The following is a 135,917-nucleotide window of genomic DNA, read 5'->3' as shown; positions in this document are numbered from 1 at the left end:
AAGAATTGATTATTTTCTTTTTAATGCTTCTCATAGTACGACAAGATTTCTTGGAATTTCTGATCCAAAGGAAGTTGAGAAATATGTAGAGTGGAATGGCATGTCTACACTGCTTCACTTGTTTAAGTGACTAGTTGCAGCTTGTAAATGCACACAAAGAAAGCTTTCCTGCTGGGTACAAGGGATTGTTGGTGAGAAACATTCAGGAAAATTGCTGCAATAGGCAGAAATGTCTGTTAGGATACTAAATTATTTAACTTATTTCTTTGCTTTGTCCCCCAGTAGCCATGGAAACATGTTTAATCTGAGTTTTTGACTATTCCCCTGTCAATTATATGGTGAATCCCATATGGTTATCAGTCCACTCTCTCACTTCCCCTTAAAACATAGAAATTGAAAGTATTTTAGGAGAAATATGTATCTTTTACATTTGCCTATTCATTTGGTTGTACTGATATTGCCAAAGCCTTTATCGAAACTTGAATGTGCTAAAAAGATAATTGTATGTGTACTCATCTCATTTTCCTGTGTTCACTTTTCCTGGGGAAGAAGTTAAAGTAGTGAGTTCATTCATGTTCCTTTGGAACCAGCCTAGTTCCTCTCTGACTTTACCTATCCATAGTGTTGACTATTACTTTTTAGTGTGATTTTAAATTTAAATGTCATATTTGATTGTTAATTGGTTGACACAAAATGCTAGCAGCTTGAAGTTTGTCATCTCTTTGATGGGAACATAGAAGTCAGAACTGCTTCTTAGCATAAAATAAACTTCACATAACTCTCAAATCTGAGGCTTTGTAGGATGATGAAGTTATTGGCATATAGGATGCTTCATTTTAAGAAAGAACAGTGACTCTGTTAACCAAATATAACCCTATTCTTGTTCTATTTCATGTTGCTAGCAGCATAGCACTGATGTGACTATTTAATTTTGGCTTCCAAGTTTAACTGACAAATCTTCTTTTTCTGTACTTATTTTCATTTATTTTTTACCTTTTCAAATTCATTTTCTGATTCAAGTAATGTGATTCTGCATTGCTATAATGCTAAATGCTATGTCATTTTGATTTCCTTTTCGTGTAGGGTTGTTATATAATAGTTAAAGTAGAAGTTAAAGGTTCGAAATAGTCCTGTTCTTTGAGACTTTCTAAACAACAATTTAAGGCAAAACAGTATAAGTTTGATTTTTCAATTAGTTGCAGATATCCAAACGACTAAAGCATCATGTATATATGTTATGCGTCTAACTTGTAAGTTGTAATTTCATTGAATTTTCCTGATGTTTGTAACCGTGACTACTGATGCTTTTGTATCAGGTTCATGATCATGCAGAATAATCTAATTAATGACTTATCATTTGGTTATACTGAGGCTTGTTGCATTAGAGAAAATATATTCTAATTTAGTGTCCTTAATGGGAAGAAACATAAGTACTATGCAATATGTTCTCAAGTCTAAATATTGGAACATTCTCATGAAGTAGTTGATTACATCTGGAATTGGCTGTTCTATCATGTATGCTACTCTGATTGGAAAATATGCTCATTCGTATGTTGGCAAAATTTGAACTACCTAGTTGCAAGAATCTATTATACAGCCATAAATGGCCACTATTTTCTGCGTTAGGTGGTTGGTATCTCTGACAAGCATATGGTTTCTGTAATAGGTTCTGCTTGGATGGCACTTTCTCGCCCTTTTATTGACTATTGCATTTGGGGATGGGACAACCTACCTCGAACAGTCCTCATGTACTATGCAAACTTTTTATCTTCTCCGGAAGGTTACTTTCACACTGTCATTTGTAATGCTCAAGAGTTCCGTAACACTACAGTAAACAGTGATCTCCATTTTATATCATGGGATAACCCTCCTAAGCAGCATCCTCATCACCTCAAGCTTGCTGACATGCAACGGATGATCGACAGCAATGCCCCTTTTGCGAGAAAGTTCCCTCAGGATGACCCAGTTCTTGACAAAATCGACTCTGAACTCTTGTCTCGGGGCAAAGAAATGTTTACTCCAGGTGGTTGGTGTGTAGGAAGTGGGAAAAATGGGACTGATCCTTGTTCTGTTGTTGGTAATACAACAGTCCTCAGGCCTGGCCCCGGAGTGAAAAGGTTGGAAACTTTGGTCAGCTCTCTTCTTTCCAACGACAATTTTAGACCGCGGCAATGCAAATAATACCAAAGGAAAGTTGCTGAGAGAGACACTAATGCCCATTGAGGTTGGATTATACTTATATCAGAAGACGGAGATGATGCAATCCAGTGTTTCAGTGTTCCTTCTGGTAAGGGTTGGAAAGAATTATAAAAGTATACATGTGATCTCTCTGATTTTATATATTACCACAATTAAGATGGATTCACTGATGGCTATAAAGTATGGAGCTGTGATGAAAGATGGGTTTACAATTGTGGAAATGGGTGGTTGATGCCCCACACTGAAATCTTAAATCTTTTTTGTAGTGTTATGTAACTATCACATATCCAAGAAAAGTGTTAATTTTTCTTTCATTTTTTTTTCATTTTTTCGATATTAATTCAAGAAGTTTCTTAATTAAATTAATTAATAAAAAAGATGGTCTATATTTGCAATGAATTCATTTTTTTTTCTTAAAAAATGAATAAATCATGTTAGTCATCAATTAAAGTAAATACATATTTGTAAGTGACTAAGTATTGCTAGAGTAATTAATCTAAGATAAGATTTTAGGTACTAATTTATTTCTGGCAATCCAAGCGATGGTGTGGTATGGTTGGAGTATTTTTTGGTTACCGTCGTGCCGGGCACCCGTTGAGGTGTCAAAGCCGCCACATGATGGGAGTATTCCCACCATCGGCAGCCCCACTTGGCCATTGAAGGGTTCCTCCAACTGAGGTGTTTTTTAATTCAATTTTATCCTTAAAACAGTCGAATGTCCTCCGAAATCTGAACATTTGATTATTATATCACTAGTTTTTGAACTACACATTTTATGATTGTCATAATTTTGGAAAACCTTTTAATCTTTTTTTTGCAGATGACAAAGTTTCCTCAAACAAAAAAAAAAAAATATCCGCAAATTTGTCACACAAAATTGTTTTCAAAATTTGACCTTAAAGAAGATTTTGACAGTTAGATATCCATTCTTTGAAAACATACAAAACATTTTTTTATATTCTACAATATTATTTTCAGTGGACTATAATATCTTTTAGATTGAAAATAGCTCCGTCATTGTTTTAGAAAGCAATGAAAAAGATTTTTGTCTAAATTTCCGGCATGTATAATTAAAGTGTTAAATGTGTCAGTTGAATAATTGTCTCAACAGACGTACACTTATTAACAAGCGTAAAGTATTATCATCTTGACAAACGAAAAAGTTATCAGGACGATTGAAATAAGAAATAAAATAAAAGAGTCATTAGGTGAACAGCGAACTCAACAATTGTTGATCAAGATTGATACAAAATATCTTCTTGTATAATGAGACAGACCATACTCGTTCAATTATGAATCTAGTTCTGCTATAAGCCTACAATCCATGCCACTCGTTAACCTTTTTCCTTCAATGGACTGAATTTTCATCTCTTACATTTTTGTCAACCAATACCTGGATCTCTGTTGTTTCTTCTTGGCCAGATAATTCCTTGTCTTCTGCTTCTTTCTCAGCTTTCAGCCTGGCCTCTTCTTTAGCTGATTCTAGAGCCTGAATCAGGCTTTCCAGGCAGGTTTCAGGATCCCCTGATGCAGTTTTTGGCATCAAATGTTCTGCAACTTCAGCTGGAGTCATTCTAGCTTCTGCTAACAATTCCTGGATCCTGGAATACAAATTGTGAGACTCAAGCTTTTGATAGTTCTTGGCCAACACCTTGAATGCTTCAAATCCACAATATGACAATTCTATATGCTTATCCATCCGCCCTTTTCGAATTAGAGCTGGGTCAAGTTTTTCAACAAAATTTGTTGTAAAAACAATTAATCTTTCACCCCCACAAGCTGACCATAGCCCATCAATGAAATTCAACAAGCCTGAAAGAGTAACCTGGCTGATTTTGTGATCTTCTTTTGTTAGCTTCTGCCTTGGATCCTTCATATCTTCTTGTTCCTCTTTCTCATTTTTCTTCTTTCTTTGACCAGTAAGATCAAGTGAACAATCAATGTCTTCAATAACAATTATAGATTTGCTTGATGTCTCAATCAAGAGCTTCCTCAGTTCTGTATTGTCCTTCACTGCTGTTAATTCAAGATCATAGATGTCATAGCCTAAAAGATTGGCCATGGCAGCAATCATTGTGGACTTACCAGTCCCTGGAGGACCATAAAGAAGATAACCTCTCTTCCAAGCCCTCCCGATTCTAGAATAAAACTCTTCTGCCTTGCTGAAAGTAGTCAAGTCCTCCATAATTTCCTTCTTCTTATCTGGTTCAATAGCTAATGTCTGAAATGTTGCAGGGTGCTCAAATACAACATGGCTCCACATCGATCCATTATTCGTATAAAGCTTCCTTTGCCTGTTCCTTACCTTAATTGCTCTACCTTCTTTCAGGACATGTTTCAGGTAAGGTCCGACGATGATATCCCTGTGTCTTTTGTGGAAAGTAAGCTTGTAGAACCTTTTCTCATCTGTGACAGGATAGAGAGAAAATGATTGTGTCTTGGCAATATGTTTACCAGAAGCCCACCAAAGTTTTACACCTCTAAATTCATCAGCAACCTCTTCATGATCATCCATACTGAGAACGAGAGACTGATTGTTCTTCACTATGTCAGCTTTGAGCCTCTTTGCTTGCAAAGAAGAAGTGGAACTCAGGTAGTTTTCAATGGCAGAATAAGCTTCACTCCTCATCAGACGCTCACCTGTGAATTCATTGAATGTAATCTGAATATAAGGATAAACAAAACTTACCAATCTTTGGGAGTACTTTTCGATATAGCTACGAAATTGGTATGGAAAATACTGCTGAAAAACTGCCCAAATAAACATTAAACTAGCAGCTATAGATCCTAGATGAGCAATCATGTCTCTGGGGAACATGTTCGATGTTTTAGATTCACTTCCTTCTTTTCTTGTTTCTTCTCCTTACTATGCAGAGAAGTTGGGTGGTTTGGGTTTATAGAAATGGGTTGTTCCATGTGAAATCTGTGAACAATCCGGTGTGAATTGTCTTGTAGCTTGTGTCTTGTCTGGTAGTCCAAAAAGTCGGCAAAAGCTGTATATTGACCAAACTTCTGAGCTAAGAAAGCCATGTAATTACAAGTAGTTATGTCATGATCATCCTTTGAGGTACAAACTATGCATTTTGATTTCTTTGTGGCTATTTACTCTTCCGTGATGTGGGGTTTTTTCTTCTTACGTTTCCTTTGCTGTCATTGAATTGTCACTGAAAAATCTATGAGAGCTAATTAAAGTCGCTTGTCAAACTAATTTACCATATGGATCAGGCAGTCAGCCCAAAGCATTGCCCCTTTCAGCCCCAGTGTGGATATTGATTTTTTTTCAGTCCCAGCCCCCAGGCCAGTCTGGCTCATTTTAAAAACCCTGGGGAAATTATTTTACTGAAACTGTGTTACTCACACCCCTTACGATGTTTCAACTCTTATTGTTTTGTCATCTCATAAAGGTACAGTAGCTTAACTTCTTTTTCTTCTTCATGAGAAAACTAGTATCTGTTGGTGCCTTCTGACTAGACATGATAATAAACTGATTCAACACTTAGGTTTCATTGACATCAGTTACCAAAAAACTTACATTTTCTTAGCATAAAGGAAACGAAAAAGGAAATTATAAAAAAATTGCAGGGCCTAAAATAATATAGCAATGCTTTTGCATGGAGCATGAAGGTGATGGGGATGTTAAGTACGTCGTTTAACGCACCAAAAGCAGGCAAATATATATGAAACTTGATGGTTTTATAGACTAAAATTTGATGTGACAAAAACAATGATCTAAGAGGTATTGTCATCATGTTTGGCTTGTTGTATTGCCTTCTGAATACTTTAATTAAAGCAAGATTCCAGAAATTTTGTTTTCTTGCACAAGTATGATTAAGAATTGATTTTGCATTTTGATGAGGCCCTTAGAAAGAAAGAAGAGTCATTACAATTATCTAAAGTGAATAGTAAGCTTTTGGGGCATTCTTACAAACAACATTGATGAAATCTAGTTGGTTTTTTTAGGAATGGCACCACTTCCCTATATAACACATTGGCAATATATCTATACATATTGCCTTAAAGTTGCAAAAGCTCTAGACTAGCAAGAACTAGAAATTGAATCTGAAAGGTATTAAAAGCATCTAACTCAAAATTAATCAATTGTAAATGAAAAGACTCAATTTAAATATAAGATTATAAAAAATAATAAATATATACTATCAATTGATTGAGTGAAGAGATTTAACTTAAATATAAGATTATAAAAAATTATAAATTAATATATATTTATTAAAAATAAGATAAAATTATTTTAACAAATTTTTATCACGTATAGATAAAGAAAAAAAAATTTATCACATGACAAATTTAAAAAAGGTAACAAAATAAATTTGAAAAGGGTAACAAAAGGTATTAAGACAAATTTAAAAATGACAACATGTGTTAAAATAGATTTGAAAAGAGCAACAAAATGTATTAAAATATATTTAAAAAAAGTAATAGAACGTGTTAAGTATTTAACCTAAAACTAATAATAAATAGAAGAATCCAATTTAAATATAAAATTATAAGAAATTAGATATTTATTAAATATAAAATAACATTATTTTAACAAGCCTAAATAAAAAATAACATTATTTTAACAAACCCTTATCACATATAAAGGAAATGAAAAAAAGCTTATTACAAGATAAATTTAAAAAGGACAATAAAAAACTTGTTATGTGACAAATTTAAAATATCATTTTATTAGACATGTAGCGTGAGATAAAAAGAAACATCATTTTAACAGATCATCATTACATGTAAAAAGAGATAAAAATAAATCTATTATGGGACAAATTTAAAAAGGATAATAAAAAAATTATTATGTAATAAATTTAAAAATGATAACAGAAAAAATTTATGATTTTAATATCATATTAAATATTTAATTTAAAATCAATTAAATAAAAATATAAAAATTTAACTTAAATATAAAATTATAAAAAAATTATATATTTATTAGATACTAAGTAAATCTATTTTAACATAATAATCCTGAAGCCGACGAGGGAAGTACTATCGAAACATGACATACATGAAGATTATGGCCGCCATGGTTGAGCCTAGAGTAGACCACATTTCTCTCTTCATCATCATTTTTGCTTCACTCTCTTTTTCTTTTCTAAAAATTATTGACAATTTCTGACGTAGAAGTACGTCAAATAGTATTTCGAACAACAACCATATCTACATCAAAAAATATAACGAGATTTTATGTAAAAGCATCGTTAATTTTTTACGACATTTCTTGTAAAATGTCACTAAATTTAATAATATTTTCAAACAAAAACGTCATTAATTTTGATCATTTAGTGACTGTTTTTTAAAAAACATTGTTAAATTTAATAATATTTTCAAACAAAGACACCAATAATTTTGGTCATTTAGTGACACTAATGACAAAAACATCGCTAAATTAAATATTTTATTTTATTTTTTTAATATTTATTATTATAATTAAATTAAAAAAATTTTAAATTATTAAAAATAAATTAAAATTCATAAATTAAATATTATAAATATTTAAATACATAATTTATTATAGTATCCACGTAACTTCAAAAATTTAATGCCATAACAACCGATTGTTCCAGTGCAATAATTCCATGGAAGTAAATTATATATCAGCATTCATATCAATGATGTCTCAGCTGAAAGATGTACTCTTGTGTCCCCGTGCTAAATTATTCTATACCGCAAAACTGTACAGCAAATAACAAACTAATAGTCATGATTAGAAAACCAAAAACTAAATTAACATTTGTTATTTGACAAAGTCAATTAATGATAATTTATGAAAAATATAGATTATACAAAGGCACCTGGATTAGGAAAAAGTTATTATTTTACTTACACCATAAATTATATTCCAGTATTTTGAAAGAAAATTGTTGAAATGAAACTTTTTGATAAAAAATATTATGAATTTGGAAAAATGAGTAAATTAAAGCCAATCATGTGGAAAAGATAAAAATAAATTGATACTATCCTCAAAATTAAACATCTGGCCCAATGAGCTTGCATACATTAAGTAAGAAATCACATTTCAAAACTGGTAACACCCAAAAGAGAGAAAAGTACTAGAACTCAGCAGCGCATTAAGGATAAATTGTATGTCTGTACTCATGCTCTTAACCTGTTACTTAGAATGTTATAACAATTTATTTATTTTTTTATTCATTATATTAGTGAAAAAAATAAATAAATTTATGGCATTTGATATGAGGTCATTGGTTGACAAAGTCTAAAGTGTATAAACTACAGCATCAGTTTTTGGTAAGAACATGTGTACACAAGCACTAAGAAACGTAAATGCATGAGGTATGCATCAACCATTTTCACCAGCAAAGTGATAAATCCAAAAACCCAAAAATAACACAGGTTATGGCATTTATAGACTAGGAAGGGATATAATTTAGCAGCAATTCTAGATAATGGCACCAAGCTATTACAAATAAAACAAATACAAACCATACAGAAAAAATATTTATTAAATAAATAAAAGGATTTATAGGGTATGTAACAATATTATTAAATAAATTATTATATAAATAAAAGAATTATTAAACCATACAAACAAAAAAATTACCTGAAATAATACTCAATTCCAACAAGGATACCAATCTCAATTCAAAGAAACAGAGTTATACTACTTGTAATGGTCCAAAGAATAAAATCTTATCTACATGCCATAAGAAAAATGCCTCTTCATAATCCACATGAAATCGTTAAAATGCAAAAAAAAAAAAAAAAAAAAAAAATCAATTACAACCAAAGATCTGCTTAAACATATCAATTACCTTATAGGATACCAATTTCTTTTTATTCTGGTAGATTTGATACGAGTTGCAAACAGTAAATTATATGATCCAACATCCACTGAAGCATAAAATAATGCATAATCTAGTTTTAAAAATGTTCCAACACAGGCTTGTCTTTTACTTACCAGACTTATAACAGCAGAGATTACTAGAGCAGCCAGAGCATACCGCAATCGTGATGAAGTGCAGATACCTATAGTTAGCATTCATATAATTTATAATTAACACAAAATTTAAAATCTAATTAAATGTTTTTTAATCTAAATTACCAAATTAACAAAACTTAAGAATTATTAATACTATAAAAACATAAAATACATTAAAAGCAAAAATAAACGCATGAGAACAATCCTGATATATATAATGTAGTGATGAGATAATTAAAAATTGTTAAATATCAAGGGAATGATGAAGTGGAGATGGAGGGATGGGTATGTCAATCGTCCCTTCCAGCATCAATATCACATTCTCCATTGAAGGACGTAGAGTTGGGTCGTATTGAATACACCAGCTTATTCAGCTCGCCAGAGTGAAAAAAATTATATGCCCAACTTTAAAGAAGTATCTCATCTACTGTACAAACCTTTACTTTTATGCTACTCCTACAACAGATTATCTCCAGCAGTATGATCCCAAAACTGTAAACATCAACTTTTACAGGTATTGGGGCATTCCTTTGCCATTATGGTGCCAAATGCCCTCCTGTGCCTTTACACCTTGTAATGCTTGTTTGATTTGCCATCAATAGCTTGGCTAAACAGAAATCACCCAATGGCTGTCATCTTCTTTTGAAACTCTCTTTCTCCTTCCTCCACATTCTCTAGTTTCTTAATTGCAACAATTTTAGTACCTCCTGCAACTGGTAGAGTTCCTTTATAAACTGCTCTAAAGGACCCTTTACCCAACTCTTGCTTGAAACAGTCCGTTGCTTCCTGGAGCTCAATAAAAGAAAATGATCTTATTGTAAACTGCTTAGTTATTCTTGGAGTAATTTTATTTTCTGAATGCTTTCTGTAACTGTGAATTCTATGCTAGTATATGAGGAAACCAGAGATTGCAAGGGCAAAACACAGGCACATAATGGAACCTAAACTTATGGTAACAAATAAAAGCAAATGTGGGTTTTCTTCGTTGATGACTGTTGGACTACTTGGAACAAAGGGAATATTGTAGTTTGCGGAGCCTCCATGAATCAACTTAATGAAGGCTAAAGTTGATATGATTTTGCTTCTTCTACCATATCTGAGAGGTGGCTTATACTTGTTATATGTGAAAAAAAAAAAAGGTTTTTGAGAAAGCTAGAGAAGAGAGAACACTCACATTTTTGGTCTTGAATATTGGAAGGGTTTTGTCCATCTAATTCACCCAAATCATAAGCTCCAGTTCTGCTTACCCAAAACAAAAAATAGAAACAAATTTTCAAAAAAATTTACATTTACATGAAGGAAAAAAGAAAAGTTTTGGGTTGTAAGAGTTATTTACATGAAGTTTCCTAGGATGGAAGATGATGATGATGACACCACCAGCTCCTCTGCCTATGAAATTAAAGAATTCCCTAATGAGCATACAAAAACCACACTACACAATAGAACCTCAAAGCTGGTTCAAATTACTCTATCCCCTCAAAATCCACAAACCTAGACAGGGATCTGCCAAATGGGCAAAATGGGCGAAATGGGTTTCAATATGGAAATGAAAAAGAAACGAAATTGAAAAGGAAATAAAATGACAAGGAAATCTGGGCCTCGACTGAATGGGGGAAAAATAGGGGAAATGAAAGAGAGGAAAATCTGCCAGAAGGGATCGATGATTTTGCGGAAACTTTAAAACAAATGCCACTAAATGCTCTAAATAGCGGCATTTATCATAATAAACGCCACTAAGTTTATCATATCCGTACATTTTATTTTTTAATCCAATATAATTAATTTTTAAAATATCTTTTTGCCACATTTGTAAACAAAAAGATCGTTAATTTTTTTTTGTACTGATTAGTGATGTTTTGTGTAATAAACAACTGTAAATATATATTTAGTGACGTTTATGATATAAACGTCACTAAATTTGTAAAAACATGAAATCTAACTGCGTTTATCAACAAACGTCGCTAAAAAACTATCATTAAATACTTATTTTCTTGCAGTGAACTGTCTAATATATACAGAAGAGATGATTGCTTGTGACTTGGTGATTAAGTTAATGTACTTTTCCCACCATGGCTATTGAAACTTCTGACTAGTTTCCAACGTCAAAGAAGAAACAACAATGAAGGATGACCTAAGGGTGTCAAGGTCTCTGTCAATATTCATTTTTCTTTAATTTTGTAAGCCAGGGAAGTTCTTCTACTGGATTATGTCACCAGCTTGGACTTCTATATTATGTCCCCTGCACAAGTCTACCAGTATTAATGCCACCTACTAGTATTTGGAGTTTTCTGTCTGATTCTTGGAAATCAGTTTTGACAAGTATAATTTTCGTATCATAATATATTACAGTAACAAATATGTTCGGATTAAACAGTTAAAGATTCAGTTAGAATTTTTTTCAAATTATCGCATGAATTATTGATAAAATATTAAAATTTTAAATTGTATATTTAATATTTAATATTTAAATTTTGATAGCTTTAAATCTTTAATTATAAAGAAAATTTCCCAAATACATGAGTCGTAAGAACTCTAACTGGTAGGGAATTGTTCTACATGATGTAATAGGAGTGATGCCACAATGTGTGAACGTGGAAAAAGCCTGTGGCTTTCCTTCTTTCTTTTCTTTCACATGTACCGAAAGATAAATTTTTGCAGGGGAACCATTCTTTGTTAATCAGCAGTTCGCATAGTCCTTGGGGGCAAAAAAGGAGCTGGCTTCAATTGTGTTGACTATAGAGCTAGAAGCAAAAGAGTTTAAACTAAATTTCAAAATCTTGTCTCATTTTTTTCATAATATGGCTACTGCTGGGAACCCTCAAACAGCCATGGCTTAAGCCTACTTGCTCTCAGTAAATGTTTCTTGCAAAGCTGAAGATTTTACAAGCTCAAACCTTAGATTCTCTATTTGTCATGACACCCTATGGCTGCACTATATATTGTAGACCAAAAGCTACCACAGTTTAAAGCATGTTTTTTTTTTCTTTTTGTATAGACAAGAGAATCAGATTCTAGATTTGTCTGGATTCATGAAGTTCAACGCCTTTACATTTTGATCGTGTTCTCTGAGCAAGACCTTAAGCTGCGTTTTGTACTTTTACTGGATCCAATTAGCGAAGAGATTTACTTGGTTCAATAGAGCTGTGATTTGAATCATTTGTTGTAAATGTCCACCTTCACGGGCTAAGATAGTGGCATTGTCAGCTGTGGGACATTCTACATTGACCTGTCAGGAAAAGGAAGATGAGTTATTTTCAGGTTCCTGTAAGCATGACTAGACAGCCAGATCTGATGATGAGTGATAGATTTGATTTTGGTTTTTATTCAGAAAATTTCATGATTCAAAACTTACTCAAATCCAAGAATTTTATATTTAAATTCCAAACGGATGAGAGGCTATTGAGTTATTGAATTAGTTTTAATGAAATATGGTGACATTAGTGTAAATCTGAAAAATGGGAAGGATCAATTGTAGTTGGACTAGGCAAGAAAAGCGGAATCAATATTCAACATTGGAAAAGGTATGCTATGGAAAATTACATTGATGTAGACCAATTGTTAAGGCTCAAATTCAAGATTTAAGTCTCCTTTTCCCTTTTAGTTTTGTCCAAATAATTAAAAGAAAAACGAATTCAACGAAGCAATGTGATTGTTCACACATTATACTTAGGCCAGAGTTAGGTTAGTATTGGGCTTACTCTATTACTATAACCAGGTCACAACTCCCAAGTTAAGTCAAACTTGGGCCAACAGAAGATCTTAAGTAATGTTTAATCTTTCTTTAAGCCAAGTTCTTTGCACATGACCAGGTTCATTATTATTATTATTATTTTGGTGTGTTCATTAACAAGAAGAAGAAATGGACTTGCAAGATTTTGGCAATTAAATCCAGCATGATTTTCATGTGAATCCAAGTCAGAAAGATATATAATTAAGAGGCAATTAGCATCTTGCTGCCCTCCTGGTTTTAATTGATGACAAAAAAAGTCCTTTTTTCATTTCATGTATTAGACTGAGGGCAACGAGTTTGTTGTTCTGTCAAAAACATATTACACATTTTGGAGAAAATTGGATGAAAACAAGAAAATAACTGAACTTATATTTCAATAACTACCAGCAAGAAGTGATCCCAACTTACTGAATTAGATCCTAGTACAAATCTAGCTAACAGTGATTATTTCAGAATGAAAATTCAGGATATTTAAACAGCAAAAAAAATTGCAATTTTTACATGCTTGCACTAGTAGTAGCTGCCATGGTGTTATTTAATGGATTGCATCATCCTCTCTCACTTCTTTGCCTGTTGTTCCATCTATCTTCACTTCTTCAGCAGATTGTTGCTTCTCTTTCTCCGCTTTCAGACGAGCTTCTTCTTCTTCTTCTTCCTTCTTTCTGATTGCTTCCTCCTTTGCAGCCCCCAGAGCTTCAATGAGTCTCTTCAAACAAGTCTCTTCCTTCTCCTCATCTGACTTTGGCATCAAATTCTCTGCAACATCAGCTGGAGTCATCTTGGTTTCCCCAAGCAATGTTTCTATTTCCCCAAAGAGTTTATGAGAATCAATCTGTAAGTAATTCTCTGCTAACACCTTGAATGCTTCAAAGCAACAATAGGACATTTCTATGTGTTTGTCCATTCTTCCTCTCCTTATTAGAGCCGGATCAAGCTTCTCCACATAATTAGTGGTAAAAATAATGATTCTTTCACCCCCACTAGCTGACCAAAGTCCATCAATGAAGTTCAAAAGCCCTGATAAAGTAACCTTGCTATCTTTTGACTCCTCTTCTTTTGCTTTCTTACTGATTGGATCCTTCTCTTCATCATCTTTGTCCTTCTTCTTCTTCTCTCTTTGGCCTGTAAGATCAAGAGAGCAGTCAATGTCTTCGATCACTATGATTGATTTATTTGATGTCTCGATCAAAAGCCTCCGCAACTCTGTGTTATCCTTGACTGCAGTAAGTTCAAGATCATAAACATCATAATCCAAAAGATTAGCCATTGCAGCAATCATGGTAGATTTTCCAGTGCCAGGAGGACCATAAAGGAGATAACCACGCTTCCATGCCTTTCCAACCCTTGCATAGTAATCTTTCCCCTTTTTGAACTTATTGAGATCGTTCATGATTTCCTCTTTCTTCTTTGCCTCCATTGCCAAAGTGTCAAATGATGCAGGATGCTCAAAAACTACATGGCTCCACTTGGTCCTTTTGTATCCATACCAGTTATCACTAGGATTGTTGCAGTAGAGCTTTCGCTGCCGGTTCTTTGTTGCAGTTGCTTTCCCTTCCTTTAACACATGACTAAGATAAAACTTAGTGATGAGTTCTCTGTGGCTGTTATGGACTGTGAGCTTGTAATGCCTCTTCTCATCCGCAGTAGGATAAAACGAAAATTGCTGTGTTTGGGGAATACTTCTGCTTGCAGCCCACCAAACCTTGACCCCTTCAAACTCATCAATGACTTCCTCATTATAATCCATGCTAAGGACTACAGACTGGCTATCCTTGACAACATCAGCCTTGAGCCGCTTAGCAGATGCAGATGACTTGCTGCTGAGATAGAATTGAATTGCTGAGAATGCTTCACTACGCTTCATGCGTTCCCCAGTAAATTCATCAAAGGTAATTTGAGTATAAGGGTAGGCAAAAGTCACCAGCTTTCTGCCATACATCTCGATACGATCCCTGAGCTGGGGAGGGAAGTATTGTTGAAACATAGCATATACGAACATCAAAGCTGCCATGGTTGATCCTACGTTAGACCACATGTCTCCCATCATCATCATTTTCTGTTACTCGATCCCTCTCAGAACTTTTTGTTAATTAATATCTATTTGAAGTTATGAGCTGGTGAACTGAGCTGAAGTGTTATATAGAGAGAAGATGAGTGTTTTTGATTAGCTGCAAAAGTTTGAATTTTCGCATTATGAAGTAGCAACAGGTTTCTCTCTAATTTCTAATGTCATTTTATGGTGAATTGCTGATCCAAAATAATTGAGGTCTTACCTGACTGAGTCTTGGTCTTCCTGGAGTACTTATTTACTTTTACTGCAAGGACTCCAACTGATTGTTTTTAGTCAGCATGAATCTATTATATAAGGGAAAAAAAAGAAAAAAAAAAGACTTTCATTAATGTGAAATTGGTAAAATTTTTTATTAAAAATAAGAAAATTAAAATTAAAAATTAAAATATTTTATCACATAACTTAAACGTATAAAATTTAATAAATTTTTAATAAATTTTGATATATTTATTAAATAAATATTTTTAATAAAAATATTAAAAAAATTTTACTGTAAAATAAATATTAAATAAATTTGAATTATAAATAATATTTTTTATACATATTATTAATTTTCATAAAAAATTCAATCAATCTATTGATTTAAATTTTTTATTTACTTAATTCTTATAAAAAAACTTCATAAATTTTATATATGAAACATTTTGTAAGTTTTGTCCATTATACAATGTGTGAATATGAAGTTTGTCAGGTTTTCCAAAATTTCAAAGAGGGTCTATGTAATAATTAAACTATAACAAAATATTTAATATAATATTTAAATTATAAATTTATTAATTAATATATTATTATATTATATATAATGTGTTATTATTTAAAATTAATTATTTTAAAAATAAATATTATATTAATTAATAAATTTATAATTAAAATTTTTTAAAATTTAAATACTATATTAAATATTTTATTATAATTTAAAAATTATTCATAATATTAATATTTTCGAAGAAATTATTTTCTCTTAATGCGAAAATTTGGTTAACTTTGAAATTCAAACTTCCATTTAAGATGAGAAGGAAGTGTAAGGCTTGTATTCTTTAACGTGTTTATGAAAGGTGGAGGTTAGGGCATTAGGGCGGCGAGAAAATTGAATTAACGGAGATTCTGAACGAGGACTGCACTTTCAGTCATATTCATTTGGAAATAGTTGAACTTGGAAAAGTAACTATTATTCTGTGTCATGAATAAATTAAATAAAATATTTAATTTTATATTTAAATATTAAAAATTTTTAATATAATATTTAAATTATAAATTTATCAATTAATATAATAAAAAATTACTTATTTTCACATATTATATATTATTTTCATTTGTTTTATTAACAATGACAAACACAATTCATTGTGGCAACAATGATACTGTTTATAAGAAACTAATCCACGTCAGCATAATCAGTTAAATCAATAATCCCATCCGACTATACGTGAAATTTGAGAATAAAGTAAGATAGGATGAAATCGATATGAATTTTTATTCGTTTTAAATTTAATTTAATTTTATATGTTAAATATTTAAATTTAATTTAATATTAAAATATATATTTTATATTTAATTTATATATATGTATGAATTTATATTGATTTATTTTTATTTAAAATTAATAAAATATTATTTTTAATATAAAATACATTTTTAAAGGCTTGTATTCTTTCACGTATTTATGAAAGGTGGAGGTTAGGGCATTAGGGCGGCGAGAAAATTGAATTAACGGAGATTCTGAACGAGGACTGCACTTTCAGTCATATTCATTTGGAAATAGTTGAACTTGGAAAAGTAACCATTATTCTGTGTCATAGTACGCAATTGCATTTTCCAAAGTTAATGTCATGAATAAATTAAATTAAATATTTATTTTTATATTTAAATATTAAAATTTTTTAATATAATATTTAAATTATAAATTTATCAATTAATATAATAAAATATTACTTATTTTCACATATTATGTATTATTTTCATTTGTTTTATTAACGATGACAAACACAATTCATTGTGGCAACAATGATACTGTTTACAAGAAACTAATTCACGTCAGCATGATCAGTTAAATCAACAATCCCATCCGACTACACGTGAGATCTGAGAATAAAGTGAGATCGGATAAAATCGAGACGAATTTATTCGTTTCAAATTTAATTTAATTTTATATATTAAATATTTAAATTTAATTTAATATTAAAATATATATTTTTATATTTAATTTATATATATGTATGAATTTATATTAATTTGTTTTTATTTAAAATTAATAAAATATTATTTTTAATATAAAATATATTTTTTAAAAATACAAATAATAATAAAATTAAATAATAATAAAAAATATGATATATATATATATTTAATCAAGTTAAAACAGATTTGACTAAAATAAGATCTGTCTCCAATTTAAAAAGAACATATCCAATCCAACTTGAAAGTCGATTTAAAAATACAAAATCAACTCTATAAAAACTCAATAGAATTGGATCGGAACCCACATATTCAGGTTGAATTGCTAATCCTAATTCTTAAGCACAAATCTGGGATTATAGTTTTGTTTTCTAGTTGCTTTGGAAAAATTTAATTTGAATGCTTTCCAACACCAAAAGCCAGTTCATCGTTAGTTCCAAAAGCCATTAACACTGTACAATATCTTGAGTTAACCATCTTACGGTATGGGGATTTGGATTACATCAATTATATGAATATAGATGTGATATGGTCTTTGCATCAAGCAAAATATTCTATTTTTTTCACAAAAATTAACTTTTAACCATTATTAACAGATTTTACACTTTACATCCAATTTTTTGTACATTAAATCATTAAATTAAGTGTATTACAACTTCGAAACCAAGAATCAATATTTTACAAATACACAAAAAAATAATAAAAATGTTTAAAAAATTATTGGAAACAAATCCTTCTACTCACAAACAAGAATTTTCTTCTCAGATTTTTTTAAAAATCTCTGAAGTCTGACGTGCGACTTTTATTCATAATTCATCACAGCAGAAACTTAAAAAAACAATTAAAAAAATTATACAAAGAGCAAAAAAAAAAAATGTAAAAATTTGATGAAAATTTTGATATCACAGTTTGGTAAAACATTGTCGGTCAAGGTTAAATCAGAAACACGGACCAAATAAGATCTCATCATATCTCTCAAAAAAAAGGGACGAATTTTTAAGAAATTTCAAGATTAAAATAAAAAAGAAAAATTATCAGAAACTTAAATACAAGTAATCAAGGATCAAATCCAATCATGTTGTTGCAGTTTTCTTTTTTCTCATCAATTGATCGATGAAAAGTACAAAATTTTCAAAAAAAAAAATCAAATTCCGGAAAAGGAGGAACCCCAACCTTAGATTTTAAAGCGAAATTTGGATCGCCAGAAACCCTAAACATAGAGAGAAAAGCGATGGTGGGGAACAGTTTGGGTTTTGGCTGATATTTTATAGATATAAATGGGGATGCTTCGATAAACCCTAGATGGAAACGATGTCGTTTTATAATGGGCCTCATGAGACTCTGGTAGGCCGAGCAGTTTTGTTGGGCTTGTTTTTGGGTTTTGATTTTCTTTTTTTTTTTTTTAACATTTCCTTTGTCTACCTTTAATTTTAGATTTGATTAAAATGAGAAATATATAAAATATAACACATTAAAAATCCACATAAATTAAAAAAAATTAATTTGTGAATTTTTTAAAATGAGAAATATATAAAATATAACGAATTAAAAATCCACATAAATAAAACCTGCATTTAGATATATAAGAGATATACTGGCTTTTATATATCAAATGCATTTTTTATTTTTAATTTCAAAAATTAAAAGAATAAAAACAATAAATAAATGGTACCCAAATACACCCCAAATCCAGATCATATAAAAAGGAGATGATAATTCTTATTAGAAAAAGAACAAACAGTGAATTAAGGTTTACATATCAAATGGTAAAAACTAGTCATTATTTTTTTTAAAAAAAAAGGCATAAAAACTCTATTTGGAAGCCTGATCAGCTCCCCAAGCTGAAGGACAGAAAGTTATTACATACTCTTTTGATGCACAATTTACCAATGGTGGAGGCATGTCAAAGGCATAGCTATAATAAGAAGGGCAAGCGTCCTTAAACATCTTTGAATACATGGTTGGTTTGCATTTTTCAGGTGTCCCATAATCATTTCTGCAACAAAATGAATCAATATTGAAAGCCAAGCAAGCACTTTTGCAAGCAATAACTTCCCCATCCTTGTTAAGGACTTCAAGTTCTTGAGGGCACAAGTTGTTGAGGTTTTTCGAGCAGCTTCCGATGGAGCATTTAGACGAAAAAGGTCGTGTAGCAACCGAAACAGGAAGGTTGTAGCCATCAACCAGGCTAACATCATAGAAATTTGGCTTGCCTGTATCACCTTGAAGTGTAACTTCGACTAATGTGGCTGGAGGTGTGCCTATTAGTCCATTGCATTGAAGCCTTCCGTCACAGTCACCAGTTTCACAAGCTGGTTGCCTATTGGAGGTGAAGTTGCATCCTGTCCGCGCCCAAATCCGCCCGTTCCATGTCTTCGGGGCCTCAAAACGCTGTGTCTGGCCTGGTGGGAGATAGAATCCGCCACCTGCTATCACTGGATGGCCGGTGTTGGGGGCAGTTGCCGGCCATATAGAAATGGGGCATTTATTGTGTACAGAAAATGTAATTGCACGTGCTAGTGAATGCCCTGCAAAGTTTGCCATTGAATTAAAACTGGTTTTAAAATATGCAACAAAAATTAGATAATAAATGTTTATGACATTACCAAAAAACAGGAGCAGGAGAAGAGCAGCAGCAACCTGCAATGACTTCATTTGAATTCAGTCGGGATGAGAGACAGAAGGGTTTTGAAATCACATCATATATAAACTTGGAAACAGAATTATTAATGTTAGCTTCAGGTTTGATTATATTTTAAGGTTTGATGTGTTTAATCTTTGCAGACAAGGTAATCTTGTCTTTAAAGAAAACCAATCACCTATAAACAAATTGACATTTGCAGTAAAAAATTTGAAACTATGTGGAATTGAGCCATATGTGAGGAGTCAAATGGTCTATGATTGTCATTTGAATAAGCATGGCAGTTGAAATTGAGTCTTTTGGCATCGTTTTCATAACATACAGAAGCTTATTTCGTAAACAGATCAATGATTATGGCACCCTGTCTGATGTGAATGATCCCCGGTCATTCTTCTTCTATTTTTGGTAGATAAGAGTTCGGAGCCTCCAAATAAAGGAAGAAATCGTAAATGTTGATATTTAAACTCTCGACCTATTGGATATTATTTGTTAACGATGGCGCTATAAATAAACTGAGCTAAACTCCTTTTACTTTTCTTTGAAATTCTTTTTCCAAGCCAAGCTTGTTTATTAGCTGAGAAATATTGGCTCATCGATTTAACAAGGTCCAAGGCTTATAGATTGAAATTATTGTAGTAATGAAGTAATAAATTGTTACTTCTGCTGATCTGAACAAAATACAAATTTAAAAACCCTGTTTCAGCAAATTTATGGCTGAAGTTGCCTTCCCCAAATTATTGTATTGGGAAATGGATACCAATTTGTGTAACTCTATTCTCACTCCATTTCTTACTTTCAATCATAAAATAAATGCCTGCATATAAACGGGACTTTACAGATGATCTGATTCTTGATTGAAAGGCAAAAAGATTATAATTTTTTAGTTAATTTACTGTTATATTCAATATGAAAATATTTACTACAAACTAACAAAGCATTTACCAAAAAGAAAAAACTAAATATCATTGAAAATTATCGTGAAGACGCATACCTAACATATAAGGCATTATTTATTTTGACTTAAAATTTTATAATTGTATCTTACAAAAAATGCTTTATAAATTTGAATTTAAATCCTTATATATTATAACAGATTCTTATACAAAACCAAATAACATCAAATATATTGAAATTCTAGATGTAGCTCCCAAAGCACATATTGAAGTAGAATCACTCTAACAGATAGAATAAAATATACACCAAATATTGAGATTCTGAAGTGACCTCTATTGTGTAGTATTTAGCTCCAACTGAATTTTAAAAGTGACTTTCAAAGCACGTATAAACGTAGCTTTAGTAAGATTTTAGGAACGGCTCCTAAAGCACAGATAGAATTTGAATCATAATAGATATTGAGATTCTAAAAATGATTTTCATCATGTAATATGTAGCTCTAGAAGGATTTTAGAAGTAGCTTCTATGAATATAGCACTTGACTTCCATTCGATTGGTAATCTAACTTTGATACAATTTATGGAGATCTATACCCAATATGTAAAATGTTATCTTTTTTAATTTAAAAATCTTATAATTTTATCTTACAAAAATATCATACAAATTTAAATTTAAATTTTTACTTATATATAATAACAAATTCTAAAAATCTTCCCACATGAGATTAGATATCACAATTATCCACTCTGCCAACTTGGAAGAGTAAAAAATAATATCTATATTTAATAAAATTAAATTCAAAATTAAATTAAATTAATTTATATAATTATAATTATTTTAATTTTATCTTATCTAACTTCCTAAAAAATTCAATGAAATGAATACCTTGCATTTTACTACTTCCCATTTCCATTGTTTTGCACCTACCCAGACAGCAAAGAGTCAAGACAGGACGTACCCAAAATTATCAAACCTGCCCCGTAAGCAAATACCTACCATTAATCCAATTCTTCAAAATTGAAACCCCACCCTCCACAATCACCCAAAAAAAAACAAAAAAACAAAAAGCCACCCACCACCCGGCAGGCACCAAGTCATAAGTTCACCAACCTGTCTTAGATTAACCCCAAATGCATCTTTTTCCCCTGAAAAAACCAAAAGTCCCCAGTGTAACGGTATTGCCTATTGGTGTCTCAAATGCCTTTTCTTTGTTTTAGAAAATCTGAATAGGCTTCTGTCCTCCTCGTGAATTGGGTCCCCCCCCCCCCCTCCCAACCCTCACTCTCCTTCTCTCTTTGCTTTTGTCTGTAAGCTATAACATGTTCTGGGGCACTGTAAGAAAAAGACTCAAAACCAAACTCAACCTTGGGTTTATCAAAAATTTTTAAAAAAAAACTTTCAAGCTTATCTTATTCCTAGTTTCTTACCCTCACTATTTCAATTTTGAAAGCCGTTTAATCCCTCCTTCGTTTCATTTACAATGCCATGTTAAGTTAAGCCCGCGTCTTACTCTCTTTTCTTTGACTACCTCGGTCATACCCAACATTTCCCTTGACCAACAACCTCAATTCTTTTTACCCTGTTTTCTTTCAGACATTTCATCCAACAGTTTTCTCATTTCTTTTCTCTCAGACATGGATGAACAGCCCCAAAAAAATGTAGAGCTTGAAACTTTTCCCATCACCAACACTCTCAAAGACCTTTGCTTGAATAATAACATTGCTAGCATTTCTGGGTCTGATTCTAGTGTTAGTTCTAGCAATAATGGAAGCAGTAGTAGTAGTAGTTTTCAAGATGTCAACTTCAATAAGAATAGTGTTAGTATCAGTTTGTGTAGTAGTATTTCGGGGTCAACAAATAAAATTAGTGTTAGTAGGGATGCTGATTCTGTTCCTACTGACTGTGAAGAGAGTGAAAAGAGTAGTCTTGATGCAAATGAATGTAGTAGTTTTAGGAGTTTTTGTCCATCAAAACCTCATAAAGGAAATGATATTAGATGGGATGCAATGCAGTATGTCAAGGGTAAAGATGGGAACTTGGGGTTACCTCATTTTAGGTTGTTGAAAAAGTTGGGGTGTGGAGATATAGGGAGTGTTTATTTAGCTGAGTTAAGAGGGATGGGATGTTTGTTTGCAATGAAGGTTATGGATAAAGGGATGTTAGCTGGGAGGAAGAAATTGATGAGAGCACAAACCGAGAGAGAAATTTTGAGTTTGTTAGATCATCCATTTTTACCAACCCTTTATTCACATTTTGAGACTGAGAAGTTTTCTTGCTTGTTGATGGAGTTTTGCAGTGGTGGGGATCTTCATATACTCCGGCAACGCCAGCCGGGCAAGCATTTCCCAGAACCGGCAGCACGGTTGGTTTCTAACCTTTGAAGGTTTAATATGTTTAATTTTAGGTTGCTAGCTTGGCCACCTTTTGTCCTCAGCTTGGCTGCTTCTTGTCCTTGATGAAAAAAAAAAAGTAATAGCACTAGTCAGGGAAATATTATTAAGGTATTGCCTTGAAAAGAGGAGAAGTGAAACAGAATTTCTTCTTGATTATGTCTTGGTGTTCAGGACTTCTGATATAAAGGTGTTTGGATAATTTGTGCTGAACCAGAGTTTGGGAGGATTATCCATGGATAGAAAATAGTTAGCTTCAATTTTTAATTCAGCTTTTGTTCTTCATGGTAATTGTTCTGTGGATGCAAGATCAAAGTACCTCCTTCCACCCTCACTGCAGAGTGTATCCTTTTCTCTGGAGAAGATGCATCAAAAGTATGGAGCTAATTTACTTTTCAAACCATCTTCCTGCTTCTAGTACCGACAGTGTCCTTGGAGTATTCAAGACAGCTGCTAATTCTGTTCACATGATTTCTAAGGGATTCAGTTATCAATTCAAATTTCTAAATGTCCACCATTCTTGGTTAATGTCAAATCTCTCAATATGCTTAGAGAATTATCTCCATAGAAAGTACTCGAGGTTTGGTAAGTTTTCTTATAAAATTTCTATGTTTTTGCAGGTTTTATGCTTCAGAAGTCCTTCTAGCCCTTGAGTACCTACACATGATGGGTGTGGTGTATAGGGATTTAAAGCCTGAAAATGTATTGGTCAGAGAGGATGGCCACATCATGCTATCTGATTTTGATTTGTCATTGCAAAGTTCTGTCAATCCTACTCTTGTGCAGTCCAGTTCCGATCCATCATATAGAATCGCTTCATATTGTATTCAGCCAGCCTGCATTGATCCAGCCTGCAAACTACCGGTATGTGTAGAGCCTGCTTGTTTGCAGCCATCTTGCTTTAAGCCTCGGTTTCTTAGTTCCAAAACAGCGAAGGTGAAAAGTGTAAGAACAAATTTGGTGAATTCAGATACATTTCCCGTACTTATTGCAGAGCCAACTAATGCCCGCTCCATGTCATTTGTTGGGACCCATGAATATTTAGCTCCTGAGATAATAAGAGGCGATGGTCATGGGAGTGCTGTTGATTGGTGGACATTTGGTATTTTCTTGTATGAATTACTGCTGGGAAGGACTCCATTTAAAGGCAATGGCAATCGGGAGACATTATTCAATGTGGTTGGTCAGTCCATAAAATTTTCAGAGGGATCTTCTATCAGTTTTGCCGCAAAGGATTTAATCCGCGGTCTGCTTGTGAAGGACCCCCGACAGAGACTAGGGTTCAAAAGAGGTGCCACAGAGATCAAGCAGCATCCTTTCTTTGAAAGTGTTAATTGGGCTCTTATCCGCGGTACACATCCTCCAGAAGTCCCTAAACCTATTGATATCTCATTTCTAAGTCAAGCATTTAAGTCATCCTTGCCTCCAAATGATAAGGGAGCCACAGACTTAGACAGGTCATCTGGTCCATACTTAGATTTTGAATTTTTCTGAATTTTGGCGGGAACCTATAGAGGTTTTTCTTGAGTTGGTTAGTTAGATTGTTGATGTGTATTCATGTTCTCAATGAAATCTTATCTCCTTTGCCAGATTACTTGCCTTGTCCATCTAAAGTAAATGTCTTACTGCTGTGATTCCTACAGTTGCTATCCAGCAACAATTGGCGTATAATGAATGGGGGGGACAATAAGCCACCCGAACCATGAATTCCTTTTTAATTACTTAAAGAGAGGACAAAAATGTAAGCAACTTTAGCTGTAACTTGTCTTTCATTCCCCTCTTTTATGTCTTTAGCATTGAAGAGTCTCATATGGTGGACCTCCAATGGTGGGGCTTAAGCCCTTTTCATGTCATCCCTTTTCCATATTCACTCCTGGTCGAAAACCTGGAATCACCCAGTTATTCTCTAAAGCTTTATCTGCAAATGAACTTTTGCTAAAGAAACTGAAACTAGACAAGTCATAGTAAGGGCTTGGTTGCGTAAAACTGTCGATGCATCTAGCAATGAGGAAATGTTGTGTCACTTTCCTATTGATTTTTGTCTCCTAAATTTGCTTTTAACTTTATGTGTCTCTCCTTGCTTGAATTGCTTCCAGGATTGCTTTATTTACCCAGGAAAAGAACTTTATTCTTTTGCAGTCACCAGGCTTTTGTATTTTTAATTCTTCTTGTAGATGATCCTCTACAACTTTCATCTTTGTGTTTTTTTTTTTCTTTTCTCAACCGACTGTTACTGAATAGAGAGGCTTGATCCTGACAGAATTTAAACATAGAGAAACTACAAAGCTTTTGAATTGTTCTCAAGATTTGATGCCCTGAATCATGGGGTACATACATTAAAGAACTGCTCTTAGAGCACTTAAATGTTGTTTAATGTCAATTTTATAATTTGGTTTTAACAAGCGATGGTTCATTCAAAGCATCTCACTCTGTATGACTTCTTGGGTATAGAAACACACACCAAAAGTATTTGGTGGTTCATCAAATTAATTTGTTTAAGTTGACATTGATTATCTTGAAAGTAAATTTGATAATTTTATGAGTTCATACATATTTAAAATATTAAAATTATTATGTCAAATTCATATGAACACATTAAATATAAAATAAATTTTTTATTTTTGTTAAATTTATATATAATTTTTTAATTGAAATTTTAAATTATGTCATTTTTCTTTGTATTATTTTCATATTATATATTCATTTTGTGTTTAAAAATATCAGTTCTATTTCAAAATTTAAATTGATTGCGATAATTTTTGAAGTTGACATTAAATTAATTAGTTTAAATTTATTTTTCTATATATTTTTTTAATTTTGGCGTTGAGATTATTGTGATCAAAACATTGTTTTTATTAAACGTCAATTAAAAAAGCATGTATTCCAAGTTATTCACCATTGAGCACAACGCCCAATTTGATGGATCAGCATTTTACTTTCTCTATTTCTCCATCTAAGTCCCTCTGTTTTTTTCCCTAGAAAGTGATGGAAAATAGCCATGTGGCTACCACATGGTACTGAATAATTCTCTTGTTTTTTTTTTCTTTTTTCTCTCAATACAAAGTCTAAAAAAGTGATGTAACCAATTACGTGTTATTGAATAGATTCATCAATTTAAAATACAACATGCTAACACGATATTAAAACGATACGAAAAAAATACAAAAGTTATATAATTTAAAATTTTAACAAAAGTCATATATGAGTTTAACAAAATAAAAAAATGAATCTTGTATTTGTGTAATATAAATTATGGTATGTAATTTATACGTAAAATACAATATGAATACATAAATTATTAATATTTTATATGATACAAATAGACAAATTACCAAATTTATTATTAAGTAATATTGCATGATACATACCAACCCCCCCCCCCCCCTTTTTTTTATCCTACTAACAAAGGGAAGGCTTAAAAATTGGAATGAAGAAAAAGGGAAGATGTAGAAAAAGTAAGAAAAGGGAAAGCAAATATTTGGATTATAATTAAATTTTACAATGAAAAAATATGGATTGAATTACTATCTTAAGATTGAATATCAACTAGAATTATCCTCCCTGAAAAAAAAATTAATAAAGAGAAATATAGAAAAATTCCTAACAGATATAGATTGGTTTGATCAATGGTCTAATAAATTAAAGAAACCTATATTATATTTCTTACCAAGAAGTTAGCATTTCAAAAACATTTAGAAAGTGTATTAAAATACTTTTAACCCAAAGCCTAACATCTGAATAAAAAAAATAAAACTACTAAAATATATAAGAAGTTTATGAATGATATAAGTTCGATGCGTTAACAATCGGGTGATTTATTAGTAAAATGTTAAATTTTTAATTTTAGTGATTATAGATATAATCTCTTATAACTTCAAGCACAAAAAATATATTGTTGTAGTGGCTTAAATAAATATTTAACATAAATGAAGAATAATCATTCTATATATATATATATATATATATATATATATATATATATGAATGTGAAGTGTATAAATTTAACTAAGTTCTTATCTTATTTTGCCAAAAGTGAGAAATAAATTTAAAAAGTAGCATTAATGAATTGAGATAATATGTACTGTAGTCAAATAAACACAAATTAACTTACTTGTAGAGTTTTGCTAGAAAAAAAAAAAGAAACTCTCCTTTATATATTTACATTTTAAAAAAATTAATGCAATAGTAATGTACAAAATGAAGAATATTTATTTGACAAACTAGCCATTTGAAAAAAGTAAGGCCAAGATTTGTTGAATCGATAAAAAATTGAATATTTTACTTATAAAGTATAGGTTTGATTCTCATTGTTAACAATTTCTTTAATAAATAATTTGTAAATTTAATATAAAATTTTTTTAGAAACCTACGGTCATGGTAGCTTTAAGGAAATAGTCTATTCTCACCTAATTTTTTTTTATAGAAGAAAAAATAGAGTTGATTGAACTTTGCTCCAATTTTGTCTTCTTGATAACGTACAAATATATTTTTTCAGCAATCATTGTTGCCTCTTTTTTAACTACAAGACTTGAAAAAGAAAAAACTGAAAAAAAAATCTAATCGTTCTTTCCAAAGAATTTTGTTCGGAAATCTCGACGCCACCAACCATTTTGTTCTTCACTTTATAACTTTTCTATACATACATACATATATATATAAAACTCAAAGCAAACCTCAAAACCAAGTGAACTTCAAAAAAATAAAAAGAAAAAAAAATTGTTCTAAAAGCCTAACAATGGCAGAAGCTAAACAAAACCCTACTTCATTTTTTCCGAACATTGCTCAATGTGCATCAACTGGGCGTGAAAAACACACGGTGGTCACCGACATGGATGGAACCCTACTAAGAGGACGAAGCTCTTTCCCTTACTTTGCATTAGTTGCCTTTGAAGCTGGTGGCATATTTAGGCTTCTCTTCTTGCTATTAGCTTCCCCTATTGCTGGAATCCTTTACTACTTTATCTCCGAATCAGCCGGTATTCGGGTTCTGATTTTCACAACCTTTGTAGGAATGAAAGTGTCCGATATTGAATCCGTGGCTCGAGCTGTTTTGCCTAAGTTTTACTCGAGTGATTTGCATCCGGAGACATTGAGGGTGTTCTCTTCATGTGGGAAAAGATGTGTTCTTACGGCCAACCCTAGGGTTATGGTGGAGCCATTTATTAAGGATTTTTTGGGAGCTGATATGGTTATTGGAACTGAAATTCATGTGCTTGGAGGTAGAGCAACTGGTTTGGTGGAGAGTCCAGGGATTCTTGTAGGAATCAATAAGGCTGATGCACTTGAGAAAGCATTTAAGAATGAGCCTATGCCAGATATTGCTTTAGGCGATCGAAAGACTGATTTTCCTTTCATGAAATTGTGCCAGGTTTGCCATCTAACACTTTTCATGCTAGAATTAAATATCCTATAATACATGCTTTATAATTTGAATTCTAATTACAAAAATTAATTATAATTTTATAAAATATTGATTCAAAATGAATTATAAATTTAATTATATCTTTTAAGATTGATACATAAATTGCTTGTTTATTATGATTAAACCTATTTATAGGTTGGATCAAGCTCAATCGATTATTCAAAAATCTTGTACAAGACCCAACTTGATGTTAGCCATTAATTATATTAAAAATATATGAAAAATATAAAAATATTATCATTTAAAATATATTTCAGAATTAAAGCAAAAAAATTAATTTTCTTAATAAAATTAAATTTTATGTTGGATCAAGCCGAGTTTAAGTTCCAAAACTCATGTTTAAGACTAACTGATGGAAAAATATAAATTTATGATATACTAATTAGTTTGTACAAGTATAGAATCAACTCTAATTAATTTAATGATTTAAACTTTAAACTCTAAATCATTTAATCTTATCGTGTATGGGATATACATATTCTTTTCCAAATCTTGATTAAACCTTATAAAAAAAATGGGTATTTAATGATAGTTTTTTAATAGTTTTTTTAACAAACGCCGTTAAATTTTGTATTTTTAAAAAATTAATGGTATTTTTATCGAAAATGTCACTAAATATACATATAATGTCATTTGTAATATAAAACGTCACTAATAAGTAGCATTTAACTATAATTTCTATTGAAAATGAAAATTATAATATTCATATATTTCTTTATTTAAAATAACTTGGGAGATTACTATAATGAATGATTTGCTAGTGATGAAAATTTTAATTTCGTTTGTAGGAAAGTTATGTGGTTCTAGCAAAGCCTGAGTTTGAACCGGTAACCCTTGACAAACTGCCAAAACCAATTGTTTTCCATGATGGTCGGCTTGTTCAAAAACCAACCCCATTCATGGCACTTCTCATCATTCTTTGGATCCCAGTCGGCTTCCTCCTTGCCTGCCTCCGCATCGCCGCCGGCTCCCTCCTCCCCATGCCATTAGTCTATTATGCCTTTTGGGCACTTGGTGTAAGAGTTTACATCAAAGGGACTCCACCCCCTCCAGCTAAAAAATCAATAGGTCAAACTGGAGTCCTTTTCATTTGCTCTCATAGAACCCTACTTGACCCCATCTTCCTCTCCACCGCTTTAGGCCGTCCAATCCCTGCCGTGACATACTCTTTATCGCGTTTATCCGAAGTTATCTCCCCTATCAAGACCGTTCGTCTTAATCGTGATCGAGCCAAGGATGCTTCCATGATCAAAAAATTATTAGAAGAAGGTGACCTAGTCATATGCCCCGAAGGAACAACATGTAGGGAACCATTTTTACTAAGGTTTTCAGCCTTATTCGCTGAATTAACCGATGAACTTGTTCCGGTAGCTATGCTGAATCGGATGAGCATGTTCCATGGAACAACAGCTAGGGGTTGGAAAGGGATGGACCCCTTTTACTTCTTCATGAACCCTAGCCCTGCGTATGAAGTAACATTCTTGAACAAGTTGCCCTATGAATTAACTTGTAGTGCTGGGAAATCAAGCCATGAAGTAGCCAATTACATTCAAAGAATGATTGCTTCAAGCTTATCATATGAATGCACAAGTTTCACTAGGAAAGATAAGTACAGAGCCTTGGCTGGAAATGATGGAACTGTGGTGGAAAAACCCAAGCTTTCTCCTAATAAAGTCATGGGGTGCTAGAAAACTTTATTCACTAATTAGGTTTCCTTTCTTAGGTTTTTTCTGCTGAATGTGAGATATTTTGCCCCATTGTAATATTTTGGTATGTATACTAATTATAAAATTCCTGATTTGGTGTCATTTTAAGTGACACCAATTCAATTGGAAAAATGACAAAAAAGATAAATTATATAATAAAAATATATATTAATATAGTTATAATGGTAATTTCATTTTTAAATAAAATGAGAATCCGGATTTTAAAATTCGCTTATCTACTTCTACCTTTTTATTTATCTTAAAAACATAAGCGTAGTTATTTTACTTTATTTCTTTTTATAAGGTTTTAATTTATAAGAAGGATGGAAAGAGAAAATGATGAAAATTTTGTTAATATAATAATTAAAATTTATAATCATTTTTTTACTTTGTAATTTAATTATTAAATTAATAAGTTTTTCGTCTCGTCTATTTCTTTTATTTTTACCAAAAAAAAACCTTAAGATATCAGTAAAATCTTTTTTTTTAATTTTTTAATATTTATTTAAGTAATCATTTTTATCTATTTCACCCAATTAGTGGGTATTTATTACTTAAAATATGCCTTGAAATAATAATAGTTGAGCAGCTTGGTTTATACCGCATAGGAATGGTGAAGAACGAGAAATAGTATTTAAGAGATGGATTATAACTTAGAAGATTAAAGATGGTAATTGGTGATAAATTCAAGTTTATAAAATCAATGTGAGGAATGAGAAATTAAAGAGCAATTTTTTTTTTTTCATTTTAATAACGTGATGATATTGACAGACTCCTTTGGTTTTAATTCTCTTTTTGCAACCTTTTTCCTTTTTTTTTTTCAATATATTATTTATATATAAAAATGTGAATTTAAAAAATGCAAATAGTAATCGACTTAAATAGCCTTATCAGTTTTTAAATTAACAAATTTATCCTTAAATATATAATTTTCACAAATTGGTTTAAGTTTAATTTAAATTATCTAAAATTAAAAATAGAGTTTATATGAAATTAAATTATTTAAAAATTTAAAATTTTAATTTCAAAAGTGTTAAAAGTGATTGGTTAAAATATTTTTAGTAAATGTTTTTATAAATTTTAATTTAAATGAATCTATATTATTAAACTCTTTTTTTATAATAAAAGATAGACTAACATACCCTTAATGAAATTTTAATTTAAAAAATGTTAAATATGATCGATTAAAATATCATTAGTACTTTTTTTTTATAAATTTTAATTTAAATGATTTTTTTATTATTATACTCATTTTTTATATAAATATAATGATTTTTCACATCAAATGAAAACACAAATAGAACGAGATCAAAACTTAGTGTGCATAGGAATAAGATAATTATATAGAGTTTGTTTATTTAGTTGTTATAAAAACAATTATATATGTAGCTTATGTTGATAAATAAATTCATTAAAAATAATCATAATTAAATCATTAAAACATTTTTATTTTTTTATTTTTTTCTTGTCAATTTTTTGTTTTAATATATATTAACTATATATGTATGTTAATAATTTTATTATTTATATGTTTTATGAGTTAATCATTTTATCATTGATAATATAATTAAATCATTTTAGTTCTTTGAAAAAAAATTTAACGTATGTAGACATCAAATTTTGTTTGGGTTTTTCGGATTAGGCCTCAGTTTTTAATTTTGTTTAATTTTATTAAAATTAATAATTAAATATTAAATATAATAATAATTAAAAAAAGAGAAGGAGACATCATTAGCATCTTATTCCAGCTACACCAGAATCCTGAGCCACACTTACTCCAAACAACCCCCTAAGAACCTATAGCCCTTGAACCCATACCTTAAGTCATCTACCTAGCTGTAATTGCCACCATCCCCTAGTAGCGGGGATTGCAACCGAAAACATGGGGGCTTGTCCCTATTCATGCCTTATAAAGAGATCTAAAAAGATGCAGGTTGGACAGAGAGAAAAAAAGGAAAAATCCTACCAAAAAAAAAAACCAAACCAAAAGAAATCTCATCGAGAAAACCACCAAAAAAGAAGAAAAATACAAAAATAAAAAAAAAAGAGAGAAAAGTCTTTGTTAAACTAGAACCAAAAAAAAATAAATTTCAAGCTACCAAAAAGCCAAACACCAAAAAAAAAAAAAACATAGTCCGTTAGAAATGGGGAACCCAACACCATCAATCACACAAAAAATAAAAAACTAAAAAGAGCCAAAAAAATTGGGTGAAATCGAAAGGTTTTGGTTTATATCTAAAGAGATTGGGATCTTTTTGTGGAAAAAGAGGTTGGAAACATAAAGAGGGTGTCGAGAGAAATTTTTGGTGAATTTTTGGGCTTTTCTGGTGATCGACACAGCAGTTGGCAACCATCAGTGACAAAACAGGTGACAAAATAGGCAACGGTTAGCATGACTACCAATGATCTATTTTTGAGATACTGGTTGGCCTTGAGTTTTTTGGTTGAGAAAAGAAAAAGATTTTTTTTTTTGGAAAGGGGAAGGAAACAAGCAAAAAGTTTTTTTAGAGTTTTTATAGTATACAAAAAAGCCAAAATGATCCCATTTAGGCCCTTCAAGATTTGTGTGCTAGCATGAGGTTTGACCTATAACTTGTGCACTTGATCGACTAGGCTCTCTCAGCCCTAGCCTAGCCTATTCAGTTAAATTAATGTTGATCAAAATGTTGACTGGTCTGGTTTAGGTTTTTTTTTAATTTTTTAATATTATTTTTATCATTTTGAATTATTATTATTATTATTATTATTATTTATGCATGTTTAAAATTTTAAATTTGCTAAAATAAATATTTAATTAATTATTTTTAATAATAATAATGAGAATATAAATAAATAAACAAAAAAGTTTAAATTTTTGATATTTTTAAATTAAAATAAAACTTATAAAATAATATAATAAAAAATAACTAAAGATAATAATAATAATAATAACAACAATAAATTTAATAAAAAATAGATATGGAAAAAATTTTAATAAATGTTTAAAAATTATAAAAATTGAGCTTGTTTCGAAAGTTTACTTAGATGTTGAAGATTTTTAGAGATTTCGTATTTTTAAATTTTGAAACTCTAAAATTCAAAACTTTTAGACACCAAACCGTAAAATTCTCCAAACTCTAAAAATTCAAATTTTAAAACCCCAAAACCCTCGAAACCTTAAAATTTCAAAACCCTAAATTTCAAAACTCTAAAATCCAAAACCCTAAACCATAAAACTTAAAACCTTAAAATTTTGAAACATTAAAACCCTCAAAACCCTAAAATTTTAAAACCTTAAATTTTAAAACCCTAAAATCCAAAACCTTAAACTTTAAAATTTAAAACCTTAAAATCATAAACCCTCAAAATCCTAAAATTTCAAAACCTTAAATTTTTAAACCCTAAAATTCAAAATCCCAAAATCAAAATCCTAAAACCCAAAACCCTAAAATCATAAACCTTAAAACATCAAAATCCTAAAACAAAAATCCTAAAACCCAAAATCCTAAAATCTCGAAACCTTTAAATAAGATCCTAAATCTTAAAAATTCACCAAGACCTTAAATTTAACCAAAACCCTAAATTTGACTCGCAACCCTAAATCATCACCTAAAAATCATTCAAACCTTAAAACCTTGACCTAAGCCCTACATAAAACCATCACAAAATTTTAAGGATTCATATGAAAATCTTATATGAAGTAGTATGTCCTCGAATGCCACATGAATGATGGAATATTTAAGAAATTTTATTTCGTTAAGTTTTTCATACGCTTTTTTAACCTGAATAATAATGAGATTAAACACAACAATAAAAAATATCATTAAAAATAGAATCTTAAATATAAATAGTCACACCTAAACTTCGCTTAAATGTTAAAGAATAAAAGTAGTCTTCTTATATCTAAAGGGCCGTTATCTATTGCATTTCATCATCATGCATATCATCTATTGGCATACATACATCTATTTATGATTGTTTGCACTCGTTTCGTAATTTATGACTTTAATTATTGTTTACTACCTGATAGTACCATTTTTTACTTTCAAGCATAAAACGTTTTTAAAAAATGCATACTTTAAAAATGTGAAATTATAAAATAAAACAAAGATAACATTCTAAGGAAAATAATTCCTAGTATTCTGCCTAAACGTTAGAAAGTTACTAACAATTATATTCTATAAAGAGTGTTATTTTCATTTGTAAGGAATGTTATAATAAATCTTAGGTGAAAAGAATTATCTTTAAATTCTGCCTAGATGTTTGAGAGTTTTAACAAAATTTTTTATCAGAAAGAATTTTGCAATATTTTTAAATAAAGACTAATAAAATTGATTTTTTTTTTCAAAAATAAGAGAAATTATTATTAAATTTCAAATCGAAACCATTTTATCCAACCCTGAAGATAAAGCATGATTAATTGGTATCAATTTTCATGACCGCTGTTAGGGTGCTAATCATTCCCTATATGTAATCGACTCCTGAATCCAATTTTATCTTTGTAGATCAAAATTATCTTTTTGATTAACTTTATATTTGTTTTATCGCTTTATTAAAAAGATAAACTTTTGGGTGCCCAATCATACCCTAAAAAAAATTGGTGGCGACTCCCCCATTTTTCTCAATTTTAAAAATTTTTATTTAATGATCCCAAAATCGTTATGATAGTTTGGTGACTCCACTCAAGATTTTAAGAAAGTCAGGCTAAAAATTTTTTTAATTATGCACTATCGAGAATTTTGGATTTAATTGGTTTTATTTGATATTTAATTTAAGTCCATTTGTTTTACTTTTTCAAAAGAAATAAATAAATAAAAATTAATAAGTTGCATGTTAGTAGTTATTACTTTATTTTAATTTTTTTAATTTATGGTTTATTTATTTTATTTTTATTGATATATTGTTTTACACACTTTTGCATATTCACATGCACGCATAAGCTCTAGACTCAGGCTCTGTCCTTATTAAGAGGAAGTAAAGTAATTATGCTCTTATGAGGTGATAACCTCTGTATTTGCTAGCGAAACACTTTCACTTAAACCAAACCATTTTCATTTGTAGCCTGTAATAGATGAAGATTAATGTGCCTTATTAGTCTATAATGGATGATGATATAAAGTTAGATTTGAAAACTTTTAGATGAATAAATTCAGACTCAGCATATCGTGAGCCATAGGGAGCTTGCCTAAGGTAGAGCCATGTCACCTTTTAAAAAATCATCAAAAGTTAGGGCACTGTATTTATTTTATTATTTTGATATTATTTTTATTATTTAAATGGTTGGATTATTGATTCATTTTATGTGTAAAGTTTTTAATTTTGTTATTTACATTATATAAGCATTGTATTTTGAGAGGTGGTATTTATTTTAGGTAAGTTATCAACAAATGAAGTTCTCATTAAGCCATCAGTGGTGTCAACCTTTTATTGAAATTATTTAGAAGATAAAAGCTATGCCAATTTCTTTCATAGAAATTATCCAAATTAAGATATGTGGGGCATTTTAACATAATTTGTGTTTAAGGTAATAATGTAAATAAAGTTAGGAAAACAAAAGAGTCTAAATAAAAAAAAAGAAAAAGGTAAAAAAAATGAAAAAAAAAAGAGATTTAGGATAGATAAAGAGTTTATTATCTTTTTTAAATTTAATCATTTCATTCTACATTCATCATTAAGGTGATTTGTATATTTTAGATTGTTACATTTTTATAAATATATTTGCATCATTATCACATTTAAGCATTTATAAATATATTTTTTGTAGCATGCAAATTAATAATTGTGTCATTCATTCAGCAAGGAAAATAGCATAAACATTTTGGTTTAAACCCTTGAAATAAAATATTTGTTTTAATGCGTATAAGAAGCTGAAAATAAAGAGGATCAATTGGAGGCCCAAATTAATGCATTAGAATACAATCAAGAAGAGTTTGGTCATGACATTCAAGAGATGACAAAACAGCTTACTGAGTTGATGAAGACCATTGATAGACTTAAAGAATTTATTTTGGTGCCTTCTTAAGGGTCCTTACCAATTTCAGCCCAAATAAGTCTTATGAATTCATAGAGTCATGATCAACCAATTCTTACTGGGCCTAGTACACTTTCTGAGCAAGCTGAAGCATTCAATGGCTTGAAAAATAATGAAAGTCTAGATAAGATCATGAAAGAGGTTAGTGATCTGACCATCCAAGTGTCTGGGCTCTAGAATTTAATTTTTTGGATGAAGTTACCAAGTTCTGTACAATCTTCAGCAATTGTTTCAAACTTGAACTTGCATTCAAATCTTTCTTATGTCAAGCATTAAAGATAAAGTCTTAAAACTTCATGCAAACTCCGAAAAGTCCATATGTGAACCAAAATCTTCAGCCTTTCATTCCCAAACCACCTATTTTGGTAATTGCTCAATTTCAAACCTTTGCACCATTACCAAATCCACAAACTCTTAGTTATCCTGTTGCCCAAAAATTACCTAAGAAAAAAAATTAGATTATATCCCTATTAGATATGAAAAACTTTACCTCTATCTGTTTGAGAGACATCTTATTGTCTTTGTACCTTTAGTGCCTTTAAAACCTCGATACCCAAATATTTTAACCTAAATGCGAGATGTGAATGCCATAGTAAGATTATAGGGCATTCTATTGAGAATTATAAGGGTTTCAAACATAAGGTATAATCACTCATAGATGCGAAATGTTTTTATTCAAATACTATAAGGGATTAAAGATTTATGAACAATAAGAAGGGGATGTCATGATAATGAACATGGATGGAATTTTTTATTAAAGAAAGTTTTCAAGTGATAGGTTATTGGGAAATAAAATGCTTTGCATGTTTCTTTTGTTTGAAAAATGTTGCTTTTTATGTTAATGTGCTGTCTTCTTGTATTTAGATATGTGAATTATGGTTTGACTTTAATTTTTGTCTCTTTTCCAATTTTCACACTTTTTACTAAAGAGCTTTATCATTTGTGCATTCATTCATACATCTATTTATGTATACACTCAATAGAATACAATTCATGTGTGCTCTAAAAAAAGAGTGAAAAATTTTTTTCAAGAATAATCTTTGTAATTCTATGAAGGATCAGGAGAATATTGATTTGATAAGTGAGATGAAAAAGATTATCGAAAGACTTTATGCTCAAGAAAATGATCAAAATGATGACCTAGCTTAGGACCCATAAGGGAGAAGTTATGGAATCTAAATGAATAGAGAAGGTATAATCTCTTGAAAGAAAAAGTTCAAGCTATTGAAGGTAAGGATAAATCTTGTGATGCAAAGAAATATCAACTAGTTCCAAATATGATTATTGCACCTAAATTCAATGTTCTAATATTTGAGAAGTATAATGAAATTGAATGTCCTAAGACACATTTAGCTTATTATTGTCACAAAATGGTTAGGTATGCTGGTGAGAAAAACTTGCTTATTCATAATTTTCAAGAAAGTTTGATTGAGACAATAGCCAATTGGCATTATAGTTTGAAAAGTAGCCAAATTCACACTTGAAGAGATTTATCGCGAGCATTCTTGAAGCAATACCAATATATATTGGAGTTGGCTTTAGACCGATTAGTCATTCAAAATATGAAAAAGAGCCTCAATGAGAGCTACAAAGAATATACTGCTAGATGAAAAAAAGTTACATAATGAATTCAACCATATTTAACTAAGAGAGAGTTAATTTTTCTATTTGTGAATACCCTTCTATCTTCTTATTATGATAAGCTAATTGGTAATATGTTATAAGAATTTATCAATTTGCTATTTGCTACAAGTAGAATAAAAAATAAGATAAAATGAGAAGAATTATGAATGTCAATGTAAAAATTCATAATGAAATACAAGGGAATATTTTTGATAAATTTGCCTAAGAGATGATTGTTGAAGGGCGAAATAAGAGAAAATTCACCATGATATATGAACATTTAATGAATAACTATTCCCAATGATCACCATATTATTCTCAACCGATGTTTCAGGCTGATAATTTTTTTTAACCACATCATCTATGTGCTCTAGTTTTTTTTACCACAAACAATTATAAAATAAAAAAATTAACTAAAGCCATTCACAAAGCTGTAAGAGAAAGAAAGTCTAGGTGTATCAGTCATTCTTAATGCCTTACGTTGAGCTTTTTATCTTACTTGTCAAAGATCATATGATCTCTATTATTCTTGCAAGATTTAGAAAACTTCTCTACCCAAAGTGATGTGATCCTAACGCTAAGTATAAATTCCATCGAAGAGCATTCCATAGAAGATTGTATTACCTTTTAAGGATACAATTTAGGCTTTGATTGATGCAGATTCTATAAAATTTAAAGAACTAGTTAGTGGTCTTGATGACTGATAGCAGTAGAATTATGGGTCAATGATGCTAAAGTTGAAGTGTCAAGTGGAGAACTTTTGTTTATGTAACTTTGAATATTATTTCAAGAGTACCATTGAGAATGTAAATTTTTGGATCAAGTTTGAATGTTTGCATTGCATGAGTGAACATTGTGCATTATAGTTCGTTTAAGTTTTAGATATTATAGGTTTTCTTTGAAAGAAAATGTTAAAAAGTGAAAAGATGTTAGATTTGAATAAAGCCCCAAACAGTTAAGTATTGAGGCTATAAAAAGAGAAATACCTTAAAGAAAGAGAGAAAAGAGAAAGGGAAAAAGTGAAAAAAAGGAAAAAAGATAAAAAAAATAAAAAAAAGTTTTAAGTTAAGATGAGTTGGTAATCACTATTAAAAATTCTCCAATACCTAAACATCAATTTCCTTAAATCACCTAGTTGACTTCATTTCATAAGTCATAACCCTTCAACAACCTTGAATTTGATTTTGTGAACCTTACTTTCACCTGATAATGATATGATATCAAAGGCTGATATTATTTTTCAAGGCAATGAACAATGAAATGCTAATGTAAAAAAAATGTGGTTTATAAAAAGTCAAGTATATATGACTTTTTTAAGAATTCAAATGCAGTAATTTGATGTGTCAATGTTATACTGTGGTTTTAAAAATTTTTTAAATCAAAGTTACCCCAAGTCTTGTAAAATGGCCTCAACCATACTGACCTTTTAGCTTTTTACCCCAAAAATTAGTCGGATCCTTTGTCTTGAAGGCATGTTGGTTAGAGAATAAAGATCTCATTGCCTTTAAGATAACTTGAGTTATGATCAACCTTTTTATTCTCTTTTTATAGAGTAACTTAGATCATCTGATACTTTAAATGAATTTATTCCACATGATCATTTTCTTGTTCATTCCACATCATCTTTTTCTTGTAATAACTTTCATTAAGGGTGATTTGTTAAAATAGGACATATTTCATGAAACGCATTACTGGAAAAATGAATTTGGGTATGAGTTATGGGGGGTATGTAAAAAAAACAAAACAAAAAAAAAGAAAAAAGAGAAAAATGAAAGAAAAGAAAATTGGTTATGATATTATACACTTAGAAAATTTGAATAAATCCAAATAAAGTTTGACAAATTCAAAGTTTTGAAAAAGAGATAAGGAAAAAACTCAAAACAGAAAAGGCCAATAATTTTAAAAAAAAAAACAAAAAAGCTTTTGAATGAAAACTTTTATTTAAGTTCATTTTTCTAAAGGGAACTGCTCTTCAATTTAAGTGTTTACGCTTAAAATGACAAATGGTCGTCTTTCATTATCCCTTTACAAATGTAGAAAGTTATCTTTTGTTACCCCTTTGAACCTGATTGAATTCTTGCAAAATAAACTCTAAGGATCATCCTTCACACTAAGGGACAAAAAGGAATGCGTTTAAGGGTTAAGAATAGGGATGTCCAAATGAAATCTCATATGTTGGGGCAAAGGGCCAATATAAATTTATAAAAGTTTTGAATCCACTTAGTGAAAGAATGCAAAAGAGAAGGTGAAAGAAAAAAGAAAAAAATGAAAGGAAATGAAGAATAAAATAAAGAAAAAAAAAAGAAATGAATTGGTGGAAAGCATAAGAACATAAAAAGGAATACACCTCAGAGTGTATCCTTTAAAAGAAAAATGATCATTGGTTTTAAATACCCTTAAATACTTGTTTTGGGCCTTTGTAACATTTTCTTTGACAGCCCTGAACCTTAACCGATGTTACATCTTATAAAAAATTCATATTGGATCATGTATAAAGGCTTAAGAAAAGTTTCTCTTAAAAAATTGACCATGAATATTTTGGGTCTCTATTTATTACCTAATTTCTTATTTGGTAGATTAACCCTTTTTGAAAAAATTCTTTTCCTATTTCGGATAAGGTCAAATTCTTTGGTGTATGGTGTAATAATAAAAAAGATAAAAAAAGAGTAAAAAAAAAAATATGGCTCTAGGGTGAAAACCCTAAAAAATATGATCTAAAATAAATCTTGAAGGTCACTCCTAATGCTAAATATGGTGACTATTAAACAAAGGTAAGCCAAACCTTTTTAAAAAATCTAAAATATCAAAATCCTAGAAGTTTAAGATAGGTTGATTTCAAAAATCTCAACTTTTATCCATTCCCAAATAACCTTTCAAATGGGAAAAAAAGGCCAAAAACATAAAAAAGGTGTTGAGAGGAATCTTTGGTAAATTTTTAGACTTTTTTAATGATCGACATGACGGCCAACAACTACCAACAGTAAAATAAGTGGCTACCAGTTATTGGCTTCTGGGATAATAGCCGACCTTGGGATTTTTGGCTGAAAGAAGAAAATGAGTTTTTTTTTTAAGGGAGAAAATGAGCTAAAAATTTTTTGGAGCTTTTATAATATGCTGAAGAACCAAAACAGTGTCGTTTAGACCCTTTAGGATTTGTGTGCTTGCTCGCGGGTTGATCCGCAACTTGCACACTCGACTCGCCAAGCTCCTTCAACCCTAACCTAGCCAGTTCAATTGAACTGACGTTAACTAAACCGTTGATCGGTCCAGTTTAGGTTTTTTTTTTAATTCTTTGTTGTTTTAATTTTTTTTTATCAATTAGAGTTATTATTATTATTATTATTATTATTATTATTATTATTATTAGTATTATTATTTAAATTTTAAATTTGCTAAAATAAAAGTTTATTTATTAATTAATAATAATAATAATAATGATGACAGTAAAGAAATAAATAAAGATAAGCAACGAATGATAAAGTTTAAATTTTTTATATTTTTAAATTAAAATAAACCTTATAATAATAATAATAATAATAATAACAATAATAATAAAAATAATAAATTTTATGGAAAAGACATATATGAAAAAAATGTTAGCAAATTTTCAAAAATTATAGAAAGTGAGCTTACTCTAAAAGTCTACCTAAATGTTGAAAATTTTTAGAGATGTTCGTATTTTTAAATTTTGAAATCCTAAAATCTAAAACCCTAAAACTCCAAACCCTAAAACCTTAAAATTCCAAATTTTGAAACTCCAAAGCCTTTGAAACCTTAAAATTTTATAACCCAAAATTTTAAAACTATAAAATCCAAAACCCTAAACCCTAAAACTTGAGACCCTAAAATTTTGAAACCCCAAAACCCTCGAAATCCTAAAATTTTAAAACCTTAAATTTCAAACCTCTAAAATTGAAAACACTAAAACCTAAAACTCAAAACCCTAAAACTATAAACCCTCAAAACCCTAAAATTTCAAACCCTAAATTTTAAAACCTTAAAATCCAAAATCTTAAAACCAAAATCTTAAAACCAAAATCCTAAAACTTGAAACTCTAAAATCATAAACCTTAAAACCTCAAAATCCCAAAACAAAAATCCTAAAACCTAAAACCTTAAAATCTTGAAACCCTTAAATGAAACCTTAAATCCTAAAAATCCACCAAGACCTTAAATTTAACTCAAACTCTAAATTTGACTCATAACCCCAAATCATCACCTAAAAATCATTCAAATCTTAAAACCTCGACCTAAGCCCTAACAAAACCATCATAAAATTTTAAGAATTCGTATCTAAATATCATATGAAGTAGTGTATCCTCAAATGTTGCCCAAATAATAAAAATTTTTCATACACATCCTTAACTCGAATAATAATGAGATTAAACAAAATAATAAAAATATCATTAAAATGAGATTTTAAATATAAATAGACATACTTAAACTCCACCTAAATGTTAAAGAGTCAAAGTGGTCTTCTTATATCTAAGGGTCCGATGTCAAATTACATTTTATTATCATACATAACATCTATTGAAATACGTACATTTATATATTATTATTTGCACTTGTTTCACATATTTATCCATTTAATTATTGTTTACTACTTGATAGTACCATCATTGACTTTCTCGTATGAAATGTTTTAAAAAATATATATACTTTAAAAATGTGAAATTATAAAATAAAATAAAAATAACATTTTGAAGAAAATAATTATTGGTACTCTACCTAGACAGTGGAGAGTTATCAACAATTATCTTTTATAAAGAGTTTTATTTTCATTTTTAAAGAATGTTATAATAAATCTTAGACAAAAGGAACTATCTCTAAATTTTACCTAAATGTTGAAGAGTTTTAAGATAATTCTTTATCCTAAAGATTTTTGCAATATTCATAAATAAAATACTAATAAAATCGATTTTCTTTTTTCAAAAATGAGGGGAATTATTATTAAATTTCAAATCGAAACTAGTTTATCCAACCCTGAAGATAAAGCATGATTGATTGGTACCAATTTTCATAAGCGCTGTGAGGGGCTAATCCTTCCTCACACATAACCGACTCCTGAATCCAATTTTGTCTTCGTAGATCAAAATTATCTTTCTGATAAACTTTAAACTTGTTTTACCGCTTATTAAAAAACTAAACTTTTGGGTGACCAGTCACACCCTAAAAAAGATTGGTGACTATTCCCCTGTTTTTCTTGATTTTAAAATCTTTTCATCTAGTGTTCTAAAAAATGTATGACAACGTATTATTTTCACAATTTAGTCTGACCTCTATAATTAATTTTTCTTTTGTATTTTTTCTCTAGAATTTTATAATTGTTATTCCCATGAACAAAAACTAATATCAAATCAAATACAAATCAATTGCATCTCCTTAACCAACAATTAGCACTATATAATTTAATGAACACTTTAACTAAAATTCAACTATAAAATTAGATGATTTAGAAAGTGTTGGAGCTACCAAGAACTAAGGATTGGATCAAGTCAATTTGCCATAAGAATTGTCTATCTTGACTGAAAGAATAATTGATTTAGTTTTCTTTCAACTTTTATCTTAATGTAAATATTTATGATTAATTTATATCTTAAGATTAGTTAATCTTTCTAAATTGTATTAAAGTACTCGCTCTTTTTGTTATCTAGGTGATTGAAAAACCTAACATAAATTGTTATAAGTAAAAAATTATTAAGTGAAGAAAAATTAATTGTTTTGGATAAATCTTTCAAGGTGTGACAAAATTCATTGGAACTATCTTTTGAATGTGTTTATGTAAAAATTACATTCATTCAAGAAAATTTATGTTGTTAATGCTGAAAATAAAATCATTTTAAATTATATAGGTATTACATAATAAGTTTGTTATTCTTATAATTGTAGTTTTCATAAGAAAACATAACAAATATCAAGGTTAGAAATTTATTTTATTTTATTTTTTAAAATTTTATTTTAAAATTTTTATTTAATAAAAATTAATATATAATAAAATTTTTAAATAAAAAAATTAATTTTTTAATTGATATAACGTACAATTACATTTAATTGATGGAAACATCAACAGAAGATTATTTTAAGTAAAAAAATGAGATGAAAGATTGATTAATTATGCAAAACTCTATTGATTTATGAAAAATAGAGTTATGCATTTGTATATTTTTTAGAATTAATGACTCTTTTATTTTGGAGAAATGTTATATACTCATTCATTTTCTCTTTTATATTAGTTAAAGAATATTCACCGTTATATTAAAATTTTTAAAGTTGTCATATTAGGTCATATTTGTTCAAAAGAATTGAAATTCATCAAATTAATTATCATTTTACATATAAAATAAAATTATTATAAATTATAATTTAACTAAATTGAAAAGTGATTTAAATGCATTCATTAGCAAAATTCATTTAATAAATCTTTATTTAATCATGTTGGATTTTAGACTTAGGATTAATAACCAACTAGGTTGAGTCAAGTTCTATCATCTATTTCTATTCATAGTGTACTCAATTATTCGTTTATGTACTTAAGCAAATTTGACTAAATAATTGATGCGGACTTCTCTTTGTTTAAAAAAGTTAGATTCAATCGTCCTAAATTTAAATAAAAAAAAAGGTATACTTCATTTCTTATAATTACAATTCCATTTTAAAAATAGTTCTAAAATTAATTAACTAATTCAACCACAAAAATAATAACAATAAAACATTGAAGATGAAAGGAAAAAAAATTAAATTAAAAACTTTTAAATTATTACGGGAGATGAATAATATTTGATTTTGATTAGATAACTATTTCAATTCGAATTTTTGTTATGTTCAATTATTTCGGGTTTTAAATAACTATTGAGTTATTAACTTTTTAAAATCAATTAAAATCAAGTTAAGTTAATTTATTTTTATAATTATGTGGATTATATTATTTTAATTAAATTAAAATTTAAAATGAGTAAAAAATTTATTTATACTCAATTTGAGTTTTTAATTGTTTCAAATCTAAGTTAATTAATTCATGTTATTTTAGTTATTCTTTTATGACATAGTAATAAAGTTTAAAACAGAACAAGAACACAAAACAATAAAAATTTAAGTGCAAAAGTAATAGAAATACTAATGATAATTTTAGAAGAAAATCATTATACCCAAGTTTTGTAGAGATTAAAGGATATTTCTTTTTTGAGGATTTTTGAAATTTGTATTATAAAAATGTTAATTTGGATCAACAAGTTTATAATCGTTCATTTGTATTATAATATGGGTTGAAAGAAACAATTCAAACATTTCATTTGAAATAGGTCATATCATAGTTCAAACTTATTCTTAAAAATAACATAGAGTTAAATATTATTTGGCCTATTATGAACCTTATAATATTCTTCACTCTTTTTAAATAGAGAAATTGATTGGCATCAAAATATTAAAAAAGTTATTTTGATGATGGTAATAAGAATGAAGCAACAATTAAAAATATATTATCTTTTCATTTAGTAGAAAAACATTTTATGGAGAATGCAAAATATTCTTTCCTTTTTTTCAAAATGGAGAAGTTGATTGGTATCAAAATACCAAAAAAGTTATTTTGAATGATGGTAATAAGCATGATGCAACGATTAAAAATATACCATCTTTTCATTTAGTAGAAGAATTTTTTATAGAGAATGCAAATGTGATTATTGTAAATTTAATATTTTTTACAATTATAGTTTGTTTAATTTTTATAATTTTATTTAGTAAATTTATTCTCATTACTTCTATCATATATATAACAAAATTTTTATCCAAAATTGTATACTTTAAAATAAAAATATAAGGCAAAATTTGTTATTTTCATTAGTGACAAAACACATCAAAATTTTTAATATTTTATATGTAATTGTACTTCGCTAATAGTTATGAAATATATATAGTAATGATTCAATCAAATCATAAATCAAACTTATCTTAATATGTACTATTTTATCATGAACTAAAAATTTAAAGAATATCTTAGAAAATTTGACTTAATGCATTGTATATATTTATTAAATTTAGTTTTAATACTTGCATTAATATAGAATATTATGGTTTTAATTTATTATTACATGTTAAACTACTGATAATAAATTTAAAGCATTTATTCATACTTTTCAAGTCATTTAAACTTAAACTTTTTTTGTTTTTCTTTACCTTACAAATTAAATCATATAGCATACATTGTAATTATTTTCTTTTTAGATATATACAAATCAATGATAATATACTAGTAGATAATTAATAATTTAATAATTAATCGTTGAAAACTTAAATGTAATCAGTTAAACTTAATAGTAATCATCGATAACTTACTTGTACATTAGTGATAATTTAATAATAAATAAATGATAATTTAGTAATAAATAATTGATAACTTTTTAGTAAATCAGTAATAATATAATAATATATGCATAATACCAAATCAATAATAACTTATGGTAAATTAGTAATAATTTAATAATAAATTAATTTTACTTTAATTGTAATTAATTAACAGTAGTAAATTACAAATAATTTAGTAGTAAATCAATGATAAATTAATAGTAAACAATTGATAAATCATTGAAAATTTAAAAATAAATCAATATAACTTAGTAGTAAATCATTGATAATGTAATAGTTAATCAGTGATAATTTAATAATAAATCATGCATAATTTAATATAAATCTGTAGTAACTTGGTAATGAATCATAGATATTTTAATGGTAAATCAATGGTAATTTTATAGTAAATAATCAAAAATTAAGTAGTAAATCAATGATAACATAATAGTAAATACCTAAAAATATCATGGTAAATCATTAATAATTTAGTAGTAAAGTAATAGTTTAAAAGTAAATTACTAATAATATATTAGTAAATTATTAATAATTTAGTTGTCAATTAGTTATAATTTAGTAGAAGTTAGTTAATCATTGATAACTTTTTAGTTTAGCATTGGCTAATTAGTAGTAAATTAATTATAATTTTATAATAATTATCAATAACTTAGTGGTAAATCATCAATAATTTAATAAAAATCATTCATAACTTAACGTTAAATATTTCGTAACTTAAATGGCAAATTATTAGTAAATTAGAAGTAAATCATTAATAGTTTAGTAGTAAATCATTGATAACTTAATAGGAAATAACTAATAACTTAATTGTTAATTATTGATAACTTTTTTTATAGTTGAAGTTGCCAAAGATTGAACCCTAATTACTAGTAAAAGTGAAGTCCAAACTTTCATTTTGGGGGCTAGAATAAATCTAACATGAACCCATTCAATAAAAAAATTAGTGAAAAATTTTATACTTGAATAAAACAATAACGTTATCATATAAAATGAAAATTATCTCATATATTATTAGTGGATTTTTTAAATTTCAAATTTTATAATTATAAATGTATAATAATATATTAGTAAATCAATTATAAATTAATAAAAATAAGTGATAACTCAGTAGTTAATCATCGATAACTTAATAATAACTCAATAATATATTAACAATAAATTAGTAATAACTTAATAGTAAATAAGTTTCAATTTAGTAGTAATTAATTGATAATTAATAGTATATTATAAATAATTTAGTAGTAAATCAATTATAATTTAATAGTTAATAATTGGAAACTTAAAAATAAATCAATATTATTTAGTAGTACTTAATCGTCAATAACTTAATAGTAAATTATAGATAATTTAATATAAATTAGTGATAACTTGATAATGAATCAAAGTTAATTTAGTAATAAATCTGTGATAATTTTGTAGTAAATAATCGAAAATTAAGTAGTCAAGCAAACATAATAGTAAAAGTATAATAACATAATAGTAAATTATTGATAATTTAGATGTAAATTATTGACAGTTTAGTAGTAAATCACTTACAATTTAGTTATAAATTAATGATAATTTAGTACTAAATTAATTAATCGTTGATAATTTTGTAGTAAATCATTGATAAATTAATAACAAATAAATTATAACTTTATAACAAATTATCGGTAATATAGTAGTAAATCATCAACAATTTAGAAGTAAATAATTCATAATTTAATAGTAAATCATTCATAAATTAATAGTAAATCAATGCTAATTTAGTAGTAAATTACTCATAATTTAACAATATATAAATCATGATAATATAATAATAAATCATTGATAACATAATTGTCAATCATTGATAGAATTTTTTATACTTAAAGTTGTCAGAGATTGAACTTTGATTACTAGAAGAAACGAAATTAGAAATTTCATCTTGGGAGACTATGATATATCTACCACGAACCTATTCAATAAAAAAAATTTAGTGAAAAAATTTATAAATTTGAATGAAACAATAATGTTTTTATATATATAAAAAATCTTATATTAGAACTAAATCTACATTTTCCTATAGTAATCCATTGTTACATATGTAATGACACAAATTTTATCAATAATTACTAAAAATATATCATAAGTTATTAGAAGGTTAATTTAAATTTACATCAAAAAGTTATTAAAAGTTTATCAATAGTTACCAAAATTGTATTATAAGTTACCAAACTAATATTAAAAGTTATCAAAATTATATCAAATGTTACTAAAATTTTATTAAAAGTTAGAAAAATCAAAATTATATCAAAAGTTATCAATTTTTATTTATATTATATCAAAATTAAAATTAAATTATTAATATTTATTATTATTATCATAATATAAAAGTTTTTATTTATTAAAATAAATTTTTAAAAACAAAAATTATACATACATCACACGCGTGCCATAAATTAGTAAAAAAAAATGTATTTGGATGCAAATAATATGGTTGAAAGATTGTACATGAAATATATAATTTTTTAGATGAGTATGCAAATATTAATTTTATTTTTAATTAGTTATGATTTTCTTATTACTTTTTGCTTTTTTAAATAAAAGCTTTTGAAAAATCACAAGACAAAAAAATTTTTTATAAATGAATGAATTAAATAGATATTTTGTCAAATTTTTTGAAATTAAGGCTTCGAGATAATTAGACGCATAAGATTTTTATCAGATGAGTTAAATAGATAAAATCAGAGCTGTAAAGATGAATTAAAATTTTAAAAATAATAAAAAACCTTACGCCAATCCTAAATAAAAAAGTTAAAAGTTAACAAAAAAAAAAAAGAAAGACAAAGTCTTTCGAAGCCTTCTCCTCTCTCTGTAATTCCATTACGGATTGAAGCCATAATTTTTTTTTTCTCATGGATTCTCGATATTTCCTCGGATTCTTTCTTCTTATTTTCCTTAATTTCTGTTTGGCTTCAGCTGAGATTAATGGATCGGTGCTTCAAATGAAAAGAGGAACTTCTTCAGTTCTATTTGATCCGACTCGTGTTACTCAACTCTCATGGCACCCTAGGTAACTTTAATTTCTCTCAGTTTTTTTTTTTTTATTTTCATTTTTATTTTTGGTTTAATTTAGTCAAAACTGTGAAATTTATGATTCTTTTTTTCTTTTTGCAGAACTTTTATTTACAAAGGATTTTTATCGAGTAAGGAATGTGATCACCTTATTAATCTGGTAAGCAACAATTTTATTTTATTTTTGAACTATCTTTTTTGAAGAATTCGATTTATGAATTTAAATTCTTTTTTTTTTAATTGAATTGATTTCAGGCTAAGGATAAGTTAGAGAAGTCAATGGTGGCAGATAATGAATCAGGTGAAAGCATTGAAAGTGAAGTTCGAACCAGCTCTGGCATGTTTCTTCAGAAAGCTCAGGTAAATCTCATAAGTTGCCTTTCTCTTTTTTTTAAAGCTGTGAAATTAGTTGGAATTCTGTTAATGTAGGAGATGAATGTTGTTGGTTTATTCATGGTGTCCGCATCCGAATGTTGAATCAATGATCAAAATTATAGAACTTAGAAGTAAATGGAATGATTTCCTCATCACCTGATTTTGTTTTCTGTATTTTTTATTTTTGGCTAAATTGACTTTATGCAATGAAATCTTGTTGTAGTTTCTGAAGAAAGGATAAGTATATGGCTTCGGGACGTGTTTGATGCACAAGATTATGATAGGATAAAGTAAAATGATATTATGAATAAGATTAGATTAAATAATGTCATCATATCTTGTGTTTGATGTGTGCAACGATTAGGATAGGATAATTTTATTATTGATCAAAATTATCCTTCCTTAAAGTATATACAATTTAAATTATTGATGTAATTTTTAAGGATATAATAAGACATGTAAGTTTAATCCCATGGATTAAAAATAATCCTCTCCACATTGAGAGGATTGAATCATCCTGTGCCAAGAGGATAATTAATCCTCCTTGCAATCCTGTCCCCTTTTTTAGGCACAAATCAAACATGATATAGGATGATTATAATCCTATTCTATCCATCATCTTATGCACCAAACATAACCTATAGAATTATGTCATGACAATTTTCTTAATGAGAAAATTGTTCACAATGATTTGAGTTTGCTCTGTTTTTTGAGAACTTGCATTTGATGTTGACAGATTTGATCTTATGATTATCAAATAAAAGTTGTGGAATACTTATGAGCTTTGAACCAGTTAATGGCAGTATTGCCAAACTTTTTTTTTTTTATTGATGTTCTGTTAGAATTTGTATTCCACAGTGTTTGTATTCACAGCAGTTTTTTCTGTATTCTTCATAAATAACCAAGTTTTAGGTGGTAGTTTGTCACAATTAATGGATTGTGTGATTGTGGTTTTTTCCCTCATGATTTGTTCAAACTTAATTTCAATGCTGGTTCTTTACCAAAAGAATTTGTTTCCTCATTGAATGAACAGTTGAAAAGATCATTGCTTAAGAGTTAGTCACATTGGTTCTGGCTAATTCAAGCCTCGTCAAATCCATGCCATAAATTACTGTCGTGGATGCAAGCATGCAAGGATTAGTTATGTGTTTCATTGAGTTTAGAGACTGTTTACTCTATCCTTATTGTGATAACTAGGATAGTTTTTATTTATGGACCATGTTTGGAGAGCATCGCATATGGTGATTCTTGAACTTCAAAGGCTTATGTAGTGTCCTTTGTTTCTGATATGAAGGATGAAGTAGTTGCTGATGTTGAAGCCAGGATTGCTGCATGGACCTTCCTTCCTGTAGGTATATTTATCACTGCTTATTGCTACTTTAGAATTTCTTAATCAGTATGGAAGGACATTTTTCTCATCTTCCTTGAACATGGTGTTGCAAACAGAGAATGGGGAATCCATGCAAATACTACACTATGAGCATGGTCAGAAGTATGAGCCACATTTCGATTATTTTCTTGACAAGGCTAACCAAGAGCTGGGTGGTCACCGTATTGCCACTGTACTGATGTATTTGTCTGATGTTGATAGTGGTGGGGAAACTGTGTTTCCAAATTCAGAGGCAAGCATTTGCTTGCGAATCCAGTTTTTTTGCAGTCTTTTTTTTTTTTTAATTTTATTTAATTTATACTTTGCTCCTATTCTCTCATTGTTACATTTCGATGATTTTTGCTTATTTTGTTCATTTTTCTTCATTTGTCTTCTGCAGAGAAAACTTGCTCAGCCCAAGAACGAAAGCTGGTCAGATTGTGCCAAAAATGGATATGCAGGTATTACGATTACCCTTTGAGATATTAGGTGAAAAGCCAATGTATTTTTTCTTTTTTTTTTGTTTACTTTCTCTTTTAGAGTGAACAAATGCATTTTGATCTTGATTCTCTTGGACACAGCAGTGTCATTTCCGTTTGCCATTATTTATCTGCACTATCTCTATCATATATAGGCCCACTTCTTGGATTGGCTAGTAATCTGTCATTTCAATGAGTTCTGTTGATATTACCACAAAACTGCCATATTGTGTTCTTATTTTAATGGTTCTCCAGTAAATTATAGCAATAGAAATCTTACCATATGGTCCTCAGTGTACTGCATATACTTGCAGTGAAACCCAGAAAAGGCGATGCATTATTGTTCTTCAGTCTTCATCTTGATGCAACTATTGATTCCAACAGTTTGCATGGAAGTTGCCCGGTAATAAAGGGTGAGAAATGGTCTGCAACAAAGTGGATCCATGTCAGGTCCTTTGATAAACTGGAGAAGCGCTTTGCAAACGGGGACTGTGTTGATGACAATGAGAACTGCCCCATCTGGGCTAAGGCTGGCGAGTGTGAAAAGAACCCTACTTACATGGTGGGTTCTGACGAGTCTTACGGATTCTGTAGGAAGAGTTGTAAGGTATGCTCCTCCTAGTAAGTTATTTCCCAGGCTGTTTCCGCGTTCTTTAAAGAAAGATGGTTAACCATTTAATAGCTGTATATACTGATATTTGAGTTGTGCTCAATGCACACACATTTTGTAGGACATAAAATCTTTTTATTGTGGAATGTCATATCTTACAGATGGTTACTATCATCTCTATCTCGTTTTTCCTTTTCGAAAGTTGATTTCTCACATTGATTATTATCTAAATTTTATCATTTGATGCAAATCTTTTCATTGGATTGGGAACACATTGTACAGAATGATTTAGCTATTAGTTAGTCTTTAACTCCTTTTCTCTGATGAACATGCAAATGGTGGCCTTTGGAGGCTAGACTATACTCTGGAGCCAATTGACAGAGAATTTCAACATTTTGTAAGCAAATAGACGATTCTCATCAGTTAATTCGAAATTTCTAATGCTTTTTTTTTTTTTTTTGAAAAATAGATAATTGTATGGTTTATCACAAAAGCCCAATAAATATTTTCAGTCATCTCATTTTTATATAAACAATATAGTTATGTATTTTAATGAAAAAAAAAAAGAGGAAATTTGAGTTCTTCTGAAAACGTCAAAAAGGAAACTTTTAAGGAAAAAGCAAACAAAACAAAATTACTAAAAAGGTTAAAAATAAACAGATAATGAAATTTGGCACACTACAAGCTTTTCAAATAAAAACCACATTCGGCAAAAATTACCTTGCAAGTGAACATTTACCATGAGTTCACGCAAAATTTGCACTTAGAATTGGGAGTACATATTTTCAAGGTTTTTTTTTTTTTTTTTTGCCCTCTTCTCACTTGTTAAAAACATTTCTTTTCTTCTCTTCAAACATAATCTCTCTTTAGAATCAATTGCATCACCATTAAATATAATAAATCATATATATATATATATGTGTGTGTGTGTGTGTGTGTGTGTGTGAGTCACCATTATCATTCAATGGGAAGACCCCCTTGCTGTGATAAATCCAATGTTAACAGGGGTCTCTGGACTGCTGAAGAAATTCCAAACACGGAATTGGCAACTGGACCTTGGTTCCTAAGAAAGCAGGTTTCAATTTTATTCTTTCCTTCATGCTTGAAAAAATCCATGTGTTGAAGATAATGCATCATATTAATTGCAAGACATCTTCCTGGAAGAACAGACAACGAAGTGACCATAACTTCAACAAAGTTGAACTTCAGGGTTTTGGAGCATATGATGATTACAGGTCTTCCACAATGAATCAGGTCAGCATCCACACTGATGCTTCATCTTCTGCAAGTTCTTTTGTTGATGCTATCCTGGATAGGGACATTGAGATACGTATGTTCGCAATTTCCTGAACTTTTAGATAGTTCTTTTGATTACTTAGTTCGATTTTAAGTCTGATGATTTAGACAAGTATGTGTTATCGAACAAACTGTGAGAGCCTGTTGCTAAGTTTCTTCTAATATCTACGATATTCTGACTAATAATTTGTTTTTAATGTACTTGTGTTGAATATAATCGATTCCTCCTGGTGAATATAAATTATAATAAACTTAAGAAAAATCAAACGTTCTCATGTCAAATAATATGGTATACGTGTATATAGTACGAGCAACTTTGTTGCTCTCACTCTTTATTTTTCTTGAAGTATTCATGTCTGTCCACATATCTTATAGAGATGAGTGTATATATATATATATATCCGACTCTCCAAATAAATGAAATAACTTAGAAAATTTTAAATGTACCAATGTCTGTGATGCATGCCATATCTGATACAGTACTCGTCAGGAGTCCGAATAATATACTGTTACTTATGATATTAATGATAATGAACCATACCCCATATATCAAGTTGATAACAAATGATTTCGGCTATGAATCAATTAAAAACAATGTATTTCTATATGTGACATGCATCAACCAATCATATTTATACTAAACTAGTGTTAGAAAAAATAAATAAGAGAAGAAAATAATAAAAAAAAATTTTGACTTTGAGGCATAAATAACACTTTTTTAAAAACAATTATATTTTTAGGATATAACAAAACCTCAAATTCTCCGATTATAAGTAATGAAAATGATTATCCTGAAAGGTTTATTTATAATGAATGAACAAACATAAACTTCTATTCAAATGGTTATAACTTTATGTATAATCATAACTTTTATGAATAATAATTTATTTATATTCAAATAGCTATGATCATTTATCATATGATAACTATTTCTGTTTAAATATAGTTATTTAAAATATGAATAAACTTAATACAAAAATTAATTTTATTCATAAATAATTAAATCTTTCTATCAAATATGAGATGCACTACATTTTAAATACCAACAATCTCCCATTAGTTTGGATTGTTGATGCTTAATTTTTAATCTTTCACACAAATAAATATTATGAATATAAAAATGTATCTCTCGATTTAAACCATTAATTAACGTATATATCTTAGAATTCTAATGAAATTGATGGTGTCCACAGATTAAACATCAACTCTTAATGTTAGAATTGAAGATATAACATACAATACTTATTTATCTTCTGTCAGAGATTTATAACCACTTTTAGCACTATTATAGCCATGGGCTTATCCTACTCATAAACATTTACAATAGAGACCCGAATTCTTTTTGTTGAAGCGGCATCACTTCTATATTTATATAGGTAGAATTTTCATTGTATCTCTATTACTTTAGACATTTAATACTCCATTAAGAATATAAAAACTCATCCTCTACATGTAATTGATCATACAAGTTTCTAAATTTTGAATATATTTTACTAATATTTAACAGACACATAACAATAATTTATTTTTACTTATTAAATTTTGTAATTAGAGGTTACTAATTCAAAGTTGGGTTTTCATTATTTGTGTCTAATAATAAGGGTTTAAATCTATTCTACTTATAGTACTACTAACTAAATATTTTGGAATTCAATTTTTTTTATAGTAATTACTCTCATTTGAGATTGAATATTTAATATAATAATTTCAGGCTAATATGTCTGAACTTTTTATTGTGCATATCATTTATATGCTCCAGACATTATTATCTCATTTTTATCATTTTAAAAAATAGTTAGTGTTGGTTATAGCCACAACTTTATACTCATAAATTTCAATCATTCTATTTCCATATTTTTATACATCTTTAATATAATTATACTTTTACTATAATTGGATAAATTCAATGAATAAACCAAATCATTTTAGTCCTTTTAAGATTTTTAAGGACTTTTTATGATTTTACCGTAGAAAGTATATAAACTTATTAACTTGTATAATTTACTCGTAAAATTATATTAAAATCTTACAACACTATGGTAGTAATTTTTGTTTCTTATGATTCTTATCACCCTCACCATGTGCAAGTATATATTATTTTATTAAAGAATATCTCATTCAATTGTCAAGATATCATATATACTTAATCAAATTTTAATTTATTTACCTTTCGCTATTTGGTAGTTTTTTTTTCTAAGTATAAGGCCTCTAAATCCACCTTTAGTGAAAGACAATTAGTAAATATCTTAATATTTATAAAAAAGTTTCAAAACTTTTATATTTTTCAAAACTTTTATATTTTAACTCAATATAAAAATTTACTTTAATAAGCAGATTTCAAATATAATCATGCTTCTATAGTCTCTTTTTAAGACTTTTTATTTCAATTCATAAATACTTTTAATAATTGACACTATTACAAATAATGTAAATATCTATTTCATCATGGAGACTATTAATAATTTTTTTTATTATCATGAACAAAACCATTTTCATAACCCAAATGGATTACATAGCATTCCTTTTGCTATTATAAAAGTTTTCATATTCACAAGATCTTTGAATTACTCGTAGCTTTCAAAATAAATATACTTTGAAACTTTTACTATATAGAACCATAGATGATAAATCATTTATACAATCCATAAATTAGATCATATATATAACAAAAAATTACCACAATGTGATCAAGATTGTGGCATCAATTTTGGCCTATGGCTATTCTAAGCCAACCATAATAATCCATATCATACTTACAAATCATGTAGATTTGGTTATTGAAGTTATCTCATTTATAGTTATAGTTTTTAGTGAAAACCAACAATCTCAAATGTTATCATGAGTTTCCAATGCATATATTAATTGTGTAATGACCAATTCTAAGTTCATGACTATTGAAACCTCTAAACTTGATTTCAAATTTTTATGAGAACTTTATTTCTACACCATTATACAGCTTATATATCTCTGTTATTTACCATTTTTAATTAATCATAACATTTTTAGATATATAATAAATTCAAATTTTACTTATAAGATAAATATGCCTATGTACAAAAAGAGTCTATAATATATTTAACTCTAATTTCAAATACTTTCACAATCATTTTGTGATCAATATGTTCATATTTAGATTATGATATCAACGCAAGTCATGCAACATGAATCCAAAGAATCAATTTCATAAAATAATATAAACAATAATTATAATATGAGTTCTACTCATATTTCATACAAAAATTCATGATGAATTTGTATTTATTAAATCATTGATTGGCTAACTTCAAGGTTTACGACTTTTACAAAGCAATATTATTATCTAAGCTCATATGTTAATTTGGGGTATAACTAGCCATATTCTTGTCATTGCTATGAAACTATTGAAAACCTCATAAACTTGTTCACTTTTTATTTTAATAGCCTGCAAAAAGTCTTTTTTTCAGTTACAAGAAGCAAAAATGTTTTTTCAGGTACAATAAGTAAAAATGTTTTCATTGTCTTTAACCAATAATATATTAATTTGATGATGGCATTCTATCTCCATAGTTCATATTTTTCTTAACATATAAGAAAAAAAATTTCATCTTGTTTATTTCATTTTCATAATATATGACAAATTACACCAACGTTCTCTATGCCATCATAAAACGAAATTAAACACATGCATGTAACAGTACCTTTGGAACATTGAATTTGTATGTTCTTTTCTAATTTATAAACATGACTAATTTAGACATTGATGAGTATCCTTTAAAATGCTAGTAATCGACAAATGCTTCAATATTTTTAATGACATGCATTTTCTTTTAATCAATAATCTAATTAGCCCAAATTGTTGGCCAAAATTTAATTAGTGATACTAATATAAAATTTACAAAATATAGGGATGCCATAGATATACATACTTAATGTATTTTACATTACCATCAGCCACAATTCTTCATGAAATTATATATTCATTGCATATAATAAACTTGTATTAACTTATTATATTATAAATTCAAACAATTTATAAATGCTATCATTAATGGGAATAATATTTCAAAACCTAGACCTTTGTAAACCTCATAGTTATAATAGTTTGATATTTTCTTTTTAAACAAGCATCTCTTTAATCTCCTGCCTTTTGTAAGCCAATTTCATTAGTTATACAATAGGAACATTTATATTCCAAATTCTTGAGTTTATTTGTCTTACTTGTTTTAACCATCAAACACAAGTTAAATTGTACCTTAAACTTTTTCTTTGTGATTATTCACAATAAATTTTATTTTGTAAAATTACTTTTAGTGTAATATATCCAACAAGTAAAATACATGTTACATTACCGATGTTTTTTATAATAACAATTATTTGGTTTATTATCCACCAATTAATCCATAAACAACATATCTTAATAATAATTATTCACATACATCAATTTAATTTTAATTAGTTTTCATGAAAATTGAACACTAGCCAAAATTTGAACCAATAATAAATTTTTAAAAAATATATATCAACATTTGATTTATAAACAACCAACAATGATAGATTTATACAAATAGTTTGACTCAACTTATTATCTTAATTTTTGTGCCATGATATAAAAATAAAACTAATCTTGCAACCAAATCTTATTTTCTAAATATATTCTCCACTTAGATATGATTTTTCATGGTAAATTCTTTTACTCATTTCCAATTATTTTTCATAGAAACCATGGGACAATTTGCCTATTCTATGTATAATCAAGACATGACAATTAAATAATCGATCATTCCATTAAAATCCAATTTAATTCATTACTTGATAACAAGTGATAATTTTTTTTGTTGTAGATCAATTCATGTCTTTCTTTTTTATGTTTTCAGGCTATTTTTCATTTTAATATTTTTAAGCATTGATTTTTTAAATAGATATAATACAATTTATTAAACTCAATTATGGAGCCAATTTCAATATATACATAAACTTATGCAATGTAATTAATGTTTTACATATTGTGTTTTGACTTTACACACTAATGAAATTAATTATTAACGTATTTATCTCATTTAGTCAATCTTCTTACCAACAATTATGCAAAATATAAAATATATACCTCTAATAAAGATCTTTATGAAAATTAATATTTTGGTCCATGAAAATATTAATCCTTTAACACCTTAAGCCTCTTTTAATATTGATCTCCAAATCATGCCAATTTCTTTTCCTTATATCTTGTTTGAGCGAAATATAAATTTCTCATAATTGCTTTTAAATTGTTGTAAATAAATAAATAAGAGAAGAAAAATAATAAAAAATAATTTTAGCTTTGAGGTGTGAAGAATATTTTTTTAAAGGCATTTATGCCTTTAAGATACAATAAAATCTTAAACTCTCCAATCAAAAGTAGTGAAAAATGGTTATACTGAAATATTTATTTATAATGAATGAACAAAAATAAACTTCTATTCAGATGATTATATACTTCTGTATAATCATGACCTTTATGAACAATAATCTATTTATATTCAAATAGTTATGATTATTTGTCATATGATAATTATTTCTGTTCAAACATAATTATTTAAAACATGAATAAAACTAATACAAAAATTAATTTTATTTATAAATAATTAAATCTTTCTATCCAAAAATACACTACATTCTAAACTACCAACAACTAGTTATCCAGAGGCTAGAAAATTCTGATCTTATTGAGGAATTAAAACTATAAACTATCTATCGAGGCATCGGGTATCTATAAACTGTTAATTCAAGCCTACAAAAAAAAAAAAAGAGAAAATCTGAGCAACGCATTGCAAAAAGATCATCTGTCTCGTTCTTACCACAAGGCTCATAGGGCCTTTTATGGAGAAAAAACCAGAAAACAATGTTCCTAGGTATCCTAAACCAGAAGAAAACAATGCTTCTCCACAGAAAGTTCAAAGATGTGGCATTTCTGTGCTTTTTGGATGATGCATGGGACCAACAGCTTAGAAATTTTCATTTTACATCCATTTCTTTATCCTCTTCTGTATAAATAGATTGCACATACTTGGTTTTTATTCATTCATTTTTCATTTGATCATTTCTTTGAGATCAATTTAGTTATGTGATATATTAAGATTGATGGCTGATAGTTCAAGAAAATGTTCCTTGAGAAGCAAAAATTTCATTTGGGTGCATTGCATTAATCATCTTCTTATCTTTCCCTTAATTTTTTAACACTTCAATGATGAGGAAATTGAAATGAGCAATCAACATTGGTTAAAGCACATTTTTTTGAACCAAAGAATCTGTTGGTCTCTCCAACATAAAATCAAGACTGGGGCCATGGAGATGCCCATAAAACACACCTTCCTCATGTCAGATAGAAGATACACTGTCCAAAAGCATGGATCCCATAAAGAGAAGGGTTTTTTATTTAACAGGGGGAGGGTGGTCCACTTCAATTGATACTTTGAGTTTTATAGGAGGAAGCTGTTCTGCCTTTCTTTACCTTTTCTTTTTCTGTGGTTTTGGTTTTCTTTTATCTTTTGTAAAGGAAGTTGATTTATGGCAAGGGGGCAAAAGAATTGACTGTGAGACATATATAATCTGTTTAAAGTATTAATACTACTTATTCATTCAACCATAGTTTGGAAAGCAAATGTTTATCAAATTAATCAAGCATCTCTTTCCATATTTTAGTAAAATTTATTTTCCAAATGTTGTTGGTATATAAATTTCATAACAGTTAACATTGGTTCTTGTCTTTTTTCATCTTTCTTTGGAGATCAAAATGAGTTACTCATTTCAGTGATTGCCTTGTGGGGGATTTTTTTGTCCTGATTAGGGGGTGGGATTTTTTGTGTCCTGCACTGGGTCTCATTTCTCACATGATTGAAAGAGTTGTCCCACAAAACAAGCATTATTGAACTGAAATTCTTTTGGAGGGAATAATGCTCTACAAGAAAATCATAGGTGTATTCACAAAATCATTTTTGTACCTATTGAAAATGACAGCGCTAATTGATGTCTCTTTGGCTAAAGTTATCGAGGAACCTTTATGATTTGAGAAACCCAAGATTTTTTTTGGCCAAATGAGAAACCCAAGATTAGTAATGGAATTACTTAGATGTCATGCACTAGGTTGTGTTTAACATTTTAAGTTTCATTCCTGACTGATTAAGCTGTGCTTTCTTGTTTGGTACATTATGCTTTTAAGATTCAACAGCTAGTTTTGTTCTGATGCATGTGAAATTAACCAGAAAATAAACATGAGCCTAAATAGCTTGTCTGTTGTTTCCCTGGGATTTTTTCTTTTTTTCAAATTTTATTCGTTTTTTTTTACTAATATTGTTATATGAATCTTCTTATTAAAAGTTCTCAAAGTATGTCAGATTCATTGCGTACGACTGAATCCAGTTCATTATCTGATTGAGCATCTTCTGTATTTCTTTCCTTCTTTTTTTTTTTTTTTTAATTTCTCCCTTTATGTTTCTGAATTGTTGTTCAATGGTAGAGAGAGTTACAATAATCAAAAGGGGTGCAAGAACCTGTTTCTTTTCTTCTTTTTGGCTGTGTGGCTAACATAAACTTTTCTAGTAGGGCTATGGTGTTTTTCAATGTGATTGGCAATGCCTTTGCAAGACAGTAGGGAGCAGGATCTCCTTCTTGTCCAAATTTAGATTCTTGAAAGGACTTAATAAAGCAAATAAACTCGAATCACAATTCTCTAATTGCCGGTATCTATTCTTGTTTCTTTTGTTTTTGTACTCTATGTGGTGGGACTCTCAAGACCTGTTTACTGTTTAAAAACAATTCAAAAGGCATTGCAATTTGCAGGATGTTTGCCACTTTGTCCAGAGCATATAGTTATTATACATTCACAAACATTTCCTGGATTACAAACAATCATGGTGCCTCATATTTGGTTAAAAAATGAATTGGGAAAGTAGGATGGGATACTTACAGTGTAAGAAAACTGCAAATCTAGCCAGGCAGTTGTCTGCTTAGTTTTACGCCTTTCGCTTTCGAATTTTCCCCTTTTCAAGGGCTGATTGATGGAATCCTCCCTGTCTGTGTTAGCTTGCCAAGAAGCAACCCTTTGAATATATGTATCTACAACATCTACAAACTTCTTTCATTAGATTCTTCTTTTTCCTTTGTTTATATTTGGTTTTGAGAGCTTGTTCTTTTCTGATTGGATGGAGGATAATAATACATTTGGGCACAACAGAATAATGTTTTGCTATAACAGGCACAAGCCCCTATATCTTTTACAAGCTTAGAACACATTAGAGTTGGGAGAGATAGTGAGGTCCCATATGCTTGCCTGCTTGCTGCATGAAAATGCACAAAACAAAACAAAGAAACAGAGCTCCCATGGGCCTATTTCAATATATAAAGCAACAAGGGCAACGAAACTTTTCTGTTTTATCAGTCATTTTCTTCTCTCTCCTCTCCCAAAACACAGTGTTTGCTTCAATCTTACATCTTTAAACAGGACAAATGACTTCTTAACCGCCTAGTTAAAAGCACTTGTGAGTCTTTCTCTGCTTTACCGTCCCTTCATTTCTCCTTTCTGTTCACTGAGTGTTCCACATGCATTTTCTTCCATTAAAAATCAACATGGTTGCTCTGAGTTCTCTGTTGAATGGCATGCAATTCTTTGGTGAAAACTTGTAGAAGCAGCGAAAGATATGGTTAGGGGTTGTAGAGCTTTGAAGTATCTGCTTGGGGTTACTGTGCTTGTGGGAGTTATTTGGCTATTGTTTGTTGGCATCATAGCAAACCATGCAACTGCAATGACAAAATCTATAATGGTTCCCTCAACTAGAGATTTCAAACAACATTGGGAGTTTGTTGGACAAGAGAGGCGTAATTCTCATCAGGATTTCCATCTCAATTATGTAAGCAAGAGAAGAGTTCCTACTGGACCTGATCCCATTCACAACAGGTAGATATTCTTGTCTCAGATAATATGCATGTGCATATTTTCTTCTTGACTTAACCACTAGCCTCCCCTTCATCGATACTCATCAATGACCAGGCATGATAGATCAATCTTTTGTGGCTTGAATTTCATAAGACACTGAAAAAGTGATGCTTACACATACAGTTACTACCCTGACTGTAGATTGTTCACGTATGATCGACATACTGATATATAGTACTTTCCTGTTGAAATACATAGGTATTTTCCTTCTGTTTCAGTAAATCGGTTCCCTTCTTATATAATAATCCACATATGAAAAATGATACCATTACAATGAAATTCAAATTGGTATACACTTCATATCCTTCTTTTATCCTCACGCTACGGCTTTTTCTATACCGAAAAAAATTGGCATATACTTTTGGATTTTATTAGAACATTTTTCTTGTACTTATATTTTCAGGAGAGCAGCAACGTCTAGACAACCGCCAGGTCGAGCCTAAGTGTGAAATTGCTATGAGTCTCCTGGAGCGATGATCAAAGTGGAGAAAATCTGTTTAATCTTGTAGCTTAAATTTTCTGAAAATTTTACTAGCTGGTGTTCATGCTGTTTTGCCACTTTGAATTTGTGAACTAAATATATTCATTAAAAAGTTTTGCATTGTCATTTGTAACTACTTGGAAATGAAGATTTTCTACATGGATATCAAGGAAGTAAGTGACTGCTCTAGCACAAGCATGAGCATCAAGTACACAACCATGAAAGAAAGATTAAACTTTTGGACGTGTCCCACCACCATTTTTGCTTCTCCTTGATTAACTCTTTTAATAGAGAAATTCATGGATTGGGTTTGTTAGATAGATAATTGGAATATTCATATCTGTTTATTTCGTATTTAATACGCGTAAAACTTGAAAATTATTGCATCATAGTTTGTGTTCATATGTGTAAAGTAAAACATATTTTTTTTGTTTTTATTAAACACATTATTAAAATTTTAAACCGTATTACTTTTATTTTTATTTTTTATCATTATAATATTATATTATTGTATCATGTTTAAAATTATCGAATCTTGTTTTTGTTTAAGGATGACAAAAATTGGAACAAATTATAATGAAGGGATGTTGTCACCATACATGAACGGTAGCTTTTTGTGACATGAATTAATCAGCTACTACCATCCATTTTTTCTTTTTTTTAGTTATTTCTTCTCTCATGTTTCCTTTTCCTCCCAGGTAAATAAAGCAAAAGCTAATAACTAAAGTTGCTCACTTCTCAAAACATTTTTCCTTGAATTCTGCATTAAAATATGGCAAGTAATTTATCATTCTATCTATCATACTATTTATTTTGCAAAATCATGATGCTTAAAGACAAGAAATTTACTCCGTCCAATAAAAACCTAGCGCAAAACGTTGTAGGAAAAGTCTGAACACTATATATTCTACAAACATTTTCATCTATAATGCATTAATTCTTCATTTTCTTCAAAGTATTAGATTCCATAACGTATCCAACAGATACGGAGATCGAACCCTTCAAATAAGCATGGATACGGATCAGGATCCTATGCTCCGAGTCCAAGTAACATAGATGTTGATAATTTTTCTATCCAATTATATATATTTTGTAAGGTATTGTACATGGGAGGGAGAAGTCTTGTTTGCTGTCACTCTATATTCTACACTCTCCCTGTATTAGTTAATGATTTTTTGGCGTAGCTTTTGGAGTAGCCAAATGTGAACGTTTGACAACAGCTGCAATAAGATGGTAAGGGACATTTTTTAAGAAAATTCTTAGACTGGGTTTTAGATAACCTCAATTTAACAAGTTTATAATGTTACCAGACATGATTAGAGATTAAAGCAAATCAAATTGTACCTGTTATTTTAATAACCATGTCAATAAAACTCTAATTGCCATATTAGTAATTTAAGGTTTACACATGACAGTCCAACTAATCACGTCATCACTCGTAAGATATATAAAAGTAGAACTTATAAGTACCATGTTTTCTACACAATTTTTTGCTTTCTCTCGTTGTCTTCTACTCTCTCTTACTTCCTTTTCATACACCTCGTTGATTTGAGTATCTTAAAATACTACTTCCGATGTCCCCTAACCTTCTTTTTTATAACAAGTCTGATACATTCTTCATCTTAACTTCTAATAAGCCCCTCGACCAGACCAGAAATTGCATCAACAGTACCTTAACAGCTATCCTACTTATCTTAAAAAGTACAATCTCTTATGTTGATTCATGACCGTTAATTGTCCCAGCAGCTATCCTGCACATCTTTTTGTTTGTATTTTGATTACAGAACGAACAATGTAAGATTCTTTAATGTCTTTAAAATCTTTGAACATTTTTTTTTTTGGTTTCTTTTCTTTTTGATGGAACGAAGAAAAAAGCAAAATGATATTAGTATATGATTATTTAATGGTTACTCTTCAAAGTGAAAAAAAAAAACAAAAGAAGCAAGAAGCAATCTCTGTCATTACTCTTTTTTTTTTTCACTTTTTTCCTTTCTTTTTGCTTCTTTTTCTGGATTGATTTTGAATGGTTCTAGAAGCAAAGACTTGGTCCAAAGTAACAGAGATTCAAATTAAGGGAACTTTCTGTTGCATATAATGGGAGACAGCTCGTGCACCTTCTTTAATCTTTTTGATTGAAAGATTGGAAAAATTATGCACTCCTTATTGATGTAACAAAATTGACTGCCTCATGATTCATAAGCCTCAACATTCCAATATTCTAGTCTAGCCTTTGCAAGAAATTACTAAATTCATATTGCTGTTAAATACTATTAATAAATAACTTAGATTAGGGTTCGATTTTTGTCAAAAGCATTCTCTTACTAAAATCCCGAATGAACCATGTTCATATGAGAAATTATGTCTTTAAAATCGTTATGGAAAGAGGTTAGATAATATGTTAATTGAATAAATTATGCTCCTCGGGCCTACATTTACGGTTGTAGACCCATGGACAATCAGGGTCTGAAATCAGAATGAAATTGTGAAGTCCAAAATGCATTAAAAGCCTTGAGAGTGGACAGATGGATCCATGTTACAGTTAACGGTAGTGTTGATGTTGGCTTTAGAAATCTTAATTGGAAGAAGCAAGATGGAAGGAAGAAACGACTGTGATCTGAAGTTAGAAAATACGATCAGGGGACATCGGAGTTGTTACTCTAGAGCTCATTCCGATGCTTAAGTCAGTATTTTACTTAAGGGAAGGTTGGAAAGTCAGATAGTAAGGTATGTGTGAGAAGCTCTAGTGGAGAGAGAGTTCTTTTACAGAGTTGGGTCTCTCTTTTTGTGTGTTTCCTTTTTTTTTTTTTTTATTAATTTATCACTTGCTTGAGATTAAAAATGATGGTTTGACTAAAATAATTGATAATAGATGAAATATTTATATGAAACTCGAAAAAAAATGTATATGAATAGATAAAAATTATATTTAATAATCTCAGATAAATACAAATCGTATTTAATGATTTTAGATAAATTTAATGCTTATGGATCAATTTTTAATGTAATTGTTTTGACAAGTTATTGGTGAAGCTCTTGACGAGTCCCTCCTTATGGTGATCCATCCCCTTAGAAGAGGCGACGTGGCTACTTTGGTGTGTTTTACCTGAATTGCTTAAGGACTCAGCCATCCTGACCAATTTTTTATTGTTAATCAGTTGATTTAGGCGTATGGCGTGAGGGTTTCATCAACTTCAAAATCTTGTTGAACGTTTCTTTCATGTCATTCTTGATTTTCCATTCCATAAAGTAGATAAAGCATGGAATTTGACATTGTAATTGTAGCTCCATCTCAACACAGTAAATGTTCCTGTTCTACCAGACACAACCATACACACACAAAACAAGAGTAAAATCCACCACTACGACCACCAAAACCTAAACAAGATACTAATGTTCTCAAATTACCAGGAATCAATCAAAAGCAGTGATTATAATTCAAAATAAATACTGTACCGAACAGTTCATTAAGATCCTGTGGTGGTGCATATTTGACCAATTTGCAGCTTAGTTGAAAGGATTTCCAGCAGAAAAGCATTTGGGGCACATAAATAATCAACTTGTTGCTATGCCAACAGTGTACAAACAAAAGAGATGCCAAGCATTAGTGTCTGTCTACTGGAGCATGCGATGCAGCACAGTCCTGTTATCATCAGCCAGTTGTTGCTATTGATAAAAGCAATATATGGCATCACTGTCTTAACGGCAATTAAATTATTGTGATGATGCATTTAATTTAATTTAAAACATAATAATGTTGAAATGATATGATAATATAATATGAACAAAATAAAAAAAATAAAATATCAAAGTGATATGATTTAAAATTGTAACAGTAATTATATATGAGTTTAATAAAATAAAAAATATATTTTATATTTTTATATTAATATGAATTATGACATATAATTTTTATATAAAATATGATATAAACGTATAAATTTTAATATTTTATACATTATAAATATAATATAATTTTGGTCTAAAAAACTAAAAGCTTAGTTCAATGTCAAAGATTAGGCCCAATGTAAGGTGGATCCGGCCCAAACATATACATTTACTGGTTACGTGCAATTTTAACTCGAACAATTTAAATGCAAGTACCAAAAAAATTAAACCTCGGTAATTAAAATGTTGCGATCTAAAAATTCTTCCCGCAACGAGATCAAACGGCTACAACTCAAAGATCAACTTCTTCTCCAAATCTTAACCCTCCATCTGGCAGACAGACCCCACCACCAAACCTTTTCCAAATTTCAAAATTAAAAAAAAAAATCATTGCATTAAAATAATTTTAAAAAAATTCCCTTGTGGACCCCATCCCTTTTTACTCTGTGCCTTTAACGCAACATTAAACGCCACCGTTTTAACGTTTTCAGCAGAGAAGTCGTTCTCAAAAAATTCAAAAAGTGGGGTCCAAATTTCCCTGACAAGTAACGAGTAACGGCCCAATCAGAATCACCAAACTGACTGTTACTCGTTTTGGCAGGAGATTTTTTTGTCCTTTTCGTTATTCAAATTCAAACCCAAGGGCAATAACGTCTTTTAATTCCCTTTCAGTTAACCTCCTCTTTTAGGCTCCGTTTCTCAACGGAATGACCGCCCGACGAATCTGAACTCTGAGAGGTGAGAAGATCATCAACTCCCAAATCGCGATGGGAGATTCGGACGTAAGTTACGAAACTACCCTTGAATTCCTCTTTCTTTTTCTTTATTTCTTTTATTATTGAGTTTTGAAACGCGATTGATTGTTCTGGTTATGTTTGGTGTAAAAAACGGTGGCGTTGAAGGTGGCGTACACGGATATAATACTGAACACGGCGAAGGAAGCAGTGGTGAGAGTAATGGTGTCGGAGAAAAAGAGCGGCGTTGTTTCAGCACCAACTGAATTGTTCCAAGGAGGAGTCGCTTCGTTTGCTTCTTCGCTTGAAACACATGATCGACGCCAAGGTACATTCCTTTTTTTTTCTTCTTTTCAAATTTCTTTTTTAATTTATAAAGCATATTAAAATAGCCTTCTGAGATTTTTTTTTAGTTTGAACATAATTTTTATTTAAATTTTAGTTTGAATTTATAGATTTTTTTTTAAATTTTAAATTGTCTGGATTATAATTTTTTGAAAATTTTGCTTGCAAAAGAAGGAAACTAATTTGAAAATGCTGGTCAATGAATGTGAACAAAATGAAACCGATTGAGGTGAAGATTATATTTGTTTGAATCTTTTATGAATTTGGTTTATTTTAGTGATCAAGATTTTGAATATTGATTTTCGATTGACTCTTACTAAATTTCTAGTAAATTTTAAATCTTTTTTTATATTGACTTTATTAATCAGCTGAATTTGATTTCTCTTATCAAAATCCGAATTTCCAGTTCGATTTGTAATATATATAATGATTGGAAGGTACTAGGGATCTAAGTCTTGGTTGATGAGGTGCTTGATCAACCTCCAATTGTTGCAGATTTCTGAAGAATTGCTAGTATAAGATTAGGGTTAAGCTTCTTCTGGTTTCAAGAGGTGGTAAAATGTCAAATTGATTGAAAATTGATGCAATCACAGATGCTACAGTTCTTATTACTATCGATATGCCTTTTATCCCACATGCTGCAACAACTGGGCTGAATAAAGTATTTGCATTTTGCTACTATGGAAACACAAGTAACATAAAGTTTTCTTGTTGGATTCAAATATTCAGTTAGTTTAAAGAAGCTGGAGATAAGCCTGCCTACTTCATAAGTAGTTGTTAGTTAGTGTCAATGGATGCTGTCCGCAACAATCCTATAACTTAGATCTCCATTTTTTGACAATAAATGCTGCATTCTCAAATGCTTGCTTCTTTAAAGACATTTGAAGCAGAGACAACATCCTTTAATCAGAAGAGAAAGATCGATGAGCTTGAAGCACAGCTCCATGAAGCAGAGGATATCATAACAGATCTTAGAGTGGAATTATATTGTCTACGGGATAAGCTGGAGAGAGCCAAGAACACTAGGGTGCAGCCATGAAGTTGGCAAATCACCAGTGAAGATGCATATTCTCTAAAAGATCCAACAGCTGAGCGCACTGTACAATCTCCTTTAAATTCAGGATATATGACTGTCACAGAATCTGACATGAGGAACAATGGATTGAATCAGGGATATCCTGGTAATAAATGCTGCAATGCTGCAAAGCAAATTGATTAACCTAAATTTTATAATGTTGAGACTTATTATCCTCGTAACTCTGACTTGGCCACTGTACTTATTACAAGCAAGAAGCCAGAGTTGTATAGAAATGGTTATACATGTAATGCCCCCAATTCCACATTGAAAGAATGTGTGAATACGGTATGATGTATAAGTTGAGATTTAATCCCAAACTTATGAGGCGTCTTTTGTGGGACAAAACTGTGAGACTTTGAGTTAAAAGCGGACAATATTTCGTAGGTTAGATGTGAGTCTCCACAAATAGTATTAAAGTGATCATCAGTCGATGAAAACTAAGTGCTACATGGTGGGGAGCCATCTTTAGAATCTTAACGTTTAGTGTGATTTTAGTCTTGTGGTTAAATTCGGTTTAACAAGGACGTCAGGGGTGGAGAGATTGTAACACCCTCAATTTAACATTAAAAGAATATGTAGATATGATATAATATATAAGTTGAGATCTAAACCTAAACCTATGAGGCTTCTAATGTTTGGTGTGATCTTGGTTTTATGGTTAAATTCGGTTTAACAATGATGTCAAGCTTCACCCTCAATCCAACATTGAAAGAATGTGTGGATATGGTATAATATATAAGTTGAGATCTAAACCTAAACCTATGAAACACTTTTTGTTAAATAAAACCGTGAAACTTTCGGATCAAAGTAGATAATATCTCGCAAGGTGGATATGGGTCTTTACAAATAGTATCGGAGCGGTTATCAGTCAATAGGAACTAAGTCCTACGTCGTATGAGTCATTAAATGCTTTATAGTGGAGTTATGAGAGTCATTAAGTGCTACACGGTGGGGAGCTACCTTTAGAATCCCAACGTCTGGGATGAGAAGCTACCTTTAGAATCTCAACATCTGAGTGGGGAGCTACCTTTAGAATCTCAACATCTTGTGTGATTTTGGTTTTATAGTTGGACTCTACTTGACAGGGACATCAAGCTTTAAAGGTAGGAAAATTGTAACGTTCCTAATCCCACATTGAAAGAATGTGTAGATACTTTTGATATATAAGTTGAGACTTAATCTTAAACTTATGAAGTCTTTTTTGCAGGATAAAACTGTGAGACCTTCAAATCAAAAGCGAACAATACCTCGCAGATTAGATGTAAATCTCCACAATGTGTGGATACGGTATGATATATAAATTGAGATTTAATCTCAAACTTGTGAGGCACATTTTGTGAAACAAAACTATGAGACCTTCGGGTCAAAAGCAAACAATACTTCGTTGAGACTTTCAGGTCAAAAGCAAACAATATTTCGTAGGTTGGGTATAGATCTTCACAAATGGTATCAGAGCGCTCATCCGTCGACAAAAACTAAGTGTTATATTGTGGGAGTCACTAAGTGCTACACGGTATAATCTCCCTACCTTTAAAGCTTGATGTTCTTGTTAAGTCGAATCCAATCACAGGTCTAAAATCACACCAGTCACAAGTCTAAGATCACACCAGACATTAAGATTCTAGAGGTGATTCCTCACCGTGTAGCACTTAGTGACTCCCACGATATAACACTTAGTTCTCACCGATTGGTGACCACTCTGATACTATTTATGGAGACCTACGCCCAACCTATGAGATATTATCTAATTTGATCCTAAAATCTCACAATTTTATCTCACAAAAGGCATTTCACAGATTTAGATTTAGATCTTTACATATACATCATACTATATCCACACATTCTTTCAATATGAGATTGAGGGTGTTACAATACACAAAGAGTTTGTGCTCTAAAAGGAAATTTGCTGGATGGTAAATTGACTTCCGGAGATCTGGATGGTAAAAATTCGCTCTTGAGGGAAGAGTTTATTATGGAAATAAGTGCTTAACATGAGAGACAGTGTATGCAATCCTCTACTAAAACAAAGACCTTGAAGGCAATGGACTTTTCTGGAGAAGAAACAAAGAAATCTGTCAAAGTTCACACAAAAAGGAGGAGAGACTCGATTTAGCATAATCAAAGCTGCAGCACACAGATTTCATCCTGGTCAGCGCATGAAACCTTGTCAACCATCTTCTGTTCTTTACCGTTGCAGCACCTATACAATTAATGGAAATGTTAAACCTGTTAAAGGTTCTCGCACTGTGTCCTCTATCAGGGTTGGTAGTATGGATAGAGCAAAAAATTCCGGTGAGTTGGAAGAAGAATTGCGTCATGAAAGCAGCTGTCATAAAGATGAAATTGTGGCCATCTATAATGGAAAAAGAAATGAAAAAGTAAAAAGTAGCAATGATATTGCCACATCATTCCAGTCTCTTCCGGATCAGCTCACTGAGCCTTGTCAGTCATCAACAGTTCTTAGCTGTTCTAAGACGTTGAGATCAGTCTGCTTTAATGTGAAATCAAATGAAGATCAATTGAAAACAGCTGAAACTGAAACCAAGATAAAGCCATTGGCCCGTTTGGATCCTGGGTTAACACGTATTATTAGGACCAAAAAATGTCATTGTGGGTGTCAGGGCACTCAATAAATCTAGATTTGTCAACAGTGCTACAGACAATGACATGAAATTTGGAGATGAGTCTGTTTTGGTCCGAGAAGAGGGCAACTCCGGGGAGACTTCAACACTTTCATCTTCTGAAATGAGCTTTCCTTCACAGATTCTGACTTGAAAGATGCCAAAGCATTAACTAATGAATCTTCAACTAAGGTGGACAACTTCAATGATAGACTTCTCAAATACACCTTCCAGAGGAAGCGCAAGAAAGAATCGCGTAGTAACCCAGAAGAAAAGTCTTCTGAAGATGACAGTTTCAAGAGGAGGGCTGAGGAGAAAGAAAATAGTTTGCAAGAAACTGCTAAGTCTAACTTGGTTAATGAGTCTTCTAGAGACAGTCGGCGACTGGCTCAGGTTGGTCTTCTTTTCTCCATATAACTTTTTTATTCATCCTGTTTTTAAATTCAAGGTATCTTGCTATGATTTCATAGTTGTGTGAATGGCTTCAAGGTTTGTGCCAAAGAATTTCAAATGCTTTATATTCCTGTATATCATGCTTACTTAAAGCTTGTAGAGCTAACAAAATCCACCTTGTGACTGCATGTCTATTATAATTGTAGTTGTTCGTTCTCGAAATATAACCTAATGCGTGTATCTTTCTCCCTTTCCTGGCAGATCATTTCCTCGTCCGGTAAAACATGGTGGTAATAGAGGTTAGTTTCACATTAATCTAACCAAAGTAATGCTTGAAATGATGTGGTTGGTTCTTGAAGAATGCTTTTCTGATGAATTCGCAAATCTTCACCATTTATACAACTGTTTCTTGCAAATTTTGTTTTAACAATATTATTCCATATATCTTAACATAAAATATTACAAATTATCTGTCATTTTATATACCAGTATCTAATTCAGTGATAAATACATACATTTTTCATTCAAAAATTGCAGTCACTTTCTCCAAAATATCAAAAAGATATATTTTTAAATTTTTTAGAAAAAAAGTGTTTTTAATTGTATGGTCCAAAAAAGCAATCCTGTTAGGACCTTCATATTTTCAATCTATTGTTATTGTCGTAAACCAGCAAAAAATCTGCTCTCATTTCTCCTTTTCAATCTGTCTTTGGTTTTTTTTTTTTTTTTTGAAAAATTTGAAATCCATCTTCATTCACTGCATTAACCCACATTTACTAACTTTATTAACCTATGACTGGTATAATCTGTACGCCAACTGTTCATCAATTACATCAACCAGATCATCCTTGCTATTTCAACGTTTCTTTGCACACAAAAACAATCATACTAATTTCTCGTAAACTCATTAGCTAGTAATTTTTTATAAATTCATTAGATATGATGTAAATAAAGCTATTTAGATTGATCGGGGAAGAAATGTATTGGACGAAATTAAAATCTCTTTATCGCTAAAAAAAAAAAAAAAAAAAAAATCCATCATAATTTTTCATTTTTTCTTTCACTAATTTTAATACATTATTATTATTATTATTACTAGAAAGTTGCTCTTACATCGTATGGGGATTTTTTTAATTTTATAAAAAGTAATTTAAATTAGTTTTAAAATTTTTTAGATTAAAAAAAAGAGTTTAAAAATCTTATATCTAGAGTTTTTTATATTATTGTTTATATTGATTGGTTGTTTTTAATTTTTTTTTTTATAATTTATTAAAAATCTCAAATCTAATATTTTTAGGTTTTTAATTATATACTTTTTGTTTTTAAAAGACATTTTTAAAAAAAATTTAAATTTTAGATATGATAATTTTTAAAGAATTTTTATTATTTTTTTGTGAGATCTTTTAGTTGATTTTCATGTAAGCTATTTTTTCAATTGATTATTTTTAGTTGCATTTTTTTTTTTTTTTTGGTCTTAATAAGTGATTGAAATTTAATATGTTATTTAGTCTTAAGATTTTGAATATTGATTTTTTCTTTGATAAGTTAAATATATTTTTATGAATTTTTTATTATCTAGGTGTTTGTTTTTTTTTTTTAACAAAAACATTTGAGGGCATTATAATTGCCAACAACATATAATCATTATGTACTCAACTCTTATTATGTTGTTTTATTATAATTATAATTAAGTAAATAATTCTTTTGAAAAAAGTTTTTTTTATTTTAATATACTCCACATAACAAGTAAAGGTTCCACAAATGTTAACATATTAACCGTTAAAAATATTTTTTAAAAATAAAAACAATAAAAAGTAACACATGGCAAGCAATGAACTTACCTTATCTCACTATACTATCCTTTAGGAATAGTTTTTATCTTTTTTTGAAAAAAAAATATTTTAAAATACTTCACATGATAAGTAAAGGGTTCATCACATGTTAACATACTAATTGATAAAAATATTTGAAAAAAATTAAAAACATTAAAAAAATAACACATGGGAAGTAATGAACTTGTCACATATCATTATAGTATCCTTTTAAGGATAATTTTTATCTATAGGATATGATGTAATTTCGTCGAGAATAGTTAAAAAAATTGACTAAATGCTCAATTTAAGATTAAAAATTTAAGTGGTTGCTCAATTAAAGATTTTAGCTTTAATTTGATTCAATATAGGATATTACGTTTTCAAATTTGTTCAAGTAAGGACTAAGTTACGATTATAGCTTACATGCATCATCAAGTCTATTATCCGCTAATGTTTTTCATTAAACCCATTAAATTTAATGAATAAAATATAAAAATTGAATATAGTAAGAATTGATTATCAATAGGGAAGCAAAAAGCAAAATTAAACACAACAATTAGCCTTGAACAATCAAGCAAAAGAGGTTAGACAGTAGCAATTCATAATAAAGTCATTGAAAAGCAAGAAAATTGGGCAAAGTTTTAAAATCTTTGAAAGGAGGAAAACATACATAGTAAATCAATTGTTCTGAAAAGTTTGGGCTAAGAAAAAATTTTTTGTTAGGCAATCAATAAAGTAAATTCATCAACAAAATCAGTAATCAACAACTAACCTTAAATAAGCAATTGATCCAATAAAGGAGTTTTAATACATAAAAGCAACTATAGCAGTAAGATTCTAGAAATCAGTAGTAAGGATTTTTTCTGAGTTTGATTCTTTTTTAGAATTTCTCAGCAAGAGATTTTTTTAGGTTTGAAGTTTAAGCATGCAAGAAAGAGCTCATCCTCTGGTCAAAAAAAAGAAGCAATGTTAAAGCTGAGGAAAAATTGGAAAAAAAAAAGCTGCTTGAAGAAAAGATTAAGCCTCCAAAGTTGTCGAAGGAGTTAAATGAAATAGTTGGAAGCTTTCATTGCCATGTTTAGGTAGCATTTGGCTTTAGATGGAAGAAAAGGAAGTGATAAGTTTTTATGTACAGAGGAAATAGCCTAATATGAAGAAGCATATCAACCTTTCATTTGATAGGGTAAATTGTTTTGTTTTAAAAGTTAAAGGGTAATGTTTCCCATTGTTTTGTTCTTTGTCTTCCAAATTAGAATTTAAATTATTGATATCCTTCACTCCTAGCCTAAGTGGTAAGGAGCCAAGGGACATAAGGGCTTAGGCTTGAGCCATTCCTCATCCCACACCTTGTGTTCAAAAAAAAATTTTAATTGTGGATTCACAAATTCTTTTTTTTTTTAGTTGAATGAACAATTTTCTATTATCTAAACAACTCTTCAAATTTCAATTTTCATTCAAATCTAATTATAATATGCATATTTACATTTTATGGGAGTTTTTCAATCCAATTTTCTAATGACCGTTTTGTTAAGATTAATTCAAATTCTATAAAAATTTTGTTTGAAATTAGTTAGATATTACTTAATTGATAAAAAGATTTGCAAGAGAATAATTCTAAAAGGAAAATGATTTTTAATTGTCAAATTTATATGTTTATAAATAGTTAGGTCTCTAAAGAATTAGATATAAGAAAAAGATATAAAAGAGTTATGGGGTTTTATTGAATAAACACATCATAGGTTTAGAGGACATTAAAATAGTCCTTATAGGTATGAGTTTGATATAGTTAGGTGTGTATGTGTGAGTGGACTAGAGGAGAATGAGACAATCCATAAAAGTATAGTAAGACACATAAATATGTGTTTATTTGAATTAAAAATACTTCATTGATTTAGTAGAAAATAAAATGATCTATAACTATTGTTTGAGAATGAGTGTTGATTGATATATTTGTTTATTTGTAATTCTTTATAACTAGTAGATCTTTTTTTTCATTTATAAACATATGCCAATTAGATTGAACCATATTAAATTATTATCTCTTGTATGAGTGATTAATTGTTTGATTACACTTCCATTAGTTTAGATATTTAATTGGATTTGATCTCTTTAACCATATCCAAAATTTGTGAATAAGATTCCTAACATTTTTGTCAAGTTAAAAAATCAAATCAAATTACAATATTAAGGCCATTGATTTTGTTTTTACTCTTCGTTGTGAAATTTAGGAATATTAATGTTACCCATACTCAACAGGAAACTCAATTTTTTATCCAAATGATAATAAAGATGGATATTATATTGTGGGTTTGAAGATAAATATAATTTTAAATTTTTATTGGGTATAAGGATGAAGACAGGCAAAATAACACGTACTCATACCTTACATATATATATATATTTATCTATATTGGGTAAATAAATTTTTATTAAATAATATAAATTAATATTTTAGATTAATTAAAATTAATATATTTTTATTAAAAAATTACTTAAATATAGAAGATAAAAATAAAAATAAATAAATTTTTGCTTTTATTTTTTTAAAAAGCTATAGTATAAAAATTACACATATTCATTAAATATATATAAAAATAAAAGTAAAGATAAATTTAAAATATCCATTGGATATAGGTACGATAATGCATATAACATAAAATTTTAGGGAAAGAAATAAGGAATGCTTTACTCTGTTCAAACCATAGCCATTGACATCTCTAATAAAATTAATCCAACAAAGGCAAACTTTAATTTGTACTTTTTTTCCTTTATAGCATAGGTGAAAGAGTATCATTCGTTTTGTTCCTTATAATTAAGTTAGGCTTTTTATAAAATATTGGTATGATAAGTCGCAATTTAACTAGATTCATAAACACTTTTAACATCAATCATCTTTAAAAAGAATAATTAACGTTAAGTGAATCTAAATTATTTTGTTTTCTTTATTCATTCAAGATGAGAAATCACATTCTTAAAATCATAATAATGTTAAATTTTGGTGGAGCTAAAATTTATGATAGTATAACATTTCTTTCAGCATTTTTATTCAACATTTTTTTTTGGATTTACCGAGTTGTTAGCTGGTGTATTAGAGTTGGCTTCAAAATTAAAATTTCGAATTCAAATTTCAATTGTAAGTCAAAATTGAAAAGAAAAAAAGAAACTTTTAGACTTGGGCTGAGAAGACTATGGGAAAAGGGCCGGAGCGATTTTTTTTTCTCTTTAATTGGCCCAACAAAAAAAAAAAAAAACAAACTTTTTTATTGGAATACTTGGCCATAACCCATTTTAAAAGTCTAATTTGGAATTTTGAGATATATACTATATGAAATTATTAAATTTATGACCACTTAAAAGATTCTATAACTTGTATGAATTAAATTATAAATCCTTTTCCTGATAGCTACTCCCATTTTTTTTCTAACTTTCTCCACTATTTTTCCTAAAAAAAAAAAAAAATGAAAAACAAAGAAGTGGACCTACAAAGTCAATTTTCACAAAGTGCATAACAGAAATAATCAAAGCTGGATTTGATTTTATATTTATGATATTTGACTCTAAAAGTAAAACCATCTATATTTGTCAAAACCAAAAAAGAAAGAAAATTTAATAAAATTATTAAAGGGTAGAAAATTATGTTCTTAACTTAATCAAAGATGAAATTTCATCGTTATCAAGAATTTATCAAGTCATCTTATCTTTATGATAAAAAAGGACTTGGTGGAAATGGGCTTACGTTTTTTCTTTTTTTTCGAGGCAAATGGAAGATAAACCTCAAACAATTCAAGAGCTAGAAATAGAATTAATCTTGAACCTGTGAAAATGAATGTTTAACTCAAGTAATAAAAAAAATATACTCTTTTTTTGATTGCATAAATTAAATCTGTTACAAGTATTTTTAGGTTTAAAGAGCAATTAAATTTCTTTTTTTTTACCATTAAAGATTATCAGCAAACAATCAAGAATATTTTTTTTGCTTTTAAGCCTAGCTAACATATCAGGTTGACTTGTAGGTCCTCACCTTACCAGTCTATCCATTAGGCCCCTCTAAATGCTAACTTATCATTTTTAGAGTATATAATTAACATTTAGGTTAACTCAATCTATCAAGTCATCCTTGGTTTTAGGATTGAGGTTGCCTATCTCTCCTCTCTTTAAAGTATAAATAAGCCCATTCAAGTATCATTTTACCCTCTTACTTTTTTTTACTTTTTTAAAATTTTTCTTCCTATTATTTTTCTCTGTTGATCTCTGACTTGAGCTTTAAAATACAAATGCTACCCCTGAAAAGCTTGGTACAAACATAATTTATTGAAAGATTGTAAAAGAGATAATTTTTTTATAAATTTATAAAATTCAACATAAAAATTCTAAAAATCATTCTATCAATGGATATGATATTTTTTTGATCGTGGAGTCTAAAAATTCTATGATGATTTTGTTGATAGATGCAATAATTTTTCTTAAAAAAAGTATATATATGGTCCCTTAATGACTAAGCAGGTAAAGAATCATTTTTCCAATAATGAAATGAGAGAGACAGATATCTACAAAGAGCAGAAACTCGTTTGCTTATGGTTAGAATGTTGCAACCTATGAAAGCTGTGCTCATGTCCCCATGCTTTCTTCTATATTTCTAAATTCTAAACCAAATCTTCCCTACTCTATTAAATAAAAAATTAAATACTATCTACACTTTTGCTTGGTTAGTGAACAACATAAAATTTAAATGATGATCAACTTCTATTATATATTTTCTTATCTCAAGTTTGGAGTGTGTGTTACATCCATCTTGTTATGCACTTTTTTGAATATCAATCTTTTCTTTTTTTTTTTTTAATTTTGGTGGGTCTTTGTGATCCCTATTTATGTTGTTTTTATGACTAAGAATTGCATAAATATTTTTCAATTCAATGGTTTTCAATGAATGGATGTTATTAAAGTATTCATTTATTTACTATTAAAATATTTTCTTCAAAATTTAATTTATTATGATCAATTCCTTGCTTAAAAAATAAGCATAGAATCTCTCATTTAAATTAAAAATGTCGATTTATCTATATTATCTATCCTTTTGATAAGTCAAATTTTTTTTAAGTGTTTTGCTCATAATTTAGATAAGATTTTCGTGATGTACACGAGTGAAAAGTTTTATGTATATATATATTTTTTTACAAAAAAGTTACACTTCTCTAGAAGAAAGGATTGTAATCGATAAAATTTAGAATATTAAATCTATTAAATATCACTGTTTAATGATAATTATATATATCAATCGAATTAAGTTACGAATTTTTACTTTTTTTTTTTTAATTCTGATATTAGCTAATCAAAAGAAATTCTCATTTTTTATTAAAAAAAAAAGAAAAAAAAAAAAAACAAGATGTTTTTTTGATTAAAACTTAAATTAAACGAAACGGCAGTCCTTAATGCCCAATGCAGGCACAGAAAATGAATCCAATAAAAATGTGGGAGGAAAAATCTATTCGACCTTGATTGCTGCTTCCTTGACCTTGTGCATGTGAGCAACTAGATCAAATATGACAGTGAAATTCCCTTTTTTTTTCTACATAATACAGTGAGGGATATTTCAAGACTTTGCTTATATCTATTTCTTTTTTTTTTTAACAATTTTAAGAATATATTTTCGGTAGAACAAAAATTTAATCATGTCTTAATTATTTCTATCGATTTGATTTTGATGTATTCAAAATTTATTCTCAAATAATTTATAATAAGAATTAAACTTTGGTTAGCAAATAAAAAGAGTTTCTCTTTACCAATTTAGTGATATTTTCCTCGATTAAAAAAACAATAATCTAAAATACTCAAAGAACTTAGTAAGACAATAGCTAACAAGATATGGAAGATTGATATAAAATATTTCCAATGAATGGCTTGATGAATAAACAACTAGAGACAAAAAAAAAAAAATGAAAAAGGTGAGTGATGAGAACAAATCAACCGCACAATTGGGGTGGTGCGGTCATAACTGATATGGGCCAATGCTGCCCTTTGGGAGTGGATTGTGAGACTCGGTTTCTGGTTAGGGTCAGGACTCAGGAACTCCCAATCTACCCATCAATTGGATGATTGAAACCAAGATATCTATATTTTAAAAAAAATAAATAAATAAACCATCAATTTTATATATTTCAGCTGTATCGGTTATCATAATAATCGGTTTAAGATTGAGTAATTGATTGGTTGGATCAATTTGATTTTGAAAATATTAATAATTAAATTAATTAATTATTATTAACCAAAAAATTGAATTAATTAAAATTTTTTAAATAATCGATCATAAATCAATTTAATTTGATCGATTAGGTTAAATAAATAAAATTTTCATTATTTTTTATTATAAATAATTATTTAATTATAAATTTAATTTAATAAAATTTAAACTCATGTATCTTTTAAATTAAATCATTAAATAATTTAATAATTTCAATAAATTTTATAACAAAAAAATAAATAAATATATTTATATTAATTTTTTTACTTTTATTTATTAAAAAATTGATTAATTTCATCAAATCGATTATCAATTTTAAAAATAAAAAATTAACCAAATTAATTAATTTAAAAAATTTAAAAAATTTATTATAATCAAAATCAAATAAAATAAATCGAATTTACTTGATTTTAATCGATTTAATCGATTAAAATTAATTTTTATTCACTCTAATTGGTTTGCACTAAAAAGAACGAATCTAGATAAGATTTCATTTAGATTACCAATGGATTTAGTCTAAAAATTACGGGATGAAACGGTAAAAATTTTCTTGTTTGATCGTTCAAACAAAAGTTAAAAAGTAAACAAAATCTACTCTTTGCTTTAATCAAAACCAATTGTAAGAGTTGATGAAACATCAATTCATGACACCTATTCGTTTCTTCTGTTTTTGTTTTTCCTTGTTCATGGGATCAATTATCAATCTTAAAAAGGACTAACTCAGCTAGGCAAAGAAAACGAAACCAACTTGGAAATTTTTGAGACCTCAAGTATTTGTCAATAAAAAATTGGGCATTGCCTCAATTAATAAGTTGGATATCCTAATGTGATAGGGCATTTGGGTTTTTCAAATTGTTTGAAAAAGGGTTCATCTAGGTCTACCCCTATCCTATATATTTTAGATTGTTGACTTTGGACAATGAAATTAACTTGTCACCTAATAAATGCACAACACATACGTGAAGATCACCACCACCACCAGCTCTAATAATCAAAGAAGAAATTTTTGATAGAACCTTGTGAGGTCCATATCTTTATATATTTTTTTGTGGTTCCTTGAAATTTAGGAAATTCAATTACAAACCCAAATAGAGGGATGACAACGAATTAAAAATAAATAGATATTCATATTATCCAATCAGATTATGTCGAATTTAAATGCTTATGAATAAATAATTAATAGATTTAGATAATAAATTTATTATTTATGAAAAATTCAGATTTAGAAAGATTTCAAATAATACTTCTTTGTTAACAAATATTTCAGCACGTTTAAATTTTTAATGAATAGTCTTGTATATTCAAATTTGTTATTTATTTACATATATAAAATTTATAAGAGTTTATATTTATGAAATGATTCAAATTTTGCAAACAATTTTTATGTATTTATTATTAATTAAAAATAAACTTGAATTTTAAATTAAAATTTTATTTATTTTATATTTTAGCAAAAAAATTAAGTTAAACAAATATTTTAATAAATTCAAATATTTAATGGTTAATACTTATTTAGTTAGATACAAATTCAGATACTGATATTAAATTTAAATGAACAATTAAATAAATTTAAATACCATAAAAATTAAATAAATTCAAATACAAATAACTAAAAATTAATGGATATCCGCTTTATTACCATTTCTGGCCAAATATACATGGCAAAGGAAGTTTTTTCTCCTCATCCTTCCCAGCCTTGACTCTCATTTTATCTTTCTTTCTTCGTTCCTCACTCATTCTTCAATCTCTTGGGATTTTCGCTTGAATTATATGTCTAGACTTCGTGGGTTTGTCTCCTTTTGAACTTTCATTGAAGCTCATCTCCACTTCCTACCACGCGATGAACACAATGGCATTCAACAGTTAAAAACTATATATTTTTTTTTAGTGGTATGGACTTAATTTTCTTTAGGAGTTACGATGGATGACAAGAACCCAAAGTCAAGTTCTGGGAGATTTCGTAAATGGTTCAGAAGGAAGCACAAGCACAAGCATAAGCAACAACCTGATCGTTACTACCTGGATGAATTACATTCAGGTTTTTAGGTTTCTTAATTTCTCCTTTTTCACCATTGGTTTTGCCTCTTTTTATGTGAGTTTTTCTATTGGTTTTTGACTGCTGGGTATTTCTTGCAGGTGGAGGTGAAGATGAATGTGATGATTTCATGGAAGATGTTTACGTTAGTTCGTTTGAGATGGATCCATGCACTTCAACCAATGAGTTAAGGTGTGTTTTACAGGCTTAACATATATGGTTAATGAAATAAAGGTTGAAGATATCGACTAGCTAACCAGTCCTCCACGTTTCAGAATTTTTGTCGGAACTTGGAATGTTGCTGGCAGATCTACTGTAGGAAGTTTAGCTGTTGGTTTAGATGAGTGGCTAAAACCCCAGGATGCTGCTGATATCTATGTTCTCGGGTATGAAATAATTCAAAAAATCATGTAAATGCTGTTAGTCTCTATATAATCAAAAGAAAGAATCAATCAACTAAATTGACACCAGAAAATTTAAACCCGCAGATTTCAAGAGATTGTACCATTGAAAACTCGAACCGGAGCAGAAGATCCGACTGAAGCAACAAATTGGAACATGCTAATAGGAAAAACACTTAATGAAAACTTTGGTTGCCCTTCGTTGACACCATTGTTGAATCCAATCTCAAGTGACAACTACCATTATGTAAAAATTCCTGGTTCTGGAAGAAAAGCTAGTTTTAGTGGAATAAGTAATGATAATACTCCGATTAGAGGGAGATCAAGAACTCAACATCAGCAGCGACCATTCATTGGGGGCAGCAAATACAAGCTAATGGCAAGCAAGAAAATGGTTGGAGTTTTTCTTAGTGTATGGATGAAGAAGGAATTGCTCAAGAAATACTGCATTTCAAATGTGAAAGTTAGTTCCGTGGCTTGTGGAATCATGGGTTATTTGGAAACAAAGGTTCAGTTTCAGTTAGTATGTCAATTGAAGGAACCAGCTTTTGCTTCATTGCTGCTCACTTGGCTTCTGGTGAGAAGAATGGTGATGCAGGTTGAAGAAATCATCAAGTTTTGGAGATTTTTAGGCGAACTTCTTTTCCTCGATCAGCCAAAGAAGATAACAATCCTCGTCCTCTCACCATCTTAGGACATGAGTAAGTAATATTCTTCAAAACAAACAAAAGATTCAATCAAAATGAAGGATGAATGAAATCAGTCCCCAATGGATTGATATTAATTTGTATCACTCAATTTAGATGAGGCTCCAAAATTTTCAAAGAAAAATTCTCTATCCCTTAAGATTGCTAATGATTAAGAATCCGATTTATGAAATAAAATTTTATCATTTTCGTGGAGCAGTCGAATATTCTGGTTTGGGGATCTCAACTATAGGCTATGTAACTTGGAAGACAATCTAGCTAGGCATCTGATAAAGAAGCAAGACCGGAAAGCACTGCAGAAATTTGATCAGCTTCAAAAGGAACAAGAAGATGGAGGAGTATTGCAAGGTTGGAAAGAAGGAAACATCGAATTTGCTCCTCCATGTAAGTATTCTTCATCAAATTGCAATCACTACTCGGATGGCCTTCCCAACAGATCAGGAGAGAAACAAAGGACTCCAGCATGGTATATATTTTGCACTCAACCACCTTTTACATTATCAAATTAGGCACATAGTGACTACATATAAGACCTGAATTTATGACAAACTTTTAAGCATGATTTATGTGTCTGGTGGCAGGTGCGATAGGATTCTGTGGTACGGTAAAGGAGTGAAACTTTTATCCTACTTTCGCAGTGAAAGTAAGGTTTCCGATCATCGGCCAGTCTCTGCCCTATTCTCAACACAGATAGAAGTCATGAACTCCATTGTAAGTTCTGCCATTCTTACCATAGCATAATTTTAGCATGTCTTTCCTACATATTATTACTGGTCAATGTACAGGATAGCAAGTTTTGAATTAAGTTTTTGAAGTATGTGCATAAATCATGGTACAATAGACCGTATTTTCATTACAGGGGACAAGCAGAAATGATCAAGAGGGCAAATCTACATTGCTATCTTTGATTGTAAAGGGTACAGAAGCATCTTCAACACTCAAACACAAACTGTAGATATAACCTTATGAGAGTGGATTCGGCTAATTTATTTCACTGCAGGCCGGCTTTGAGGAGGCATTATTATTTCATAATCTTCCTTCTCTTTTTTTCTCTTCCTTTTATTGGACAGGATTATATGACTTGGTTATTATTTAGATCCACGGATGAAAACTAGTGTCTATAATTCAATAAATATAAGTAAAAATTATCAAAGAAATGAACAATAAGAAAGAACTGAGATACTTGAAGCCTCTTGTTCGGAATGATAAGAGAGTTTCCAAAGAGAATATTAAAGGTTTGAGCATTGGAATTCTTTTAAAATTTTGTCAATAAGAAGCTGAAAAAGAAAAATCAGTTCAAACAACGGTATATCTTTTCGCACCTTGTGCATTGAATAGGAGGTACTGTCTTTATCCCTTATCTCAACTTTAGGGCACCAATTGCGGCCATGCCATTTTATCAAGTGCCATAAATGTATAGTCCCAAAAATTCTCGTGCAATTTTATATTTAAAGACATCAATAGCACGGAGGCAATGTTAGTATGTAAAAGACTTAAAACAGATCAATTTGCCTCATTTGACTGAAGAATTCCACCCAAGGCCTCCACATTAACTGAATGACAACTAGGACATATACACTTCTTCTGCAACTCCTTGCTGAGGGAAGCACATATCTTTTCCATTTCAGAAGCCTGCTTGTTTCCAGTCAAGGAGATATTTTACAAGTACTAGTTTTTCATCACAAAAGATGTTAGCTGGAGCAGCACCTCCAAGGAAAAAAAAACAATAAAAGCCAGCATAAATATTCAAATCTATACTTCTTTGGCTAACCCAGACGGTGCTCAGATTATAATATTTTCCAGCAGTAAAAAGATCCAACCTTGATTTCTAAGGCAATCAGGATATAAGAACTCAAAAATTTTTCAACTTCTAGTAGTTATTGGCTTCCAGAATTTTGTTCTTTCCCGTCATTTTCTTGATAATGAAATATAGAATTAACTAGCCAAGAAAACAACTTACTGGTATTTGAAGTAATCAACTCGACTTTTGTTTAGATGGGTTTGTCACATGTAAAAAATGCTCTGAGATAATTAATGTATGATTTATTAGCAAAATATGCACAAGAAATTTTTTTTTTCCCATCAAACTTTTTTTTGTCAAGACTTTATGTTTAATTAATGAAACTTCAATGTGTAGTTCCAAATGCAAATGTGATTAGGATATCCTGTCAAGTCCTCCAATGCTTTTGTTTCTTGCATCATTGCCTCCATCAGACACACCTTCCTTTCAGTGTCAATCAACTCCAGCTGAAACTGCATGGTTCTCAGACCACTTGCTCATTCCCAGATTATTTTAAGGAAGGAGGGTATAGAAGAATGAAGACTCAAATAATTTCAGCAACTAAGCTAGAAACATCTAGACTTTTTGACAGTGCATCTTATTAGTAATATTTCTAGTGCACAAAAGACTAGTTACCTGCTTTTGGATATTCTGTTGTGCAAGGTATTCTTCCTCCTCTTTAGCTATTTGAGAGAGAATGTGGGCAACCTGATCCTCAATAGTTCGTGAAGCAATTTCAGTAACTTCCTTCTTTACAAATTTATGGCCTTCTTCTGAAACACATGTAAACATTCCTTCAGTTTTTTATACATGGAAATAGAAGACAGGGAAAAAAAGAAAGAAATCAGTTAAAATTTTAGACGCACTACTTGCTTTGTAGCTATCCTGCAACAAAAACCTTGTAGTTTTATGTTTACATGATAAATGTCTATCTAAAACATAGCCACTCTATTATTTGCAAATTATCAAGATGACCAATCTATATAAAGTACTTGTGTTTGACATAGCTGTGAAGACTAAATTTTGACTTAAGCTTAACTACCTCAAGAAGTGAGAGTTATTTGTGATAAAATATTAGTAACAAACAAGCTTTTTGGTATTGCCTTGAGTTTGGTCATGCAATAAGAAGCATAAAGTTATAGATTTGTGTAACTAACATAAAGGCTTATGATTATAAAGGAAAGATCAAAATGGAGAAATCAGTTAAAATTTTAGACACACTGTCTGCTTTGTAAATATACTGGAATGAAAACCTTGTAGTTTTATGTTTACATGATAAAACATAGCCACTCTATTATTTGCGAATTGCCAAGATGACCAATCTATATAAAGCACTTGTTGTTTGACCTAGCTGTGAAGACTAAATTTTGACTTAAGCTTAACCACCTCAAGAAATGGGAGTTATTTGTGATACACCATCAGTAACAAACAAGCTTTTCGGCATTACCTTGAGTTTGGTCATGCAATAGGAAGCATAAAGTTATAGATTTCTGTAACTATAATAAAGCTTAAGATTATAAAGGAAGGATCAAAATGTTCGATTAGAAGTTGCATTTTCTTGAAGCAATATGATTCATTTCAACTAAAAATATAATTAGAACAAATCTGATGTCCTTAATAAGATTAGTGTAGATGGGAAAAAGATGAAAACTACCTGCTGCATTACCAACAGTGTTCTTGTTCTGGAAACCAGAATCTATTGTCTCTTGGAATTTCCTGGGTAACAAGCAACATTTCATTAATAAGTCCTTTCAAACAAGGGCGCATACTAAAGTATATTAGAATCGTAAACTCACAGCAAATCAGAAATCATCAAATATTGGTGGAATGAATGAACAAGCAAATAATAATGATCCTCTAGTTAAGTTTCTTCTTACACAATACGAGATTCCCTAAATTATTTTTGCTACTAGGCTCTCCCCACCCTTGTTTTATGGCTCCATCGATCTACATGTTTTTCCATATCATGCAATACAAAACCTATTTAATGAGGATATTGACATTTACCTCAACCAAAAAGCAGTAAAAACTGCAATTACAGACTGGTTCATGGTAAGAAATACATTCAAATGCGAAAATTAAAAATCAGATAATAAATTCATCAAACAGCTAGATCCAACACATAGCTATGAAGAGAAGAACATAATAAGCTAATGCAAGGATTCAAATAATTTACACCAAACCTTATCTTAGTGTTGAACTCAACCATTTGACTGATGAACTCATCTCTGCAAAAATATTAACAAGACATAGAATCAGCAGTTATTCTTTTTTATAAATATAAAAAAAAATTAAAAAAAGTGGTTTCTTTACCTTAATGCTGCTTCTTTATTCTTCGAATAATTCATGCAAAATTTCAAATAAATAGTTAATAAGCACAAAAACAAAAATTAATCATGATTCAGATAATAAAAAATCACAAAAACGAGGACGTTTTAATACCTTAAGCTCCTCTACTTCAGATCCAACGGTGGATATTTCATCTTGAATGTGAGAAATCCTCGCCTACAAATAATTTTCTTTTAAAAAAAGTTTTAAAACAAATTAGTTAAGAAAGCTTTCAAAAAAATGTAAAAACAACGGACCTCTAGGGCTTGAACCGAAGCTTTGTTCAACGCTAATTCAAATTCAAATCCTTTAAGCTCCTGCTCAGTTGTTTCTTTTAAACGTTTCGCTTCTTCATGCTCTGCATTCGCTGCTTCAAGCTCCGATCGGAGATCTTCGATTTGCTTCTTCAATCCAACCACTCTTCTCTCTACACGTGTTCGCTCCAAACATCTCAAAAAAAAAACTCCACTTATTTTACAAATAAAATATAGAAAAATGAAAAAGAAAAAGACGAAAAAGATTTGATTCAATTTTATTCTCATTTCTTTTCAGCATTTTCTCGGGAAAAGAGCAGAAAACACATATGACAAATGTAAAGGAAACGATTACCTCCTTGAGATTTCTCAGAAGCGAAGTCGCGGATTAGAGAAATGAGATTTTTTGGTGGATCAGTTCCCGCCATTTTTGCTTTTGCTTCCTGTTTTGGACAAAAGAAATTTGAAGAAACGAGCGCCCTTTTGAAAAGGAACGGCATGTACAGCAACAAAAGTAATTTAAAAAAATTTATTTATAATCAATTGAAAACTAAGGTTTAGGGCTAGGCTTTAATTTTTTCTCTATGAGGCTAAATCTTGGGCCTAAAGCAAAGCCTAATTTGGGTAAATTTTAGGGCTTAGGCCTCATAGAGGGTTCATCAAATCTAGGACCTAAGCCCGAAATTTAGCTATGCATATGGAACAAGTAATTTTAACAAAACAATAATTTATGAATTTCTATTTGATTCACCTACTGTTTGACCTCTAGCAGTTTGTATCATAAAAATATTAATAATTTATATATTAATTTTATTTTATATGAAAATTAAATATCATAATTCATATCAATATAAAAATATAAAATATTTTTTTTATTTATTAAATTTATATATAATTTTTATTAAAATTTTAAACATCATCTTCATTTTGTTATTATATTCTTATCATATCAATATATCATATTTTATATTATTAAATCTACATATAATATATATATATATTTCATACACATCAATCAATTAAATTTTATTATCTCATTAATAACTAATTTTTAATATTTAATTTTAAAAAATTTATTGTTATCATCGAAAATGAACACGTGTGTTATTTACGTGCCTTAACTTACTTGACAACTATTACTTGGACAAATAATTACACATGTTAGTTTCCATTTGACAAAATTTTCCAACTTGGCAATATTTTTTGGGCAAAACGGTGTCGAATGTGGAATTGACTTCATTTTTCTTTTGGATTTCATTCATCCAATGTCATGCACGGCCCTCGTAACCCGTCTTGAGCTTTTCACCGCTCTGTTGGCGGGTCCATGAAAATTCTTCGTTCGGCCGAAGTGTCGATATCCAACATGTGAATAGCCTGCTAGTTTCAATAATAGTGTCCCTAACAATTAAGCACGCTTGAAAAGCACAACACCAAAGTTGTATCCTCATCACATTCCTAACAAGGGAATTGATTACTCAGCCCACCCGGAACACCTGGGAACCCGACAAACAACACGGTCCTGGGAGAGCAGCCTTTTTTTCTGGTTCAAACTTTGAGCGTTGATCAAACCTTTTGCTCTTTGTGGAGAAATTAATGAAAGAAAATGATGGGCGATGGTGACTTCTGCTGTTCTATGCAATATGACACTGTGTTGAGATTTTTTTCTTCCCCTTTTTCGTCAGTTTGTTCCATTCCAAACAGTTTACATTGATCATGGCATACCTCATATGACAATATCGGATATTGATCAGTGAAAACAATCTGATTTTTGTATAATTGGCAGACCATAAAGCATATAATATAGAGAAATCAACCTTTTTTCCTGTTTTGTAAACAATCTATCTTTTGTTTGTTTGAGATCAGCCATGTGCTTAGGTGGAGAAGATAAAAAATGAAAAGAAAAAAAAAAAAAAACTACAGCACAGGAGAAAATCTATGCGCATTTTTTCAATGGGGACGAATATTCATGATTCATTAGTGACAGTGAGAAGCAAAAGTGACGACATTGCTCTTCCACTATTAAAGTTTCATTCGGATTTTAATGATAAATATATCGAATCCACCAACTTTATTGTGCTCAAATTAATAAGCAACAACTTGTTGTTACAGTTCAATCAGGCAATCTTTTGTCGCAAAGTTTTTGCATAACAAGTATATACTATTTGCTTAAATTGTGAATCGCCACCAACTAAATCATAAGCTCTTAAAAGTGATTTCATGTTCTGGAGAATATATTGTCTTTTAAAGAGATTTTGCATACTGTTGATGTAGTTTATGATGTAATTAATGATCCAGTGGACGAGGAACCTGCTGGAGATTGAGATGGAAATTGTGACGACGTGTCATAGAGAAAGTCAAGAGATATCGATAATTGTTTCGAGATGTGCTTCGATACTCAAATCAGACTTATATATATATAAATAAAAACAGTTACCTTTGTATCTCATAGTTGATGACGGGATTAGTTGAACAGTTACATATAAATCTTAACAGCCAAAGTTGTTACTGATGTGGCCACTAAGACATAACATATACCAAAATTACACGTAGAAAAGCATCACTGAGCTGGATTTTCAGTATAGGCACCAACTGTTATGGCACAGATGCAAAGTTCAGTGGGATTAAACTGCTGCCATTTTTGGAAACAAAGTACCTCTTTAAGCATTTGGAAGAAATTCCGTATATGTTCTTTTTGCAGAACTGATTTCATTTTGAGACAGAATCGGTTGGTTGCAGTATTTTCTTATATTTAAGTCACCATTGTTCCTTGAAATAGGCCTAAGCCTATACAATTCAAAAAGTGTTTGGTCTGATGTGAGGTTCTGATTGATGTTAAATGTTAATAAATAGATGGTAGTGGGGGGATTGAGAAAAAGGTTATCAACTATCAATCAAATTCTTCAATTTTCCTTCTATGATTGATAGCAAATATTTCCTCTAATGGTGGTATGAGCTGATATTTCCTGTTCTACATGTTAATCAATGCTGCTAGCAATAATTTTGAGGACATCAAAATAGGGCAAGCACATAAATAAAGTCACTGGAATTATTGCTCAATATGATAACTTCCTAGAAAATGTAATGCAATTCTAGGTAGTCATCATCTACGTTGTTCGGACTCTTCATTTTTCTTGAACAATATGTAGTATAGGGCTTGACCCTCAAAATATATAGAAAATCTTAAAATAAATTATACATGTTTATGTCGGTCACATATCTATACAATATCAACACTTATCCCGAATTCGAGTAACATAGGTCACCGTCATCTCTTTCTTGAGATTTTTTAAGCAGAAACAAATTTCACAATGAGATTAATATAAAATAAATCACATGCAAAAAATAATATTTAACGTAATTCAGTCTAATTATCTACATCTATGAATAAGAGAGTTAATCCATTATAAAAACATAGAGATTATAATAAGTACAAAACACCATAAATAAATATTAATCTCGAGCCTCTTAAACAATCTTAGTTTCCATACAGTTTAATGTATAACGTATAGAATATCATTTATCTTATGCAACCGGTATTTTCCTAAACAAATTCTTTTTAACATCCCTATAGACTTATCTCCCATATAGAGATCTTATAACTCATTCTCATAATTCTAAAAGTTAATACTCCATATTTATAAAGCTCCATTACTTACTCACCAAAAATTCGTATTTACTAAGAACTCTTACCCATAAAGAATATTTATGCTTAATTACCAAATAATTCTTTAACTAATACAATTTCACTAAAATTCATACTGATTCCCAATTTTGATTCATAATTAAAATTTGAGTCAATATCTAACAAATCTTTACCTTAAACACAAATTCTACCACAACATTTACCTTTAAGAAATCCTGACTACACATAATCGAATCAGTGTTGACTCTACCTGATTCAAACAAGATAGCCAATACTCATATGTAGCCAAATCAACTTTACTTAGTTGACTCCACTTACAACAAATGTCTTGTAACAGCATCTTCTCTTGCATATCTTCAATATCATGAACACAATCTGCAACAATGAATCCCCTTCCACAATCAATGTAGGATAACCTTAACAATCTTCCTATTTCGCACAATAGGCCATAGGAGAGAGCTTCTATACTCGACTCGAGAGAAGATGTTTGTAACCTAACTCTAACACCACTTGTTGAGATTTTTTCAGCAAAAACAAATTTCATAATGAGATCAATACAAAATAAATCACATGTAATAGGTAATATTTAATATGGTTCGCCCCAATGGCTTACATCCATGGATAAGAGAGTAAATCTACTATAAAAACATAAAGATTATAAAAAGTATAAAATATTATAAACAAACACTAATCTCGAGCCTCTAAAACAATCATAATTTCCATGCTCCCTAGCATATAACCTATGAAATATCCTCTGTTTCATTCAACCGATGTTTTTTCAAACAAATTCTTTTTTACATCCCTATAGATTTATTTTTCATAAAGAAATCTTATAATTCCTTTTCATAATTTTAAAAGTTAATACTCACTTCATATTTATAAAGCTCTATTATTTAATAACCAGAAATTCTTATTTACTAAGAACTCTTACTTATTAAGAATATTTATTCTTAATTACTAAATAATTTTTTAACTAACAAAATTTCACTAAAATTCAAACTAATTCCTAATTAAAATTTGAGTCAATATCTAACACTCTTCTTGTTTCTTGCTCTAAATTTAAGCGTGGACAACTCTTATTTGATGTTCTGACTAATTAACTTCAATCTTGCTGCTGGATATTAAATATTAAGGAAAGGAAAAGGCAGTAAATGGTATAATATATGACATTGTGGACCTGTTTTTAGCATTCCTAGTAAACTGTGCTGATCTCCCCATCTCTCTTTGAGAAGAGTGAACGATGGTAGCTGCTGCAATGTAATTCAGTTACAGTGCTGGTAGGGGTCCCTTGCTGCTACCCAAAGAAAGGGACAAGACTAGACTTAGCCATTGAGAAAGCATATCTAAAGCTCCACCACAGCTTTATCACAATTCCGAATCCATAAGAACAGCTCCCTTAGCTTTTGGCAGAATCTTTTCCCATTTATAGGAAAACCCAGCATTTCTTCTTTGATTATTTCAGAAATGAAATGTAGAGCCTTCAAGATATCAACTACAACCACCATCTCCGTATCCTCACCATCATCATCATCATCATCTCCACCACTACTGCCACCATCGACTGTTTCTAATAATGGCGAATTCGGAATTTTCTTTTCAAGAGTGATCATTTAAAATATATATATATATATATATATTACCGATAGATTTATCAATTTTTTCAACGCAAAGGGTGTTTAAAAAAATTTTTTTAAGGTTGTTCAAGGAAATTTCTCCTTTAAATTTTTTTATTTTTCAATCTTTAAAGGTGTTTATAAACATATTACTTTTTCATTTGGATCCCCCACTAGTGTCTAAAGCAGCAAAAGAAGCTATAAACTTATAACTAGTACTTTCACACTTCTGCCCATAATTCATGCAGATAATTTGACCTAACAAAAAAATTCTTGCAGGAAAGTGCCCCAATGACCCACCAAATAATGCATTCTCTACTGGACTAAACCAAATCAAGATTCCCATATAAGCCCCTATGGTCCAAAAATAAGAAAAAGTTGGGCAGTTCTTAAGAAATTTCATGAGATCATCCATCATTTCCTAAGTGGGAAAATGTTAGTAGCTTTTTTCCTTGGTAATTGCCATCCATTCTTTGGCCTTTGAGAGTTACATCCACTTCTAAAGCACATTAGGATGATGAATTTGATAAAGTGGTGTGTTGCTTTTGTCATTACCATGCATATCTGTCTATTGTGATTCTTGGCTAATACAAAATAAAGCTTTTGATAACTACTAAATCAACCATGTTCAAATAGTTGATAAATAGTTTTGTGAATAAATTTGATTTTTATTTATTTATGTTCATTTATTAAATTTGATAAATGATCACAAATAACATTTTACAATTCGTTAATTAAATAGATAAATCATGAATATAATAAAATTTTTTTATATTTAGTTCGTGTATATCTAAAGATGTAAAAAAATAAATTGTATTCGATGAATAATTCATGAACAGACTCGATTTTTATACATTTATGTTCATTTATTATACTTTACAAATGATCACAAATAACATTTTAAAAATAAATTACAAACATAATAAAATTCATTTATATTCGATTCATTTACATATTTATTCGTGACGGAATTTCAAGACAGCCTCGCCCAAGATGAGCTATAAGAAAAAGAGGAAAGCTAATCAATCTGCAAATGATTTTTACAAATAATGATGTCCTATTGATAAGAAAAGAAAAAAAATGCTACATCTTTCAAGATGACTCCCTCCAATGAAATAAATCTTGTATGTTCAGTATGCAGGTAAATCCAGCAAAAGAGAAATCTTCACCACATTTTCAGGGAGCAGAAAATCCCTTCAAGTTTTTTCAACAAAGATTTTTCTTACTTGAGCTTAGACAACAATAACAGGCAAACAGCCTGTAATATTTGATTGAAACTTTTCAAAATGTCATTGGGGTGTTTATATATGATATGACATGAAAATTTTCTTCATTTGATATCATTAGTGCAAAGACCTGAAATTCTTTAAAAACAATCCAATCTTTTAAGTGCTGATTGTGTCATAAAAGCAACAAAGCTTAATCAATTTCTCAAATTGAGAACCTGTTGATAAATCTGTAGCAGAATGGGAGCAGCTGCTAGCTGATCGTAGCTTGACTACTGTATAATATCCCATTAATGATTTTTTTTTTTTTTTTTTTAGTTTTAAATCTAAGTCGATGCAAGCAATATGACATGGGAAATTTAAGGGAATCTGATATGATATATAAAAAAAAATTTGAATATATATTTGTGAAACGTTTTTTATAAATAAAAATTATGAGATTTTTTAATTAAAATAAATAATATCTCATAAATTAAATATAGATCTTTACAATTATATTTTTTAATTAAAAAAATAGAAGAAATGCTATATAAAGTTTATGGCACCCAATTGAAATCTAGAGCATGCTTATATTAATCCATAATTTCACATGTTAATAGCTATACCAATCTAAAATTAGATTAATAATTAAGCTCTTAATTGGTTTGAATAATCAAGTTTATTTGTTTTTAAGCTTCCCAATCACTCAATATTAAAAAAAAAAAAAAAAACAATTATTAGATCATGCCTTCTAGCACTTGTCATTGTTTTTAATAATTCTTGATGTACATAGTTGGTACGCCAAGTCACATCTTTTATAACTACCCTTCTATTTATAAAGTTGAAATCTATCTATCTCCTCTCGTGTCTGAGCAACTAGGATTAATTCTTTAATTATTGACATAACTCATTTTTTAAATGAATTATTAATAATCAATACTTTTTTCATTCTTTTTTTTTATTTTTTTGAGATGTCTCAATTTTTTTTTTTTTGTTTTTTGAACATCTGAAACTTTGGCTTTTTATGTTTTAAAATTATTTTTTATGATTTTTTTACTTTTTAATATTAAAAATCATCAAACTTTAATTTTATAAAAAATTTCAATATTAATATTAAATAAATTAAATTCAATGCTAGGGAGTACTATCGTGTAGATTCCTAATCAAAATGTTTGAGGCTTATAGTTACAATTTTTTACAAAGGAAGTTGCAATTTAGAGATAAGATTTAAATCTTAAATCTATTAGATATTATTTCTTAAGGTGTCTGCATGAATCAATTAAATTAAACTCTGACCCAATTTCTTATATTTATGATTTTTAATTGTACATGAAATATTTCGTTAGGTAATTGTTTAGTGATTCGTTTTATATTGTTATCAAATTAAGAGACAGTGTTTACTACATTAGTAGAGTACTTAATAGTTAAGACCCCAAAATTATACTATTCCCTACCAAATATGGTATATATATCATAATTAATTTGGATGATAAATAAGATAAAGGACATTTTGGCAATCTTTCCAATATCAGATTAATGTTCAATGAGACAAGCATGTTGTATGAGTAGACTTTGTAACCATTCAAATTATTCTTAATTTTTAACTTAAAAGAATATTATTTAATTAAACAAATTTTTTATGTATTTAATAATCAAAATATGTCCCTAATTATTTATCCATTTTTTTTATTTGTACAATATACTGTCAAAATTTTTAATTGTATTTTTTTTTACATAAAAGATCGTGATTTAGAGATTGATGAAGGGATTGCAATTGTTGATATTTAAATTTTTTATTTATTGAATGTTATTTTTTTAAAATAATTTATAAATAAATTAAATTAAATCCTGAATTTGTATCTCTTAATTATTTGAGAGAATGTAACAATCTTAAGTTGTTTCTTTAAGATTTATTCACAATTAAACCAAAAAGAAAAAAAAAAGGTCTATAAGATTTTATCTCGACAACAAAAGAGTTGAATTGAAGTGAAATTATCAAATTAATTTCACATGCATGATTAGGCTAAATTTTTGATATAGTTAATTCAAGCAGTGTTGATATTTGTGGAATGCTGTTACTTAAGATATATAATCCCTCTTTAATTAAAAAAAAAAAAAAAGGGTTCCAAAACAAATCGATTAGGGTTCATCATCATGCATGCATGATATCGATGAGAATAACATTTTTTTTCTTGTGGGAAACGTAATTTGAAACTATGCTAACAAAAAAATTAAAAGAAATTGACGGTTGATTTCTGCATAATTTGGGTTGCGTCCAACAAGATCATATATATGTAACATTAATATTTTATTAGCTTTGTGATCGTATGCAAGTACGTAACATAATATATATATATATATATATATATATATATATATCCTCCTTTACTCAAGTGTTGAAGTTTGCAGAAATTTTTCAGAGATTATTCTTTTTTTTTTTTAGTATAATTTTAAGGAGGAGAATTACGTACTTGCATACGATAACAAAGCTAATAAAATATTTATGTATATATATAGCTTATTGGATTAGGAAGAAAATTGAAAACCCTAGTTCCCATGTTAAAGTATCATTTTGCAACCTTTCTTATATTCACTATATTCATAATCAAATATAAAAATTTTAAATTTAAGGTCCAACTTTATTAATTCATTTAATTATTCTTAAGAGATGATATTTAATATTTTTATAATTTAAATTTTAATATTTATAATTCTTTTAAAGCTATCTTTATATAAAAAATACAAAGATTTCAATATTGCAATTTCGGAATTTTATAAAAAAAAAATGTTAACGAAAGTACTAGATCATATAGACATGTCAATTTTTTTATATTATTAAAAAATACCATATTAAAATCCAATCCAATATTTAACTAAGTTGAACATTGATTACAACGATAGGGTCAACTCATAATTAATTATTATCCATTCCTTTGGTAAATCAGTGCACACATCCTGTACGTACTTCTAGTGGTACTTTCAGCATTGTGTACAATTTTCCACTGGATTCAAACAGTGGAATAGTGTTTATAGACATTTTAAATATTAAAAAAATAAAAAAATTGAAGAAAAAGTTTTTTTAAACACCCTCAAATTTTTTTTAGACATCATTGGACTCAATAAAATTAATAAATTTATCGATAAATTTTTTATTTATATTATAAGTGGATATTAAAAAAATCTTAAATCAATATATTTTAAATTTGATACTACCATTTTCAATGCTTATTTTCTTATAGAATTATATATATATATATATATATATATATATATACTCCCTCAATATTAAATTCCTCAATAAATGAAATCAAAAGAAGCAAACAAGTGGGGTTAATTAAATTTTGAGGAACACATGTGATTGTTTGCAAAGTAGGGCAAGTTTTCGAGTTATCTGAGGTAAGAGAGGACATCATCCACCCACAATTTCTTACAGTTAGTGCCTGATAAAGACATAATCGACAAAACAAAATGATGAAAAAGGAAAAGAAATCTGAAAACAACAGATTTTTTTTTTTGGGGGGGGGGGGGATAGTGGTAATGAAGATTTATTATGATCTATGAACATGGGGGAGGAAGCTCATGTCAATTTTCAAGAGGAAAAAGGGAAGAATAGGCACATGGTTTTGCCAAAGCATTGATGGCAGCTAGCTACTTGGAAGAAAGATTAATTACACCAAGCTTAGGCAATCACCATTTTCAAGGCTTTGCAAAAGTATTTTTACTATAACTGTTTATTTGAGTATGACTTTAAAACTATTTAAAAGTGGAATATATATATATATATATATATTTTAATCACTATGAGTGAAGTTTTTAAATTTCATTATAATTAACATAATAACACATATTTTTTTAAAATATAGTGAAAAAATAAATAAAAACTAATTATAAAATAAGTAGGTGTCAATTTTTTAATCCGTATGTAAAGTTAAAAAATTTCACATGTAAAGTATAAAAACAAACTTTCTAAAGAATTCATAACAAGTGTAGATATGTTCAATCTCTCAAGACTACTTAAAAAAAAAAAAAAAAACCCTCTTAGATATGGATTATTATTTTTTTTTGAAAAATGCCTAATTTAATTTCAATAGTAACAAGAAATAAAATGAATGAGTTAATTGAAAGTTGGCTTATACAAGTAACAAGTTATTTTTGAACTTAAAGCTTAATCCAAATGATTCTTTCATTTTTTTAATAGCTGGTTTTAATAAAATTAGAGTTCAATTCGCAATATTTGTAAATTTTTTTATTTTTTTTAGATTTTGACCTTTTATATTTAAAAAAATACTTATTTCTATAAGAGATAATAACAAATTTTACTATTATTCTATAAGATAAATACTAAATATTATATATATTTTTTAGATTATGATTTTTTATGAATAAAAAATAATGTATTAAATATTTAAAAAATTAAATAATATTTAAAAACCCGGATTCTATTATTGCGACATAGGTGGTAACAGAAGAAATAGTTGTTTTTGTGGATCCCATGCACTTATCGTCATTAACGACGCCTATCAGATGAAACAGTTAAAGTCAACCATGATATCTTCTTCTTCTGCCCTTGTTAGCTCATTTTCATCCAATTTTAATTTTAATTTTCTTTTTTATTTTATCGTTTGATTTTTACATTTCACTTATAATTTCAGCAATCATTTAATTCCCTTTCTAATATGAAATCCTTGGTTTATATTTTAGTTTTGAAACATAAAATTAATCTTTTTTTTTTAAAAAAATTTTAATATACATTTAATCTCTCGATCTTTATTTATTTAATATATTTAAATTTTTTTAAAATGTACAATTTTCATAAATTTGATTAATATGCATGTCATTTAAGTTAATACCTGATTGACTAATCTAGTTAACTTGATTTAATGATTTCACAAGCACAATGATTTTTGAAAAGTTATATATATAATATAATATAAGGTTAATGTCATGACTAACCTTGAAATATTTAATATGATATTTGAATTTTAAAAATATTTGATATAATATTTAAATTATAAATCTGTTAATTAATATAATATTTGAAGAGTTGTTTGTTCGTCGTGTTCATCATTTAAAATTAATCACATTAAATGAGAGTATTGCATTACTTAATAAATTCATAATTTAGATATCATATTAAAATTTTTTAAAATTTAAGAATAACATTAAACATTATTTCACTATAATTTAAGAATTATTAATAACATTAACCCTATAATATAATATGAAATCAAGTTATATAATGTTAAAAATCAACAAAATTTACATTGGTTTTTAATTTTTTTAAATAATATTTTAAAACAATTGTTAAATTAAATAATATTTTAATATTTATCGTACATATAAAATTTCATGTCAATCGTGTAAAAATTACCAAAATTTACATTGATTAATTTATAATTCTTTATTGGAATAATATTTTAAAAAAGCAATAATTAAATTTAACATTTTAATATTTATCATACATGCAAAATTCTAAGTCAGTTTTACATTTTTATCGATATCAAATTGATTGAATGCAAATTTTTTTTTTATGTAAGTTTGATGAGCCTCTCCTTCCATTGATTTAATTGATGTGAGGACATTTTCTTAGAATTGTTAGGTCTAAATTTGTGCTTCTGAGCCATTTATTTTGCTTTTATATATATTTACCAATATATATATATATATATTCATAAAATTAATACATTAGCAAGTACTATTCAAAGCATGCACTAATTAAAAATTATATCAATCATATATGTCCTTTACAATATCCTTTTGAAAATGAAATGTTTGACTAATTAAATTTTAATTTTATAAAAAAGATCGTAATCTAAAAAAAAATTATACAAAAAGATTTTAACTCTAACTTATTTTAATATCATGTAACCATCTGCTTGTATGAAAAACGAGGCATTCTTAATATTTCACCAACCTTCTTATTTTTTATTTTTCAAAAATAAACTTAAAATTAATTTTCCTGTGGTTTTCACCAGCAATTTTACCCCCACAAATAACACCTATATATACAAGACAGTTCCTATGTTTGTTGCATAGCCAAAAACATCACCCTGGCACTTGTTTCTCATCTCATTTGTCTTAAGATCAGACAAGATTATTTTGGAGGCAAACAAAGAAAAGAAAGAAACTGTTAGAAACAAACCAAATCATCAATCCTAAGTGGTTTGAGAATCTTGGGTGTTGTTTTGTTTCTCAAATTAAGATATGGGTCATGAGAAGCAGAAACCAGCTGGTGCAGCCCAGAAGGTAAATGGGTGGTCCATAAGGTCCATTTTCATGCATGCGGACGGTGTAGATATGTGGTTGATGACTCTCGGCTTCATCGGAGCCGTTGGTGATGGTTTTAGTACACCTCTTGTTTTGCTTGTTACTAGCAAGTTGATGAACAATCTTGGTGATGCATCAGCTTTCACTGCAGACAAGTTCATTCATAATATCAACAAGGTTTCTCTCTCTCTGTCTCTCTCTCTCTTTGTTTTTCTCTTGCTTTCTAATTTTGGTTTTATTAGCACCGGCACGCACATACACACGTACAAAGGAGTCTGACAGGCACGTTCGATACAAGCAGAAGCTAACAGGATTTGTTTTATGGTTGGCAGAATTCGGTGGCTTTGTTGTATTTGGCTTGTGGATCATGGCTTGCTTGTTTTCTAGGTAGGTTTTAATATTCAATGTTTTGTTTTTCCAAGGACTAATTATTTGGAGCTTAAATGGAGGATATTAATGATTTTATTTATACTTTTCTTTGCCATTTTTCAGAGGGATTTTGTTGGTCAAGAACAGGTGAGAGACAAGCAACAAGAATGAGAGCCAGATATTTGAAGGCAGTTTTAAGACAAGATGTGGGATACTTTGATTTGCATGTTACAAGCACAGCTGAAGTTATCACAAGTGTTTCAAATGATAGTCTAGTAATCCAAGATGTTCTCAGTGAAAAGGTTTTCTTTTTTTTTTTTTTTTTATGCAAATTTGATGTAATTTCTTGATTAAAACAAATACTTTAGAAAAAAAATGCTGATGGGATATTAAAATTTAATGCAGGTGCCAAATTTTCTGATGAATGTTGCAACATTTATTGGGTGCTACATGGCAGCATTCATAATGCTATGGAGACTAGCAATAGTGGGTTTTCCTTTTGCTGTTCTTTTGGTCATTCCTGGTTTAATGTATGGAAGAGGTTTGATTGGAATAGCTAGAAAGATAAGGGAGGAATATAATAAGGCTGGTACAATAGCAGAACAGGCAATATCTTCAATAAGAACAGTTTATTCCTTTGTTGGTGAAAGCAAAACCATTGCTGAATTCTCTGCAGCTGTACAAGGTTCTGTGAAGTTGGGGTTAAGGCAGGGTTTGGCTAAAGGACTGGCAATTGGAAGCAATGGGGTGGTTTTTGCCACTTGGGCTTTCATGTCTTATTATGGCAGCAGGATGGTTATGTACCATGGTGCTCAAGGAGGGACTGTTTTCATTGTTGGCGCTGCCATTGCGATGGGAGGCCTGTAAATATCTTCGAAATTTTCTACATTGAGGTTTTTTTTTTTTATTTATTTATAGAAAACAAATTTAAACATGTAATTTTTATTGGTTTTTGCTGATCATCAGGTCATTGGGGGCTAGTTTGTCCAACCTGAAGTTTTTCTCTGAAGCATGTTCAGCTGGAGAACGCATAATGGAAGTGATAAAAAGAGTCCCCAAGATTGATTCAGACAATTTGGAGGGTGAAATTTTGGACAACGTTTCAGGAGCAGTCGAATTTAGACATATTGAATTTGCATATCCAACAAGGCCAGAAAGCATGATTTTCAAAGATTTTTGCCTCAACATTCCTGCCGGAAAGACTCTGGCATTAGTGGGTGGTAGTGGCTCGGGGAAATCCACAGTCATAGCACTACTGAAAAGGTTTTATGACCCACTAGGGGGAGAGATACTCCTTGATGGGATTGCAATCGATAAGTTGCAGCTCAAGTGGCTAAGGTCACAGATGGGTTTGGTGAGTCAGGAGCCAGCACTTTTTGCTACTACCATAATGGAAAACATACTTTTTGGGAAGGAAGATGCTAGCATGCAAGATGTCATTGAAGCTGCCAAAACCTCAAATGCCCACAATTTCATATGCCAATTGCCTCATGGTTATGATACTCAGGTTAGTCAACATACCTTTTAACATCCACAAAAGCAAAAGTAATATAATATTTCAGCATTCATTCTCAAATTTGCCAAAAAAAACACTTCTTAGAACATTGAAATTTCAAACTATTAACATACACTTCTTAGGAAACTCTGATCACCTTTCACCCTAAACTGAACCAAATTCTGCACCGCAAATTTAGGTTTTCATTATGAGAATCATATATGATAGCCTTGTAGATTCTTGGAGAATAATGATAGGGATAAGTCTATTCAAGTCACAATGTCATGCCGGCCAGTGTTTTACTATTCTTTTATATTTGTATTTTATTCCTTTATCTTGTTTCCCAAATAGTAATCTGGCCCCCCATTGAACCTATCCCTTCTCTGAAAGCTGCAATTTCTTCCCCACTGGCCACTCCTTAAAATGAGCACCCCATGTTACTTTTGTCTTGCAAATAATTTGGCAATGAATTCTTTGCATCTGTTCATACCATTCTTGCAGAAGATAATAAAGATTTCTGGATCTTCCTTTACAAGCTCATATCACTTGTTTTGTTGTAGCATAGTAGGAAAGAATGATGTAGAGAATTATATTCATTAAATTAGAAATAAAGCGATTTTTGTCTTGTGAATGAGTTGCCTAGCTAATAATCAAAAGTTTAACTACTGTTTTGAATTACTCTGAACATGCTAAGGAGTAAAAATTTCTTCAACAGGTTGGTGAAAGAGGGGTTCAAATGTCAGGTGGACAAAAGCAAAGAATTGCTATAGCAAGAGCTATAATAAAAGCACCCCAAATCCTTCTCCTTGATGAGGCAACAAGTGCACTAGACTCAGAATCTGAACGAGTTGTGCAAGAAGCGATCGACCAAGCTGCCATTGGCCGCACCACCATAATAATCGCCCATCGTCTATCCACCATTCGCAATGCAGACCTTATTGCAGTTGTCCAAAATGGCCAGGTTATGGAAACAGGATCACATGATGAGTTGATGGAAAATGAAAATGGTCATTATACTTCATTAGTCCGCCTTCAGCAAACAGAGAAAGAAAAGAACCCTGAAGAAGCTAACTTAAATTTATCTACGTATGTTTCATCTTCAATATCAAATATGGACATTAATGGCACAAGTAGTCGTAGACTTTCATTTGTTAGTCGGTCTAGTTCCGCCAGTTCATTTACTCAAAACCGTACTTCACTGGCTATAGAATCTGCAGTGGAAGATCAAAAGTTGCCGGTGCCATCTTTTAGAAGACTGTTGGCATTGAACTTACCAGAATGGAAACAGGCAATATTGGGGTGTTTAAGTGCAATCCTATTTGGTGCTGTTCAACCTGTTTACGCATTCTCACTAGGATCTATGGTATCAGTGTACTTTTTGACTGATCATGATGAGATTAAGGAGAAGACTAAGATCTATGCCTTATGCTTTCTTGGGTTGTCAGTGTTTTCCTTGCTGATAAATGTTGGTCAGCATTATAACTTTGCATACATGGGAGAGTACTTGACAAAGAGGATTAGAGAGAGGATGCTTTCAAAGATACTGACACTTGAAGTAGGCTGGTTTGATCAAGATGAGAATTCAAGTGGTGCTATCTGCTCTAGACTTGCCAAGGATGCCAATGTGGTATGCTTTTTCTTATTCTAATCTGTTACAAAATAATCTTGCTCATCCAATGAATTTTCAAGTCTTGGAATAATCAGCAATAGTATGCCATCCCAGTTGACAACTGAAAAGGGATGGAAAGTTTATGCATTTTTTAATATCCAAGTATTCTATTGCTCTGTCATATAAATTAATTGTATCTGTCTATCTGCTAAGCTCTGATTAAGTTGAGTTTTCCAACTTGTGCCGTGGTTTTGGAGGATTTGGAGGATCAAGGATCAATAATTTCTGATTATCCTCTATGCGTTTAGGAGACAGGAAGGCAGAAGCCAATAATCTAACCTGAACCAGATTGTGGTTGTTGTTTTCATGAAGTCATTGTGTCTTATTGTTCTCTTTGTTCTGACAGGTGAGATCATTGGTAGGTGACAGGATGGCATTAATTGTGCAAACCATTTCAGCAGTAACTATAGCTTGCACCATGGGTCTGGTCATTGCTTGGAGGCTTGCGCTTGTCATGATAGCAGTCCAACCCATCATCATTGTTTGTTTCTACACCAGACGTGTCTTGCTAAAAAGCATGTCTCAGAAGGCTATCAAAGCCCAAGACGAAAGCAGCAAGCTGGCTGCAGAGGCTGTTTCCAACCTCCGAACCATCACTGCCTTCTCATCCCAAGATAGAATCCTGAAAATGCTCGAAAAAGCCCAAGAAGGCCCACGACGAGAGAGCATCCGCCAATCATGGTATGCTGGTTTTGGGCTTGCCACATCTCAAAGCCTAACAACTTGCACTTGGGCCTTAGACTTTTGGTATGGTGGTAAACTCGTGTCTCGAGGCTACATCACTGCAAAGGCATTATTTGAGACCTTCATGATCTTGGTAAGCACCGGCCGTGTAATAGCCGATGCCGGAAGCATGACTTCCGACCTCGCCAAGGGCTCGGATGCAGTTGGATCAGTCTTTGCTGTATTGGACCGATACACGAGTATTGAGCCCGAAGATCCTGAAGGATACAAGCCCGAAAAGATAACGGGCCACATAGAACTTCGGAACATAGACTTTGCATACCCAGCCCGGCCCAATTTTATGATCTTTAGAGGCTTCTCACTCAAAATTGAAGCAGGTAAATCAACTTCTTTGGTTGGACAAAGTGGGTCTGGTAAATCAACCATCATTGGTCTAACTGAGAGATTTTATGATCCTCTTGAGGGTGTAGTGAAAATTGATGGTAGAGATATAAGGTCATACCACCTTAGGTCACTAAGGAAACACATTGCACTTGTTAGCCAAGAGCCCACATTATTTGCTGGCACCATCAGAGAAAACATTGCATATGGAGCATCCGATAAGACTGTTGAATCAGAGATCATTGAGGCTGCCAGAGCAGCCAATGCTCATGATTTCATTTCAGGATTACAAGATGGGTATGATACATGGTGTGGAGAGAGGGGAGTGCAGCTATCTGGGGGCCAAAAGCAGCGCATTGCAATAGCCAGGGCCATACTGAAAAATCCAGCAATTTTGCTTTTAGACGAGGCCACCAGTGCACTAGACAGCCAATCAGAGAAAGCTGTGCAAGATGCACTTGAAAGAGTGATGGTGGGGAGAACCAGTGTGGTTGTGGCACATAGGTTAAGCACCATACAAAACTGTGACCAAATTGCTGTGTTAGATAAAGGCAAGGTGGTGGAGAAAGGTACCCATCAATCTTTGTTGGCCAAAGGACCCACAGGAGCTTACTTCTCATTGGTCAGCCTCCAAAGGAGCCCCCACAACAACACAACTCACACAATCAACTAAAAACTACTTTAAGGTTTGATTAGGCTTTTTTACAGTTGCCATCAAAATTTTGATGTGCAAGGCCTAGCTCATTTACAATCCTTTCTTCCAACTATTCCTTTTCTTCCCTCCCTTTCGTCCACGCCTTCAGTAGAGATGCTGAAATGAAGATGGCAATCCAATCCTTGTAATATGAGTTCAAATGTGATAATAAATACTTACCTTTATATATGTAAATGCATAAAACAAAATTAAACTACAAAAAAAGTAAGATCTTAGCATGCTTTGCCAACAAGTGGTGACATTAATCATATACTTTTTTTATGATCCTTAAGCCTGCAATACCATGTGTTTTCCTCTTTTTCCTTTCCTCTCTTTTATTGTACACTTTCAATAGAGAAGGTGAAAGGGTGAAGGAATTGCACTAAAACTTAACTCAATTAGTTTATACAGTTACCTTAAAAAATATCATCTAATATGTTTGCGGTTCACATCTCAATATCTATGACTCATTCCTCTATCCCTAAGCTGCAGCCTTATTTATTCCAAAGAAAGGGTGAAGGAATCGACTTCATGTAGTATGTGTGAACTTAAACATTAGATATAGCTGGGTTTGTTAATATCTCTAGCTATTGATTTAGTATTCAATTTACTCTTAAGGCATGATTAGGAAAGTAATGAGCTTCTTCTTTTTTTGTATATATATATTTTTGGAAAAAGCTTCTTCAATTGTTAAATAATATTATATGTAAAATGAATCAGCTGCTTTGTTGGGTACAAAAATATATTTTACCCATTGATGGTGATGACAATATGAAATCATTTTCTGTGGATAATTACCAGTGCACTTGACAGTCTATCAGAGAAAATGGTGCAAAAGGCATTACAGCATGTAATGGTGGGGAAGACTAGTGTCTTTGTGGCACATAGGATAAGTACCATACAAGACTGATCAAATTGCTGTGTTGAATAAAGGGAAGGAGATAGAGAAAGAAACTCACCAATACTTGTTGGCAAAGGGACCCGCAGGAACTTGCTTCTCATTGGTCAGCCTCCGAAGGAGCCCCAACACACAATCTACTAATGAAAATTATTATGGTCAGAATGAGGTTTTAATTTTTTTTCCTGTTGCCAAGTTGATGATAGTGAAAGGCCTAGCTTTGTTGCAAAACTAACATCCCTCCTTTTGGGTTTTCCTATTCATTTGTTCATTTCAGCAGACAATCTGATATAATGGATGCCTTTTCGTATATTACCACAATGAGCTTTTGAGAATTTTTTTTTAAATTTAATTGCCAGCTATAAGTCATGCATGACATTATTCTTTCTAGAGCATTTAACGTGCACCATACATTATGCTTCTGTTAATATTAATTTATTTCCTTTTTCTAGAAGGAAGAAAACTGGAAACCAGTTAGCTTCAACTATGATCATACTCTTATTAAAATAGAACAACTGAACACATTTCTATCATAATTAAATGCCAAATATCAGATTTGTTGCTATTCTGGAGAAGAATATATAATATAAAACTGAAGCAGATGGTTAAAGCAACAATTTTTTATTAGATTCAAATCTGATTGACTGATTCAATGGAAAAGTTTACTTAACTAAAATAAGCCAGTCACTGTCATATAACTAAAAATAACAATATCGGTTTTGTTATTATAAATCTTTTGAGTTGCGACAGCTACAATCATCTTTGCTTAGCACCTGCCTTACGGTTTTTTTTTTCTTTCGCAACATCAAACCCAATCCAGGGTGTATGAGTTGTCCTTTATTTTCGTTCCTTTCCTGGTGGTCAATTTATCATTGTGTCAGGCTGAGAATCCGGTTGCCGCTGCTATTTAATATTGATGGACTGATAGCTAATGGAAGAAGAGGAAAAAGGAAACACAATGGAAGGTAAGAAGAAAATGAGTAATAAAGAGGTTGGAAGCGGCCCTGTGAAGAAGAAAAATGGGTCTATACGCTCCATTTTCATGCATGCAGATGGTGTAGATACGTGATTGATGGCTGTTGGCTTCATTGGAGCAGTTGCTGATGGCACTGTTTCACCATTGGTCATATATTTGATTGGCCATATGTTTAACAACATTGGTGAAGCTTCAACTGCTGATGTGCTCACCCACAAAGTTCGCCAGGTATGATATTACTGCTGATGTGCTTCAACATTTCCATATAACATTTAAGATTGTATTTAACTGGGTAAGATCCTTTGGTTTTGTTTTTGTGGGTGACAGGTTGCATTGTCTTTAATTTTGACGGCCTGTGGGGGATGGGTTGGATCTTTCCTAGGTGAGTTTGAAGTGAACCTGCTGTTATTGTCTTCCTATCTGGATTAAAATGTAGTAATAAAAGTTTTACAGTTTCTTTTGCTAGTTAGGTGACTTCAAGTAAAGGGAACTAGCCATACTAATTCCTTTTTCCTCTCTAAATTTTGAACTTTTCAGAAGGATTTTGTTGGACAAGAACAGGTGTAATACAAGCCACAAGAATGAGAACTAGGTATTTGAAAGCTGAGCTACGGCAAGATGTAGGCTACTTTGATATGAATGTAACTAGCACAGCTGAAATAGTCACAAGTGTTTCCAATGACAGTCTCATAATTCAAGAAGTTATCAGTGAGAAGGTTGTCAGCGCTTCTAAATGTTTATCTTGTCATTTCTAGATAGTGATTATATATGCTTAAATCATTTTCAACCCTTTTCCAGTTAATTGAACTAGTATCTTCAACTTTTCCATTACTATTATGTCGATCGACTTGTTTATTATGTATGTCAGGTTCCAAACCTTATAGCAAGAGGTGTTTTATATTTATTGGAACATACATAGCAGCTTTTCTGATACTATGGAGATTAACTCTTGTGGTTTTTCCTTTTGTTCTGCTGCTGGTGATTCCTAGTTTAATAGAGGGCAAAATTTTACTGAGTCTTGCAACGAAGATTAGAGTGGTGTACAATAAGGCCAATTCAATAGCAGAGCAGGCAATATCTTCTATTAGAACTGTTTATGCCTTTGTTGGAGAAAACAAAAGGATTACTGAGTTCTCTGCAGCTTTACAAGGATCTGTGAAGTTGGGGTTGAGCCAAGGCTTGGCTAAAGGCTTGGCCATTGGAAGCAATGGTATTTCTTATGCTATTTGGGCTTTCATTACTTACTATGGTAGTAGAATGGTCATGTACCACGGAGCTCTAGGTGGAACTGTTTTCATGGTGGGCACCTGCATTGCTGTTGGTGGACAGTAAGAGTTTTAACCTTAAAGTTCTCTTATTGAATTCCTTAAAGTTCATATTTTTAATATTACTTTTCCTTTTCTTTCTTATTGAACAGACAACTTGGTTCTTGTTTATCTAACCTGAAGCCCTTATCTGAAGCGTTTTCAGCTGCAGAACGTATAAATGAAGTGCTAAAGAGAGTCCCAAAGATTGATCTTGAAACATGGAAGGGGAAATTTTGCATAATGATTTAGGAGAAGTTGAATTCAAACAGGTTGAATTCGCATACCCCTCAAGGTCAGAGACCATAATTTTCCAGAGTTTTTTTCTCAAAATTTCTGTAGGAAAGACTATGGCCTTGGTGGGAAGCAGTGGATCAGGAAAATCCACAGTGATTTCATTGTTGCAAAGGTTTTATGACCCACTTGGAGGAGACATACTTCTAGATGGGGTTTCTATTAATAAATTGCAACTCAAGTGGTTAAGGTCACAGATGGGGTTGGTAAGTCAGGAGTCTACACTGTTTGCAACAACCATTAAAGAGAACATACTTTTTGGCAAGGAGGATGCTGGAATGGAAGAGGTTATTGAAGCGGCTAAAGCCTCAAATGCCCATAATTTCATATCTCAGTTGCCTCAAGGATATGACACCCAGGTTTGTCTGCTTACCATCGTATCTATTATATGTATACTTTTCCAAGTCACTTTATTATGCAAGCATAACATCCAAAAGGAGAAAATAACCATCTGGAGTCCTACAAGAATCCTGAACAAAATAGGCCTCCAGCATTAGCAATTTTTTAGTGTCCATTGAATATCTGTCTTTATACTAAGGATATATCACATAATTTAAAGACTGGTTTTGTTGAATAGGTTGGTGAGAGAGGGGTTCAAATGTCTGGTGGACAGAAAAAGAGAATAGCCATAGCATGAGCCATGATAAAAGCACCCAAAATCCTCCTCCTTGATGAGGCAACAGGTGCATTAGACTCTGAATCCGAGCATAGTGTGCAAGAAGCTCTTGACAAGGCCTCCATTGGGCGTACAACAATAATCATTGCCCACCGCCTTTCCACCATTAGACATGCAGATATAATTGCTGCTGTCCAAGATGGCCAGGTCATGGAAACCGGGTCACATGACGAATTAATGGTAAATGAAAAGGGCTTTTATCCCATGCTAGTGCAACTTCAACAATCAGAACAAGTCCAGGAAAAAGGCAATCAAGATTTGTCTACCAGTGCCTCATCTTATATAACAAACATGGACATTAACAATGCTAGCAGTCGTAGACTGTCTTTAGCTAGCCGGACAAGTTCAGCCAATTCCATAGCACGAAATGATGCTTCACAAGCTGGAGAATTTAATATTGAGGATCGAAAGTTGCCTGCTGCACCATCTTTTAGGAGATTGTTGGCCTTGAATTTACCAGAGTGGAAACAAGCAACCCTGGGAAGCTTTGGTGGAATGTTATTTGGTGCACTGCAACCAGTTTCATCTGTCACAATGGGGTCAACGATATCAATATTTTTTCTTACTGATCATGGTGAAATTAAACGAAAGGCAAAGGTTTATGCTTTCTGTTTCCTTGGTTTTTCTTTGTTTTCCTTGATAATTAATGTTATCCAGCATTATAATTTTGCTTACATGGGAGAGAACTTGACAAAGAGGATTAGAGAGAGGATGCTTTCAAGGATACTGACTTTTGAAGTTGGGTGGTTTGACCAAGATGAGAATTCCAGTGGCACCATTTGCTCTAGACTAGCAAAAGATGCCAGTGTGGTATGTTTTTCTTTCCATTTTCATACCTTTTTTAATTTTAATCGTGTTTAGTTAGCATGTTCCTATGAACCTTGGTTAAACATCTGGCTCTAGGATGTATGAATCTTCAAAACAAGATAGAAAAACTTGATTTGTTTAATCATGTGTGAGTCAGCTGTGTGATCCATTGCAATATCATAAATTTTTATCTCTATCTCAAAATATACTGCATAACTATTTTCGAAACTCGGTTCAAGTAGGTTAAATCTCTTGTAATCAACCTTGAACTGCAGTAATATCAACATTGTTGCTTCACACTAATTAGGAAATCACTTCTGAGTTTTTCGGTTAAAAAATTAGTTGCAACTCGTTTGAAATAATGGCTACTTCCTAACTTTTTATCTGTTTCTTTGTCTGGTTTTATGGTAGCAAACAGCCTTCTTTAGCTTTTCTTCTGTATCAAAACCTTAACTACAAGTAGATAAGATGGTAATTTTTCTTCTTGTTGAAAAGAAAAGTTGCAGATGAAAGATATTGGATAACATTTTATATTTCCAGTTACAAATTAGTAAGAGTTCACTTTCCAACATGCTTGGTTAGGACTTTGCTTAACTGTGTGGTCTTGGATGTTTGCAGGTGAGATCTTTAGTCCGTGATCGAATGTCTCTTATCTTGCAAACAATCTCAGGTGTAACTCTAGCTTGTGTCATGGGCCTATTCATTGCATGGAGACTTGCCATTGTCATGATAGCAGTCCAACCTCTTATCATCGTCAGCATGTACACTCGAAAGGACTCACTCAAAAACATGTCTAGAAAAGCCATCAAAGCACAAGAAGATAGCAGCAAGCTGGCTGCTGAGGCAGTGTCTAACCACCGAACTATCACTGCCTTCTTGTCTCAAGATCGAATCCTGAAAATGCTGGAAAAGGCCCACGAAGGACCAAGACAAGAGAATGTCAGGCAATCTTGGTTTGCTGGACTTGAATTAGGATCAGCTCAATTTCTTACAGCTTGCATTATGGCCTTTGGTTTTTGGGACGGTGGCAAACTCATCTCTAAAGGATATATCAGTGCCAAAGCCCTCATTGAAACATTCCTCATTTTGGTTAGCACCGGTCATGTCATATCTGAAGCTGCAAGCATGACATCAGACTTGGCCAAGGCCACTCAGGTTGTTGGATCTCTGTTTGCTATATTAGATCGCTATACAACAATTAAGCCAGATGACACTAATGGTTACCTTTGCTGAAAAAATTACAGGACGTGTAGAAATTCGTAGATTGATTGTGCATATCCAGCTCGGCCTAATATGATCATCCTGAAATTAACAATTCTGAAATTCTCAATCAAAATTGAAGCCGGGAAATCAACGGCATTGGTGGGACAAAGTGGATCTGGTAAATCAACAATCATCAGTTTAATTGAGAGGTTTTACGATCCTCTCAAAGGAGTAGTGAAGATTGATAGTCGAGATATAAGATCATACAACCTAAGGTCATTGAGGAAACACATAGCACTTGTTAACTAAGAACCAACATTATTTGCTGGCACAATAAGGGAAAACATTTTATATGGAACATCTGATGAAACTGATGAATCTGAAATCATTGAAGTAGCCAAAGCAGCCAATGCACATGATTTCATTGCAGGCCTAGCAGATGGCTATGAAACACGGTGTGGAGACAAAGGAATGCAGCTATCCGGGGGACAGAAGCAACGGCTCGCCATAGCCCGAGCCATACTGAAAAAACCAACACTGTTATTGTTAGATGAGGCTACCAGTGCACGTGACAGTAAATCTGAGAAAGTGGTGCAAGAGGCATTAGAGCGAGTGATGGTGGGCAAGACAAGTGTGGTTGTGGCACATAGGCTAAAGTACCATTCAAAACTGTGATCTTATTGCTATGTTGGCCAAAGGGAAGGTGGTGGAGAAAGGTAACCATTCATCTTTGTTGGCCAAGGGACCAATAGGAGCTTACTACTCTTTGGTTAATCTTCAAAGAAGAACACATAATTCTACTCAATCACTTGAATAAGTTTTGTGTATTTTAGATGAAAAAGTAGTCAAAAGCTTTGATGCCATGAAAATCATCATTTATAAGGACATAATGTATTGTTTTTGTGCTAAATTATCAACTAAAGTAAGATGTTCCCCTTAAAACAAACTAATCAGTCTTCAATTTTCCAACAGCTTAATTAATATGTATAATAATGTAATAATAACGTTATTAAAATTTGTACAACATCTATTGATCAGTGTTCAAATCCAAACAATCTCAAATATAAAAAAAAGAAAACCAAATTACTCGGTGAAATTAGGCCTTTAAAATTTGAAGCAATAACAGTGGAGGTATCTTCTCATTAAAGAATTGAATAGAACAAATATATAAAACAATAAGCATGTTTTGCAATAAAAGTGGGTGTTTAGATTTATTTTGTCTTTACTTTTGGGATATTTGTTGAAATTCACATTATGAGGTATTTTTTTATAAAAGTCTTGTGATTTTATTTTATAAAAAATATTTCATAATTATAAATTCAAATATTTAAATATATCATATCCGATTTTCATAATATTTCGACAAAAGATTAAGTGTTACATTATCACTATATCATAGTACTATTAATTTGCCAGTTTATTTTTCATTACCTAAGGCTGGCTACTGTAAAATAGTTTGAGCTTATCCAAAGCTCATGTCATCTAATGTTAAAAATAAGGAGAATAGGAAATTCTTCAACCAATTTTCTTTTCTAGTAATGCTCCAATAAATTAAGAGGAAACCCACAGTTTGAAAAATATAAAAGCATATTACAAGAAAAAGGGAAAACCCTCAACACTTCAAATCATATAAAGTACCTAAGATTAGTAGTAGTTAAAGAGGTTAGGATTCCATTTATATAATAATAAAATTATTGTTAATAGTAGTGTTTGATTTTTTTGTAAAATTATTATGATAATGTAAGCATCAAAATAATCTTATTATCAATATGATTTTATCATTTGGGATTTTGAAATAATTTTTTACAAGTTTTCAAATATTCATATATAATAGATTTAATAACTGATAAAATTTTTTTTAAAAAATTCATTTTCAAAACCCTAATTAAACATGAGTTTTGATGCAGACTGCCACAAATTGAAAGGATCATATACTCAGTTTAGCTAACAAAAAAAATTCTGAGTAAATGGGTTATCTCTAAACCTAATCTAGGACAACTGATTTGGCAATTTCACTGTCTTGTAAATTTAAATGTCCTGTCAAATAAAACAACAGGCTTATATCATTTTTTTTTTCCTGAAATGGGTTTTATTCAACATTGGCCAAATCTTTGGTTTAAAAAAAATTATATATGTTGACTGTAAATTCTTGTTTTTTTTTTTTTTTTTCAGAGTTTTAACTTTCGAAGACTAGAAATGAAACAAACAAGTCATAGTAAAAATTTGAAGTTTGAAGCCAGATTGTTAAAAAAGTTCAATTTGTACTTTGCCCTCCTGGAGGGTTACGTGCCCTATAAAAGGTGTGTTTGGCGTGGAACATTGTTTTTAAAGTTAAAAAAAAAAAAAAAAAAAAGGCATGAGCAACTTATAGCATCCAACCAAATTTTCTCAAAATCTTTGTTGCATGCAAAAAATCATGTTTATTATCAACACCTCAAAAAAAAAAATCAATGAATATATAATTAAAACTCAAATATCATATACTACAGAAAAATAATTATAATATAATTACATAAATAAGTTTGAGAAACATTATATCTTCAATGTATAAACTTATAAGGGTATATTAATTAAAATAATATAAATTAGTTAAGATAATATAAAATAGCAAGAACACGTAATTATGAAGATAAATCTTCGCACACACAAAAAAAAAAAAAAAACTTTAAGATTGCATGAAATCAACTTATTATTAAACCCTAATTCATCAAAATCATCATCTAAGTTTTAAAATCAATCTAAAAACACACACAAAAAAAATCTTATTGGTCTTTAATTGAATTTGAAACTAAAAAAAGCCAACTCAATAAGAAACTACAAAAACAAAGAAAAAACACACAAAATTCAAAGGGGATGTTTGATTTTTGAGTTCTTAGATTTTATAAAGAAAAATGATTTTGGTTGAAAGTGATATTGAAGAGAAATGTGTGATTCATGAATTTTATTAACTTAAAAAGTATAAAATTTTTATGTTTAATTTAGAGAAATATAAAATTATCAAATAATATTTTTTATTATATTATTGGTATGATATGTGAATAATATATAACATTTACAACATGTATACATAAATAACATATCATTTTTGTTGAAGTCAAAGAATTTTGAAATATTTTTTTTATATATTCAATAATGATAATTTTATAATTCTAATTATTATCCTTAAATTGATTGTCTCTACAAAAAAAAAAATAAAATGGATCAACCAACTTAGAGGTTGAAAGGATGGTTAACTTTTCTTTAGGGCTTTTAAGGTTAAATATTGAAATAAATTTTATATGTAATAATATTAGGTAAAAATATTTTATATTTTATTTTAATTTTGTTATGAATAATAATAAAGATTACATTTATAATTTTAAAAATATAATTTTTGTTAAAATTTTATAATTTTAAAAATATAATTTCAACATTTATTATATTTTTTTATCTTAAAAACATAATTTTTATTAAAATTTTAAAATTTTAAAAATATAACTTCAACACCTACTGTATTTTTATCTTAAAAACATAAATTTTATAAAATTTTAAAATTTTAAAAATATAATTTCAATATTTACTATATATATTTTTAAAAAACTTGATCTTTTGTTAAAATTCATATTTAGAACACAGTTCATTAAAAAAAACCAAACGTAAGCCATCTCTCGCTATTACCATCACCAGTTTTGGAAAAACATCTTAAAATTTTTTCTCATTCAGATTTTGACTCTCCCTACGTACCAAGTTTTCTTTCTATTAGCTCTTCGTATTCTGCCTCTTCAATCTCCTTTCTTATACACAACCGAATCTAAAAAAAAAAAAAAAAACACAAAGATAAAAGAAGCAACTGCTTTTGTTTCTTTGTCCTTCCCTCCTGTAAGATCTGTTACAGAAGAAAGTAAGTTTCTTTAACCCAATTCTTAAAATGGGTTTCTTTTTATTTCTTCAAAGATGTAAGAAAATTTTCACTTTTTTGTTTTACAGGGATGAAGCGAATAAGGGATGATATATATTCTGGTTCTCAATATAAACGTCCATTTGGTTCTTCAAGGGCTGAATCGTAAGTTGTTATTCTTTTTCTTTCCTCTGTTTTATAATCTGTTTAAACTTGCTTGCTTTTTGTTTGAGGGTTTCTGTTGTTGTTGTTTTAGATGAAAGTTTGGCTTATTTGGTAATCTGGGTTGTTTTTGTTTTGATTACTGGATGGTTATTGTTGTCAGCTTTAATGGTTTTGTTTGGTGAGGTTTGACAGGGAATTTTGTTGAATTTGCATATGGGTTTGTATTGTTTACCACTTGAATTGAGTGATTTGTTTATGTTTTTGAGTTGCTATGTTTTGCTTGAATCATGTTGGTTTTTATGATTGTGGGATCGTTACTCTTAAGTAGGATTTATCACTTGGTTTTGTAATATGTAGTAAATTTTGCTTCTAATTTAATGGAAACTTTAGGTTCTTTTTAAGAGTAATCATCTGTTGAAAGTAAATAGGTTTAGCTCCAAATTTTAAAGTTTTTGATTAGTGTTTGGAAAATAGTTATGGTTCTGAATTTTTTATTATTTTCTACCTATGAAGCTATGGGCAAAACCAAATGCCGGCTGGAGGTGGAGGCGGAGGCGGAGGCGGAGGTGGAGGAATGGAAGGGGTAGGTGTAGGAGGGGGAGGTATGTCACAGAAACTGACTACAAATGATGCCTTAACGTATCTAAAGGAAGTCAAGGAGATGTTTCAGGATCAAAAGGAGAAGTATGACATGTTCCTTGAAGTCATGAAGGATTTCAAGGCTCAAAGGTATCCTCTTTTCAAATGTATTTTTGTCAATGAACAATAGGTTGTTGCTTTAAATTCCTAAATGTTCAATTCATCTTTCTTCTGCAGGACTGACACAGTTGGTGTCATTGCTCGAGTGAAGGAATTATTTAAAGGGCATAACAACTTGATTTATGGATTTAATACCTTCCTGCCAAAGGGATATGAAATAACCCTTGATGAGGATGAGGCTCCTCCAAAAAAGACTGTTGAATTTGAAGAAGCAATCAGTTTTGTAAACAAAATAAAGGTGAAATCATTGTGCCGTAATCATATGCTTTAGGAATGTTCATGTTTAGCCATCTAATTTATCAATTTTGCTATGCAGAAACGTTTCCAAAGTGATGAGCATGTTTATAAATCATTCTTGGATATCTTGAATATGTACCGGAAGGAGCACAAGGACATAAATGAGGTCTACAGTGAGGTATTATGTTTTTTTTTGGTCAATGCCTGTCTTTTTTGCTCTTTGGAAATCTTAATCTGTTGGAAACTTTATTTTCAGATAACATTACCCATTTTTTGTTTCATGGCATTCAGGTTTCTTCTCTCTTTGAGGACCATCTAGATCTGCTGGAAGAGTTCACTAGGTTTTTACCAGATTCTTCAGCAGCGCCTTTGACACAAGTTCCATATGGTCAAAATTCAACTCAGCGTTATAATGAGAGAAGCTCTGCTACACCCACCTTGCGGCACATACAAATGGACAAGGTAACTGTTCTTTTTCTTTTAATTTTTATTTCTTGTTACTTTCTATTTTTTATGTGTTTGTGATATAAAATAATGATCATCCTTTTTTTAGCAACGACGGAGGGATAGGATTATTACTTCCCATGCGGATCGGGATCTCAGCGTTGATCATCCTGAACTGGATGACAACAAAGCTATGATGAAAATGCAAAAGGAGCAGAGAAAGCGCTTGGAAAAGGACAATAGGGATCAGAGAACTCATGATCTGGATGATCCTGAGCATGACAATGATAGGGATTTTAACTTGCAGCGTTTTCCTGACAAAAAGAGATCTGGAAGGAAGAGCGATGGATTTGCTTATGATGGCAAGGATACTTTAAAAAGTGAGTTCGTCAACCTTTATGGCAGCATTTTGGACAGCTTTTATTTGTTTATGATATGCGTGGTATCACTTTTTTTAACATATTATAGTTATATAGTTTTCTTTATGGTGTCTAGGGTGACATTTTTGTTGTTCTTGTGCTATATATTGCTAATAAAGTAGTCTTAATATATTCTTCTGGATGCTTCTCTCCATCAATTATTAGTGTGGTTTATTGGTGGGAATGAGGTATGTTTATTACAGTGGTTCCAATTTTCAGTGGTGCTAAGGAAGCTGTGTAGGCATATGATATATGTTGCCTATGATTTTGAAGCAATCTTGGCTGGGAAAAACAATACTAGGTTAGCTAGTCTATCATTAGTTTGCATCTTGACGTTAATAGCAAACTCAGCTCTTATATTTTTAAGTGCTCTGCTGGGGTGTTATCATAATGTTGGGAAATGCCACCTATTTGTGAACATGAGGGAAAAATTTTTGGTAGTCCTTTGATTTTGTTTTCCCAAATGATTGTTAATGAGTCTTTTCAGCCAGTCTTTTGAAGTTTTGAAATATTTTGCCTTGCTTGTAATGAGATTGGGGTTCATGCACATTTTATTGTTCTTCATATATTGGCCTTTTAACTTTTAGCTTTTTCTATTCAAATCTCAGGCATGTGCAACCAAGGATTTGTATTCTGTGAGAAAGTTAAGGAGAGGCTATGCAACTCAGATGACTACCAGGCATTCTTAAAATGTCTTAATATTTATAGCAATGGAATAATCAGAAGAAATGATTTGCAAAATTTGGTATGTTGTACACCATCTCTAGCAGTTATCTTTTTAACTTTTCAATCATTCAATCTACTTTATCTTTGTAAAATTATCAAGAAGGATATGTTTCACCTTCTACCTGCTGGTAGTTTAATTATATGTTACCTTACTTTCTGCCTATTTCAGGTGACTGATTTACTTGGCAAGTATCCAGATCTTATGAATGAGTTCAATCAGTTCTTGGAGCGTTGTGAGAATACTGGTAACTGCTGAAGAAGTGTCATTTTTGAGTTGTGTTATTGTGGAAAACCTGAGTGTATATAGAAAAGCTTGTCTATTGAATTATATAAACACCATAGGTTTAAATACAGCTAACAAGAGGGTAAACTAGGAAACTAAATATTCCTAAATCTAATCCCTATAATTAAGGGATCGTCTATCCTGATATTCTGTCCTTAATTTTTGAGATACAAGTTCTCAATTTTAGGGATACAAATATATACAGATTACAATCAGCTACACAGATTACAACCAACTGTAACTAAATGTTTTCCCACACTCCCCCTCAAGTTGGTGAATAGGTGTTTTTCATTCCCAGCTTGGAAATAATTTCCTGAAATGTTGCATTGCTGAGACCTTTAGTCAACACATCTGCAAATTAACCCTTGGTTGATACATATGGTGTGCAAATCAACCCATTGTCTAGTTTCTCTTTTATGAAGTGCCGGTCTACTTCAATGTGTTTTGTTTTGTCATGTTGCACAAGATTGTGTGCAATGCTTCTTACTGACTTGTTGTCACAACAAAGTCTCATTGGTCCATCCCATTTGATTTTCAAGTCTTCTAGGATAATCTTTAACTATAGCAGTTCACAAATTCCTTGAGTTATTGCTCTAAACTCTGCTTCAGCACTTGATCTTGCCACTACATTCTTTTTTTTACTCCTCCAAGTTACAAGATTACCACATAGAAAAGTACAGTAGCTTGAGGTAGATCTTCTATCAGTTACCAAACCCGCATAATCAGCATCTGTATATGCCTCTAGTACTAGCCTCGAATTTTTTTTTGAACAAGATACCTCTCTCAGGTTTAGCCTTCAAATAGTGTAGAGCACGATAGACAACCTATAGGTGCACTTTTTTAGGACTATGCATAAATTGACTTATCACACTCATAGCATATGCTATGTCAGGTCTAGTATGTGATAGGTAAATAAGTCTTCCAACTAATCTCTAATACATCTCTCTATCTACAACACCATCTTCATTAGCTTCTCCAAGTTTATGATTAGGATCTATAGGGGTACTTGCAGGTTTACATGCGAGCTTCCCACTTTCCTTTAAAAGATCCATCACATATTTCTGTTGTGACATGAAAACACCATGCCGTGAGTGAGCTACTTCATTTCCTAGGAAGTACATCAGTCTCCCTAGCTCTTTTATCTCAAATTCTTTGATACCATGTGGAAAAACTGAGAGCATATAGAAAAGCTTGTCTATTGAATTATACAAACACCATAGGTTTAAATACAGCTAACCAGAGTGTAAACTAGGAAACTAAATATTCCTAAATCTGATCCCTATAATTAAGGGATTGTCTATCTTGATATTTAGTCCTTAATTCTAAAGATACAAGTTCTCAATTTTAGGGATACAAATATATACAGATTACAATCAGCTACACGGATTACAACCAGCTGTTACTAAATGTTTTCCCACAGTTATTTTGATTAGTTATCCTTATGGCTGTTTCTAATCAAAATGTCTCCTGTAGATGGTCTCCTGGCTGGTGTTATTAGTAAAAGTACGTAAGCATTAGCCTCCTTATCTTTATCATTCTGTTATAGATTTTCTTATTTTTCTGTAAATTGCAACAACGTATACCTCTTGATTGCAGAGTCACTTAGTGGTGATGGACATAAATCTAGGCCATTGAAGTTAGAGGATAAAGATAGAGAGCAGAAACGTGAAATGGAGGGAGCTAAGGAAAAGGAGAGATGCAGGGAGAAGTATATGGCAAAATCCATACAAGAGCTTGACCTTTCTAACCGCCAGCGTTGTACACCAAGCTATCGTCTTCTGCCTGATGATGTATAAACTTTTGGTCATTTTTTTTCACTTGCAAATTATGCACGATATGGTACTATGTTGATGTTCTTTTGTGTTTGTGTCTCTCAGTACCCAATACATTCAGCAAGTCAGAGATCAGAGCTTGGTGCTCAAGTGCTGAATGATCATTGGGTATCTGTGACCTCAGGAAGTGAGGATTATTCTTTTAAGCACATGCGCAGAAATCAGTATGAAGAAAGTTTGTTCAGATGTGAGGATGATAGGTAAAATTTGCTGGTCTTCCTATATTTCTCCCAGTACTATTTTCTTTTTGTGCAATCAACATAGTAGTTGTTTTTATTTGTCTCTTTTGTAATTTGATTATTCTGTTATTCCCTTTACAATTTTATGTACTGCATGTGGAGGTGGGAATGAGTTTTCAAATGAAAAATCAATGTGCACTGATTATCCCCTTTAGACATAACAGACTTCTTGTTTGATGGTCTTAGATTTGAGCTGGATATGTTGTTAGAATCTGTGAGCTCAACTGCCAAGCGTGCTGAGGACCTGCTAAACAGTATTAATGAAAATAAAATCAATATGGATTCAACAGTTTGTGTAGAAGACCACCTTACTGGTTTGTATTTATTACTAGATTATTGCTTATATGTAACTCTGCTATGTAAGTATTATTCATCTTTTTAACTTTTTGCCTCTTCTTAACCACTTACTGCAGTTCTAAATTTAAGGTGCATTGAGCGACTATATGGTGACCATGGTCTTGATGTAAACGAAATATTACTTAAAAATCCTGCTCTTGCATTACCTGTCATTTTAACTCGCCTGAAGCAGAAGCAAGAAGAGTGGACAAAGCGCCGTGCAGATTTTAACAAGGTTTGGGCTGAAATTTATTCGAAAAACCATTACAAATCACTTGACCACCGCAGCTTCTATTTCAAGCAGCAGGATTCAAAGAACTTGAGTGCAAAATGTATGTGGAATTTCCATATAAGATGCAATATGCAGCATTTTCCTATATTGCAAAATCTGATTGAAATATTGATGGATGATTCTTAACAATTGTTCTATAATATTTTGTCTTTATGAGTATATTTAGAACCCATATGGTGAAACCATTTAACTACATCTTTAATATGCACTTTCCAATGTTGCAATATCTAGCTGAAGGATTGAGGGAATAATTCCATCTGTACCGAGTCTACAAGATTGTTAGATTCTAAAAGTATGGTTGCATGCTATTCTGTAGTCTCTTTAGGATAGGGTGTTCATTTCTGTACTCTTCTATGTTCTTATTAGTTTGCTTGTCTAGTCTCATTGATCCTTTATTTCTAATTGCAGCTTTAGTGGCTGAAATCAAGGAGTTGAAAGAGAACGACCAGAAAGAGGATGATGTTCTCGTGGCTAGTGTTGCTGGTCACAGACAACCCCTAGCTCCACACCTTGAATATGAATATTTGGATGTTGACATAAATGAAGACCTATATAAACTTATAAACTATTCATGTGAAGAGATGTGCTCAACCAAAGAACAGTTAAATAAAGTCATGAGGCTTTGGACCACTTTCTTGGAGCCGATGTTGGGTGTTCCTCCTCGATCTAATGGCAGAGAGGGTACTGATGACGCCGATAAAGCTCAGAATCCTGCTATAAACTGCACTGTATCAAGCATTGCTGCAAGTGATGGAAGTCCTGGAGCTGATGCTACTGTTAATTCTGGGCAACAAAAAGCTGCTAGTGATGGAGATGAGAACAGTTCACCAGAACTAGCTAGTTCTTGCAGAAATAGTTTGACAAAAGGGGAAACTTTAGCCAAAGAAGAACACTCAAGTTATGTCTCCAAGGATGATTCGAAGCTGGAGAAAGAGATCAAATTTGTAGCTGATAAAAGGCCTGGAATTAACATACTTGCAATTGGAATTGGATCCCTTGCTATTGGAGCAGAAAATAATCACAGTAGAAACAATTTTGAAGGGGCACCTGGTGGGTATGCAAAAGAAGTTACATGACAATGATTCCCATAATTTTGTTGTTCATTAACTTAGTTCTTTTTTTATTGCTTTTATTCTTATCATTCTTTTCCTTCCAAAATCATGTTGCAATACTGAGATTAGTTTGAATTTCAAGGCTGTGGTGCAGCAGCATCTACTCCTAGCATTGCTGCTGGTGAGGATCATGAACCTGAAGCTAATGCTGATCTTGTACATTCATCTGAGGTATGGGTTTATGCATATCGACTACTGTTTTCTACTTAGCATGGCTGAAACTGATATCACTAGTTGCTTTTGGTAAGATATAGCAATATTTGGCATTTGGGCATTACTTTGCTTGCTTATTCTTGTCACCTCCTTGTTGAGGTGGAAAAGCAAGGGGGTTCTCTCTTTTATTTTTAGTCGTACTATGCTTATGTAAATCTGCTTGGTACTTCAGGGTGGTGATGTAACAAAACATGCTTTATTAGTAAATGGATTACCTATAGATGGCTCTAATGCTAGTAGATTTCACCAAGAATCTGCCGGCCCCTCCAAAATTGAAAAAGAAGAAGGTGAATTATCACCTAATGGTGATTTTGAGGAGGATAATTTTGTTTCCTATGGTGATACTGGTCTAAAGGCTGAGCCCAAGGCAAAGCTTGGTATTGAAAGCAGACAGTACCTGTCTGGAAATGGAAAGGAGTTGCATTGTGAGGATGCTGGAGGAGAAAACGATGCAGATGCTGATGATGAGGATAGTGAAAACGCCTCAGAGGCTGGTGATGATGCATCGGGCAGTGAGTCTGCAGGTGATTTATGTTCCCATGAAGAGCATGAAGGGGAGGAAGAGGTAGAGCATGATGAAGTTGATGGTAAGGCTGAGAGTGAAGGTGAAGCTGAAGGGATGACTGATACACATTTTGTGGGAGGAGATGGCACGTCCTTGTCATTTTCAGAACGTTTTCTTTTTACTGTGAAGCCTCTTGCAAAGTATGCGCCTGCAGTTTTACCCGAAGAAGATAGAAAGAGTTATTGGGTTTTTTATGCAAATGATGATTTCTATGTTCTTTTCAGACTTCATCAAGTATGTATGATTTCTAATGCCTTTTAGTTATTTTTTCTAATTTTCCTTTCTACATTTAATAAGTATTTTTCTATCTTTGGATTTTCCTTTAGATCCTATATGAAAGAATACTGTCAGCGAAAACAAATTCAACAGGTGCTGAAATAAAGTGGAAAAGTTCAAAAGACGCTACTTCTTCAGATTTATATGCCAGGTGATTTGCATTTCAATTTTAGTTCTGAACAATATGAAGGGTCTGATGCAGTCTAATTTGGAAAACTTCATCTGTGCGGTCACAGATTTATGAGTGCACTGTATGGTCTGCTTGATGGGTCTTCTGATAATGCAAAGTTTGAGGATGAATGTCGAGCTATAATAGGAAATCAGTCATATGTGTTATTCACATTGGACAAGTTAATATATAAATTGGTTAAGCAGGTATGCTTTCTTTGATGGTCTTTGATAATTTCTTCTTCATTTTTCCTGAAACTGTTATGAATTATAGATTTCATTGCAGCTTCAAGCTGTTGCAACAGATGAGATGGATAATAAGCTTCTTCAATTGTTTGAGTATGAAAAGGCCCGGAAACATGGGAAGACAGTGGATTCAGTGTATTATGAGAATGCACGTGTCCTTCTTCATGAGGAAAATATATATCGATTGAAATGTGTAATTCCTCTACTACTACCAATTCTAAAAAAAAAAAATAAAATAACAGAAGGGAACAGAATAAGGCATATGAATGCCCTACTATTTTTCTGTCTCTTTATATGTAGTTTACATGTATAAATTTTTTATTTTGGGTCCTTTATTGCAGTCATCTTTGCCATCTCATTTGTCTGTTCAGCTGATGGATAATGTCATTGAAAAGCCCGAGGCATTTGCTGTTTCCATGGAACCAAATTTTTCGGCTTTTTTGCACAATGATTTTCTATCAGTCTTTCCCGGCAAAAAGGAGCCACATGGCATTACTCTAAACAGGTAATAACTGATAAAATTAGCATTAATCAGGTTTCATAGTTCTGTAATTAATTTTCATCTGGTGTTATAATAAAACGTAGCTAAGTGCTAAGTTTCGCCAGCATCTCATGTGTTAGTATTGATGATTTTAGCAAAAGAAAGATTTGAAATATGCCCTTAAATAGCTAGCCTAATCTGTTTTTCTTGACTGATATTTGCAGAAACAAGAACAAGTATGCGAGTCTAGATGAATTTGCTGCTACTTGCATGGCCATGGAAGGTGTTGAACTGGTTAATGGTTTAGAGAACAAGATAGCTTGCAACTCATACAAGGTATCTTGCTGTTATTGACATCTTGTTTAATCTTCTCCTTTCTTTCATGACCTGTTATGGACCATGGAGGAGAAATCACTTTTGTACGTAATGTTTGCCCCGTGTCTTTTTTCACTACAGATTTCTTACGTGTTGGACACCGAAGATTTCTTCTATCGTAGGAGAAGAAGAAATACATCAAAACGCAGATCTTCATACAATAATCAGGCAAGAGTACAACGGTTCCATAGATTTTTATCCGCTTATCAATAATTTAGCATTCTTTCTCTCAGACGCGCAAAAGGTGAATACAGCATTGCAATCTTTAAATCTTCACAGCCGCTTAATTTACTTTTGTTTTTTGTGGTAGATGGCTGAACCCTCATGCTTTTGATGTAGAAACCCTCTGTGCAACCAAACCCTGAAAGGCTTTTGAATTCGGAGGCATGTTTCTTGGCTGTTCTTAGTTGATGCTAGTTGGCCATACTAATATTGAAGAAATGTAGCATATTGGAAGATCGTACTAGGCAGAATCCGAGCCATTATTGTGTAAATAGGGTTGCATGATATTTGTAAAGAAGAAGAAAAGAAGTTTGATTGTTGTCCTGTTTATTAGATTTTTCATTTTCCCCACACTTTTCCCAGTTTCTGCTTCCAATGAGCACATCTTAGTTCACGGTGGACTAAGTGGAGTAAGAACAGAAGAGAGAATGAAAGAAAATAATTTTGAAATAGGGGTTGAAGTAAATGAAAAAGTTCCCTCTCTTTCTCTCACTCCCTGAATTATTTATCAACCATTTGACAAAATTGGCTTCATAAAAATATAAGAAATATAAATTTTATAAATTTTAAAATTTTTATAAAAATTGGTTTCATAAAAATATAAAAAATATAAATTTTATTTTAATATAATGGAATTATGTATAATAATTTTCGAATTTTATTCGGATTTAACAGAAAAAAGATGTGACATGGATAACCACGAAAATTATGCCAGCAAAAGTGAATAGATATACGGGTAATCTGGTCCGATCCTAGGGGCTTTTTTGGTCCAAGCTTTATAAAGTGATAATATAGAGGCAATGAGGCCTAATCTTTGGGCCATTTTAAGGCCTGAGCCTGTTAGGGTGGTGAGAGAAATGTGAAACCTGGCCCATATACGTGGCATTCTCGACCTATATTTTAAACTTAGCCCCAAGACTAATTGAACGGTGAGAGATTTGTGGAATCTGGACCATCCACGTGGTGAATTTAAGAGCCCGTTTACTTTCTCACACCATTCAATATGGCCAGCGCCAAATCAAATAGAGAATGCTTCTAAATACATCTTAAGAATTTTGCTCGATCAAACTTTTTAAATACAAAATTAACCTTGAGTATTAATAAAATAAATAATATTTTTGCTTTACATTATTAAGCATTCTTCTTCTTTATGGCATGCTAGAGATTAAGACATTTAAATTATCAATATATGACTCATATGATTAAGCATGATTATATAACATATCAAAAAAATTATGACATTAAATGTGAAATCTATGTCAAAGCAAAAATAGCTAACAAACTTTTCCTAAAGTTGAAAAAAATACAAAATTGTTAGAACTCGTATATTATGATATTTGTAGATGATAGTTCTTGTTATGCTTTTAAGTATCCAATGAGAATAAATGACGAAGCTTTTAATAAATTTAAATAACATAAATCAGTTGTTGAAAATCAAAAGGAAAAGAAAATTAAAATTCTTCGAACTAATAAGGGTGTTGAGGTTATATTTTGAATTCATTATCTAATCACTTATATGACCTATATAGAAATATGAAAAATGTCAAAAGAGATATGGATTGCACTTGAACATAAATACATGAACAAAAAGAGAGGTACGGATAAGTTTTTGGCCTTGAAATACTTTGAATTTTCAATAATTGATGACAAACCAATCTGGACCAAGTGTACAAGTTGCAAATTTTGGTTTCTAAGTTAATTGAGGTAGAAATTAAAGTTCTTGATTCACTTCAAGTTGGAGCTGTTTTGTCAAAACTTCATCTTTCTTGAAACAGATATAAGAAGAAAGTTCTACTTTCAATAGATACTTTCACTATTGAAGAATTACAAACTCATATACAGATTGAAGTGAAAATTTGTGCAAGAGATGCACACTTTCTTAAAAGTTCCAATGTGAACTACATGAGTAGAGAAAATTATGAAAAAACTCAACAAGTCTTCTGGAAAGATTCAAAACAATTTTAAAGTCAAGGAGAATGGATTCAAGAAATCAAAATCTAACTGGAATAAAATGCATTTCCATTACAAAAAGAAAGGAAATGACATTTAATTAAAGATTAAAGATTTAAAAATATTGAAATTAATGTTGGTTCTAGTTCTGAAAACAAGGCAAATTTGGTTGAGTAAGAAATTAATGAACTCGTTGCAATAGTAATCGTAATGCAAATTGGAAAGATTTTCAAATAAGTCATCTGATTGGTAGTTAGATTTCGGTGTAACAATTCATGTTTGTAGCAACATAGAGCAATTCAAGACTTACAAAAAATGCAAGAGACCAAAAAACATCCTTATGAAAAATCATGTTCCTGCCAAAATGATTGGAAAATGAACTACAGAATTGAAATTCACCTCAGGACAGAAACTCAAGATAGAAACTCAAGATAGAAACTAACTTTACTTAGTGTTTTTCATGTTCCTAAGATTAGAAAAAACTTTTGTATTTGTAAATCTATTATGTAAGAAAGGCTTTGAGATTGTACTAGAGTCTGATAAAGTTGTAATGTTCGAAAATGAAATATTCATTGGAAAAATGATATTCCAATGATGGTATGTTCAAATAAAGTATTAATGATATAAATAGTGTTTCTACTTTGTATTATTAGGCATTCTTCTTCTTTATGGCGTGCAAGAGATTAGGACAATTAAATTATTAATACATGAATCATATGACTAAGCATGGTTATATAACATAGCAAAAAAGTTATGACATTAAAAATATGAAATTTGTGTCAAAGCAAAAATGGCTAAGAAACTTTTTTCCTAAAGTTGAAAGATCTATACAAAATTGTTAGAACTCGTACATTATGATATTTGTAGATGATAGTTCTCATTATACTTTTGTGTATCCAATGAGAACAAAAGATGAAGCTTTATAAAAAAACATAATCAATTGTTGAAAATCAAACAGAGAGGAAAATCAAAATTCTTCTACTGATAGGGGTGTTGAGGTTATATTTTGGATTTACTAATTTGGTCGTCTACATGACTTATACAGAAATATGAAAACACTAAAAGATTCTCTGGACTGTTTTTGAACACAAATACATGAATGAAAAGAAAAGTACTGATAAGTTTCTAGCATTGAAATACTTTGAATTTTCAGTAATTGATGGCAAACCAATTATGGACCAAGTGCACAAGTTACAAATTTTGGTTTCTAAGTTAAGTGAGCTAGAAATTAAGGTTTCTGATTCACTTCAAGTTGGAGCTATTTTGTCAAAACTTTTTCCTTCTACTTTCGCTATTGAAGAATTTCAGACTCACATATAAATTGAAGCAAAAAATTGTGCAAGAGATGCACTCTTTCTTGGAGGTTCCAATGTGAACAACATGAGTGGATAAAATTTTGAAAAAGCTCACAAGTCTTTTAGAAAGATTCAAAATAATTTTAAAGATGAAGAGAATGGATTCAAAAAATCCAAATCTAATAGGAATAAAATATGTTTCCATTATAGAAAGAAAGAAAAGGATATTTGATTAAAGATTGCAGATTTTAAAATGTTAGAATTAGGATTAGTTCTAGTTCTGAAAACAAGGCAAATATGGTTGAACAAGAAATTAATGAACTCATTGCAATGGTGACCGACATGCAAATTGAAATGATCTTCGAATAAGTCATCTAATTGGTGGCTAGATTTTGGTGCAACAATTCATCTTTACAACAACAAAAAGTAGTTCAAGACTTATAAAGAATATAAGAGATCAAAAAACGTCCTTATAGGAAATCATGTTCCTGCCAAAGTGATTGAAAAAGGAACAACATAATTGAAATTTGTCTCAAGACAGAAACTAACTTTACTTAATATTTTTCATGTTCTTGAGATTACAAAAAACCTTCGTGTCTGCAAATCTATTATGTAAGAAAGGCTTTGAGATTGTACTAGAGTATGATAAAGTTGTAGTATTTGAAAATGGTGTGTTCATTAGAAAAGGATATTCCAATGATGGTATGTTCAAATCAAGTATTGATGAAATAAATAATGTTTCTACTTTGTATTGTTAGGCATTCTTCTTCTTTATGGTGAGCAAGAAATTATGACATTTAAATTATCAATACATGAATCATATGACTAAGCATGGTTATATAACATAGCAAAAAAATCGTGACATTAAAAATGTAAAATCTGTGTCAAAGCAAAAATGGCTAAAAAACATTTTCTTAAAGTTGAATGATCTACACAAACTTATTAAAACTCATACGTTTTGATATCTGTAGATGATAGTTCTTGTTATACTTTTATGTACCTAATGAGAACAAAAGATGAAACTTTCGATAAATTCAAAGAACATAAATCAATTATTGAAAATTAAATAGAGAGAAAACTTAAAATTCTTCAAACTGATAGGGGTGTCGAGGTTATATTTTGAATTCACTTATCTGGTCCTCTATATGACCTAGACAGAAATATAAAAATGCCAAAAGATTCAATGGACTACTCTTGAATACAAATATATGAATAAAAAGAAAGGTACCGATAAGTTTCTTGCATTAAAATACTTTGAATTTTTAATAACTGATTACAAACCAATCATAGACCCAGTGCATGAGTTGTAAATTCTGGTTTCTAAGTTAAGTGAGCTATAAATTGAGGTTCTTGATTCACTTTAAGTTGGAGCCATTTTGTCAAAACTTTTTTCTTTCTACTTTCGCTATTGAAGAATTCTAGACTTACATACAAATTGAAGGGAAAAATCGTGCAAAAGATGCACTCTTTCTTGGAGGCTCCAATGTAAACTATATGAGTGGATAAAATTTTGGAAAAGCTCACAAGTTTTCTAGAAAGATTCAAAATAATTTTAAAGTCAAGGATAATGGATTCAAAAAATCCAAATCTAACAAAAATAAAATGCATTTCCATTGCGGAAAGAAAGAAAAAGACATTTGATTAAAGATTGCAGATTTTAAAATTTTAGAATTAAGATCGGTTCTAATTTTGAAAACAAGACAAATCTGGTTAAGTAGGAAATTAATGAACTCATTACAATGGTAACCGACATACAAATTGAAATGATCATCGAATAAGTCATCTGATTGGTAGCTAAATTCCGATACAATAATTTATGTTTACACAACAAAGAGCAGTTCAAGACTTATGAAAAATGCAAGAGACTAGAAAACATCCTTATGAGAAATTATGTTCCCGCCAAAGTGATTGGAAAAGAAACAGTAGAATTTAAATTTGCCTCAGGATAGAAACTAACTTTACTTAATGTTTTTCATGTTCTTGAGATTAGAAAGAACTTTTATGTCTGTAAATCTATTATGTAAGAAAGGCTTTGAGATTTTTCTAAAGTTTAATAAAGTTGCATTGTCCGAAAATGGCGTATTCATTGAAAAAAAATATTCCAATGATGGTATGTTCAAACTAAGTATTAACGAAATAAATAGTATTTCTGCTTTGTATTGTTAAGCATTTTTCTTTTTTTATGGCATGCAAGAGATTAGGATATTTAAATTATCAATACATGAATCATATGATTAAACATGGTTATCTAACATAGCAGAAAAGTCATGATATTAAAAATGTGAAATCTGTGTCAGAGCAAAAATGGTTAAGAAACATTTTCCTAAAGTTGAAAGATCTATACAGAATTGTTAAAACTTATACATTATGATATTTATAGATGATAGTTCTCGTTATACTTTTGTGTATCTAATAAGAACAAAAAATAAACCTTTTGATAATTTTAAAGAACATAAATCAGTTGCTGAAAATCAAATAGAGAGGAAAATAAAAAATTTTTGAACTGATATATGACCTATACAAAAATATGAAAATGCCAAAAGATTCTCTAGATTGCTCTTGAACACAAATACATGAACAAAAAAAAAAGGTACTGACAAGTTTTTTGCCTTGAAATACTTTGAATTTTCAATAATTGATGACAAACCAATCATGGATCAAGTGCACAAATTGTAAATTCTGGTTTCTAAGTAAATGAGCTAAAAATTGAGGTTCATGATTCATTTTAAGTTGAAGCTATTTTGTCAAAACTTTTCTCCTTCTACTTTCGCTATTGAAGAATTTTAAACTCATATACAGATTGAAGTGAAAAATTGTGTAAGAGATGCACTCTTTCTTTGAGGTTCCAATGTGAACTACATGAGTGGACAAAATTCTAAAAAAGCTCACAAGTCTTCTGGAAAGTTTGAAAACAATTTTAAAGTTGAGGAGAATCGATTCAAGAAATCCAAATCTAACAAGAATAAAATGTGTTTCCATTGTGAAAAAATAGGAAAAGGATATTTGATTAAAGATTGTAGATTTTAAAATGTTGAAATTAAGATTGGTTTTAGTTCTAAAAACAAGAAAAATCTGATTGAGTAAGAAATTAATGAACTCGTTGCAATGGTGACTGACATGCAAATTGGAATTAGAGGTGTAAATGATACATTAGTACTCGTAAGCTACTTAGATTCGATTTGATTAAAACTCGAATTCGATTAGATAATTATCGAGCCGAGCTCGAGCTCGAGTAGTTCGATTTATCAAACGATCCGAATTCAAGTATATTAATACCTGGCTCGAATAGCTCGCGAGCCTAATCGAGCTTTTCTATTATATATATTTTTTATCATTTTATTTATAAAATTACTATTTTACCCTTAACCTAAAAAACCCTAAAATTTTATCTTATTCTTTCCCTCTTTCTCCCTGTTTCTCTCATCTTATCGAAAAACCCTTACAGCACCTTTCCTCTTGAGTCCCACTTTCTTTCAATATTTTGAAGCTAACTTAGACCAAAGCCAACTCAAATCCAAGATAAATCAAAGTTGGAGCAAGCTACTGCATGCTACCTTCGTGCCTTTTTGCATGCTGTCTGTGTGCTACTTTCGTGCCTTTTTGTGTGCTATCTCTGTTCTATCTTCATGCCTTTCTGCATGCTATGCCTTTCTGCCTGCTGTCTTTGTTCTGTTCATGCTTTTCTATATGCTATGCCTTTTTTTTACTGTCTTTGTTCTGTTCTGCCTTCATGCCTCTGTCTATTACCTCTGTTCTGTCTTCGTGACTTTCTGTATGCTGTCTCTATATTACTAGTCTGAAAGTAATTGAAATTAGGCCAAGACTTGCATAGTAAGTTTTATCAGCAGAAAAACTTTTGGATGGTTCATATTATTTAAAAAAAAAAAGGTCGTTGGCTCTATTTTTTTAATCATATTCATAATTTAAGCTTTGATGTAGTTCATTACTGGGTTCTTAGGGACTGTTTGATGAGAACACTTTTTTTTATGTATATTATATTTGTTAGAATATGACCTGACACTTATTTCTATAGGCTTGAGGTAAATGTTATATAAACAATAAATAGGCAAGTATAATTGTAAAAATTAATATGAAATATTCATTTTAATTATTCTAGTAAAAAAATTCTCTCTTTTAAATTTTTTCTTGCCAAATCTTCCCTAAAATTTAGGACTGTTAAAATTAGTGAACAATGTTAATAATTATTCCTTAGATAAAAAAAATTAAAGAATCTATTTAAACTTTAAAGTGTAAAATAAGAAATAGATTTTAGGAGTTTGTAAAGTAAGTATAAATAAATTGATTTTGAAAATTCAAATTATTATCGAAGTAGGTAATCTTAAATTTATTAAAATTCCTACAATATTGGTATATTTTCGCAAAGAATAAAATTTAATCCAAATTAACTCTTTATATAATATATATATATATAGATAACTCTATGAAGTAGTAATCAATTAAAATAATAAAAAGTAAAAAAGTTAGAAAATTCTTCAATATAGTTTCAAGTACTTTGAGAAAATATTCTGATTACAACAAAACAAAATACATCAACCTAGCTAGCTCTAAATAGGGAGGTTCATCTTTGCATTTTATAGTCAGAGAGTCTTATTAGCATCTTGGTCAACTAAAATTTTATTTTATTTTATTTTATTATAAAAGAAGTTATAATCAAGAGATAATAAAAAGGTTTAGAGGTGTTATCTAATTAGAATTTAATCTCAGATTTATTCATTTTTTAAGCATATATATGTTTTCGTTTTATATATGAAAAATTTTGATCATTTAGAAATTTATATATGTTAATAAAAAGTGTTATGGCGTTGGAGATTTTAGTTACTACATGTGAAGAATGAATTTAGATTTTATTTATTTATATAGTTTTGCATTCTAGATATATGAAGAAGCAAAAATTGATCAATTGTTTTAGTTACTGCATGTGTAGAATCAATTTAAATTTTATTTATTTACATAGTTATTGCCACCCCATCGCATTTTAGTCTTTGATCAATTGTCATATCTGGTAAAGACTATGTATATTGATTGTAATTCTCATATATGGTTATCATTTACAGCTAAATTTCATACTCTTCCAATAACTTGTTTCTCACAACTTGTTTGGCATGTTTATCGTAAAAGAATTTATTGCACATATTTCTAACAACTTGTTTGGCATTATTGTTTGATCCCAAAATTGAATTATTATTTTGATTTGTCTTTTTTTTTTTGTTATAGAGAACTAAACATGTCATCAACCACACCATATATCTCTTCTATATCAGTTCAACTGATAACAAATTCTTTTGCTAGCCAAATTATGTCAGATGATGGTAATAATTTAATGAATGAAGCTTTAAATGCCACTGATGGTAATACAGATAAAACACTAGTCACCGATGCCAATGATAGAGAATGTGATGATGCTGACCTTGAAGAGTGTGAAGAAGGTAATACAAAAAAGAAGCAAAAGACAACTATTGTTTGGTTAGAGTTCAAAGAAGTCACTCTTGCTGATGGTTCTAAAAAAAAATGTGTCTATTACAAGAAGAAGCTAGCAATAAATGTAAGCAAAAGTACAACTCAATTTAAAAGGCACTTGATAACTTGTGTTAAACGAAAAATTTTTCAAAATCAATAACAAATGATCAACTTTCAGCCAGTAGACACATGTGGTAATGTGCAGATACTACCTGCTCTCATATATGGCAAGTTTGATATGGTAAAGATGAGAAAGGCAGCTGCACATTTTTCAAGCAATGACGTGGTGATTAGAATTCTTAAAGACACTTTCTCAAGAAATAGAAGGTTATTTTGTGAAGAAAAATTATTTCGTGTTCGGTATTATGCATACATATTAAATCTCATGGTTCAAGATGACCTTTCTGAGATTAAGAATGTGATTGGTGATGTTCGTAAAAATGTCAATTTTGTTAATTAGAATGAGGCAAAACTTAACTCATTTTTTGACATAGTACAGCAGTTACAGTTACCCGATAAGAAACTTATTCTCGATTGTAAAACACATTAAAATTTAACATTTGAGATGTTATCGACTGTAATTAAATTCAAAAAAGTATTTTCAACACTCAAAGAATGAGAATATCATTACGAGTGTTGTCCAAGTCATGAAGATAGGGAAAAGGTGAAAAAAGTTTGTGAGATTTTAGAAGTTTTTAATTCAGCCACTAAAATCATCTTTGAAAGTGATTATCCAACTTCAAACGTATTTCTAAATGAAGTTTATCGTGTGAAAGTGTTGTTGGATAAAAGGATGAATGATGAAAATGAATTTATTCAAGGAATGGTTCGCAAGATGAAGAGTAAATTTGATAAGTATTGGGGAGAATGTAATTTGTTAATGGCTATAGTAGCTATCTTGGATCTAAGGTACAAAATAAGGGTGATTGAGTTTTACTTTCCTTAAATGTACCCTGATAGAGAAGCAAGAGAAAATATTGCTAGAGTTCGAGATGTTCTTTATGAGATTTATGAGGAATATGCTCGCAAGTATCAATTTGGCAATGAGCATAGTGCTGAAACTCAAGTGAATGATAGTGGTATTGTGGTATGAATATAGAAACTTTTTTTTCTGGTTTGTCTAAATTTGTAAATTATGTAAAATCAGTTAAAACTGCTCAACCACAACAATCTGATCTAGATGTCTACCTAGCTGAATATTATTTTATCTGTGAAGGAGATTCCACTAAGTTTAATGCTTTGGAATAGTGGAAAGCGAGCACTTTGAAGTATCATATTTTATCCAAGATAGCTCGAGATATACTTGCTATTCTTATTACTACAGTGGCTTCAGAAGCTACCTTTAGTGCAAGAGGTAGAGTTATTGATACTTATCATGCTTTTTTAGCTTCTGACACAGTGCAAGCATTACTTTGTGGAGGAGATTGGTATCAGAATCTTCATGAAGTAAAGAAGAAGAACAAAGTGAGTTTTTTATTATTATTATTTTGTATTGGGTGACTATCATTGCTTTAATCTAATTTTTTACTATTATTTTCTTTTACTTTATCCATATAGAAAGAGAAAAAATCAATTGAGATTGCACTCTAAATCCCCTAAAGTGAGGATATCAAATGTCTTCTATACAGGTATGAAGTATTATTAAATACCTTTAATTTGTTACAACATTACAAAAGAAAAGTAGGTGGTAGCTAGTCTAGATTGAGCTTTTTGCATTATAGTTTACGAACCATAGGTTAACTAATGATAAAAATTCATGTTAAAGCAATTGACAAGACACTGTCTATAGTTTTCTACTTTGATTATAGGGCAATTGACAAGATACAATCCATGTTGATGCTAATGTTAAAAATTTTAAGTTATTATAAGGTGATAGTTGGCATGAATTTAGAACACATTATTGGTAAAATGAATATTAATATACAATGATGTTGATCATCGACTATTTGGAAAAAAGTCAGTAGAATAGTATCCATCAAGCGTGGCATGAACCTGAAACAGAATAATGATACTATTTCACAGTTCACATATGAACTATGGTGTTCACAAAAATATAAATATAAATATATATACACACACAAACTTTTAGACAAAAATATTTTTAGAACTTGATGAAGCCAACAGATTTGTTCACGAGTTCTCAACAAAAGCTAGAGCCTTAAAAGTTGAAATGTTACAAATAGATGAAAGATTCTGGTTAGGGTGATTGGTGGGTTATTTGGTTCACCTCTCTTTCAGCTGAATGATGATTTGGTGATGTCTTGCTTTTACATTGCATGCTTTTGCATACGTATGGAGATACCTTTTACATTCACCAGTAGAAAGAATCTATTCATAACTGCCCCCCATTGTTTTAATTCATAGAAAGATCTAGT

The 135,917-nt window shown here is 30.3% G+C and overlaps 10 protein-coding genes, 1 long non-coding RNA gene, 2 other non-coding genes and 3 pseudogenes across 28 annotated transcripts in view; 9 read left to right on the top strand and 7 right to left on the bottom strand.

Moving 5' to 3' along the window:
• The window catches only part of LOC111299602 (beta-glucuronosyltransferase GlcAT14B-like), a 4,249-nt gene extending 1,736 nt beyond the window's left edge, over window positions 1-2,513 (top strand). The window contains exon 4 of the mRNA XM_022894880.2: window positions 1,667-2,513. Coding sequence (XP_022750615.2) covers window positions 1,667-2,181 — 515 coding nt within the window. The 3' untranslated portion in view covers window positions 2,182-2,513. The remainder of the gene's footprint in view (window positions 1-1,666) is intronic.
• An 867-nt stretch (window positions 2,514-3,380) lies between these two features.
• Window positions 3,381-5,293, bottom strand: LOC111299600 (AAA-ATPase ASD, mitochondrial pseudogene; annotated as a pseudogene). The gene has a single exon (XR_016329876.1). The product of XR_016329876.1 is annotated as an AAA-ATPase ASD, mitochondrial pseudogene (transcript).
• Window positions 5,294-7,680: 2,387 nt separating this feature from the next.
• Window positions 7,681-10,859, bottom strand: LOC111300544 (uncharacterized). Its single transcript, XR_002691441.2, has 4 exons — window positions 10,485-10,859; window positions 10,323-10,387; window positions 9,128-9,195; window positions 7,681-7,883 (listed from the first exon to the last, which is right to left on the bottom strand). It is a non-coding gene; the product is annotated as an uncharacterized LOC111300544 (long non-coding RNA).
• Window positions 10,860-13,212: 2,353 nt separating this feature from the next.
• Window positions 13,213-15,122, bottom strand: LOC111300543 (AAA-ATPase ASD, mitochondrial-like). The gene has a single exon (XM_022896173.2). It carries the CDS (start codon window positions 14,929-14,931, stop codon window positions 13,414-13,416), a length of 1,518 nt encoding a protein of 505 aa, XP_022751908.1. The 5' UTR covers window positions 14,932-15,122; the 3' UTR covers window positions 13,213-13,413.
• Window positions 15,123-17,857: 2,735 nt separating this feature from the next.
• LOC149513730 (small nucleolar RNA R64/Z200 family) lies at window positions 17,858-17,952 on the bottom strand. Its single transcript, XR_016330187.1, has one exon. It is a non-coding gene; the product is annotated as a small nucleolar RNA R64/Z200 family (small nucleolar RNA).
• Window positions 17,953-18,153: 201 nt separating this feature from the next.
• On the bottom strand, window positions 18,154-18,236 carry LOC149513729 (small nucleolar RNA Z199). Its single transcript, XR_016330180.1, has one exon. It is a non-coding gene; the product is annotated as a small nucleolar RNA Z199 (small nucleolar RNA).
• Window positions 18,237-18,821: 585 nt separating this feature from the next.
• Window positions 18,822-19,872, bottom strand: LOC111300542 (pathogenesis-related thaumatin-like protein 3.5). The gene is made up of 2 exons (XM_022896172.2): window positions 19,731-19,872; window positions 18,822-19,652 (listed from the first exon to the last, which is right to left on the bottom strand). Exons 1-2 carry the CDS (start codon window positions 19,777-19,779, stop codon window positions 18,937-18,939), a joined length of 765 nt encoding a protein of 254 aa, XP_022751907.2. The 5' UTR covers window positions 19,780-19,872; the 3' UTR covers window positions 18,822-18,936.
• Window positions 19,873-22,204: 2,332 nt separating this feature from the next.
• Window positions 22,205-25,025, top strand: LOC149513728 (serine/threonine-protein kinase D6PK-like). The gene is made up of 2 exons (XM_089747583.1): window positions 22,205-23,021; window positions 23,670-25,025. The coding sequence occupies exons 1-2, from the start codon at window positions 22,294-22,296 to the stop codon at window positions 24,541-24,543; spliced, it is 1,602 nt and encodes a 533-aa protein (XP_089603709.1). The 5' UTR covers window positions 22,205-22,293; the 3' UTR covers window positions 24,544-25,025.
• A 2,567-nt stretch (window positions 25,026-27,592) lies between these two features.
• On the top strand, window positions 27,593-30,159 carry LOC111300540 (glycerol-3-phosphate acyltransferase RAM2-like). The gene is made up of 2 exons (XM_022896169.2): window positions 27,593-28,417; window positions 29,260-30,159. The coding sequence occupies exons 1-2, from the start codon at window positions 27,785-27,787 to the stop codon at window positions 30,157-30,159; spliced, it is 1,533 nt and encodes a 510-aa protein (XP_022751904.2). The 5' UTR covers window positions 27,593-27,784.
• An 18,747-nt stretch (window positions 30,160-48,906) lies between these two features.
• Window positions 48,907-53,584, top strand: LOC111299599 (putative prolyl 4-hydroxylase 7). 4 transcript variants are annotated; one of them, XM_089747580.1, is made up of 11 exons: window positions 48,907-49,003; window positions 49,109-49,202; window positions 49,307-49,364; window positions 49,460-49,564; window positions 50,874-50,931; window positions 51,026-51,201; window positions 51,349-51,409; window positions 51,742-52,034; window positions 52,394-52,434; window positions 53,043-53,112; window positions 53,207-53,584. In XM_089747580.1, exons 2-11 carry the CDS (start codon window positions 49,135-49,137, stop codon window positions 53,216-53,218), a joined length of 942 nt encoding a protein of 313 aa, XP_089603706.1. In that variant the 5' UTR covers window positions 48,907-49,003; window positions 49,109-49,134; the 3' UTR covers window positions 53,219-53,584. The 4 variants fall into 4 exon arrangements, 3 of the variants coding, with proteins under 3 accessions (XP_089603706.1, XP_089603705.1, XP_089603707.1); XM_089747579.1 differs by having other exon boundaries at window positions 48,930-49,202; XR_016329875.1 differs by lacking the exon at window positions 52,394-52,434 and having other exon boundaries at window positions 48,927-49,202.
• A 6,954-nt stretch (window positions 53,585-60,538) lies between these two features.
• On the top strand, window positions 60,539-63,010 carry LOC111300952 (CLAVATA3/ESR (CLE)-related protein 25-like). The gene is made up of 2 exons (XM_089747582.1): window positions 60,539-62,241; window positions 62,684-63,010. Exons 1-2 carry the CDS (start codon window positions 61,985-61,987, stop codon window positions 62,721-62,723), a joined length of 297 nt encoding a protein of 98 aa, XP_089603708.1. The 5' UTR covers window positions 60,539-61,984; the 3' UTR covers window positions 62,724-63,010.
• Window positions 63,011-68,759: 5,749 nt separating this feature from the next.
• LOC111299596 (type I inositol polyphosphate 5-phosphatase 8-like) lies at window positions 68,760-84,103 on the top strand (annotated as a pseudogene). Its single transcript, XR_016329874.1, has 10 exons — window positions 68,760-69,906; window positions 70,011-71,817; window positions 72,079-72,116; window positions 81,782-81,907; window positions 82,006-82,096; window positions 82,180-82,290; window positions 82,393-83,006; window positions 83,212-83,478; window positions 83,594-83,723; window positions 83,872-84,103. The product of XR_016329874.1 is annotated as a type I inositol polyphosphate 5-phosphatase 8-like (transcript).
• A 204-nt stretch (window positions 84,104-84,307) lies between these two features.
• LOC111299597 (uncharacterized) lies at window positions 84,308-87,856 on the bottom strand. Of its 2 annotated transcripts, XM_089747577.1 has the most exons (9): window positions 87,730-87,856; window positions 87,378-87,547; window positions 87,235-87,297; window positions 87,106-87,125; window positions 86,976-87,020; window positions 86,447-86,508; window positions 85,429-85,565; window positions 85,177-85,265; window positions 84,308-84,648 (listed from the first exon to the last, which is right to left on the bottom strand). In XM_089747577.1, the coding sequence occupies exons 1-9, from the start codon at window positions 87,800-87,802 to the stop codon at window positions 84,516-84,518; spliced, it is 792 nt and encodes a 263-aa protein (XP_089603703.1). In that variant the 5' UTR covers window positions 87,803-87,856; the 3' UTR covers window positions 84,308-84,515. The 2 variants fall into 2 exon arrangements, with proteins under 2 accessions (XP_089603703.1, XP_089603702.1); XM_089747576.1 differs by having other exon boundaries at window positions 87,378-87,844.
• A 12,011-nt stretch (window positions 87,857-99,867) lies between these two features.
• Window positions 99,868-105,583, top strand: LOC111299595 (ABC transporter B family member 15-like). Its single transcript, XM_022894875.2, has 7 exons — window positions 99,868-100,279; window positions 100,435-100,489; window positions 100,595-100,773; window positions 100,877-101,334; window positions 101,438-101,978; window positions 102,682-103,593; window positions 103,982-105,583. Exons 1-7 carry the CDS (start codon window positions 100,040-100,042, stop codon window positions 105,371-105,373), a joined length of 3,777 nt encoding a protein of 1,258 aa, XP_022750610.2. The 5' UTR covers window positions 99,868-100,039; the 3' UTR covers window positions 105,374-105,583.
• A 1,327-nt stretch (window positions 105,584-106,910) lies between these two features.
• Window positions 106,911-112,492, top strand: LOC111300951 (ABC transporter B family member 15-like; annotated as a pseudogene). Its single transcript, XR_016329873.1, has 7 exons — window positions 106,911-107,496; window positions 107,596-107,650; window positions 107,806-107,987; window positions 108,157-108,596; window positions 108,686-109,225; window positions 109,444-110,352; window positions 110,968-112,492. The product of XR_016329873.1 is annotated as an ABC transporter B family member 15-like (transcript).
• Window positions 112,493-115,195: 2,703 nt separating this feature from the next.
• Window positions 115,196-125,170, top strand: LOC111299594 (paired amphipathic helix protein Sin3-like 2). 9 transcript variants are annotated; one of them, XM_022894871.2, is made up of 24 exons: window positions 115,196-115,432; window positions 115,519-115,594; window positions 116,108-116,323; window positions 116,411-116,591; window positions 116,670-116,768; window positions 116,882-117,052; window positions 117,144-117,414; window positions 118,062-118,198; window positions 118,349-118,424; window positions 119,936-119,965; window positions 120,059-120,252; window positions 120,340-120,494; window positions 120,720-120,847; window positions 120,947-121,201; window positions 121,570-122,211; window positions 122,356-122,444; window positions 122,659-123,285; window positions 123,378-123,478; window positions 123,564-123,702; window positions 123,782-123,934; window positions 124,083-124,246; window positions 124,447-124,558; window positions 124,679-124,765; window positions 124,937-125,170. In XM_022894871.2, the coding sequence occupies exons 2-24, from the start codon at window positions 115,521-115,523 to the stop codon at window positions 125,006-125,008; spliced, it is 4,173 nt and encodes a 1,390-aa protein (XP_022750606.1). In that variant the 5' UTR covers window positions 115,196-115,432; window positions 115,519-115,520; the 3' UTR covers window positions 125,009-125,170. The 9 variants fall into 9 exon arrangements, with proteins under 9 accessions (XP_022750606.1, XP_022750609.1, XP_022750608.1 ...); XM_022894874.2 differs by having other exon boundaries at window positions 124,908-125,170; XM_022894873.2 differs by having other exon boundaries at window positions 115,223-115,432; window positions 124,679-124,841.
• Window positions 125,171-135,917: the final 10,747 nt, after the last annotated feature.

Source organism: Durio zibethinus, chromosome 18 (genome assembly GCF_047325235.1).
Source record: "Durio zibethinus cultivar Kanyao isolate XHJ-2024 chromosome 18, ASM4732523v1, whole genome shotgun sequence".
Classification (NCBI taxonomy): Eukaryota; Viridiplantae; Streptophyta; class Magnoliopsida; order Malvales; family Malvaceae; genus Durio; species Durio zibethinus.
This window is presented reverse-complemented; position numbering and strand designations above follow the sequence as displayed.

What these genes read in the sequence shown, in the direction of transcription:
- LOC111300543 (XM_022896173.2), bottom strand. Translation starts at nt 14,931, where the DNA reads ATGATGATGATGGGAGACATGTGGTCTAACGTAGGATCAACCATGGCA.
- LOC111300542 (XM_022896172.2), bottom strand. Translation starts at nt 19,779, where the DNA reads ATGAAGTCATTGCAGGTTGCTGCTGCTCTTCTCCTGCTCCTGTTTTTT. An exon ending in TCTCCTGCTCCTGTTTTTTG is followed by an intron (nt 19,653 to 19,730) that starts GTAATGTCATAA and finishes CAAACTTTGCAG; the next exon opens with GGCATTCACTAGCACGTGCA.
- LOC149513728 (XM_089747583.1), top strand. Translation starts at nt 22,294, where the DNA reads ATGGATGAACAGCCCCAAAAAAATGTAGAGCTTGAAACTTTTCCCATC. An exon ending in TTCCCAGAACCGGCAGCACG is followed by an intron (nt 23,022 to 23,669) that starts GTTGGTTTCTAA and finishes ATGTTTTTGCAG; the next exon opens with GTTTTATGCTTCAGAAGTCC.
- LOC111300540 (XM_022896169.2), top strand. Translation starts at nt 27,785, where the DNA reads ATGGCAGAAGCTAAACAAAACCCTACTTCATTTTTTCCGAACATTGCT. An exon ending in CTTTCATGAAATTGTGCCAG is followed by an intron (nt 28,418 to 29,259) that starts GTTTGCCATCTA and finishes TTTCGTTTGTAG; the next exon opens with GAAAGTTATGTGGTTCTAGC.
- LOC111299599 (XM_089747579.1), top strand. Translation starts at nt 49,045, where the DNA reads ATGGATTCTCGATATTTCCTCGGATTCTTTCTTCTTATTTTCCTTAAT. An exon ending in GTGATCACCTTATTAATCTG is followed by an intron (nt 49,365 to 49,459) that starts GTAAGCAACAAT and finishes AATTGATTTCAG; the next exon opens with GCTAAGGATAAGTTAGAGAA. An exon ending in CTGTGTTTCCAAATTCAGAG is followed by an intron (nt 51,202 to 51,348) that starts GCAAGCATTTGC and finishes TGTCTTCTGCAG; the next exon opens with AGAAAACTTGCTCAGCCCAA.
- LOC111300952 (XM_089747582.1), top strand. Translation starts at nt 61,985, where the DNA reads ATGGTTAGGGGTTGTAGAGCTTTGAAGTATCTGCTTGGGGTTACTGTG. An exon ending in CCTGATCCCATTCACAACAG is followed by an intron (nt 62,242 to 62,683) that starts GTAGATATTCTT and finishes TTATATTTTCAG; the next exon opens with GAGAGCAGCAACGTCTAGAC.
- LOC111299597 (XM_089747576.1), bottom strand. Translation starts at nt 87,662, where the DNA reads ATGAGAATAAAATTGAATCAAATCTTTTTCGTCTTTTTCTTTTTCATT. An exon ending in CTGAAGTAGAGGAGCTTAAG is followed by an intron (nt 87,126 to 87,234) that starts GTATTAAAACGT and finishes AATTATTCGAAG; the next exon opens with AATAAAGAAGCAGCATTAAG. An exon ending in GAGTTCAACACTAAGATAAG is followed by an intron (nt 86,509 to 86,975) that starts GTTTGGTGTAAA and finishes CTTGTTACCCAG; the next exon opens with GAAATTCCAAGAGACAATAG.
- LOC111299595 (XM_022894875.2), top strand. Translation starts at nt 100,040, where the DNA reads ATGGGTCATGAGAAGCAGAAACCAGCTGGTGCAGCCCAGAAGGTAAAT. An exon ending in AAGATGTTCTCAGTGAAAAG is followed by an intron (nt 100,774 to 100,876) that starts GTTTTCTTTTTT and finishes AATTTAATGCAG; the next exon opens with GTGCCAAATTTTCTGATGAA. An exon ending in TTGCCAAGGATGCCAATGTG is followed by an intron (nt 103,594 to 103,981) that starts GTATGCTTTTTC and finishes TTGTTCTGACAG; the next exon opens with GTGAGATCATTGGTAGGTGA.
- LOC111299594 (XM_022894871.2), top strand. Translation starts at nt 115,521, where the DNA reads ATGAAGCGAATAAGGGATGATATATATTCTGGTTCTCAATATAAACGT. An exon ending in TGTAGAAGACCACCTTACTG is followed by an intron (nt 120,848 to 120,946) that starts GTTTGTATTTAT and finishes CACTTACTGCAG; the next exon opens with TTCTAAATTTAAGGTGCATT. An exon ending in TCTTCAGATTTATATGCCAG is followed by an intron (nt 123,479 to 123,563) that starts GTGATTTGCATT and finishes GTGCGGTCACAG; the next exon opens with ATTTATGAGTGCACTGTATG.